At 39.1% G+C, this 101,306-nt stretch overlaps 2 protein-coding genes across 2 annotated transcripts; both read right to left on the bottom strand.

The window, feature by feature from the left end:
• Positions 1-3,818: 3,818 nt before the first annotated feature.
• IPO8 (importin 8) lies at positions 3,819-54,175 on the bottom strand. The gene is made up of 25 exons (XM_084288800.1): positions 53,989-54,175; positions 46,210-46,291; positions 43,901-44,057; positions 41,534-41,692; positions 40,926-41,082; positions 40,197-40,286; positions 39,283-39,377; positions 38,565-38,649; positions 35,882-36,016; positions 34,967-35,066; positions 33,220-33,296; positions 32,238-32,354; positions 28,975-29,064; positions 28,202-28,367; positions 27,438-27,598; positions 26,901-27,026; positions 24,983-25,049; positions 24,251-24,376; positions 23,662-23,759; positions 22,491-22,586; positions 21,009-21,229; positions 13,275-13,480; positions 11,563-11,796; positions 10,799-10,915; positions 3,819-10,103 (listed from the first exon to the last, which is right to left on the bottom strand). Exons 1-25 carry the CDS (start codon positions 54,070-54,072, stop codon positions 10,006-10,008), a joined length of 3,144 nt encoding a protein of 1,047 aa, XP_084144926.1. The 5' UTR covers positions 54,073-54,175; the 3' UTR covers positions 3,819-10,005.
• An 8,017-nt stretch (positions 54,176-62,192) lies between these two features.
• On the bottom strand, positions 62,193-98,666 carry CAPRIN2 (caprin family member 2; the record flags this gene model as incomplete). The annotated part of the gene is made up of 20 exons (XM_084292348.1): positions 62,193-62,761; positions 64,252-64,318; positions 69,197-69,297; positions 70,505-70,690; positions 72,923-73,106; positions 75,957-76,109; positions 76,778-76,888; positions 78,527-78,628; positions 79,264-79,319; positions 79,953-80,040; positions 80,218-80,349; positions 84,440-84,481; positions 85,335-86,171; positions 87,518-87,561; positions 88,039-88,200; positions 89,263-89,345; positions 90,718-90,956; positions 92,822-92,908; positions 96,517-96,579; positions 98,418-98,666. The coding sequence occupies 20 exons, from the start codon at positions 98,664-98,666 to the stop codon at positions 62,193-62,195; spliced, it is 3,555 nt and encodes a 1,184-aa protein (XP_084148474.1).
• Positions 98,667-101,306: the final 2,640 nt, after the last annotated feature.

The following is a 101,306-nucleotide window of genomic DNA, read 5'->3' on the forward strand; positions in this document are numbered from 1 at the left end:
TTGCACAATACTATTTTCTTACATTGTGAAAAAGGAACCATTCAGGAAAGGATGAAATGCTTTCCAGTGCTTTCACAGGGCTTTGGAAATTCATTAAATTACAAACTGTTAGTGTCCTGTTAGGCAATCTCCTGCAGCAGAATAAATCTTGGACTCAGGCCTCCATAATACAAGTGACCTTGGATGAAAGCCACAAAAATGGCAGCAAAATAAACTAGCGTATGTCCTTTGACATTATGTTTAAGTAGCTGGTGCTTTTTTTTTTTTTGTTCTGCAGCAGTACTGGCAAAAAGTAAAATATGGAGGTAAAAGTCAACTGCAACTCCCTTCCCGTATGCAAAATGAAATAATTATTTTTTTCTTTCTCCAAAATCAGGAGCAGAGCAAGAATATTGAGCTATAAACTACTTGGCGTTTATAAACAAAACAATTCTATTTTTCCTGCCATTGTTAAGCTAGGATCTGTTTGCCTCATGGTTTTTCTATCTTCCCCAACCTGCGATAGTTACAGAATTTCATTCAATCAGGCCCCAATTCAGTAATCAGGCACTGAAACACTTGCTCAAGATCTGCATAAAAACACTTGACACAATAGTGTATAGAAGCACATTAGTAAGAGAATTGAGTGATTAATAATCTATGCTCTGTGGCAATAACTATTGGCAACAAATCTGCCTTCATTTCCGCAGTTCTTCCTAATTCAGTACCTCCCAGTCACACACCACAGGCACCCCTAAGAGCAGCACATGTGAGAGGGGGAAGAGGCATGCATGTGAGAGGAGGTTGTGCATGTGAATGCATGTGAGAGGAGGGATCCAGAATCACAGCTGAGTGGGAATATTTCTTTGTTTACAAGAAGCAGAAGCTGAAGATCCAAGGCAAGATCCTCATGTCCCGGAAAACCACTGTATCCTACAGCTACACGACGGATAGAAAAGTGAGGGGGTAACAAAGTCTAGCCAGAGCAGACAGGAGATAAATATAAGCACTCTCCCCCATCCCTCTGTAAGGGGGAGCAAGGCATGATTTCCAACCACAAGCAGACGCTGCTTCAGTTGTGCAGTGGCAGTGGTTTTTCAGTATGCGTGTTTTATTTGAAGAATATCAATCATTCAGTAATAGAAAATCCCATTAAACAATCAGATATGCCCTTGCAACAGTCAGGACGAAGAAACCACAAAAACTGAGGCAGCCTGAGACTGCAGAACTCCTTCTGGAGAGAACAGCCTTTGGCAACCAGAAACGTCCTTTGGTTCCTCCAGCCAGGTGGCTCAAACACCCCTGGGTTCTGAAACCAGCCGTACTTAAAGAGGAGCACAGTGGCAATCTCCTTACCTTTGTCTTCCTGGACACTTACCTGTATGAAATCAGCAATCCTTTTGATCATTGAAGCAATGGATAAATATTCTGTAATTGAAAGTCACAAGTAGCGACTCTTCCTTGGGGCAATTTCCATGCTCGCTTTTCCAGTGAAATCAATGTCTGGGGGGCTTCTAGGGCATGGACTCTCTCTTGGCTAGCCTGTTTGTTTTTTCCCCTCACAATGATGAAGGCAGATCCCATCAGTCTTTCTTCAAAACAATCATACAGATTAACCTAATCATGCTGCTTACCCTAACTGCATTGATTCTTGTTTGGCAAAATTCAGCAATCACAGTCTGTGCTGTACTGAGGAACCAGACTCCATGTAGCTATTTAATCTCAGATTTGAGTGGTCTTCACATAGAAATGATGGCTGCTTCCGATCAGTGCACATTCAGACATATTATGGTGTGCTTTCGTTCAACCCCCTGCATCCTCCAGAAACACACTTACGGCAGGAGGAAAACATAAGACAGGGTTTGCCTTCTCCACACCCACAAAGCCCTTCCAGAACACAGCCACATCTGCTACTGAGGTGCAGATGTCAGCCCCACAGCTGTGGTCAGATGCCTACGTTTACACAGCCATTTAGCCCCACTCCTGCACTCTGCACAACCTCTTGAGGCAGAGTCAGGTGTGAGGCATGTGGTACTAAAAAGGGCTGTATGGATTATTTATAATTAACTGAGCAGGAAGACTTGGAAGCTGCAGGCATCCTTATAGTTGTTGCTGCTGCATGCTCTGTTCTACAAGGTGCTGAGAGATAAAAGGCCAGGAACTTCAATAATAAAGAAAACAACCATTATTCATATACTGATATGACCTTCCCAGACTGCATTTTTTATTCTGAATTTCATTTGTACGACTATTATAGAGGCTTTTTCTGATGTGCACACAAATCCACGTAGCTTGAACTCTTCCAGAAAAAGCATAAATTCAGTCGGAAACTGCATGGGAATGGTTAAAGTCCCATCAATTTAATCAAAAAAGTAATTAAATTGTTTAAATTATGCATTTAACATACCTGATACCAAGAGAAAGCAAACATTGATCAACTTTCATCCTTACTGGGATGAAACTAAAAGAAATTACCATTTTCAAGCATTTGGAATTAGTATTCAGCTTAAGAATTCAACTTCGTCTAAAAGATCGATGCAGTCAGAGGGCAGGAGGAGGCAGGAGAGCCATGTATTTACTTCAGTGAAAAATACACTCTTTCAGAGTCTGCTAGAAGTGGCAATCACAGCCTACACCTTCACAGCTAATGCCGTGTGTTTGTTAATACCTGCAGAGAGGCCACAAGCTTCCCAACAGCCTGAGAGGTGGTATAGATGATACCACAGGTCACCTGAAGTTCTACTCCCACGTGATTAGGTTCCCCTCAAAGCCTCAAGAGGAACTGGCAATCAGCATGTCATTTATCACCCAGCTGAGAACCGTCTTTCTGCAGGAGATCTCATGACACCAAGAAACCCACACAAGATACGATGAAACAATGCCACTGCTAGACAGGTTAAAACTGCAGCTCACTTGAGCTCACCGGTACTAAGCAATTTCATAAATGAAGTATGTTCTGGCAGAGCTTCTCCGGAAGGTATTAACCGTGGTACAAACACTAAGACCTAGCAAATGCCTTGGGTGAAATCCTGCCTCCATAAGAGCCAATGGTAAAACTCCCAGGCACTTTTACAGAACCAGAATGTTTCTCTCTCTTGCCAGCTGCAACACACTGCTATGACTTTGGGCAAACTACACTAACTCAGCCTCTCCATGACGATTATGCGCCACTAACCACTGCTCTCAGAGATACTGTGGAGGAATTGCAAAAGTGCCCTGTATAGAGAAGGGCAAGCATTACCAAACAGCACAATCTAATGAACAGGCTACTGTAGGAACTCACCATGATGGAAATATTCCGCTGATAAAAATATCAGGCTCACAGTTTCACGCAGGATTAATCTCTCGTTCTGTGAAGTTTTGGTACAAACTGTCTGCTTTGTGAATTCCACACACAGAAGACTGGTCCAAGCTCTGGTGCAGGAACACAAGATCACTATCTTCACTGTTCTGACATTTTTGGAAATTGTATTGGGACGATCCATAATGATCTCATCTACACCAAACATCAGTTATGTTCGTTTGCACGCAAACCATTCACATGAAGAGTGGACTTTGCAAGTCTGAGATTAACAAACACAAACTGCTACACAAATGCACATTAACTCTGGATAACAAGCACATTTGTTTAAAATTAATTCTGGGGTGTTCTTGTAAATAAGTTTTATGGCTGTATGAAGAGAGGCTATAAACTGAGATTGGGCTCCTTGGTAGGTGGCATGTTACATTTTTTTAAGAAATATTATTCCTCCCATATAAATGCACAACAGATGTAACATTTGACCTAAGCAATAAGATTTATTACTATTTTTAAAGCAAATTCAGCACAGCTTCCGAGAACACTGTACAGAATTCTTCAAGTTAGAAAGAGATTCTTCTCGTCATCAATGCGTGTTTTGCATTTGTCAATTCTTGCCCTCAAAGCCAACCCACAGCGTAGTATTTTAGGTTTCTTACAAAGGTGATGATCCTGCAATCCAACCTGAAAACGTTACACAGAGTGGTCTCCCTCTAGTCATTGCAGTCATGGGCTCATATCTTTGCATTTAATTATCAAAAGAAATCTGCATGGCCTCTTTGGTCTCCTTTTGATCCAAAAAAATATTTCAGGTGATTTATGTTAAGCATATTACCAGCAGCACATGCAATTCAAAGCTGTTTTCACACAAAGTTTGGCTATGACAAAAAACATTACAGCCATGATCAAAGAACAGAATCTCACTTATATTGTTTAATATTAATTTCTTTACCTCATGCACTTTTGTATAAATATTTATTGTTTCACATTTTCTCCAGAGGCCATAGTTCTTCCATTTTCTAAAAATAACCTGCTTATGTACAGTCTTGTCCTTTCAAAGCACTGTTCTTCTTCCTCTGAGGTCCATTGCCAAGATCTCTGTTCGCAGAAAATAGTGAGAGAGGGATACGTGCAGCTTTACTTACACAAACATGTTGAAAAAAATGAGGAAAACTTCTCGGAGAATCACCTTGAATAGTAAACAGTCCTGTGAAATACCGATAGGCCTCCACATCAAGCAGTAATTCTGCATTTTGAGCGAGGGCAAAAAAAATGAAACGTAACAGAACATATTAAAATCTCATTTCAAGAAAACACTAATTTTTGTTGCTCAGCAGCTTCAAGTGGTAAATCATTTGCCAGATTTTGCACTTCGTGTTATATAATATAATCCAGGATGGGCCAGTAGGCAACTTCTGACCAACCCTCTCCATTTGCCTCAGGTGAACCCCAGAGCTGATAAAGTTCTGTTCACATTGGAGAAATCAATCCATCTGAAATTACACCTCCCACCCCACCACGCACACAACCAAGCAGTTAAAGCTGCGAGCCTCTGTACAGCCTGTGAAGAGAATCCTAGCATTAACTTACCACTTTCACCTCATTTTTTTTCCTGATACGAACAACTACCCATTTGTAATCAAGATTGCTTTCAGATCCTGAGTTCACAGCACTGCACCAAACCTGGGGCTGCCCAAGAAGTCAAGCGCATTCTTATCTCTAGAGAAAGGCATAGAACAAAGTTGTTGAACGCTCCTCTAGAAGATCCAGATAAAATCAGGAACAGTGCAGGATCATATCAAACGCATCAACTCCATTTAAATGGATGCTTTCCTGATTCCTACATCATCACAATTGCATATGCCTGCAGATTCTCTTTGAAGTGCTGTTCCCCAAAATTCATTAGTCAAGGAATAGTTGGTCGGTTAGCTCCCTTGACATAGCGATTTGGTAGGAGGTATGTTGATAATTTTTAAGAAAAGTTGTAATCCCACTGAGTGTCTCCCACTGGTGATTGCACATCAGCCAAGACAAGATGTTCCCAGACTTTTCAAAGGGATGCATCTTTTCTCTGCTAAAGAAAATCCCACAAAATCTTTATGTCATATTAACAGTTGTCATATTCAGGTTACTGACGTCTGGACAGATGTTGCATATTTTAAAGTACCTCAGCGCATTCAAATTGAGTAATGTGATTAGATCTGCAGAGCAGAGAAGTTTCTACCTGTCTCGTGCACAAGCACTGCTTTAGTTCTCATTCATTTTACACTGTTGTTTTATTTTTTGTTTTATGGGATGGGGCTTTTTTTGTTTATTTGTTTACAGAAGTACCAGCAGTGGAAGAGATGTCAAAATAAAGCAGCTTGGCCTGTTCATACATCCCCTTTATGATATGGTTTTATGCTAAGACTTTCTGCTACCTGGCACAGTGTCTGGCTTCCTCTAGCAAACTCAGAATATCCATCTTTACTGTATCCCATCCGTTTGGGTTAAGATACAACAACTGAGAGAAGAAGAGTGCTATTTTCACTCACGCTGTCAAGACACTGGTAGCCATACCTGCTGTATGCTTTGCTGCGGTGAGGGAAACGTGATTCTCTGTCCAGCTGCAAAGATGCAAAGACTCAGACTTGAGTAACATCCTCACTCAGAGATGGAGATCCTTGAGGAGCTCACATATCAAAAGATTGTCTATGGCATGTTTAAGAACTAGGACTGAGCACCCCCGTTATACAGTGTATTTTTGCTTACCCTTTGAGCAAATTTAAGTACAAGGTGCAGGGATTTCAAGTACCATTTTTGGACCTACCCATTTGAAGTAATAAATCACAGAAAGGTTCTTCTCAAACTGCAGACACAAGCGAAGGGGTTTTGTAGTTCTGCACCACCTGCACATGTTAAATGAGACTTTCTTCTATAGAAGAAAATGCAATGGATAGGCTCCACTGCTTCAGGAACAATGGGATTTAACAAATTCTGTTTAAGCTTTATTTTTTCAGATATTCTGAATACCCCCGAAATACCTAGTAACAGTCACTGGCAAAGGTAACGAAAGGAGGGAAGAAAAAAGACTAAGAAATATTATAGAAGCAAAGGACAGTTAATCATTCATGTTGTCTACGATTCCTTTGGCTTACAAGTCTCAAGATAGACTCTTGCTTTACAGAAAAAAAAAAAAAAAAGGTCACCTACTGTCCTACCTTCTTTCCTCAGTGTATGAATCCAGAGTCACATGCTGCCTGCTGGACTTCATAGCCAAATGGCATATCCTAAAGCATTTCATTTCACGTCTCCTTGACACCCTGCAGACACCCTTTCCCCTTAAAAGGAAGAATCTCACAATATCATTTTGTGTAACATTCTTTACATATTTTGAATTCAATCCCAAAGCACATCTACTTCAAACTGTGTGCGTAAAGGGTTTTGTTTTTTTTGCTTGTTTTTTTTAAGATTTTTTTCTTAGCTTGATATTCTGTTCTCTTCCAAGAGCTGGCCATTTTGTTGAAATATTTTGCTTTGTTACAAAAGCAAAACAAATACTTCAATTTTGAAAGTAAGAGAGTAAAAAGAAGCAGCCAAAACATGTGCTCATCCTTATTTTCCTCTTATGAGTGACCAAACAGTATATGCGATTCAACACCCAGCATGGGTTAATTTAATCTAGAAAATAAACTTATCATTTAAGCTAACATTTGATACGATTTTAACCAACACCATGCTAGTTTCATATGTAAAGCCCTCATGGTGCCCATGAGTCACCTTCACACTTTAGGAACATGGGCATGGGGTACCACAGGTCACCGGTTATCAGTCTTTGTTTTATTTTACAATACTTTCACGATTCTCTGTACTTCCAGTGGCAAATACCAGCACTGGCTGTCCAAGCACAATGTATGTGATATCCCATGATTACCTCGGCCTCAAAGTCAGACAGTAATCCATGTTTGTGTTACTCTCCTTTTAATGCAGTACAAAGCTGGACACAACTCAGAAAGAAATCCCTAAAATCCATTACCTATTTATGATCATGTACAAACAGATATTTATCATGTTAAAAGAGAACCATATGTTAAAGTAGAGGCTAGAGCCCAATAAATCTTTTTGGATGGAATCCCTTTTCAAAAAAAAAGAAATGAAATAATTAACATTTGCTTTTGCCAGTAGAAACATTTGCTCATGAATCTCCTGGGAAGGGAAGGGCATTTAACCTTTTTACATGCCATCCCCTCAGATATCTCTGACTCCCACTGCAAAGCAGACAACAAAGATTCCCGACTCCATGCTGCTGATTAAACCCCTTGTAAGAAACATCTGGATGAAATTTTCTTGGCAGTTGACTTGAAAAGTATAGAAGCAGCAGAACCAGGGAGCAGCCACAGTTCAGCTGAGCAACACAGAAATGATGCTATGCAAAAGCAGATTTTTCCTTGAACACATTACCTCTTAAATATTAACTTGTGATTGTGCAAGCAACCTTATTAGCAGAAGAAAAATAAATCTCCCTTCTACTCTGTATGCCAGTGTACAGGAGGAAAATGAGTTTTGAGAGAAATCCCACTCAATCTTTTTTTTTTCCTTAATAAAATAATAGAAATCTTAAACAGTTTACCTGACTAATACTTAACCTCAATTATCAGAGAAGTCATTCATATCTTTAAACTTCAAAAAAAAATTTATTAAATTTTTTTATTTCAAAACTTCTACAGCTTCCCAGAAACTCACCAACTAACTGGATGTAATACCTTCCTGCCATTTCAGTGAACACATCCCCAGGCCTAAATGAGCAAAAGTGACCTATGATTTTCATGGCCTCTCTGCCCTCTGCTACTCGATCTGTGAGAAAATGTCCAATGCAGTATTTTTCATTCTTGAAAATACAATCTGTGGAATTCTCCCAGATTCCCGTATGGACAACCAGAGCTAAAAGTGGGAAATTTTCACCATTGCTACTATGTGAATCAGAGCAGTGAAAAACCTGCATGAATCAATTTGACTCTACATCTTCTGTGGGAAAAAAAAAAAAAGAAAAAAAAAAAAGCAGCAGCAGTGCTGGAGTGAGTCCCACACAAAGGTACTGGAACAAGAAAAATGGTGGGGAACCTTCTGCCCCATGACTGCAAGACTGAGAAAGGTCCAGGGTATGGGGCAAGGAATAGGCAGCAACACTATGGCCTCTTCCAGATGCCAAGGCACAGAGAGCTTCGGATTTATCAGACTGAATTATAATTTCTCTAACACTTTAAAAAAAAAAAAAAAAGCGTTTTAGGACACTGAAGGGGCCAGTAATTTGTAGTTATCTACAATCCTTGAAAATCTGATAGGGCATAGGAAGGGCTTTGATTTTCCAGCTGTGGCACTGCTCTGAAGAAATATATAATCTGTATGTGCTTAAAACTGCTTGGTAAATATTTTTACGTCTTAAAGAAATTAACACAGAGACAAAATCTGGACTAAATGTTTTATGTCCAATTCAAACTTCACATTCTAAAGCACCCCAACTTATTTTGGCTACATCACTGAGATCCCAAGAGATCTAGAGAAGGGGCACCTATTCAAATTAGTATTGCTATCAGTTTCTCATAATGGTAAGTCTCTCACTAAACGAGCATATGCACAAAAAAACTGTTATATATATGTTCCAATTTATGAGAAACAAGTCTTTGAAATTCAGGAAAAAAAAATCTGTTGGATAACAAAATTTCAGTATGGAACAAGAACAGCCAAATGGAATGCAGACCAGAAATTCAGTCACCAAAGTGTAACAGTAAGAAGAAACAAGTTCAGAGCTGTTTTTCTTCTATCAAGATAAATAAAATATTGTGAATATTTTGTACCACTTTATTCAGTACTACCACTGGAATGGTAATGAATGAATAAAAACAGAAAAGCGGGTTATAGGAACCCAAGTAAAATCCAATATTCATCAAAAATAGTGGAAATAAAAAGATGTCATGTAGAACATCTACATCTGAAAGGCCATGCCACTTGTGCAGGCAGGAGGTAACGTCAATATGGATCTAGGATATATTCACCTGCCACATGTGCCATCGTAACTCAAGTGAGTTGATTTCATGGCTAAGAGAAATAATTTAAGACTACTACATCAAGGGAAAATCTGCAATTTTGTTAAGACACTCTGACACAACCAGTGTATGCTTTGCAACTCCAGCAGACACTTCCCTGTACACATTTGGTCTGCACCAAATAGGGAAGATGAGATAATATTCTGGATCCAGCAATATGTATGCAGCCAACAAACAATTAAACCATGTAGTAAAAAGCAGATGACAGGAAAACATGGAACCAAGGCTTACAGTGTATCAAGAAATGTCCTTACACTTAAAAAAATTATAATGCACTCCAAAATCCATTTGTTCAGGCAATCCATGTACAACAGAAGGCACTGTTATCCATATGAATCTATCAATTCTGCACAGCAAAAACCTGAGAAGTGCAACTCAATTAGATGCAGCCTGGCCCCTCCCAGTCATTCAGGTTCCTTGAGGACAAACGTTTCCTTTTCAGTCCATCAAACTATAAAAACACCACAAGAATTTGTACATTACAGTAGCTGGTTAGAAAAAGCATTCTGGTGGGGGAAGCACACTGCTACATTTCAGAAAACCTTCAGCAGCATTGAATTACCCTCCCCTATCACTCAGAAGTCATGATGGTTTTAAGAAAAAGTAATGATGAAACCCTTCCCATTGACCTTTGTAGCTGATCCTTCAGTTTCCACCAGGAGTACTTCCAGCAAAGTTAAATGCTGTGATCAGTCCTTTGTTGTCAAATGTGTAGCCACTTTGTTGTTCTATTGTCTTAGTCTCTAGAATTCAAAGAAGGGAAAAGATATGAAAAATAGCTTGCAGAAAACACTTCTGCCAGAGATAATACCATAACACCATTCAGCTAAGAAAGCAAAGTTGTAGAAAAAACTTTCGTTCCCTATGTGCAGCAACAGTAATAAATCACACCAGTATTTTCTTTAAACGAATAAGCACAACACACCTCTACAACAGAATGGAGAAATTAATCCTCTACAGAACAATTGTATGCTACACTATTCCGCTCGCCTCTTGAATAAATGTGAATTTATTTTCCATGATGCCAGTGTCCTAAATGCCCAAAACCTCACACCATCTGTGAAGGCAATGTTAGCAGTCCAACACATAATGCTGTTAGACACATAATGATCTATAGTAATTTCCATCAGATGACTGGCTGACATCTAGATATTGCCTTAATTTGCTCTTCATTTCAAATGTCAGGTTGTGCAAAACCAGTTCAAAGCTTGCTCAAACAGCAGCATATGTCAATGAGAGGGCAATTAATTATAATAACAGTAATCTGAATAACACACTTCTAGGCAAGCAATAATACAGCACAATATCCTGCTCACGCTTTTCAGGCCTCTTGTAAGACTTATGTTAATTAGCACAGAGATTTATTCCCTGTTGTTACAGATTAGATGTGGTTCCAACATCCCTGAATAAATAAAGTGGCCCCGGAGAAGTGACTTACCTGCAGCATTTCGCCGGTGTTCTGCTAATGTATAAATTTCCTGCAGCTGTTTCTTCTGATCCTCACTCAGCGGAGCTGTCAGTGAATGGTACCAGGCAGCATCTCGGCTCTGCACCGCTATCAGAACAGGAATGCATGGAAAGTGATTATCAGCTTACAATCCAAGTTAATTTTAGATAAACAAAATTAAATCCCTGGTTTGGATAAAACAAACAAACAAACAGATTTTGCACTGCAAAACAGATTCAGAATTCCTGTCAGTTTCTTGGTGCAGAATCCCCCCCTGTAACCAATCCTTTGGGAGAACTTCCTTACATCCTCTGCTTTCTGAAACAGGAAGTTAACAGCGTGGCCAATTATTCATGGACAACAATGAAGTGAATCTTTTAACAGAATATTCAGATCAAAACTAAAAGCAACAGGATTAGTCAAACAGGAAAGGGAGAAAACATTTTTTCCACTATGATTTTAACATCTAGAAAGTGACAAACATTTTTATATATAGGAGTCCCTCTAGTGACCAACTCTCACTTATTTGGGCTGTGGTTGAAAAGCTCTGAAAGAAAACATGAAGACTACTAATCTCTGGCTGTATTTGGTGCCATCTGTTTTTTGTGGTATTTGTAAGCCAAAAAATCTTAGGACTAACATTACAAAACATTTCCAGTTTAAATAAATTATTACTCATAACAAAGAAAAAGGCTTTTCCTAATGATGACCATAACCATCTCCAAACTACTTCATCGCGTTCTGTCCACACATACCTAAAAGTGCTTGTGTAAAGAACTGGTATTCATCAACACCGTTTTCAAGGTCAAGAGGTGTGCTGAATCCTTCAAGAGCAGTCTCTTCCAATGCATCTTCATCCCAGTCATCATCGTCATCGTCATCCTCCTCTTCTTCTCCACCTCCACTGCCGCCGCCACCACCTCCACCGTGGTTCTCTTGCATTGCCTGGCTCACTTCATTTGTCTCCTCCTCATCACTTGGTATCTCTTCTGCAAAAGCATTATTGTGTTTTGTAAAACAAACATTTAAAAGTATTTGGAAAAAGTGGCTTTCAAATTAAGAATAATGAATCAATCTAATTTCTGGTTGAAAAGATGATCCTCTGTTAACATCCTTCCCTCAAGAACTCAGAAGAACTGGGAAAATGAAGCTATTAAAATGTTTTCTACACTCAAGATCAGTTAAGTTTTTGTTTCTAAGAACACCTGGGGAATGTGAAGCTTTTTTCTTCTTTCATATACGCTGTCATTGCATAATTATAGGATCCAAAAATTTTGAGCAAATTTGTCTTGCACAAAGTGTCCCATCACTATGCTTTTTAAATTATGAACAAAAAGACTGGCACAGGCTTCTCAAATTGACACAAAACAAACAGAAAAACAGGTGTACGCCTAACGTCTGTCTGCTGTTCTTCAGAGTGTTCCTTTATTTGAAGGAAGTTAAAATATCATATTTTGCTTAGTTTTACCTTCCACTCTGTTTATGAAACAACGATTATAACCTGAATTAAATGCAATTCCAACAGGCAATTCTGAACATTGCTATTTCTCACTTAAGGAAAAATATTTTTGACTCTTAACTGAGATTTTTTTTTTTTTTAATCCCCTCCAGTTCCAAACCTTCAAACCTTCAGCTCTTTCTGCGTTAGCAGGATAAAAAGAATGAAGTGACTGTATCTGTAACAAGCAGGACTGACTCACAGGACAGATATTTTAAAGTTATTGTGCTGATTCCATAGCATACTCCTATGCATTGAAGAAAATTCTCTAAATACATTACAGAACAACTGTGTGAAATTTTAATGGATTACATACTCTGCTTAGACCCATTCTAATTTTCAGGTCTCAAACCATCTATTTCCTCTTCCCAGTCAAGGAACAGCCACACGTATCTGCCTACAACACTGTACAAAATTCACTCCCTACAGTTCCCACTGCAACGTATTCTTCAGATTTTTCTCTCTTCTGCCAGCCACAGCAATAAGAAGTCTTTCTACTCCAGGATCCTTATCTGCCTCAAATTCCACTTTGAAAATCACTGCATGCCATTTTCTATTTGGACAAAGATGACTTGCAAGGATTTCCTTTAAATTTCACTAGAATAGGTCTTTAAAATAGCTGGGTACTAGGAACAGCTTCTTTCCAGGAATCAAGAATAAAGGCAGTGGAGTCATGGAAAACACCTGCTGCTTACGGAGAAGATGGAGTACATTCACAAGGGTGGACTTGCAAGTTTTATTGTTACTTCCTCACAAAAATTACCCTTTCACAAAGTATTACCTATTATACATTGAAACACTTTGATTACATTTTGGGAGTAAAAATCAATTCCTAAGGTGATCTTTCAAGCACCCAATAAGCCTAGCTATTTTCAGCGGACTAATGAGTCTTAGAAATGAACTGCAATTTCTTACCCCCTTTAAATTAAATCCAGACAAAATCCACAATGTGAAAAGGGGAGATTTTACCATTATCTTCTGCAACGTGTTTGTCATCTTTAGCATGGTCCTCATGTTCTGTGAGTTCTCGCGAGGCGCACACTTGTTTTAAGCCCAGGAAGAGGAGGAGGATTGAAGGGACGATCTGAGCAGCCACAGCATCCACTGCAGGCGGACGGTTCTGCAATTCCATTAAGATGCTCAGTCCTATTATACACATCTTTCTGTCATGGAGTCTAAAACAACACACAATTATTAGACAGAAAAACGTATTTTCACTGCAGTAATATGTAGAGAGCATCAAAGTCCTGGTGCTTGACATGGCAGAACACGATATTTAAAGTCTATGTTCTACGATCCTAAACACGCATTTCTTTTGTTCTGAATGTGAGTTTCCCATTGGAAAGTACTTGTCCAAAACCAACTAAGTATATTTCAAGCAATGACCAAATTCCTGGAACAACTGTTTCTGATTACCAAATGCAAAGTTTGTAATGCTAAAAAAAATAGTTTAATAATTATGTAGAATGTCTTGTCTTTAATAAACATTATTGTCATTTAATAGAGTGGAAAATTAATTTCCCTTGGCTCTAGATAGGAGTACTGTGGCAGGCACCGAAATTAGAGAAAATACTATTAGTAAAGAATAATGACAATCAGAAACACACTGAATTGCAGGGTGCTTTTATGGAGTGCCACAGGGCTAGCTGTATTTAAGCATGTTTTTTAAGAGTTCATGTTTTTTAAGAGTCCATCAGAATGGCTGTAACACACATTCCATTTCCAACACTAACTTGAGGCACATTGCTAACTCCAGTGAAAGCAGGGAAATAACTGTACATCAAGAACAGCAAGCAGTACACTTAAACAGGAAATGAGTAGACTTCCAGGAAAAACAACAAATTATACGTAATTAAGGGAAATAAAAACATGGAATTAACATCAGAAAGATTTTTGTGTGCTCCCAGCCTAGGAAACTAGGTAAGAACCTATGCTCTTAAAAGAAATAATTTATTTTCACTTCCAGAAATTGAAATTATTGGCAATTGATACAGGGAAAAATCTTGAACTGCTTCTACAGAAAGTCTTTTGTCCTTCTCTACTGGAAACACTAGTAGTATTCAGCTTTTCTCTAACGTTACGATATTTTTCAATCTAGGGCTGGAGAGGAGCTCATTTTGTATGAACTATTCAATTTGATGCTGGCATTTTCTGTCCAAACTTTCTTCAGGGCAAGTAGCTCCAGCAAGAAGTTTCAGCAAGACCTACAGAAACAAAGTAAATCTCTAGAGCTGGCTACTGTGCAGGCTCTTCTCTCCCTGCGGCTGTGCATCAGGTGATCCCACACAGTCTTTTATCTATGCGGTAGCGTGGCATTACTAGCACAGCTGCAGCAGGGATACACACCAAAGCTATTCTCTTTCAGCATTTTTTAATATTTCCAACTGGGAGAAAACGTCCATCCCCCAGATTCTCAGTAGATAATTCTCTCACAGAACTGGTTTTACTTTAGAATGAAGAGGATGCAAGTTGAGAGAGAAGAAACTAACAAGATGTGCACCAGTGATTACAATAAAACGTACAGGAGAACAGCCAGTTTAATCCATCACTTCAAAAATTAATATAGTAATATAATTTTAAAAATAATTACAATTTTGTTACCAAAGATCCTATATACTATGCTACTAAACCACAATATTCTTCAAGTAATACAAGCGATCACGTCTTACAGCTTCCTGAACTCTGTATGTTTAAATGAGGCCGTGGATCTGGAGGGATTTCATTATAGCTCCTACTTCGTTAGTTGTGTTAGGACTTAGCCAAGTGATTCCATTCTCAGAGTAGTTGACAAGAACAATAAATTCAAGACAGCCATGCCTAACATTATGATCACAGAAGACTGTCCAAGAAAAATGAAGTCAGCTAGCACAGCAAATGACGTGCTGGCACGTTGTGTTTGGCTGCTCCATTACACGTGTTGAAAAATGTACCAAAATGCAAGTGGGCAGAGTGTCCTTCCATCACTGCAAACTGCCACGCTTCCCTTTCAGAAGGAACTGGACACAAAAGAGGGCATACAAATTAACCAAGAGTCAGTGGAACAGAGTCTGCTTTTGCCTTCATTACATGAAAAAAAAAAAAAAACAAACAAAAAAAAACCTTAATCCTACCAGTTTATCTGTCCTGAAAACAAACTCATCACTATTTGCTCACATGCCAACACTGTGAAGCATAAATTCTACCTACAGATGATGCCACCTATGAATTGAGCACTGCTTTTGGAGGAAGAGTTGTTCCTGCATGAACAAAAGGAAACAACTTTACCCTGTCTATCTACCAGCACCTTCACGTAGGCTTGACCAAAGCTCTATAATCCATGCCCAATACTTCCAACCTGCATCTTGACATGGAGAAGCCATGAAATTTCTATAGGCCCATGATGTATAATGCAACAATTTCAGTGTATGTGCAATGGGGTCATTAATGACACTTGGTACTACCTTTTATTATAGAGTTGAAAAAGCTGCTGTTATATAAGGCCAACTGCAAAATGTAACACAAAAATAATGAAAAAGTACAGCAATTAGTGGCTTTGCTTCATATTGAATTATCTTTTATGGACAGCAAATGAAAATGGAAGACTCGGGCATTGTTATATAGAAGAAAATTGCTGTTAGGAAGTAGCCCAAATAGCCAAAAAGTACAGTATATTTGTCATGGTTCATTTTCAGGCATCTGTGAGAGAAGCTGTAAGAACGAGCACAAGCCCTTGGAATACACATGTTATCAGAAGGCCCAGCAGGACAGCAGAAATCCAGCATCAAGCTATCTTTAGCGAAGCTGGGCCAGAAGAAAGCTTGTTTCTTCCACCTGTCAGCACAAACAGCAGGACAAGCCTGAAGTTCAGCACTCAATGCCACAGCTCTACCAAACACCAATAGGACTGAACAAAGAAAACAAGAATTTTACCTCATTTACATATTTTTGTAATGGCAACAACTGGTTTCAGGACTATTCCCTTGTTATCAAAAGGCTCGTTATTCCAGCACTCTTCTGTCTGCACAAAGCTGCCTGGACACAATTCTTCTTCCTGCTTTGTCCTTCGAGATCTTTACTTATCTGCTCAGCAGCACACAATAGTCCTCCCCAGCAATCACGCACTCTGCTTGCTTCCTCAAAGGCATACAAAGTCAGTCTCACATGGCAGTGCAATGCACAACTTCTAGGCAAGGCTGTTTCTAACACGCTCTGTGTTCTTCACAATCCGCAGGACTTTTTGTAGCTAATACACTCCTTCCAACACGAGATAAAAAGTCTTAAGAATCTTTTGTATCTTAAACCAGGTTGAAAGCATTTCAAAGGAAAATGGCTAAGCCTTTCCTTTATTGGTGTGCTGTGCTCCTTTTGGGTTAGGATCAAGTTGCTTTCTATTACACTAATCCACTTCCTGGACAAACTGCAAATAATTAGCCATTTCCTTCTAGTTGCAAAGTTGAAACCAACCTAGTTTTCCCGTACAAGATTAGGATTTTATATACTAGGATTTCTAACTATTTACTCTCCTATCAAATAAATCTCCTTCAAGTCTAAAAAACTCTCCCCCCACATCCCGCCCCTTTTTTTTTTTTTTTAAGCAAGATAGGTTTTCCTTCCACCCCAATTGCCACAGAAGAAATTTTAGCGGCAGAGTAAGAATAAGTCACACAAAGTCTCACCCAAATTTCAGGCTGTCAGAGAGAAGGTATAACGCAGCAAGGAACAAATGTCTCTACAAATACTTTTTTTTTCAGTCCCTTACCCTTATTCAGTTTGAAGTAATTGCAGAAAACATGTTTAGAAATAAATAAATACAGCATACCGTGCTGTATGGGCACACACCCACAGATGTGCAATCCACCATGACATACTGGATTTACGCAGCCTTGCAGTGAGTTCTGAGCTCTCCTTGCCTTGATTATTTTTAACGTTCCAAATTTCTAAACAGTTTTAAATAGTTTCCATATTTTTAATAACAGGGAAGAACAGCTACTTACTGTACCCCAGCCACTTCCCCCCTCCTCCTCTCCCCTCGCAAGATGTATTATTCCCCTGGATTTCATTCCAGGAGTTCACAAGTACTGCTGAAGAAATACTGCATTCTTTTGGCAAACACCGTTGGCTCCAGCATAAGAACATACCAGCACACCACCCCCTGCCTCTCAGCCCTTCTGGCAGAGCAGGATCTCTGGGCACTAGGACTTCAGAGGAGCAGAAGGGCAGAGGGACATGAGATTTATGTGGTGGAAGTAGCTTGAACAGCCACTGTCACTAGCCCAGCACAGACCGTCTGCAGGGCTAACGAAGAAACGGCAGGAGATTCACACCTGGAGGTGGATCTCCTCCGTTCTTCTCCAGTTTCTCCGGGATCTGCGAGCACACCAACTGACTCCAATTTAGACCTAAAACTGCCTCTTGCTGGAAAGCCATCTAACTCTGAACTGAAGCAGCACTGAGCGACAGCAGGTGAGAAGAACGGCACAAATCGGGGCACCCACTGGTGTCTTTGCTGACGAAAAGAAATCTGCAGAAGTGGGCCCAAGGAAGGATAGCAAAGAAGCCAGATTTTGTTTCCAACTGTCTTTTCCTGTTCATTTAAGGCCTCTTCAGATGACGACCCTTACTAAAATGAAATGGTCTTCTTGAAGCAGTCCTGTCCTTCTGAGGAAGGAAGGAAAGGGAGGAAGTCATTTAAAACGTATCACAGTGCCTGACAAGCAGTACTACAGCAAAAGCCCTGTGCCTGGAAGCCACATACTGAGGAGACAACAGTGGAAAAAAGCAATTTTTAGATTTAAGCAACATTACAGTTATTTATTTCACTGCTCACAGCAGCACATCAAAGAGAGACGTTTTAATCTTCAGCTGCTGTTCAAGTGCATAGCCCGAGCAGAATCTAGCCTGATGATCTCTGTTTCATTTTCATAGGCTTTGTCAACTTTTGTCTCAGCTCTGAAAAAGAACTTAGTCGAGCAGTAGTTGCAGAAGCTGATGCTTTTTGAAAAGCAACACAAAAGAACTGAAAGTTAAGCTGTAGCTTACAGAAGTACTCGAGGTTGGATCCTATTCAGGTCGGCAGCATTTTTCTCCTTTGGATCTGACTAGTTTCTAACTGAATGCTCCAGGATGAACTGTTTAAGGCTATAAATCTCTTTCATTTTTTATTTCTTCTAAAAAGAATGACAAGTTTACCACCTATAGGGAATATGTTCTTTTATACTGCCTCTGCATGCTTTCAGCATTTGATATGCAATAGAAAAAATGACAGCACAAAGAGCTGAATATCAAGAACTTTTCTTCAGCCATAAAAAATTAGTGCATGGAAATCCTGATACTAAAACTCTCATTCTCTTCTAAAATCTGTAGAAACTAAAATAATTTAAAAATTAACAGTAGTAATACCACAAGATGTGGGAGAGGCAAACTTCAAGGTGCCATTTTTCAGCCACTGGGACTCCAAAAGAAATGAGGGACACTGAGTGCTTTATGCCTACTTTGTCACTAACTCAAGTAACCCCTCTAAATGGTAATGTGTCTATATTTATGTTAATATGTAATATAGGATGTGCTGTAGACATTTCCTATACATATCAGGTAGAAAAGGTCAGAATGCTTGTGATTATAAACTGGATTTTGTTATAATGAAGAAGAGACTTTTTCCCCACACACACAATTTTCTGTTTAATGTATTAGAACAGAACAGTTGGAAGTCCATTCAGTTGGAACATCCCTACAAAGGTCATCCAGTTTAACTCCCTGACCACTTCAGGGCTAACCAAAAGTTACAGCATATTAATGAGGGCATTGTCCAAATGCCTCTTGAAGGCTGCCAGGTATTTTTATTTTTAAATCTTTAAAGAGAGACTGCTATGGTAATAACATCAAATACAGGCAGGAATGGGAATCTGCACAGAGCCTACATATATGAAAGAAGGAAATTTCTCTTGCACCTCCACGTGGTTTTTATTTTAATAAAACATATAGAATTAACATGCAGACCAGAAATAAGGTAGTTTGTGCTGCAAGTCTGCAAACTTGAGGGTCTTTTCCAACCTGAATGATTCTATGATTTTAAACTGATGCCCTTTCATCCTAATCCTGCTAAACTGTGTAATTAGGACAGAAGAACAGTTTTTATCACGTACATTTGGTATGGGTTTTAAAAATACTACAGAGGACATGCAGAGAGCAAACCCTACATACACTAGGTGGTCACTGATTAACTAAGAGTAATTATTTTATTGCAGTTATTAAAAAATTTACGCAGTGCTACAATGCACCACACAATATAAATACAGGATGAACAATAAGGCAATAATGCAGCTATACCAAGATGGCATATAATTCTGCTCAATAAAGGTAAACTCAAACAAGAACTGCCATGAAGAAAAGCTACATGGATGATTGGGGAGTGCAGAAAGCATCTTATAAGACTAACTTTAATGACTAACTTCTTTAGAATTAGAAAAACAAGACTGTACCAAAAAACAGGTAGAAAAAGAATGACAACCTGAAGATAAGGTATGCATCTATGGGTCAGGAGCTGCCTGCCTCGGTCCTGTGCTCATTTTTTGCATGACTCCAAGCACACTGATACTTCACTTTGTCTGTTGGCACATATTATGCACAGAGAAGATAGAATTCTATCTGTACATCTGGAGTCAGAAGTCATGCCTTCAGTGACAAAATTAATAGCAGGAAGGTGAGCAGTAGCTGTTAACTACATCTGACTGTCTGCTTTGCCCTTAAGTGGATTTGAATCTCACAGCCAGACACCACATCTCAGCTGAGAGGCAAGCACTGGCTGTTTTGCACTGAACTCCACATCCCCACAGCATCAAGTGCATACTTTGTTATGTGATGACAGGCTCTGTCCACTTTCATTTACCTTCATTTATAAACGCTCAGCTTCTGCCTTAGTGCACACTAGTGTAGTGTACATGCATGTTACAGGCAGGTCTGAATGAAGTTTAAGTTAAGGAGTACATCAGTAGCATAATGGTAAATAAGCAACACTGATCATGAACAACTGGTGGAGATTAAAATCAAAGTATGGGATTCATTGGACTGAACAATATTTTTTTAACATTAAACAGAGCAGTTAAACACTTTATAAAATATAGAACAGAAAATATGTACACGTATCTGAGGAAAAAAGTTAACACCTCCCTGAAATCCCACTGGTCAGCTCCAAGTATTACCCTCAGTGCAAACTGTTCCATCTCTTGGATAAGAAAAGAGTTTGAAATGGAAAGGAATAATTGAATTGGAAGGGACTTTCAACGATCATCTTGTCCAACTAGCCAGTCACTTCAGGGCTAACCAAAAGTTAAAGCAATTTAGCAAGAGAATTATCTAAACATCCTGAACAGACATGCACAGAGCGTCAACCACCTTGTTAGGAAGCCTGTTACGGTGTTTGACCACCAACTGGGTAAAGATATTTTTCATAATATCTAGTCTGAATTTCTGCTAATAAATAAGATATGTATTGTACTCTTGTACTGTTGCAACACAGAAGACTCAGCATATAGCTCAGCAGACCGAGAAAAATTAAATATACATAGGACACCCTTATTAGTATCACTGCAATTAGACGTGGTGTGGATTATGGTCGTACGGAATAATTAAGGAATAAAATCACTTGCTTCAACATGACTAGGGATACAATTAGAAGTGAAAAAGCCAAAAGCAGGGACTTTTGAAAGACAAAAAGACAATACTTGCCCAAGAAAACAGTCTGTGTCATTCATCCACTGGTTTATGAACTGTGCAGTGATGGGCTCAGGATTGTGTGGAAACCTGATGTTCTCTAAGGTGTGCAGAAGTAGGTCAGGATTATAGTAGAGTGCAGCTATGGCAACCTGCAGACACATGGTGCGAAGTTCACTTGTTTTAACTCCTCTTGTTAACCTCTCCAGAACAGCCTCCACAAAGAGCGGAATACACTGGGCATAGAATGAAGAAAAAAAGCAAGTATTACACATATTGCCACATTATACACAGGTTTAAAACACATTTATCAGAACTGATCTCCGGAGCTAACTGAAGTCCAGGTATATCCTAAGAATACATTAGATTAATATAAAAGCATTTTAAGCCTCTGCCTACATGCTTACAAATCTTCCCCAAAACAACTATTCTATGAGCTAAAATTTGCCAATGTTATTCTCAGCACAGAGGAGAATATTTGGAGCTATCTGGGCAGAATTTGTTTTGGTGTGAATAAAAGGTTTTGAAAAGAACTCAGGGACTTTCTCATCTTTGAATAAAGATACCCAACAACTTAACTAACAGGGATTAAAAACTGAGAGGACCTAAATCTGCAAGAAAAAAAGGTTTTGCTAATAAATGTAAAGTGATAAATTTCTTTAAGAAGTTTGCAATGAGTGAGTTTATTCAGCTAAAAGTATGCACGTATTTCTACACAATGAAATAAACATCTACATATATTTCAATACCCGGGTTTATGCTTTATATTAATTTGGAAAGCATTACAAATGTTTCAGTTTATGAGTTTCAGTTCAGAGTACAACTATTTTAATTCCCAGAGTTGTGGTGCTCATTTCAGCCTTCCACCACACCCTTATTTCAATGTAAATGCATATAATTCACTTTAATCCCTTCCAGACTACTTGTCAAAATAAAATCTGGAAGGGAATACTTTTATCTTCAATTACTTCAGATTTACAATGGTAAAGTTATATTGTTTTTTGTGAAATTAACTGAAAATTAATCATTGAAGTCCACGAATTGCACTGCACAACACTTCAAACATGCTATGGCAAAGTAATGTAGAGGCTGGAGTATTATGTAAAATGTGAGACCAGAATTTAGCTTTTAATATGGGGGGGGAAAGAAAAAAGAGGAAAAAAAATCACAATCTGCAGATGTGTTGTATACAATTACAGAGAATTGCAATTATGGTTTTCCTGCCAATCACAATCTAGCTACACTTAAGTTTTTCATTCACAAGTACACTGTGTAGTTCAAAAAGGACCAAGTTCATAAAAAGGACAAGGCTTCAAGAAAAAAATATGTCAATAGCTGCGTTCATGTAATTACTCTCTCAAGCACAATTCTGTATTTCTCCCCATTCCTACATTTTGCATCTCCCCCCAAGTTCTCCAATTCCAATGGCTTTTCTCATGAATCACACACATAGCATTGGAAACCTGTACAAGAGAAAACCTGTTACGTGTGTATCACCTGGTCAATACCCCGCCCTTTGCACTGAAGAACAATTACTTCTAGGAGTTTGGCTGCGTGACACTCTGCATCTTCTCCTGCATCTCCTGTTAATACCTAACAATCAAAAAGGCAATTTAATTTATCAGTATTAATGGTTGTCAACAATGAAAGCAAGTGCTCTTGTACCTGCATACATCAAAACTCTACATGGCATATATATATATATATAAATAAAACATATACACATTTTCATATATATATGTACATACATACATGCTGTATTTTCTGATGAATTAAGAAAGATAAAAAAAAACTTATCTCTACAGGATATAAATCAGGATAGGTGACTAACAATGAATCTAAAAATTCAGGAGAAATTGCTACTGTTCTTTATTAATGTTAGTATCCTCTATACGTCCTTTATCACGTTCCCTTTTTCAAAGGTAATGTTACTTGCAAGAATCATTGATGTTTTCCACATCCTGTTTCCATTTTCTGACTTCAATTCTAATAAACACTGGCAGATTAACAGCCTGGCAAAGTGAGGTCCTATCTCTAGGCTAGTTTCAGATTAAAAACGAGATGTATGTAATCACTCTATGTACATGCACATATGCACGAAACTGACTGTTTCTTCTCAGTATGTTTCAACCCTACAGCTAGTGTCAATCAAATTTGACAAAGAAGTAGAATTCACAAACACATTAAATCCCCGTAAGTCTTTTAAAAATAAGCAAGTAGATAGATTCCTAATACTTAATAATGCCCCAAATCAGACAAATGCTTTATTATATGTGGGAGAACCTGTATAAAAGGGAAACAGGAAAATGTGGGAGGAACTTCAAATGAGTTTGCACCTTAGCTCAGAACTAAAGAACCCAATCACAAGATATACAACCCAAGGAAATAAGGCTTCATTAATTCCTCTGCTTACCAAAATAGCTGTTCATAGAAGAGAGTCAAGGCAAACAACAGCACAGCAACTTTTTCCCACACATTTGTGCACAGTTTTTTTAAAAAAAGTATGTCACTTCAAAGTGTGAAGGTGCTATGACTACTTGGAACTGAGATGATACCAAACTTCATTTCATTCTGAAATGATTGGCTACCACCTGGCATGTTCAGGTCCCTTTTAATCTGATTATTAGGTACCCATGATAAGCGTAACAGTAAGAATCAGAATACTTACCTTTTTACACATAGCATAAATGATTTCTAAATGCTTTGGATTAGACAGTAAAGTATCAGTGTCAATGGTCACATAATTATGCAAGAGAGGCATCATGTCTGCAGAAGAGAGAGAAAAAGAGAAAAAAATGCGAACTAATCCTTAGAAGTGCTAGCCAGTGAGGCTGTAGTCCTGTAATGGCATTCATTAGCACAGATTCTTGGACATGGTTAGAAATTGAAACTTTGCAAGGTCTACTTTAGCAGAATTCTTCATAAAGTGCACCATGCACAACGCATTCTCAGGAGAAGAAACAGAACAGAACAACGGTTTAATTTAGGAATTTGTAGTTTCCCATTAACTTTGTATATTTCAACTTTCTTGGAGTTCAGGACCTCCAACGGTAACTGATCATACTGACAGATTTGAACATGCCTCTCTAGCTAAATACGCTCCTGTTATACTCCCACACTAAACAGATGGTCAGGGCATGACTAAAGTACACAATCATTTTATACCAAAACACTAAATGGAAGTGACCTTTGTAAGGTGGGCTCTGGAGATGAATTCCCAAACAGTTGAAACATCAAGAGAACAGAAGTTGCAATACCTGCAAAGTATTCAAAGCAATCCTGCTGGAAAACCTCATACAGAACACCTAAAAGCTGCCACATTTGAGGTGAAATCATCTGGCATGTCAAGCTGTATGCCAGGGAAAGAATTTCTTCATAAAACTCTGGAAAGGAGAAACAAATTTGTAAAAAAAAATCTTTAAAAAAGATTGCTTGCAAATATATTGAAATCTGCATCTCAAGCCCTGAGGCATATAACACCTAGAAGACAGTAATTACTAATTATTTAAAGATGAATAAAAATAATACAAGACTCTTTTGAGCCTTAGTTTAAGCCTACAGTTGCAACAATATACATTGCTTTTTATTATATGCTTTTTATTATAAACACACACTAGAAAAATGCATTATCTGTGCATCGAAGGCATTGCTTCTAATGACTTACTACAAAATATTTTTACTTTCTCAGACTTTTTTTTTTGTTTCTTAAAAGGCCTTAGCACAAAGCTGTGTAGCTGTTTAATGCAGGAAACTGATAAAGAAATAATTTAATTGCACACCAAGTCCATAAAATAGTAATTGCAGATTTTGTCCTTTAACACAAAGCTGTAACTATAAGGAAAACTGAATCCTCTGAATTTTTAAAGAAGCAAAACAACAACAACAAAAGATGAAGTTCTGCCCAGGAAGACAGTATTGGTTGTAATAATTAAAGAATTTTTCATGCAAAAACCTGTAATGTTTTTCTGAAAATTAGCTCCAAGAGATACCTATAACATGTTTCTGCAAAACAAGGCCAATGATCTGTAAACAGATGCTCTCCAGCTGTTGAGTTATCTGAAATAAAAAAAAAACAAGTTTATTTTAAAATTCAGTAGGACAGTAATTTGATCAATGTACTTGATTAATTCAGTTTAAGTTCTTCAAAACAAAAAAGGTTTTTTATCACTTTTTAAATTCTGATTTAATGATCACAAAATTGTGAAATAAGGTCTCACTGATTTAAGTAACCAAATTTTCAATAAACAGTATTGCTTTTTAAAACATGCCACTTGCAGCATTTTTGTTTATTTTAAAAATTCTTATTCGAGACTTATTCTGCAGATCCTATAAAACACTGTTTTTGTCATCCTTTCTGGATATAAAGTAAATGCTAACAGGTGATGCTAACACTGTACTCCAAGTCTTTGAGGTATGGCCTTAGTCCAAAATCTCTGAAATAAAATGGGTTGAAAGAAAGGAAGAAAGAGGAGATGCTTTTGCTTAAGATCTACAAAGAGCTTCCCAAAACTGGCCCAGCAAGAGGACCACGTGTAGAATTTAGGAGGATACAACTGTGCTAAAGTCAGACAAAACCTGCTGTGTGGCTGGGTATTTATTGGGGTGAGCAAGTGAGAGGATAATTTATTCAGCCTTGCGATGTTGGACAGAGAGATTACATTTATTAAGGAAACCAAGCTACAAGGAGACTTATATGGCCACATTGCAAGTCTAAGTGAAACCAACAAATAAAGGCATTTCATGTTATTGCCACTGGTCATTAATTAAACTCAAAATCTTGCAGGATGTCAGGTTTCCTGGGTTTCTTCCAGCAAAGGGCTTAAGTATGTGATCACAGATTCATCCATGTACCTTCAGGCAGAACATTCAGACACATGGCTTAACAATGATCATCCCCTAAACTCTACATAGTTAATGGTGAAAAGGAAAGGAATTTCTAAGGAATTTTCAGCCTTGCATATCATTTGTATATCATTTATATCACTTCTAAAATCACATAAGATTCAGAGATGAAGAGCATTCTGCACAGTATTTTAGTTTGTGCTTCACATAACTGAAAAACAAGCTGCTAAATTTATATCCAAAATACGCCAAGCCCCAAGGGTAAAACCTGAAAATCTACTTCAGATTAGTTAAACTGAACATCAAGAGTGATAACAGATCTCATGTTAGTTTTCAAAAGATGTAAGGGGTTCTTGTAAAGGAATGAAAGATGTTTTCAAATTCAAACGAACACAATGGTCATATAGGAAAATACTATGAAGCTTATAATTTTAGAATACATTAATTAGAATATTAAGATTTCACTTTTGCAATGAAACCTTATCATTGTAAATCAGAAGGAAGCTATCTAGGACAAAGCATTTTTGTGCTTTATGTCAGCTGAGCTCAAAGTTACTGACAGACTTTGTACCTTTTGTCAGTCACTGAACTCCTTCCTACCTCAGCCAGCTCAGGTGCTATGAGCGGAAAGAATTATGTTGCAGGGGAAATATGTTGCATTACAACAGAAAGACCAGTTCCTAGGAATTCTATCCAAGAAACTGCTAGGTAAACAACAAAATGAGTCACCATTACAAAAAGTCACACTTATGTAATATATTACTCCTCAAAATCTATTTTAATAGCCTGTAGTAATTGTCCAATGAAGTGATCACCAGAGTAAGGGCGAAAGATTTTACCCTCATGATATAAATACCCTACAAATTTAAGAGCTAAATTAAGAAAACATAAAAGGAAACTGGGCTTTAAATTCAGATTTGTCAGAGGTCACTTGGTACTAATTCATCATCCTGCTATAGTAAATACACATTCACGTCCATCAAGTGATGCAACACACGCATAGAACTGCTTGTCATCATGAAGGGAAGGCGTGAGGGAAAGCAGATGTATGTAAGAAAATCTCACCTCCTTGTGATCTTCCACAACTGTCAGGATAGTGTCAATTGTGTGCAAGATGCCCATGGCCATAACTGTTTTGTCCTCCACTTCCTCATATTCCTCACTCTGAAGTACTTTACCAAATATTTCAGCCTATTACAAAAAAAAATAAAATTCATGCAAAACCAAGATAGCTAGTGCAAAACCAGCAATGCCCTATCTGTGAGAGCCATCTTTGATGAAAAATATGCTACTTAGTTTTGAAAGTTTGGAGGTCTTTCTAGGCTTTTTTTTTTTTTGTGAAGTCTGGTTATGTTAAGACATTTGAAATGTTAAATAGTCAGAGCTTGACTCATTAACATCATGGACAAAATTCAGTATCTCAGAAAAGCTTAAAGGTTTTAAAGATGCTTCAGATGGAAAAAAATACAGTATTATGAATACTATAGATGAATTCTGTAGGGACTATTTTAAACAGTGTGATCTTCAAATAAAGTTCCTAAAATATTTAACAAACCACATATGTGCTTGTGACTGGACTGTGATTTTAATACTGTCTCTTACCAGGTGTTGTGTCATGTCAACAGCAATGGTAGCTACTTCCTGGCTGTATTCACAGATCATCTTCTGGATTACATTAGTAAGATCATCATTTTCTGTCTCTCTAACAATGTGCAAGAGCTCTTGCATAACTGGCCTTACATATGGCTTCACATATTCCTTGGCTGAAAAAAAATAATATTGAAATTAGGTGGAATTAACTATCCTTGAACATAAAGACATAATAGCTGAAAACTACTAGTTAACTGGCTACTCTTACATGAAATATTTTTTAAAAGTTTAATTCACATATACATGCACAAAAAAACCTACCCACGACACTTTTACAGCCTGTAAGTAATAGACTAAGTAAATAAAATGTACTTTCACCACCATGTCATTCATCTCAGTAAAGAAAAGCCATTTACAAAAAATACATGTATCCACTGTTTTAGGGGAATACATGCCCTCATACATGGGTGGAATTAATCCTTAAGCATACGCACTATTTCTCTTCATTAAACAAAAACAAAGACGGATTATTTACTTTTTTAAATGAAAAATGTTGATACTGACTCTTGTGCAAGAAACGTTCCATAAAACTTGAAGTCAGAATCTGCAATGTATACAGTATCTAATGAGTGAGTGAAGCTGTCAAAAGGTGATAAAGTATTCTGAAATCTGTCATTAAATGGCAGAAATGTTCAGATAAATCTGTGCAAACCTCCTCATCTCTACCAATAAATAAATAAATCAGTATATACAACTGATGAATCACTGTAGCATACCTTGCTCCTGATTGCTTATTAACATCTGAAGAGCTATAGCAGCTTCTACTTTAACAGGCATTTCCTTATCATCAATCAGGCTCTTCTTTGCCAACTCTACTGCATTCCTCAAGTTCAGCTCATTGTGAAACTTCAAAGCACTGAATGAATGAAGTACCCAACAGGACTGCATGAAAAAAAAGAAAAAAAAAGCAACTTAGGGCTATTTTTTTTCTTGATTACAGTGTGTTCATGCAATAACATGTGACACAGTTTTTGCACTCAAGAGTTTTGTATTTTCCTTCCTCAAACTCCAATAAATCCAGTATGCACATAATCGGTATTCACAGTTTTGGTCCTCCTGAGGACAAAAAAAAATCAGAAAAGAATTTGAAGAAAAGTAACTGTTTGTTTATGACTCATAAGGACAATTGAATTTTGTTCACACTACATTCAAAGTCTCATTACCTACTCTGTGGAAATCCTACCTATTCTTCACAGCTGTCCAACACCTCTAGTTATTGAGATCTGCTAATGAAAAATGGTCACAACCACTGTTCAGATTCTCCTGTCTGACTGAGGTAGTAAACAATAATGTAACAGATCTTTCATCAATTCATTTAAGTGACAAACCATTTTTAAAATAAAAATGCTGAAAAATTACTGTACAAGATAGTTATTACGAATTCTACTATGTATTTGCTTTATTTCTTTCATTGACACTCAGAAGGAAGTTAAACTGCGAAGGAAAGAATCATGTCAAATACTGAAATTGATATAATTGGTGAACTTACTCTAGCTCTGAGGTACCCCAGGTTTGACATGAACAAAGGAAATACATGGTTCTGTAACATCAGCTCCATTTGATCCTTGAATACGCTCTTCTGTTGGTGAAAATAAAAATTAATTTTTGAGACCATTCATTTTATTTATTCCATTTTAGCTAGCAATCCATTTTAACTATCTTGAAGTCCATGGAAAAATGCAATTATTTTTCCAAGTAATACAGATATACTCTGTCTCATGAAGAGATCTGAATCTTGTGTCTGGAACTGAGCAAACCCAACGAGCGTTGCAAGCTCAAAGCCATTTTAGTAAAAAAAAAAAAAAAAAAAAAATCATACATATAATATTCAACTCTACACTATTGTTTACAATATACCTGATTTTTATTTATTTATTTATGTATTTATTTATTTATTTTACCTATACCTGGTATATACCTATATAGGTATATTTACTTATACCTGGAATTTTCTTTGTTTCTAAAACACTAGTTCCAGCTGACTTGTATTCCTAAAAATTAGTTAGGATGAAGAACCGTGTACCCCTCCACCCCCTCCTGAGTCTTCCTGCAAAGAAGTACACACATAGCCTAAGATAAATGAAAGCTTAGCATGAAATAGATTTGAGTATCAAATGACCTGTCATTACTATAAACATTAAAGCTGATTCTTTTACATGCTACAACTCACATCATTTTATATGTTTACTAATGTTGCTAATAATGTTGTTATCAATGGAAAAAAATAAGTATTTTGTGAAAGAAATCTCTTTGGCAGGAGAGGGATATTCAATTATTCTTCAATATTCCAAATTTGACGAATCAAAAGACATTTACAGAAAGCCAGAACCACCAGCACAGACACTGGGGTCTTTCCTACGACCTATAGTCTCAGCAGATGAGAAAAGATCTATGCTGGGGACTGTGTTACGACCTAAAGGAATGGTTGAGTGGCTAAGGTGAGAAGTGAGGAAAGGGAACATACAATACAAAATATATCTTAACTGATCAGACTCCTACTTCACTAATCCATTCATCATTTTTCCCCACATAGTTTCCCAAACCTTCAGAGAGGCAGATGAAGAACTAAGGAGAGTAAAAAAACACAGAGAAGGGAAAACACAGGTGTACACAGGTCAGAGGCTTGCATGCTCTGAACTGGAGTGCCTGTGGACAGATCCATGTGGGTAAGTCAGGGTCATCGTGTCTATGAGCTACTTACAATCTATATCTCAGTCAACTCATCAGCCAGAAGACACTTACAAATCAAGTGTTTTATGCAGAAACAGTTTGTGGAATTCTTCCATCTGCTAAATGCCAAACACAAGAAATTCAGAGTAGAGAGGAGACTGCAGTGTTTGGGGATTACTACTCTTTTATAAAATATGTTGTAACTTTAAGTTTCATGACTGAAAATTTCAAATACCAGCAGTATAGTGGAATAAATCCTTTATTTTCCTCAGAACAGAGATAAATGAAACCCCATTCAATATGAAAGGTTTTCCACAGCACAGAGAATATCCTCCTCTTTCACTGTGATATTCCAACATGAGGAAGAGTGTTTATAATCCACTGTATCTACAAAAATTTTGCAAAAGTTATTGATGTTTCAGGATTTTGGATCAGACAGGTGTATGTTGGCAAAATGTTCCTTGCAACATGAATCATAGAACTACAGATTCATTTAGGTTAGAAAATACTCTTAAAGATTGTCAGGTCCAACCGTCACCTAATGCTATCAAGTCCACCACCTAACCATGTACCCAAGCACCACAGTCACACATTTCTTTAATATCTGCAGGGATGGGGATTCTACCACTTCCCTGGGCAACCTGTTCCAATGCCTAACAACCCTTTCTCTGAAGAAATTCTTCGTGATATCCAACCTAAACCTCCCAAAGCACAACTTGAGGCCATTTCCTCATATCCTATCGCTTGACACCTGAGAAAAGAGATCGACTCCCACATCCCCACAGCCTCCTTTCAGGTACTTGTAGAGAGCAACAAGGTCTCCCTTCAGCCTCCTGTTCTCCAGACTGAACAGCCTCAATTCCCTCAGCCACTCCTTGAAGCTCTTATTTTCTAGGCCCTTCACCAGCTTTGTTGCTCTCTTCTCTGAAGATGTTCCAACAACTCAATAACCTTCTTGCAATGAGGGGCCCAAAACTGAAGACAGTATTTGAGGTGCGGTCTCACTAGTGGTGAGTACAGAGGGACAGTAACTTCCCTACCCCTGCTGGCCACATTATATCAGATGCAGGCCAGGATGCCGCTGGCATTCTCAAGCACTTATTTAGCCAGCTGCTGACCAGCACCTCCAGATCCTTTTTTTTGCTGGGTAACTTTGGAGCCACTCATCTGCAAGCATCTACTGTTGCATGTGGTTGTTATGACCCAAGTGCAGCACCCAGCATTCAGCCTCATTGAATGCAAGGCTATGAATGAAGAAACATCCTGCACAGAGAGACAACTCACATAAAATAAATTTTTGCATACTCGGAAAGGAAGCCTCCAGCACAAGACCCCCATTTTCATTCTAAAAGTTGTAACTTTTTGGCAGTTAGTCTTGACATGGAGAGAGGGCAAGGAGTACTTGGACTCCAAGGTCTACCAAAATGTAAGGGAAACCGTAACTACAATATTAGCAACATTGTGGGTTAAATGTGCATTCAAATTCGGGAGAAAAACCTCAAATTGTAAAGATACTGTGTATAAAACATGGAGGAAGGATAGAAACCCTGTACTCTTTGCACTTATTTGCAAAACTCCCAACGGGCTGATGAAATGAGACTTAGAGTAATGTATTTTAGGGTCTAAAGGCTATAAAGCTAGACGAAACATTCTTACATGTTAAGTAAACATTTTTCTGGAACCAGCAGAAGCCCACAATAGTGCAAGCTGTTGGGGATTTCGATGAAGAATCATAAGCAACGTTACTGGTGGAACGTATACTTTTTTTTTTTTAAAGCCCTTCCATTTTACTACTAAAGCATGAGAGGAACAAGGGATGGTGCAGCAGCAAACAAGCAGAGCTTTGGAGAAACTTGAGAACAAAAATCAGAATAAAAAGGGAATATAAAAAAAAAAGGAAAGAACGTCAATATTTTTAAAGAAACAAACCCTAAGATTATCGCACAGTGCAATCTCTCCACTGACTTCATTAATGTGGTTATGAACTAACCATACTTTAATAAGCTAACATATTCCATTGGAAAAGGGAGTTCATAATAAGAATTATAAATATAAACCTATTTGACTTCCTTACCCACTTACCTTCAGTAAAATATCTGCTAGGGATCCTATAACATGCAAAGCTCCATCTTTTTTCCTTGGATCAATGTTTGGCTCTGTCAGAATCTGGTAGCAATATGCCATCATTTTTGGTAATACCTACACAAGACAAAAAACAATCTCCTTTTGTCAGTGAGGTATATAAATCAAATTATTTCAATAGCATCGTTGAAATTTAAAGAAGTCATGACTTTTACAAGAAGAAATCTTATCCTGACCAAAGTAACTGGAAGGTACTGTAGTACTATATGTAGCATCTTTCCATATTTAAAATTTAGAAGCTTCATGTTCCAGCTTTTCACCCAAACTTGGCAAAATAGTTTATTTGAAATGTCATATTAGTAATTGCAAATAAGGTATTTTTGTTGTTTTGACGCAAATCAAAAAAGGCAAGGAGAAAAGAGACTCAAACATTATTTCATAGTTGTTTTAGCAAACATGCATGCTTTCCAGGGCTAGGTTGAATCTTTTTTTTTTTTTTTTTTTCTTTGCTTATATCAGTGTTAAGTATAGAAAGAAAAGCGTCCACAGAAAAGTTATGCCCTTATTTAAAGAGCAGCTGTATGAAATTAATTTCATTCTTCCTGATTTCATCGTTGTCAACAGGATTTTAAGTTGCATCAGTGAAAATTAACGAGGATCAGATTCACTTTTCCTCCTGCTACAATTTGAGAAGCTCTGAGCAGCCATGACAGAGGCTTGAGAATAATATCACTACGTCTATTCTCTGACTCAGTTTTTATCTAGCAGGCTAATTTTACATCTACAAGAGGAAATATTTTATTTTTTATTAATACATATTTTAATTCTCCCCAAATTCATAGCACTCAGCCAGGAAAGAGTTCGATTATGTATCAGCAAGTAGATTTTTCAAGATTAGCTTCTTGTACCACCTTCAATTTTAAGTGAAAATAACATTTTAAAGGAAACTTCAAATAAAAATTAAAAAACACTAGTGCCATACCTCTTTTCTCTTCTTTGCTGCTGTATAAAGAAGATTCTGTGCTGCTGTTGTAGTGGATGCATAATCTTCAAATACATCTAACGTTAAAAAGAAATAAACTCACTTTCTGAATACAACATAATTAAATTTTGATAAAGTGGCTTGAGTTTGCGGACACAAAACTACTCATGGCTGTCTTCACTTCATGGTTAAAGAGTCAGACCCAAGCTCATGTCACCTATAAAGGCCTTTACTTCTTGCCTTCCTAGTCTACTAAGCACTCATCACTCTCTTTATTAAGAATGCATTATTTATTCATTAATTCTTTTGAGACCATGTATTTAAGAGATGAAAAATTCTGTGCCTTTTTTTTTTTTAATTAAAACCACTATAGGAAGAACAACAATGCATTCCAGTGCCATCTGCATACCATATGTACACAATTTTGACTTGATTTTATTAAAACCTCATGGGAACTCTGAATGTAAAAAATACTTGGATCTGGGAGTAGTTTTAAATCTGCTGAAAGTTGAAGCTTTTTAACTTCTTCCATTACAAGTAAACCTCTTTTAATCATATTGAAAATATAATTTATGTATTGAAAAAAAATAATCTGTGCTGCCAAGCATGTTCTAATCCAAACATCCCTACACAGATTTAATTAAATAAAAGGCCTAGAAAAGTAATCTTAAAATGTGGTTGAATTACACATTAACTTTCCTGAGATTTTAAAGATAAATCATAATTAAGAAATACTACCAGACTACTGGAATTCTTGTTCCAAATCCAAATGCTTCTCACAAAATTTAAAGTAAATGTACTTTTATGCTTTTATTTTCCTACCTTCCACAATACAATTCAAATCTGTATTTAACTCTCAGTCACAGATTTAAAAAGGCTTCACGGCTTACAAAGAAAGAACTGAATTTAGATACCAAAAATCAGCTACATATCTGTACCCCAGTGATCAGCGCTATATCATGATCCATTTTCTATATAATAACTCTCCAAGTTGTTTTTTATTTTTTTGTGTATTTTATTTTTTAAAGTATTCTAGGATCTTTTATATTCTGTTCTTACATATGCTAACCAGAAGGCAACTAATTAAAAATTTCCAAATGCTAGATGTCTCTGTGGTGCCTGGCTTACTGGAATTTTCCAGCTAAAATTGCTATGTTTTTAAAGTACCATTCCCTTTTTCAATGAGGTAACTCTTTTAATATGAATTATTTAGTCCAAGATTTTTCACTAAGTATTTTGAAAGAACACTTGTATCTAATTGTTTTACAATTTAGTGATAACAATTGGCAAGAGATAGGGAAAACATGAACAATTTTCAGTAAAGAAAGAGCAAGTCAGGCCTCTTCTGGTCAAAGTGTGAGCTGCAAGAACTTGCAGACAGCTGTTAACATCTCCCATTCAGGATTCTGAAACTGGCATTAAAAGGTGAGCAAGCCAATCTGTTGGGCTGCACTGAGCAAAACTGAAGTAGAAAAAGATGTGTTATGAATGTCAAGTGAATGTGTCAAATGAGTGTCAAGAACGTCAAGTGAACTAGTTTAAGAGCACCAGCCAAATGGCCAGAACTCATTTGATCTGCCTTCCTCTTAGTTACAGATTCACGAGATTTAAGAAAAAAAAAATCTCTTCTTCCTACTGTTCAGGACACTGGTGAAGACAAAAATATTACAGTGGCCATGGTATATTTGGGACTATCGTGTACAATTGCGATGAAAGCAGAAAATAAATTCTAACTAAAAACAGTTACCAAATTTCATGCGGATATATTCATATGGATCCTCTTGCCAGAGCTCTTCATCCTCATCTTTGTAGCACATTAGGGAGAATATCACCTCTTCTGTTATACTCTAATATTAGAGGAGTAAAATACACATAAGTACATAGAAAATCAAATTGTAGTGTAGCTTCCCTCTATTGTGCACTAGCTTAATAGAACTATTTTTCTGAAGAGTAAAATTCTTTTACTCTTTTATTTTGGTTAACAGAACTAAACTTACATGTACTTCTCTTTTGCAACAGACATAAGACAGAAGTAATTATATAATCCAGCTTTATGATAATCCAGCACCACACAAAATGTATTTCAGGACATAGTCTGTGAATAGCAGAGCACTGCATTCTACAGAAGGCTCTCACCAGTGCAACATCTAATATGAGACTGGGTTTCAGCATCCTTCCCATAACATTCATAAGATTAACTGACTACAGCAGTGGAGCTTACAACATGAAAAAAAAAGTATGAAAATCACTTTTCACTTGTTTTTACATATGTTTACAAAACATGCTCTTAAAACAGAGTTCAGTTCCTCATAGTTGATGTTCTCTTTGGTGACTGTCTTTCCACTGCAATCAATTATTAATTTCCAAACTTATAGTCATTTCTGAACATTAATAACAAATAAAAGCCAGAACATTAGGACTTCCTGGCAAAATTCAGCAAAATAAAGAACTTATGGAACAACATCTTTAATTGAGTTCACAATATCTGCAATAAAAGTTAGTCATAATACTGTAAAAAACAACCACATTAGTGTAGGATGCTGTTTTTTCATCGAGGTTGATCACTGCATGAAAGATTTATGAAACATTTAAAACTGAAAAAAAACATATACTTATCACCCTGTCGACATGCAGTGTTTATGACTGTATTTTATGCACTGACCTGTATGTGTGGCTTCATTTGCTTCCATGTTACAGAGTGTATCACCCCTTGGTTCAGGTAGTTTAACGTCTGCTGAAGAACACGTGGTGCAACATAGTCTTTTTGTCTATATTGGTCTAAGATTCTTAAGAGAACCTAAAGAAATAACAAATTGATATTTTTAAACGAAGACAGAAAATTAGCCCTCACGCACGGATATGCAGAGCATCTTTTCAGTGAATTCCAGCACGGACAGAATAGTTTTATATCAGAAGTTCTAGTGTTAGTAATTGCTGTAAGGCCTTTTACTCAAAAGTCAGAAATCACTTAAACGTTAAGGACCTGAGCATGCAAGCATTTATGTACATTTTGCCACTAGACTAGATCACTATACATGTATGTCATCACCTGTGATTGTAAACCAAAGACATGCTTCAGTATTCACAGACTCACAGTTTACACAGGCCTCAGCAAAATTTGGAATAGATACAGTAAAGGAACAGTGAGATTTTCAAACTTTTTTGTTTGGCTTCGAATGGTGTCTGTGTTCATTTGTAACAGACAGGCCCCTGAAGAAAACATATGACTTTAGAAGAGTGATAAGAACAGAAATACTAAACCAAAAAAAAGAAAATTAGGCTAACACCTAAATCAGTTAATCGGAAGAGATGCAAAAACCTTAACTTCAATTGCCCGTTGTAACTCTCAGATAGTAATAGTATGCTACATGATACAAACTCTATTACACAATGCTTCTTTGTTATAAAGACTTGATCTACTAAGAAAAACTTACAGTACAAAGCCACTAATCTGCACTAATAGCATATGAACAACTGAATGTTAGTAAGCGTAAAGACTTGGCACATACATGAATAACAATAAAAATCAAGCAAAATGCACTACAAAATATTTGAATCATGTTTTCAGAAGGACAACTCTACTTCAGAATTCTTTACAACAACAACAACATTACAATAAATCTTATTTTGAACGCAATTCCTTCCCTTAAGGGTACTAGGTCTGACGTAGTCTTTTTTACAATAATCTCCTTGGGCAAAGATTGTCCATATTTCATATGAACTCTAGCAACAAGAACAACTAGAACAACTGATAAATAAGTAACAAAAGCTTAGTAATGTCATATTCACAATAGCATTCATACTAACTATGCAGTGAAATGTGGCAAATCAGCATTTATGGGAGAGAAATGAAAGAAATGTGCAGATCTTCTAGACCATTTATCTTTCAAGCTAAACGGCTCTCTGCTACATTTCCTAGTCTTTCATCAGACATAAGCTTTAACTATCGCAAATGACAGCTGCCCATGGAAGGCTATTTCTACACTCAGAAATTAATCATCGCAAAGAGCTCAGAATTTATATTAGATTGCTTCCCCCACCTTTTTATTTAATATTTGCAGTCTCACCAAAGCCATCCTTTAGTTCTTATCACTCACATATTTACACAGCGTTGATACACTGATGGATAAACTGTTTGTTTATTTCGCTGGTTTTGTTTGTTCTTTTGTCAAACTGGATTGAGAAAAGTCATTTTGTTTTACAGACAATCCTTGTATTTTGAAAGCTAGTTTAAATCTGACTTGATTATCAAGCATAGTCAACGTGGGTTCATAAGGGGAAAACCTTGCCTTGGTAATCTGATCTCCTTCTATGATGAAGTCAACCTTTTGGTGGATGAAAAGGTGGTGGTGGATGTAGTCTTTCTGGATTTTTGTAAGGTTTTTGATACCTCATCTTTTGGAGGTTTCTTCCAACCTTAAAGATTCTATGGTTCTATGAGCAGGAGAGTGTATTGAGTGTCCAAAAGCCTGGACACTCAAGAGATTTAGTTGAAAATTTGAAAGCCTGGGAAATACCACCCCCAGTCATACAGTATATAGCAGGGTGGATGAGAAACTGGAAGAGCTGTACCAGAAACTTCTGATCTTGTGAACCGCTATGCTCGGGCTTCCAAGCACCCAATTGCTATAGCCATTCCACCAAACCAGGGAGAAGTCTGGAAGCCCACGTTCCCAGATGCCCACTATTAAGCTGGCAAAAAATTGCAAAACCTCTGACAGGAACTGCCTCTCTTCTGTGCAACTTTACCAAAACTGAACTGTCTCCAGAAAGCCACATTAAATATAAATGCTAAGCATTCCCCAACAAAACAGTTTTCTTGTGAACTGTGAATTTATGCCCTGTTTTCATAAAATATGCTTACCGTGTATAAAGTAACTTCTATTGCTATTCTCCAGACACCTTCTAATCTGATTACATCTTCCTAACATAAAATAGGACAGGCTCTAGTGTTCCTAAGATGTCTGCTGCAAAATCACTTTCTAAAGACTGATCTGAAAATACATCCCTTTGTGATGTGAAACCCATGCATCATTTCTTTTCTCTCAGTTACACAGAGAATATTTATACATGATGATAACACTGTTTTATAAGCACTCACCTTTTATGAAAGTTTTCCTGCAGGGTTTTTTCTGAATTGCTGAAAATTTGTGTTATTATACCTCAGTAAAGTATGGGACTAAGACGAGTTCTAAAGAATTTCACAATCACTACAATGAAAAATTGGCCTGATTCTGCTCAGTTTTGTTTCCCAAACTTTGTTGTGAACACACTGCTTATTGAAAAGTAATACCTTCGCATTCAGCCAGAATGATCTAATTCAGAAACAAATGAATTGTGCTTACCTGTTGTATGCCCACAGCATACGTTTTTAAAAAAAACTCTGAGAATTCAAAGTATTCTTTCGTTACATTTCCCGGACTTCCATACCTTTAAAACAAAGAGAAGACAGATATTTACATCCTGAAGAGTATTCTGTGTCAAGGAAACACAGTACTTTCTACAACACCAAGGACTCTGAATAGCCTCCCATCCCCAACAAATCCTTTTCCACAGATACCCTACTAAGTCATTATTTCCTCACTTAATGTTTCCTCATATAATGCCTCACTTCCCTTTTCTTTTCTTAGATTCTCAGATGGTACAATATTATAGTCAAGTAAATATAGAAGCATTTTTGTCATAAGCTCTACAACTTCCATGTTTTTGGACTTCTTTTCAAATCTTTCTGTCTTCTTATTCAAGAATACACGCAGTTGTAGCTGAATGCAGTAAAAAACAGTATCTATCTATCTATCTATATTATACACACACACATATATATATATGTATGTATACACTTTTTCTGGCTAGTTTCCTGCTGGCTTAGAAAGCCAAATTATCTCACTAAAACCTCAAACCATTGGATGTGTCAGTGCAAGGTGAAGAACAGCAGCAGAAACATCTCTTTGGTGAACACGTTAAATCAATTGCTAAAATCAACTCCACTGTCTTGTCTAACAGTACTATAAGCAATGTTAACAAGATTTGTAAACCCAACTGAGTTTTTAATTAGTCTGTTACCGTTCAAAAAGACGAGCTACAATATGTAATGCCCACTTCTTGCATTTCCACCACACCAACTCTGGTCTATCATCTTCATCAATTTGCAAAGTCTCCTATAAATAAATACATGTATTAGCTCTGTGTAGTGTTGAGAGAAAAATAATGTTTTACACATTCCTTACCCAGTAAGCTAATACAAAGTCACAGCATTGACTAAAGCTTTTGTTCTGTTAACAGTTATATAACATTCAGAAACTTAAAAATACCTTATTTGGCCAATATAAACTGTGTATGTGCAATAACTGTATTATACCTGTACTTCAATTTTCAAAATCACACACGTTTAAAAAAATGAAACTCTCATATATACTTGGATAACACACAGTAGTGTGCACTTTTGCTTAAAAATTAAGCAAAATTAACACTGCTCCTCCAAATTTATATAACCTAACCATATTTTTAATAGCTTTTGCATTGCAATGTTACACTTGTGAAATAAATACCAAAAAATTTTAGAAATGCCAGTTGTTGCTGTACAGACACACATGCACACACACATATTTAGTTACTTTTTTCATCTTCATAAGATGTGGAAGACGGAAGAAAGAAAAAGAGAAACGGAAACAAATGATAGATTCATGATGAGCTCTTTCTTCTTGAGAGAAAATGGCTAAAATATTTGGAAGCTTCCAAAATATCCCAGACTGGAGTTCACATATTAATACTACCTCAGACAGCAAAACTCTGATAGCTTACACGACTCTCCTGCATTTCTGTCAGAACAACACCTATCTTAAGGATAAGAATCTCAAATAGATGAGATGACATATTAAAAAAAAAAAAAAAAAAGACCACTGAGAAAATCTTTATGCTGACTGTTCCTCAAATGCCAACACACAGATACCAGAGGTCTTTACACTACTAAACCTTACAGGAGGCACGTTTCTATCAATGATGGTACGGAAGACCTCCATCCACTGGGTCATAGTCTGGTTATTCACCAACTGGAGTGGCAATGCGTACTAAAATAAGGAAAAAGAAAAAAACAACAACAACATGGTCATTAGACACTGTTTGTTTGTCTTTTTTCTTGAAGAAGGCAGAAGACATTTCTACAGTTGTTATACTCCCAGGAAGATGAGGTTCTAAGTAAAATTTAAATTAGGTTAGGTATCATTACTACTAAAACCTTCTTGGTATCATTGACAGAGAAACTTCTGATTGGACACTATTTGAGGAAAGTTCCTTGGCTTGAGAACTTGCTAATTCTTTTTGTTTCCTCCTGTTCTTCAAAATAGTCCAACTGAGTTTTACAGACCACAACAGAAGCTAAACAGCACAGTTGAGATACTCAAATAGTTTATATCAGATTATGCACAACTTTACATAGAAATATTTCTCCAACAAGCTTACATACAGGATGCACAGAAGTACCTAGGTTCATAAAAATATGTAATCCTGGGGATCACATGACTAGTTTTTAAGTAGACAAATCTACCTAATGTGATTATAAAAATCACATTTTTATAAGAGCTATTTATTGAACATGACATTTCACATACTAATTGGTATTTTTACTCAATGACACCCATGAGTGCACCGAAGGGGATTGCTTTGCCCAGCAATGTAAAAATTGTAGTGTCCTGTACACAGATGCCAACCTGAACAAGAGCATAGAAGATTTTTAAGATTTGTTTCTGAAGAAGTACAGAGTAATGGGAGTTATCAGGCAGAAGCTGGATCATTTGCTGCTGAATCCGGGGCAAAAATATTTGCATTGCTGCTATGAGGGGATCTCGCTCCTCTGCTTTTTTGTATCTGCAAAGGAAACAAAAATGTGGGTCAAGGATCTACACACGACCTAATGCCTTCTCCTCACCAGCAATTTAAGTACTGTGACAGAGGGTACTGTACTATGACATCAAAGTATAAAATAATTTATATTCATATTTCCAGCATTTGGGGAATCTTCAAACAAAAGAAGCTATAAGCATCTAAGTTTTTCCACAGATGGGTTAAATCAGATCAAAAGTACAAAGCCTCACAAATACAAATTATTGCTGAAATCTCTGCTTTCGATTCACTGATGATATAAAGATGATGAATAGTTTTCAATTATTTACAGCAAAGGAAGCATACGACAATTATTAATTCTCATCCTCTAGCTGAATTCCTTGTAGAACTGCCAGTGCTCTTAAGAAGGTCATTCTCAGTAATCAACTGAGAACAAAAGTACTGAGACCTTGTTTACTTCTGGATTTCAACTTACTCGTAAGTCTTCACCAGCTGATAGAGGCACAGGAGGCTCCCGAGCCAACTCCCACTGTTCTGAGACTGCAAGTAGTAGCCTATCTTGTCCACTACAGCTGTCCAGTGGCCAGGAAAGTCATGTTTAATGATAGTGCGGAGGCACATTGTCAGCTGGGCTCTATAGCAGGAGAGAAAAAGAAACACCTTAGAAAGTAAATAAGGTCATGGCACAGTCCTTAATATTACAGGACAGATCCCAAATCTTGGTTTAATGGCTACAATATGCATATTGCATCATAACTTTCATATATATTTTGGTAACACTGAAATAGTTCTGGAAGATGATAGAAGAAAAGCAAGAAAAAAAAATTCTTGGTATTTAAGGAAAAAGCTAATTTCAGAATATTTTAACTACTTTTCTCTGCTCCTCCTCACTCTCCACAGCCATCAGACAATATTTGAAAGCAATTAACTGTTCGTGAAACCAGCTAGCTTTGTGTTTTGAAAACAAGTGGTTATACTTCTAAATACTTACAAGGTTGAAAGCAACCACAAAAGAAGAAATTTGTACATTTTTATTAAACAAAACTAGTTTGTGTTCTGATACAAGCCAGAGGGACCTCATCAAATAATAATTTTCCTGGTATCTTCCCAAACAGCACTTCACAACCTCTGAAGCATATTGCAAAGCAAATGAGGTAAAACGTTGTATCATTCCTCTCCCTCCACACAGCCTTTGAAGCCACTCACAATGGTGTGCCAAGACAGGATTGTTAGCTGACTGATGCGAGGTGTGACTAAAAAGGTTGAGCAGCACTAAACTAGAAACTGTAATTGCTCTTAGCTCTGCTAAGGAACGAAAGAAAAAGCCTGCAGTAAATATTGTTTCTTTTATATTTGGTGCTCCTTGCAGTCCAATACATAAGGAGCCACCATCACCAAGTAGTTCAATAAGGGGCTCTCAACCCTTTGATGTTTTGACCTTTGTACAAACTTACCTTCCCCCTCAAGCCCTTGGAGCTTGTCCTTGCTGCTGATTTGGTTCCTTCTCCTCCCTTACTCTCACAAGCAAACAGTGAAAAACACCAGTATCATAGCATCAGACTAGTTCCGGTTTTCTTTGACATTTTTAACCTTTGACAAATTTACAAGTTCTTAGTCAGTATTTAGAAACCCTCTGTGTTATTTGAGGTGTTTTTCTGAGGAGTTTCAACAGTCCTTTTAGATGTACGTGGCCATTGTAATGACAAGATATTCTGAATATCATGTTATGAAAAGATGCCTGAACTAGTTTCCAAAAAAAAAACAATAACAACAACAAAAACCTCCTCAAAGCTCCATTATTTTGTGCTCTTTTGTATATACCTAGCCTTGCTAATTACAACACGATGAGGTGGGAAACTACACTATCACAGAAACAGCATAAGCTTCCTTACGCTGTGGCACAACTCTAGAGAGGAGCTCTCTGAGGGGGGATTCTAATCACCTAACTCAGAGACTTAGAAAATCTGAACTGGAAACAGTGCTTTAGTTCATTCTCTTGTATTGGTGCAGGATACAAGATACTAGGATACCTGTCAAGTGTTTGTCTAATCTGTTCAAAATACCCACTGAGAGCAATGCTAGAGCAACCTAATGTATTCCAGTGTTTGTTTGTTTGTTTTAATCAAATGTTTTCCCTAACCATAATTTCAATCTATAGTCAATCACTCCTCTTCTTGGTAGGATGACTGGCCAAAAAGACATCTTCGGGCACCTAGCCAGTTGAAAGAAGGAGGAGAGGAAGAATTTCATCTGTTTTTCAAAGATGCACATCTCTATACGCTACAGCCTAACCTACTCTTACCAGATTAATTTTAATTAAAGCCATGAATAATCACAGACTGTAATAAATCTGTGAAACTTACTTATTCTTCCAGAAAAAATAGAACTTTTTTTTTTCATTCTTTTAACATCTTACAACCAAGAATAACAAATCACATTTAAATGCTGGAATGACGCACAAAAATTGAAAAAGTAACCGAGAAAAGAGGTATTAGGAAAAATGGATTTTGAGCAGTATTTCCCTCAAGAGATAATTCAGTATTACAGACAGCCCTCTGTAATATCTGCCCTGAATCAGCCATATAGACAGGCTGTCACTACAGCAAGTTTTAGAAGATGCTTTAAACTACACTGTAAGAGAATAAATTACATCAGAGTGCTCTTAGCCAGGTAAATACATTTCTGAGAAACAAGTGCACACACATATGGTAAAACTGATTATTATCACATTTTCAAAAGAAGTACTCACTTCATTTCCCAAGAAATTGAGATTCTCACACATCTGGACTGGTAGATCTGAAAACCTGAGTTATTGATATATCTCTACATAGCAGAAAAATACCTCACTAAGTCAGGAGAGCGAATTATTCCTTCCACAATGTTATCACGAATTTGCTGACGATCATTTTCATGAATGTTGAATGGAAATACTGCTTCTCCAGGAGGTGGTTCGCGGTCTGGCCAGTACTGTGTCACCATGTTCTTCAGGTAAATGGCAGCTACAAATAAGCCATGTGAAAAGAATAATTTAAATTTAATTCTGAAGTATCCCCACGTTACTCTGTGCTCAATATGTAGTACAGTTGAAAGTACAACAAAGAGCAGAAAGGACAACTGAAAACCCCCTGCATGGGTTTGTAACAATTTTAAGCACTAAGCACAGGTGAAACAGAAAACCATTTTTATATATACATATATTTTATCATAACAGACAAGACTAGGCTCAAGTGTCTGGTCCTAAGCTGAGCAGGATAGCATTTCAGGCAACTCCTGTTGGAGTACATTCTTTACTACAACAGTCTTGCGTATGGGCATAATACGTTATCACTCTAAACAAGCAAACATCATCTTATCTTCATTTTCACTCATCTCTAAAATAACAATTCAGGCTCAGTAAGGGAAGTTTTGGAAGGCTCGTGTAAACAAATCATTGTGTATGCAGAGAGGATCCTCTGCTTGGGGAAATGCCCAGTATGAAACTGGCATATGGCCTACCTTCTATTCAGACAGAAATGTGTGTTGTGAATTCCCTAAGCTTTATCTCACTACTAGGATTTCCAATAATCCCTTAGAATTGTTCCCTTCTGTCTCACATGGAAAAACATGAAAAATAAAAGTTAATCTTCCACTGGAAATAAGCAGCATTTATGCCTCAGTATTGAAATGCCTGTAGGCATTCTTCAGAAAACACAGGAAATGTGGTGTAAGACATTAAAGTAATGTTCTTAATAGACTCTTATCCCTTTATTATTTAGGTTGATTACTGACTAGGGTTTTAAAGTATAAATAAGATATTCTTGGGTACAATTTTTTTGTCATAACAAGTTACGAAGTAGGAAAGCATGCAGTTTGTAAAATATTTTATAGGAACAAGAGGAAAAACAATTATTTGACTGTGAAGCCCCAGGATGTTCAAATATAAAACAGGTCCAGAAAGACTAATGACAATTTACTTTGTCCATAGATCTTAAGAGTGTACAAATTCTTGGCTTTTTACAAGATTTCAGGGAAATCTGTTGATTTAAAAACTAAATTCAAATGTTTTCTATTCTATATCTCCATTCTGGAACAACAACAAAAAAAAAAACACAACTCTCCATACTTGTGTTTTTTGTTGTTTTGGTTTTTGTTTTTTTCCCCTGAATGATAATAAAATGAGAGATTAATTTATGAAAATGACCTTATGGTGCCTAGATTAAGCACCAAACTTCACCATAGAATGGTTTAACAATGCCATTCAAAGTTGGATTATCTTTGAAAATATACACGCCAGCATGACAAACAGCATATGTCAGCATGCCTCAACACACTCAGGGGATTAATAGGATCTGTACAAAAAAACAAAACACCACCGTGCTTCAATGGGAAATGCTGTTCCATAGGATAGAAACAGAGCAGTGAATGAAACAGTATTCATCAATTTATTGAAAAAGCTGAATAATTTACGAATTAAAAAAAAAAAAAAAAAAAGAAAACATCGTATAGGAGTAGTTAAAATAGATTATGAGAATTTAGAAACGGATCTTACACAAATGTATACCCTGTTAACTGCATCACCGCACCCAAAATTACATATACAGTTAAGCAATCCCTGTAGACAGGCTCAGACTACAGATTTGTAACTTACCAGTAACATAACCTTCCTTCACATTTATTTTTGTGAGTGGACACCATAGATACCAAATAAGCATATGTGGCTACCTTTGACCTACAAACTGTTTTCATTTTCAGAAACTTTGACTTTTCAAGGAAAAGGGATTCAAATAGAGAAACACTACTCTTTTTTGTTTGAATACCTTCATGTCTTGGCTTCAATCTCTCTTCACCACCAGAAGAAAGAATATCTAAGGCTCCCCGGGTACTCAGTTTTGAGCAAAAGTCATTGATACTGAAAGAGAATATTCCAGCATTCCAGTAGGGATCACTATAAACACAGGGAAGCCAAAGTAGGACTCAACTCTATACCCATGCTTTTATCTGATCTTCACATAGGAAAAAGGTGGCAAAGACTGAAAGGTTTCCCTACTGAACCTTTCCATCTCCATGTTGAGAACAAACATGAACTTTCTTACTTTCCAGCAGCTCAATACTCTGTTGAAATAACAGACTGACTTTCTATTGAAAGAAAACGAAACAAGGATTTTATCTCACCTGCTTGACGCACCGGAAATTCAACTTGATCTGATACTATGATTTGCAGCAGACTTGGAGCAAAATTGATGATCTTATAGGACTGAAATACATATAAAACACAGTTAGCAAGTCACTATGTTTAAAGAAGAATGTATTACCAAAAGCTGAATAAGAATCAAAGCCAAGGTTTTTGTAGAAATCTTTGACTCTCCTCATGAAGTACGAAAGGTTTTAGCACATGGATTTACCCAAATCAGCGGTGTTCTACAGAATTACTTTAAAAAGCTGAGCAAATAATGGCACATGGGAGGAATAAGTAATGTGACAAGGCTCTCTAACAGAGATTAGTGATAATGAATATTTAAATCATTCTGAGAATCACTATACATCTAGTGAATTATTTAACTTAGCCTCATAAGTCAAACAAGCCATGTATATTTTAACAGACTAGATGCATAGTGCATCATAACAGAAAAATACCAACTGGGGATAAACGGTGGAACAACCATTTTTAATTAAAATCAAGCGTAGACAGATAACATTCCAAAACCCACAGCTTTCCTGGGAACTTTTCAAACACTACATCAGCCACGCAGCTGAAAAAAAATTCACAGAGAAAACAATGCTCACTGAACTTCTGAGCAAAGCACGTCAGATTTAAAAGATGGGAAAATCTGATAGCATTATACTGCTGTCATTCAACAGGGGTCCTCCAACGTGAAGAATCGTTGACTCAGCATGCCGCAGTTACCGCTAAGCCTTGGCAACATCAGTAGTTACTCGTGGGTCAGATCTTTCGTCACTCAGATCCACGTTTGATGTTCAAAGAGAGATGTTTCTTGGGGGCTAGATGACAGACAATTTCTTATTTTACCTTTTATAGTATCTCTTTCCCACCAGATTATGTCTGGCAGTCCTGTGGTTATTTCCAGAGCAGTGCTTTCAGTGCAAGTATACTACGTCCTCCCAGAAACTTTGCCTCATTTGAAAGCTGTGAAGTAAGTGGTATGTTCTGCAGTGCAAGCACCCAGTTGCTTGATCTAACATTTCCATAATGAGGTAAAACTACAGTGCTTTCATGATGCTGAAGTGTGACAGCAGCAGCACAATCAACAGTTTTGCCAAATCACTTAACTTTGTGGCCCTCGTTTAACTCATTGTAATTGTAGCGTAATTCTAACCCACTCTGTGTTCATAGCCTCACTGGATGTTTACAGAGCAATCTGAGCTCTCAGATAAAAGCAGTTATGGCAAGTCAGAAGCATACTCTCCCGTAGTTGCCTTCTCTGAAGACTTTAATTACCCACAAGCAATGCTCAAAGTAAAGCAAAAGCTGTTAGCAGGCAGCACTGGAGCTGCATTTATCTACAGGCACGCTGAAACGCCAACTTTTGAAGCCAACTGGTTGAAGCACACCAGATTCCCAAAATCACCTTTCGTATCAAGTGCACCGGAGGCCAAAGGCTGGCCTCCAGCTGCCTGCAGACAGCCCCTCGCAGCTCCGGGGCGTGGGGCCAAAGGAGGCTGCAGGGATGTGAGGAGGGCACGAGGCCTCACACAGGCACCGAAAACCAAGAACGTGTGCGAGCCCTGAGAGGCTTTTTGCCTCTAAATAGTGCCAATATGTGGTCCTCAGAGGGAGCCTACGTGCAGCTTGTACCACTAAAAATACACTGGCTAGGAATGCAGCCTTCTGGGGGGTTGTTTTGTCGTCGTTGCTGCATTTTCTGGCAGTCGTCCCACCGGTATCACGTTTGGGATGGACGTGGCGATAGCAGCGCAAATTATTTCTCTTTCCGTGCGCAAACAGTTTGTGCTGAATTTACACTGAAGTCGCAGCGACTCCGGGAAGCTTTATTGGTACCACTTGTGCTGGCACACCAGCGCTAGCCTTGAAAGGCTGCCAGGATATCCACAAATAGGGGCATTTGGCCCGCGCGGCGAGCGGCCTGCAGCGCCGGGCGTGCCACGAGGCGCGTTGGGGTCTCTGAGGAGGCCCCGCTCCCGCCCGCACACCGCTGGGGGCTTCCTGCCACCCAAAATACTGACACCCCCCAGAGAGCACAGCATCCAGTCCCCACCAAATCCTCCTGCTCCATACCGTTACCTTTATATCACCACTATTAAAAGCGCTCTGGTTTCCTCACGGCACCCCACAATTCACATTTTTACACAGCTTCATTTTCACCATCAGAGACACGGAGATGTTAGAGACGAACAGAGACTATGTGTGTCCCTTTTAGGAACAAGGCACCTGCTTGTGTTACGTCTGTGAGGCTCAAATACCACGCTGCTCACTTGGGCAGCAGCAAAGCGGTCAGGGAAACAACGCTCTGCTTGCAGTTTGGGGAACAGAGGCCTTTTGAAAAAGCCGCACGCAGCAACATTTTTCCTATACCAGCACATTCCCATTGGTTTCGTTGTTGTGCTAATTGTGATCTTGGGATTGATCCTTTCACTCCCTCGCTCTGGAAAACCATCCAGCGGCCCCTGGAAGCAGCAGGTGAAGCTGCAGGAGCTCTGTGCAGAGCCGCTGCCAGCGGGTGCTGTGCAGATGGAAGGAGGTGATGAGGAGTCCACAGGGCTGGACGGGTTCAGCAAGGCACTTGTGAAAGCAGCACATGAACTTTTACAAACTGAGTAAAGTAAAAGGAAGGTTTTCAAAAGTAAACTTTCACCAAATACAAAGAACAACGATTATTTTAAAGCTGTGTAAAACATACTGACAGCCCTTGCATTAATCACAGGTCAGGGCATCTATACTAAGAAAAAACAAACCCACCCCCATTTAATTTCCATTGGGATTAATTTCCACTGGGACACAACTGTGCAAAGCTAGCAGCTTAACCAGAAGAGGCATACAGCTAAGCACTGCTTAGGACAGAGCTGGGTAAATTTCCAACAGTGACCAACTCCTCACTCCACCTGTGCCCACTGTCTGGGGACCTGCACCTACAGCTGCACATCTGCCTGCCCCGTTTGTCCCTTCTCCTTTAGCCTAATGTGCATTTCTTCCCCAGCTCAGCCTCAAACCATCACAGAAAGCATCCTTTCCTGCCTATTTCCTTGTCCCTTTGGGTAGGTGTAGAAGACAGCCAAGAGAGCCTCAGAGAAGCCACTGAAAAACAGCAAGATGAACACTGTTACATTCACAGAACCAGAATACAAGGAGAGATCAGCAGGAAAAATGCATTAAAATTTCCCTAGATGGACCCTACTGAAGCAAGTACTCTTCACACCTAGCTTTCACGTGGGATCCCAGGTTACCACGCATTACATGTAACTGAACTTACTACACTAAGCATCACCCGTATCTCGCTTGCTGTCACATTTAAAGCCCGCAGCAAGCAATTACTCCTTAGCCACATTTTTCAGCAATCTTCCTGCCGCAGTGAGAGCAGCCGGAGTGGCTGAGTGCAGAGTGGCATGGGAAGGTATTTCTTCCTCTGCAGAACAACACGGGGATGCTCTGAAACAACAGACATGGAAAAAACAAGCCTTCCCTCGGGTTCTGCACAGCAAGCCATCCTTCTCCACCAACGTCAAAACAGCACATCCTTCTCAGCACCTCTGAATGCAAGTACGGCACAAAATAATTGCTTTTCATCTCTTCAGCTGAGAAATCAAGGCACTACATCTTTGTTTGCAAAGATGAACACACAGAAAAAAATGTATCTTGAATACATACGCAATTAACTGCTTGCAAAGATTATTTTAAGGCCTCCACACATTTGATTTGAATGCTCAGTTATCTAAGCTTTATTTTTTGTCTGCTCTGTACTTAAAATGCGTTACTTAGAAACTCCATCAGTATTTGTCACACTTGGGCATATTTTTGCTGTTGCTAATAGTACTTTCTCCCTCTCTCTCTTTTTTTTTTTTTTTTTATGCTGGCAGTCACAGGTTGTTAAAACAAACTAGAACTTCAAAAGCCACTTTCTTCTTTCCTTGCCTACATGCAAAGCCCTCGTTTAGGGAGGGGAAAACACAGTGTTCTGCACACGAAGTGAAAATAAACGTGTACAAGAACACCTACCCGAGCTGCTTTCCTCCACTGGTCCCGCTGCCAAATTCATCCAGGGTCAACCTCACGCCACCTTCCACAGAAAGGCTCATGCCTTCATGCAAGTCAGCTTCCTCATCAAATTGCTCCTCAATAAAAATACCTGAGATTCCTCCCTCGATAACACGGTGCTCAATGCCAACTGCCTTAAGATCCCTGCATACTTTGACAGCCAACTCACCAAAGATAGGGAAGAAATGAAAGGAAGCCTGACATTACTCTTCTGCTTTTGGGCAATCTTCTCACACTTCTCTCTTTTCTCCCTGCACTGCTTCTCAGTTCCTGTCAAAGCCAAATACTGCAACTCTTTCTCAGTATTTAAACATGCACTTGTATGCCTGCAGTTTTATTCATGTTGTCCATTTTGTCACAGGCTAAAAAAATGCATTATAGCAAGTTGAGCCAATTAAGATTACCATATAAGAATTTTCCTGGTGATCCTATATGAACAGGAATCAGTCGGAGATGATACTGCATGCTCATATAATCAGACAATAACATCCCACAACATAGAATCAGAGTCACAGAAGGGTTTGGGTTGGAAGGGACCTTAAAGACCTTTTAGCTGCAACCCCCCTGCCATGGGCAGGGACACCTCCCAGAAGCCCAGGCTGCCCAAAGCCCCATCCAGCCTGGCCTTGAGCACCTCCAGGGATGGGGCACCCACAGCTTCTCTGAGCAGCCTGTGCCAGTGCCTCACCACCCTCAATAGGGAAGAATTTCTTCCTAATATCTAATCTAAACGTACCCTCTTTGAGTTTAAAGCCAATCCCCCTTGTCCTATCACTACACTCCCTGACCAAGAGTCCCTCCCCAGCTTTCCTGCAGGCCCCCTTTAGGTAATAGAAGGCCGCTGTACCAAGAACTGGCACATGAAAGCAGTCTTCAGTCATTTAAAAAACGTCACTGCAGTCCATTAGACAGACCTAAAAAGAACAAGAGCAAAAACAGATATAAAAAAAATCTCATTACAAACAAGAGGGTGTGTAGAAATTGAGTATCTTCCTTTGGTGTGAAAATTGACTGTTCTAATAAATACAGTGAGATTGAACAGCATCATCCTAAAGTGCAGGCCAATTATGCCATGACAGAGCTGAAGGAAAAAAAAATGGGGAAAAAAAAAAAAAAAAGAGGGAGCTGGAGAGATGTGTACACTATGAGAAATAACAGGTTAACAGGGAAGTGACAGTAGGTACGTGATAGACATGACTGACCTGGCAGGAAATTACTGCTCCAGTTTATCCAGAATCACATTTGAGACCAATCTCACACTTAGATTTGCGCTCAGGGCACCGAGACAAATGAAGTTTGTTGATGACTCAGAAGTAGCATACATCAATAGAGAAGAAAGATCAGAAAAATCCTACAAAGAACTGAATTATCTTTACAACTGCTGCAACAAAAATGCAATGGAGCAATAGGACAAAGTACACAGCCATGCACTAAGGCATAATAGGAATTTCTCCTAAAAGCTTGAGGCTTGTTAGTGAGGAATAACCATGGGATAAAAGGGCCTTGGTATATGACATGATAAGAGAGATGTTAAGTGTTGAACATTAAGATAATTGTAGCTTTAGGATGTATAAAATGAGGTATTAATGGCATCGAGCGTGAGACTTTCTGGCACGCTGCAAACACAGATGACCAGATTACACAAGAAAGATTACTTCAAAGAGAAGTACAGAGAGGAGCTGTGCTCTCTTGTTATTAGATTTCAAAAATCCAGTTTTATGATAAGACAATGGGAATATAGCTTGTTGAGGCAAAGGAAAACAAGCTGGTAGGGATCAGCCTCTGACAGATATGTCAGAGTAGGTACCAAGAAACCTGCTCTAGTTAAGAACCAACATTGGCACAAATTGATCTTAAATGGGCCATGAATTAGTTTAGGCTGGAAACCGACATTTGTTTCCAGCTGCTGGAGGAAGAAAGCTCACAAACAGCCTTCCAGTAAAAATAATAAAGGCAAAACGAAAAAAAGGAACTTTTAAATGTAGCCTTGATTTCATTTCTAAATGCAATTAGATGACAATCCAGAAGGCAGAGAGCAATCTCATTGATTTAGCTCTGTCTTTATACAGGTGCATGAACATACAGAAGAGAAAGCATTTTCAGGCATCCCAGGACTTTTGACAGGTACTCAAGTTTTCATTCATTTTAACCCCATTCTGCACGTAAGTGAATTACAGAGCCAGGACCATTAGGAGATGGCTGCTAAAGGACTCTCTCTCAGTACAAGCAATGAAACATCTCCACTGAGACACTATTTTGGTGGAACAGTAACAAAAGGGTTTCAACTCAGGGGAAACTCCAGTCACTACCTTGATTCAAGCTCAAAAGCAAACACACGCTGTAGACAGGGCAGCACAGAAGATGTTTTACTTCAATACCCTTTAGTGTTTATCAGGAGCATCACCTTACAGCACAGAATGAAGGTGCCCCCTGTTCTGTTTGGACAAGCATTGTGTTACTACTTCAAGTGCTTTTTGTTGGAGGGGGGGGCTTTTTGGTTGGCTGGTTGGGTAGTTTCTTTGCTAGAACAAGAGAAAAGCTCGGCCAGCATCTGGATTCCCATACACGCAGGAACACAGCTACGTGTCGGCACTGTCATTATGTACGTGGAAGCCTGACACGTCGCTTTGAACTCTTGCTTCAAAAGCACTGGAAGGTTTCAAGATGCCAAAGTCAGCAGCATTCTTCAGGTGCTCTTTTGTTCTACTCCTCCAAGAGTGGTATCAACCCCAGCACCGCATTGGTACGCTTTATCGGTCGCATACATCACGCTTCGCTTGGTGACAGGAAGCCTGTGCAGCAACAGGCACATCTTAATTTCAGGACTTATTGTAACAGAAGAGATGAAATGTGTCAGCTATTTTAAATAAAAAATCTGTACTTTGACCCATTCTTGATAAACCCTGAAAGTAAAACCTGGGTGTTGCATGAGAACTGTGTTATTTGTCACTTGTAATTGAAAGGTTTTATGGGTCAAAACCTCCAAACACTTTCTAACTTTTGATGAGCTTCATGGTGTGCAATATCGACAGCAAAGGGGCAGCATTGGGAGCAGGACCCCGGCAGGCAGAGAGCTGCTCCTTTGTCCTCCCTCTGCCAGCCACGCAGAGGTTTATTCCCCTGCTTTTGATCCCCACGCAACAGGCTGCTGCCAGACATTAACTCCCCTGTCAATCCTTCCCCGTAGGGATAAAAGTAAGCGCCGAGGGATTTTTACAGCAACTCCACCAGGCGAGTAGCAGAGAAGTTTTCACAATTTTACCTAGCTGCGGGCACGAGCGCTCCCAACACCCGCTGACCAGCTAACCGAGCTGCCCGAGGGCTGCGGGGAGGGCTTGGAGCTGCCCAAACCCCGGACCCAGCCGCCCCCCGTTGTCCTTCTGAGGCACCTCGCGGGGGGCATCCCTCACCCAAACCCACCCCCACCGCCTCCGGGGGGCTCCCCCTTTCCCCCCAAGCCAGGCCAGCCCCCGGGGGCCAGCGGCTGAGACGTGGGGAGCCGAAAAGAGCCCCCGGGGCTGGCCCCGGCCGCCGAGGAGGGGGCGCCCCTGACCCCCTCCCCCCCCCCCCATATCTCCTCAGCCCCCTCAGCCCCTGCCCCTGGCGGCGGGGCCGGGCGGCCCCGTGCGGAGCGGCGGCCGGGGGGCGGGCCGGGGCCGGGGCCGGGGCCGTGCCGCCCGGTACCGGGCCGAGCCGCCCGCCCCTCCCCTCCCCTCCCTCACCTGGTTGAGCTCGTTCTCGGCCGCGATGCGCAGCTTGGGGTCTATGGTGCCCTTGAGCGCCTGGATGATCCTGTTGGGGTCCATGTCGGCCCGCCGCAAGCTCGCTCGCTCGCGTCTCCCCCCCCCCGCGGCCCCTTTCTCCGCGGGCGGGAGGAGGGAGCGGGGCCGCCGCCGCCGCCGCCCCCCCCGCACCGCGACCGCGACCGCGACCGAGCTGGCGTCCCCCGCCCCCCGCCGCCGCTCACAGCCATTCACCGGTTTGCGACAGCTGGGCATCGGGAAGCGGGCGCTGCTTTACGGCCGCCGCGCCGCCTTCTGGCTTCGCGCGGGGAGGGCGCCGCCATGTTCTTGTACGGACAGGAGCCAGATGGGGCAGCCCGCAGCAGGGCACGCAGGGGGCCGCCATGTTGCGGTACGGTCCCCACAGGGGCTGCACAACAAAGCAGTGGTTGAAAAGAGCCAGATGCTAGGGCAACTACAAGATCCTGCCATAGCAGCACATAGGAGACAGCCTTAAGAGCACAATTTGACAGCATGGCATTTGTGCGCTGCAATTACAGCATGAAATGCCGTTTCTCATGACTGCTCCTTGATAAAGAAAGAAGTACATCCCTCAACTGGGGAAGCACTGCCTGACCCACACTAAAAAACATTCTAGACGGTGGTGAACACACAGGAGAACTGGTTTAAGTAGGGATACCAATATCTAACAATGTTTATTTTATGGTTGTCAAAGCACTTTTATTGCCCCTAAATAACTTAAGTTCTGAACTAGTTACAAGGAAAATGCTGAAACATCTGATACTATAAGGATTTCAAAGGAAAAAAAAAAAAAAAGTTTCTTAATATATCTGCCTAGAATCAAAGAAGAAGCTACCTGTAAGAATGAGTTACACCAAGGAAGCATTCATACAATCAGATGCTGCTCTTGTGATACTCTTCACGTGAAGTGGTGTAGAACACCTGATCGGTGTTGCTCAAGAACTTTCTGTTCTCCAGTAATGCATCTAACAAGAAATTGTAGGTACTTTCATCCTTCTCATTTCTTCTTCGAAGCAGGGGAAAGTGTGATCAGTAATTATAAAATATATCAAACAAAACCAATGTGATTGTGAAAATATGTATTATTAACTATGGGAATTATTCATCATTTTGGCATTTTGTTTAAGATAGTAAATAAGACTACTACAATGAAAACTGCCCCTTTTAAAGATTTTGAATTATTTATCACATTAAAAAACAAAATAAAACAAAACAAAAACCTAGAATGTTACAGCTCTACTTCCTTTTCCAAAATAGGCATATTATGAATAGTTTAAAAGTAGTTCTGATTTATCCTGTTTCTGTGTATTCATCCATGGTACAAGAACTTAAATGTGTAAAGGACTCCAGTCTCGTGGAGCTGGTAATGTAAAACATACCAATGAACAAAATATACTCAAACGTTATTATAACGTTCTCTGAAAATATTTTTCAGATTTTTTTTACGCTTACTGCTCATAAGCTATTTAAAACTGAACACTTTACCACACAACATTCACTAGGAAAAAAAAAAAAAAAAAAAAAAAGAAAGACTTTACACCTAAGATTTCACCTTTTAGACACAGGTTTTGTGCCCACAGCCTGATCAATGAGGCAATGCCCCAAGCCTCTAAATCAAGTGACATCCAGTTCAATACTGCTTGGTTCCTTTGTAATATGTCAGCAGTGATTTAGTTGCAGATACTATTGTTGCAAACACTGTCATCTACCTGTGCACTGAATTTGATGTATGCCTGATACTTCTTTCTGCAAAACATGAACCATAAAGCAAGTGGCAGTTGTTCTAAAAATGATGTTATTAGTTGAAATGTTCTTAGATAACATTAAGAACTTCAGAGAGCAAGTACCATCTTATATAAATCAAGAACTTAATTTCCTTTTACAATAATGTAGCCCATCAAGTTGATCAATGGAAGCCAGTAGATGTCTTTTTTATTATTATTTTAGTAGAGCTTTCAATACTGTCTCTCACAGCATCCTTCTGGACAAAATGTCCAGCATACAGCTAACAAGTAGATAATACAATGAGTGAACAATTGACTGATGGATCGGGATCAAAGGGTTCTAGTAAATTGGGTTACATCAGGCTGGTGTCCAGTTGCTAGTGGGATTCCCCCAGGCTCCATTTTAGGACCAGTTCTCTTTAATGCTTTTATAAATGATCTGGATGCAGGACTCATATGCATACTAAGTAAGTTTACAGATGACACTAAATTGAGAGGAACTGTTGACTCCTTTCCTTGAGTGTGGAGAGGCCTTGCAGAGAGATCTTGGCAGACTGGAGGGCCAGGCAGTCACCAAGTGCATGAAATTTAAACATGAGCAAGTGCCAGGTTCTGCGCTTGGGAAGGGGCAACGCTGGCTGTGTGTATGCGCTGGGGGCTGAGAGGCTGGAGAGCAGCCCTGCAGTAAGGAATCTGCCAGCAGTGTGCCTTGGCAGCCAGGAGGGCCAAACGTTCCCTGGGTGCATCAGGCTCAGCACTGGTTGAGGGAAGGGATTGTCCCGCTTTGCTCTGTGCTGGTGCAGCCTCACCTCGAGTACAGTCTGGGGCACCACAATATAAGGGCATTAAACTATTGGAGAGTGTCCAAAGGAGGGCAACAAAGACGGTGAAGGGTGTAGAGGACAAGACGTATGAGGAGCAGCTGAGGTCCCTTGGTTTGCTCAGCCCAGAGCAGAGCAGGCTGAGGGGAGGCCTCATGGCACCTGCAGCTCCCTCACGAGGGGAGCAGAGGGGCAGGTGCTGAGCTCTGCTCTCTGGGGACAGCGACAGGACCCGAGGGAACAGCATGGAGCTGGGACAGGGGAGGGTCAGGCTGGGGGTTAGGGAAAGGGTCTGCACCCAGAGGGTGGTCGGGCACTGGGACAGGCTGCCCAGTGCAATGGTCACGTCACCGAGCTTCCAGAGTTCAAGAAGCATTTGGACAACGCTCTCAGAAACAGTCTGGTTTTTGGGTGGTCCTGTAGCCAGGAATTGGACACAATTATTCTTGTGGTTCCCATCCAACACCAGATAGTCTGTGACTCTATGAACTTATGTGCCTTTTTACTATCGCAAAGAAACTGTTAATATTTTGTGTTTCATCTACTTCAAAATAATGGATCTGGAACTGGGTTACAATGATTAAAAAACATTCTAGTTTTGCTACTCTGAAAAATTTAGGAACCTGAGTTCAGATTCTGAGACTTTCTTGGCAACTACTTAACACTTGCTGAGGGAAGACCCAATGCAAAAGAGGTAAGGAATATGCAAAGAAATTAAAACCGAATAAATGAAATTCATGTTGCACCAGTATGCAAATACGGGGGGGGGATGTGAATAAAAGGCTGGTGAAGAGATAAGAGAAAGCAAATATCTTTAAAGCTCCAAAACTTTTTTAGGTGCACTGCAACAGCAGTTCCATGTAGAATTTTATATCAAGCAATCATATTTTGAAATTCAGTTGATGAAACCAAAGATTTTTAAAATAACACAAGTTTGATTACAGGGGAAATCAGAGTAAGTTCCAGAAAAAGATAACTGAAGTTCAAGAGTGTTGGGAGATGGAAAGGTAGAAAAGCCTTACATATTATCAGTTACCTAAAATTAACCCTTTGACATCTGGTTCTTACGAAATGCAGGTAGCATTTTAGGTGAATGGTATGTGTAATGGACTTTCCACTGGCATACAAGAACTGACACCTTATCAGGCTGAGCACATTCTTTAGGAAAACATCTGGTTGTAAATTGTAGTTAATAAGAGATACTCACGGAAAAGTATGAGAAAGGAGACAACAGTCCTTCATCTGATGTGCTGCAAGCGAAAAGCAACCCATTGTTCAATGCTCAATCCATTGTTCATTTACTTCATTGTAGTGAACTAACGACAAAGCAATTAGACCTGTACCTGGCATAAAGCTTTCATTCCAAATCAGCTACAGTCCTTATTCACATAAGACTAAAACAGTACAAAAAACTGTCTGAACTAGTACTCTCCAGCCAAATTAGTACTTCACAACCTATTTTTTTTTCCAAATACAACAACACATGGAGATATTCAGTCAGCAGATACAAATTTATGAACTTTTTCTTTAATAGAACTGTTTATAGTCAGGAGGCAATACATCCAAGTTGACCAGAGACCTGTGAACAAGCACGTAGTAGAGTTAATGGTCTGGTTATATACAGTACAAGACCATTTCTCCAGTTAGAATAGACTTCATACCTCACACATATAATATTTATTCTCTCAAAATACATGTATAGATTAGATAAAGGATGATCTGCAGCAGATAAATGTATGCCAGGCCTCCAGATATAAAGCTTCGATCAGAAGTCACGTCCTAAATCAGTCTCCCCCACTGCTCTGTCAGAGCACCTATAGGTAATTTACAGCAGTCAGGGATGAAAGGTAAGTAAACTGAACCAGCACAGCAAAAACAGTGAAATTATCTGTACCACCACTGTAGCATACAGTATAGAGGGTTCCTTAGTTGCAAGGAGTTAGTCATGAAAATTCTGGGAGATCATTCATATTTCTCTCACTTCCATAACCTGGAAAAAACACACCGTCACAAGTCTGTTAGTACTTTGAAAACATTAAACAATTCTCCTATTTTACAGTAGTTTCAGTATTTTACTGAAATACCCAAAAGGAAACAGGGAAATCCACTCAGTCCAAGTTAAAGCCTAATATTAATTCCTCATCTTGAATAGTACAGCTAATCTGCAGGAGACTACAGAAAATAACTAAACTGGATAGAATTTAGGTGGTATGAGATTTGCATAGGAAAAACGAGAATGGAAAATTGAAGAACCATGATCTCCCTTTTAACTATATAAAGATGATAATGAGGTCTAATTAAGGCACGTTACTTTCTGTAACAATTCAAGCAACTTAACAACTAAAGGAAAAATGTATTGGTATACATAGTTTTTACATGAAGTCTGTATCACACCCATATTGTGTTATCTCAAATATTTTCAAGTTACGAAGCTCACCTCTTAAACTCTTCATCCAGAAGTAGAATTTTGGATCTAGGTCTTTAGTCTGGACATACTCAGACTAAAACTGTGTCAGTTGGTAAATAATGCACTGAAACACTCTGAAGTATTTTGAGAAGTTTCAAAACAGGTACGTAACCTAGAAACATAAAGAACGATGACTGAGGTATCAGTCTACCAATGTTAATATAACATTAGGTGAAATCAGATGAAGTCACATTACTAGGTATTTTGAAGACTGGAATAGCAATTTTCTGTCAGTGACTTTCGGCTGAGACAGCTATTGGCCTGAAAAACAAGATTGCTTTGCTTGATCTTTTGCAGCTTTTTATACATGTATAGCCTTAGTACTTCACAGCTTGTCTAAACACCACTTTGTGACAGTACCATTCAATTGTAGCTCTTCTGGAACAGAAATTAGCTGGAGTTGCGTTCACTGCTGACTGGAAACAGTGAAAAGCAGTACCCACTTAGGGAGGTAGGTACTGCACGGGAGTCCTATAAGATGAAAGTAAGATGAACTTCAAGTTAATGTATGGCAAGATAATTTTGTCCAAGTAGTGTTTTTTGTGATTTTTTTTTTAGGACTGATAAAGACATTATAAAGTAACTGGCATTGTGGAGATTGTGATTCAAGCTGATACAGCTTACAAAGTTATGAAGTCTTGTAAAGCCACCCATTGTGACTTATGGTCCCATTTACAACCAGGAATGGTATAATGATTATACTCCATGTTTCATATCTTTACACTTTTTGCTGTGACTGTGTACTCCTTTAGTTAGGAATTGTAAAATGTCATATATACACAAGTGGATAACCTGCTTTGAAGTTGAGATGTTTACTTCAGATCTTAAACACGCAAGCTAGAGATAGACAAAAGCTTTGCTAGATCTATTGGTAAGAAATAAGGTTAGAGTTGAACAAAGGATCACAACATGGGCCAAAAAAGCAGTTGTCAAGACTGATTAAACCAGAGCATTAGAAAGCAGTACGTGCTCCATGTAGTCACAGTAACCATGTCTGAGGTTGGTAAAGGTTATTAGCAAAGCTTATAAGCACTGATAGCTTATTCTTAAAGGTAAGAAATCCATAGTATAAGCGCGTAAAGCCAACTATGATAAACTACATGTCAAATGAAGAGCTAGTGCTAAGTCACTAGTGCAGTTGTAGTGCAAGGGATATCCTGCTATAAGCACAATCGGGCTCTTTTTTTCCATTAGTCCCTGAAACAACATGGGAAGAGGACTGGGACAGTGCATAAGCTATCTAAAAATTCAGAGCTGCAACTCTGTTAAACAAGCGATGAAGTCTGACTGCAGATGCATAGCTATTGCAAGCTGAAATTTATCCTAGCACTTCAGCTTTATCTATCACGCATTCTCAGTAAGAAAGAAGGAGAATTGCCAAACTTGGAAGGGAATAAGCACTAAATATCTTCTGTACTCTTGCCACTGATTCTCCACTGAGAAAGTCCACTAAGAATGTTCTGTAAAATCAAAATACAAACTTATTATTCAACAGTTAAGTCTTTACATTTCTTACATCAGTTTTCAAAAAAGCTGGGTTCCTTACAGCTTTATCTCAAACCTCCCAGAACCTGCCATGGAGAAAGAAAACAAGACTGAGTAGAATCAGTAAAATCATCCCCTAAATAATCCTATATAAAAAAAAAAATAATCTTGGAATAAAATCAAGATCCTCCTGCCAGTAACTTCATGAAGTCATGTCAAACAACTTGTTTTGGCATTGTGGTAGTAGGGAAGAATGGTTTAAAGTTGGAAGTTTTGAAATCAGTCACTGAGAATCAGTGTTATACCAGGGTCTGGAGTATTTAGAAGTTGGAGTATGTAAAAGTAACTGACAGAATATAAAGCAGTTAGATGAACTGCTAAGTACTTCTAGTTCACCCTTACACATAGGAGTCCTTTCCACTAGCTCCCTTACTAGTGAACCTTGATAAAATACTTCCTACTGCTTTAACTGAAGCTATTGAAGCTTTCAGAAGTATAAAGAGGCAGTGATCTACAGTTTTCTTACAGGTTCCAAGTTCCACTTGAAGCATGAGAAATGCTTTACATTTGATATGCAGTTTAGATGAGAGTTAGATGAGAGCATTTGTCATAGTACTTCAGTTTTTAGACTATAAGACTCATCATATGCCCCCCTTCAGCTCCAAGAAGGGTTTCATAAATGATTCCTGGCATTTACATTCAGGTTTGATTTAAGATAAATTTAAGATGCAGAGAGCAGGCTTCAACTACAAATACCAACTTCCTCAGCAGTTGTCTGAAAGGAAAGAATCAGCTTGAAACATAAGTTAAATTCTCCTGTGAGAGAGAAGCTCCACAGTTGGGCTTCATAAGAATCAGTTTTAGCTCTAAGATATTACACCTGAATGAGCAAGCTCATCAGTGAGTGTTTTGATGTTTAAGAATTTCAGCCACCTATTTCAGTACTGAAAATTGGAGTGACAAATCAAGCTGTTTACAGAATATGCCTTTAAAGCAGTCCAATAAAGCATGCAGTGTTTCATTTCTGATTTCTTGATCTTTCAGTTAAGCAGGTATGTAATTAAATATGTAACCAAATCTGGAATTAATTTTCAACAGGGAAACACTTAAACTGCAAACAAGAACCAAACAGGTAATCCCATTTAAATTCTAGTTTACCTTGAATTATGAAAACTGAAAGACCTATGTAGTATAACTGAAGCCTGAAAACCTGTATAGTATACTTGAAGACTACATAGTATAAGAACATGCAAGTAATTAGGAATTAGTTTGATAGTTGGACATTTTTAAAATAAAGACCACTAGCAAGATTAATACTAAAATGCATATTAACTTGTTTTATTGAGGCACAACAAGGCATTGTGAATAGCCCATACTTGAGGCAATCAATAGTGTAGTAAGCTGGACATTAATACAGTTTAGGGTAAGTGCAAACAATATACATTCACAGCTTTACTAGCAAGGCTACATCACAACTGATAAAGTGCCAAATTAGTGCTGATTCAGTACCCCAAATCCACGATTTCACCTTGCACAACATGACCATCATTCCCCCAATAATGGAACCACATATCTTCTATAAAGTCAATAGTAAGTGCAAAGCTAGTCCCACCCCCCCCTCCACCAAGGTGTTTGGAGCAGCTTTTGTAAACATTGCACTGGATTTTAGTCCTGATAAAGGAGGTATCCCGAAAAGGTAGAGTATTTCCAGCTACTTCCATAGATGGCTCCCCGATGCAGACGTAACCAGATCTGATCCCCCTGGAACAGCTGCAGGACTGCATGATTACTAGCAGTCTCATGATCAGGAGCCCCATCATTTGCATATGCTGACACTAGGACCTCTTCATTCTTCATGAGATTCACGTATAGGGGAACATTTACAGCCAGCTTCAGCATGTGGAAGATGAAGACGTAAGTACCATTCACTGGACAATTAAATCTACCAAGCTGGATGTCAAAAGTTTCTCCAAGGTTGTTCAGCAGCAGGTCAAACACAATTGGCTGGTCTAGAGTTCCAGGGGCCAAGTTGGATGTTCTGGCTGCAGAGAAGGCAACTCTCATCTGCTGTGGGAGGGGGTAGACGTGCACTGGTAGTATGGTGGCAGCTTGGCTTGTCACTGGCATATCGACAGGGGTGATGCTGCGGGAGTCTCCCTGCCCAGAGTCTCCACTGTTAAAGGTTTCGTTGTCTCGTTCTGGACTGCTCACCTGAGAAGAATCACTCCACCCTGCTGTTAAAGATCATTAGCAAAAATAAGTATTATAACAGAGTACCCTAAAAACTGCAGGCCTATTTCTCAGCAGCAAGTGTAAGAGTTTTGCAACACTTGCCTTTTAGCAGATTGACAAAGAACACCAACAAGAACATAACTTGGAAGTTGTTTCACATTGATCACACTTGTGCTCAGCAGGATGGACCATAAGTCAACATGAACAATGACCGTTCATACGTTAAGTAGGAGAGAGCAGTAGTTTGCAATAATTACCTGTAGTATTTGCCACACATTACCTATATACTAGCTAGTATATACATATACTAGCTTCTGAGCTGATAAAAAGCAAGTTTTGGAAGAACCCAGCAGGATTAGCAAGAGCCCAACAGTCATTTAGTCACCTTCAAGACCTTAACTTACACCTCAAGTCACCTCAGTACTTTTTGAGTTGTATTCTTAATAGGTCATATCAACTTGTGATGCTAAGATATTACAAGTCTGAAAGACTACATTTGCTTTTAAGATTTCTGTATCCTGCTCCCCAGAGTAGAGACATTTGTTCAGATATCCAAGTTAGGACCTAGTTTCAGTCTAGAATGAAAAATATTGATCCGAGAAATTTAAAGCAGTTACCATCAAGCTAAGCCTTTGCTGCTTCTACAGGAAATGAACACCTTAAGATATCTGATAAGGCCAAGTAAAAGTTGTTAGTGATACCTTAACACTAACAGGTACATATGTCAACTGTTAACTCAACACACATAGTTCTCCCCTCATAGAAGAGCCACTTTATCCTAAACAGTTGTTACGATACGCAAGATTTCCCTTTGTTCTTCGAAGTAGGGAATCTACAGTCACTGTTCTCACTTTTCACTTACAGTACCAAGTCCAACTTCTCCCAGCACAAACAGTAAAATTAAATCTAGTTTACAGTTTTCTCAAAATGCATACTATGCACTACCTGTTTAAATGCAAGCGTGGATCTCTTTACACCATACTTCAGTGGTAGAATATAAATTCAAGCTGTATTCCACCCAAAAAAACTTCTCCATATTAAGTTAGTTAGTTTTTTTTTTTTGTTGTTGTTGTTGTTTTTTTTTTTTTTTTTACATTGTATCTGGGACCTGGTAACTTACTCAGAATCATGAAAGTTTCTTGATTTGAGAAAGACTCCTACAACCAAAGGAAGATGCCAAATAGAACAGTGGTACCATTTTGCCTGTATTTCCAAGTCAACTTTGGAAGAAAGTTCAGTAGGGTACAATTATATCAGAGAATTTTGACATTTGGCATAGAAAGCACCAAATTGAAAGTGGTGAAGTCAACTCTGCTGCTATGCAATGCTGACTATTCAAGAGCAGTACTTAAGCTTCCATCTAGCTCAGTGAATTTATACCAAGCTTGCTCTTCCATGACAGTGATAGTACACTTTCTCACTCTTCACGGTAACACTCCACTTTAGCAACACATACACTCACACCCCACTGGGAACCTGATGTTAGCCTTACCTCTTGAATTTGCTCGAGGACCACTAGTTATCCCACCTCGTTTATAGCACTGCTGGTAGTTAACATCCTAAAAAAATACAGAAGTATTAGTAAAATAGCTATGAGTAAGTCTGAAAACAGAGAGGGCTACCAATAAAAGTGCAAGTATTTTACTTGCATTTTATGTGAGCTCTAGACTAGACAATGACAGGGTTCAGAATTGAGGTGTAAGTTAACAGCCTTATTTACTTATTTATGGAAAATTTACTTTTATAATAGCTTATATGAAGTTAAAAAGCTACTTAGATGCGAGTTCTAGCAAATTAGCTTCTGTACTGTACACAGTTCACTTCATTGTGCATAACCTTAAATCTCAGGGCTGTTATAAGTACAAGTCTATACAGAAGAACATATTTCAAAGCTGAACAGGCACACCCTGCCCCATGATTGACCAGGGAAGTTTTAAAAACAATGCAGCCCTGACTCAAAAACTGACAGTTTAACAGCTTAAACATAAACTTCAGGTTCAGATTAAGTCACTTGTCCTAATCATATTTTGAACTACAAAAGACTAAATGTATATTGCAATACTACACAGGAAATTTACTGGAAGAGCACATTAAAATTGCACAGGCTTGAAGATGTCTATTAGAAGAATGAGTTCTCATACAGATAGTAAAGTACATCGTTGTATATAATTTATCTAATACTATTTCTCTAAGACAGTCTTTAGACTGTGCTTCAGATACCACCACCCCAAATAAGCAACTTATCCCCATCCAGACATTAGTGCAGATGGGTCATACTATGTTTCAAGTTTTCTTGAGATAGTATAGCTAGTTCCAAGCTGTTCTACTGCCCAGTACAAGTTGGGTTATTCTAGCCAATATATGCCTCTTAAAACTGAAGTCTTGTTATTAACATACATGTGGGAAGCAAGACAGATCTTGCAACTGTTTAAGAAATCTACTCATCTGGCTGCATGAGGTAAAAGACCAAGATGCCTGAAGTCAATGAAAGCTTGGATATCTTAGATACCAGGATGGCAAAAAGGCAGCAACATTCTAGTACTTGAGGTAGCGGAGCTTTTATTTCGCTAAGGTGATCTTGTTTGCACCAATGGACTTCTCTGAAATACTAGTTCACATTTGACACATACGGATGTAAGCTCTTCAGTGTAATAGTAGAACATTGTATTTTTCAGGTAAGAACTGTGATTTTACTATGTAAAGGGAAATAATAAAAATACAGTCCCTTCAGGCATTAAGGTCTAGTACATATTCCATTGCTTACAAGCTGTCTTTAAGCAAAGGATGATCCAGTTATTATACCAAAGATTAGTAGGACTGTAACAGCAGTATTCACTGCTTGTTACTAGTCCCTTATAAGAAACAGTGGAATACTAGTAAGCATTGGAAGAGTCATTACACTTATACACAGTTTCTACCCATACAAAAGGATCAGTTCGTGTTCAAAACAGTACAGTACAAAAACATCTAGTTTGCTCTGATGAAAAGTGGAAACCACCACACTGTTTACAAGGCTAAGGGCTTGGGAAGTCTATGGTTAAGCTTCAAAATACCCTACAGCCAACCAGGGCTTCTAGAAGTCCACTAGAAATCCACTGGTGTTACAACCCAAAGACTTTGGGGCCTAAAGTTAAGGCTGCATCATTATATTAGCAGTTGCTGTACCAGATGTTCCAGGTTGCCCAAAGAATCACCTCCACTGAAAGCTTGTGTAATGTATATATTACATCAAAAGGCTATCCTTAAGAAAAGCAGTTTAGATAACCAAGTTAAAGCTTGAAAGCAGTAGTCAGGAGAGCTGCACACATTTGTGATCAAGTCTAGTACACTAAAAATTACAGTCAACTGGAGCAGTCTAAGCTAATAGGCACTTCAAAAGGTTAAGATGTAGTTCACAGATATCCTCATCTACAAGAACATTACAAGTAGAACTTATCCAACAACTTCACAAAATTATCATTAGAAATAGTTCCATTATGCTACAAATCTCATCTTAGAATAAATTAAGTCACATGAAAGTGTGCTTGTATTTTAGAGGACTTTCATTGCTGATACCAATCCTTTTGTCAAGTAGCTTGTTCATTATTAGTTATGAAAGTACTGGTTTGATAGTCCTGGTATACCAGGACTACAAACTCTTAATTTTTCTTTTAATGTGAAGTCTCAGAAACCCACGCCAGTACATGCATGTTATCACAGTTTTATGTAAAAAAACACAACATTACTATTTGACATAAAGTGATGATTATGTTTGTCTGAAGCACTAATAGATATCACTTGCAACAGGAATCAATAACTTGCCACTCATGTATGGTGTGATAGCAACAGTAGGACTCTGTGGGAATCTGGAAGCCCAACTAGCATCTAAAACCACCAAGATGCAGAAAAAAAGATCAAGCAACTTGAAACATTTTAAAGAATGCTAATCTAAGACATGTTGGTATAACCAAAAAGACACAAGGGTGTATCTGTAGAACAGATGTCTTTGCAGGAATACACTGAGTATTTTTCCAAAATTAGATCTAACAGGGAAGGGGCTAATCGCTCATATTAGTAAGCAGTGGTTGGAATGCTAAGTTCTGCCACCTCAGAACAGCAAAATCCTATCATTTAGAGCACTAATACTTGCATGAACTTGTAGGTGCTTTAAGATCATAGAGAAAGTAGAGCCAGTTTCCTTGATGCAAAGCTATTTTTTCACTTAGCTCCCTTGGGGTACTATGGAGCCAGTTAAGTCAATCAGAACATTCCACAGGGCTAGTAAGCCATATTTATTTCTCAAGAATCAACATTACTATCTTGATTGTTTTACATCAACTCAAGTCACTAAGTAGCAGGACATTTGAAATACATGTATTTTAATATTTTAGATAGTATAGAAGGCACAGATTTCAGCTTTAATATAGCTGCTATACTTTCTCAGTACAAACTACTGAAGAAATTTCAGTCACATCTACTCCTTCTATTTCCCCCTACATCCAAGTGCTCCATACCACCCCCAAAGGAAGGCATCATACCTCCGTATTACTTGCAAAACAAACATTACGGATTTGGTGGTTTAGCCTAAACCTACGGATGGTTCATGCTAAGTTTTGATACAATCCCTTTTAATTCTCAGTATTGACATGTTACAATTTAACCCATACAAAACAGCTGTAATCTAAACTCCATAGTTTTGGCTACTTTCACAGAAAGGTAAAAATCAAAAAAATCTAGTAGGAAGCATAGCAAAACTCATTTGAATGAGACACCTGAGACTTACTGAAGACCTTATGCAGAGATATAAGTCAATGAATTTCACCTTCAAAACTAATCATGCCTCAAATGACAACCTAGTGACTCCTAGAGAATAATAGTTCACACACCACCCACATCAGTAATAGTTGTCTCAATTATTTAAATGAAGTTTGTCCTACCAATTATTTCCCTATTAACAAAGCAACTCATTTACCTATTTCAACCAGCCTTCCCTCAGTTAAAACAGCAAGAGAAGGCTTTCTTCTGCAGTAAGATGCTGAGTGTCAAATTAAGACCTTACTTATCTATCTCTTCCCATTTTTGAAAGGAAAAAAAAAACAGAAAAACAGCAAGCTGACAGGTTAGATATATTTGCCTCCTCCTGATTATCTCCCCCTTACTCTTTGATTTGGTAGCTGCAAGTTCTAAGGTAGTAAGCAGGAAACACCACAGTGAGAAACTGAAGATTCTGCAGAACTCCCAGCACTGACAATGTACCTTTTCTTCACATGAGGGAAATTCCTCCTCACCTCTCACAACCCCAAAGAAAGGACAAAAAATAATGGCTTTAAAAAGAGGGGAGATTTGGATAGTCAGCAGAAGTTCTTCCTTATCAGGGTGGTGAGGTACTGGAACAGGCTGCCCAGAGAAGCTGCAGCTGCCCCATCCCTGGAGGTGCTCAAGGCCAGGCTAGATAGGGTTTGGGCAGCCTGGGCTGGTGGGAGGTGTCCCTGCCCACTGCAAGGCAGTTGGAACAAGGCCATCTTTAAGGTCCCTTCCAACTCGAGCCATTCTGTGATCCTATAAAGCTTAGGGAACACTTGTCCCCCAAATGTGCTAGTTTGATACCTGAAATGTGCTTCACATGCCATGTTTCTAAGACCTCCCAAAGCTATCTTAGCAAGAGTTTAGCTCGTATTTGGACCATCCACTCATTTTCAAAGAGTCAGACACTGCAAGTTAACCTGTTTAACCATTAACTGGAAATGCTTAACTTGACCCTTCATGAAATGGTGTAAAAGGGTGAATTTTGAAAAGCTTCCATTTTGCATCAGCTGGTATTTGACAGAGCATATTCAAAGTAATTAATTTCACCCTTTCCAGCTATACTACCACTACAGATAGAGGCTGCAGAACATAGTACTAGTTATTCTTTGTTGTGACCTGCTCCAAGTCTTCAAGATAAGGCAACCTTTAAGAAACCTGCCCTCATTCAAATCAAGTTCTCTAAAGCAGGTTCCTATCAGGTTTTCTGATATGCCACAACTTCAAGAATAAGGATATCTGTACTTCTAGTTGCAATCCTAGTGTGGATGGCTAGAGCAATTCACTAAAAACAAGTGTGAAACTGGCATGAAATTTGCCTAACCCACCTTCTATCAGTCCATACAGGAGTTTATATACTTTACACTGAAGGCACTTAGTACCAACTTCAAAACCCATTATAAAATGGACTCAATTGTCATTTCATTTGATATCTGGCTGCATTGCAGAGACAATTCAGACAAAAATCAACTTGTCCCATGTGTTACCTGAGCTGTCTTCCTATTTTAACTGCTTTCTACCATTCCAAACAAGTTTGTCTAAGAAACAAAACTGACCTGTGAGTAGTTTACCTGTTAGGACAGTGAAAAGGTACAATATTAGAAGGCTTCTCTACAGTTCTCAGGAAGGCTACTGGAAACAAAGCCTATACTTACCCTCTGAGAATATTGCATTCCAGCATAATCTCTACCAGGGAACTGCAGCTGGCCATAGTTGCCATTAGTTATTGAGGGTGAACCTCTGTAAGCATCAAAACCTGTTCAAATAGAAGTTAATACTGAATATTCACTCATTTACACAAGTACAAAATACAACTAGAACCTTAGCAAGCCTTTTAGCAATTGACACATGTATTAAGTTGCATGGTTATGCTTCCATGCTTTGAATTCTGAAACAAAGCATGTATCACAACTCTTATATCAGCTACCCAGAATTATCTACTCTGCATAGATTCATGCGTATGAGTATTAACAGACCCTAGCAATTGCCTGTTTGTTACTAATGGGATTTCACAGAACAGCTGAAAAGTTCGCTCCATCCATAGACAGTTTTAACATAAAATTAAGACTTTGTTTTGCTATTACCAACATTCAGCTATTCTGTTTTACTACTATAATATTTAACCTCTTCAGCTATTAGACTAAATACCAGAAGACCTGCAAGCAATTTAGTACCAGGCACTACCAAATCCTTAACTGCTTATAAGTTAGAACTACATAACTCATTTTTGGTACATGCTCTTAAAATCTAGGAATCAGTCTGAGCCCAGTAACTGAAACAACTTCTGTTTCAGACTAAGCATGCTTTGACTTCAAAGCAAACAAGTTGTAGCTACCAGGAACTTTGATAAGAAGCTACTATCTGCTAAAAAGTCAGCTCAAACTTTCCAGGACACTCCAGCTAGCAGCAGAACAACTGATTTGCTGAGACCAAACAATCCTCTTAAAATCCTTCAGCTTATTATTAAGCCACAAGGGTTCTCCATTACTGCAAACTTCCCTGCAAACTTCCTTCCCTTATCCTGGTTTCTGCTGGTAATACTGAAAGCCTGTAGTGTTGAACAAATGCAGCATTTGCAGGAAACAAGACAGTAATTGATTAAGGGACATCTGAAGAGAATACTTGCCCAGCACATTAGCAAGTGGCAGAGGCCAAAGGAAAGAACAAAGGAGGTAAGTTCAGAAGGGTAAATGAACTAATGAAAATTACTAAGCTATCATTGAACATCTCCATTTTTATAATTGAGGCTATGAAATCACTCTGTCAGTTCACCTGACACCTAAAGCACAGGGACTATAAGTAGAAGTAGAACTTGCTCAAGTTCCATACAGACAGTATTCTCCACACCTTGCTCTTAAAAAAAGCTATCTTACAAATTTTCACATGTAGAACCTAAATTTATACTAAAAATGGTTTAAAACAGTTATACTAACTAGGTTCTTAAGGTAGCAGTAAAGACATACCTTTATACCCACCAGGTGAACGATATGAATTGGCCAGTGATCTTCCACCTCTAGCAGATCCTCTGACAGACCCTCGACTATTAAGGTAAGGCTGAGGGGGTCTTGGTATAACATTAGTCTGTGCTGGATAAAAGGCGAGACTACCATTGCTAACAGGAACAGCTCCATCAGGTTGATAATTCACTGCTTAAAACAAAAGGCACAGTTGAATTCAGAGCTTTTATAACTGCAATAAATTACAACACCTAGAAGCAAGGGCAGCATTAAGTTCAGTCAGATTTAGCTGCTCAGTATATGCTGCTCTTGTCCTTTCATTGCTTCAAATAAGAGGGATCCTTCTTTTTCGTTCTATGGAGTGTAACACTTGTTAAAGTACATCATAGACACAGTGCAGGCTGTCAGTGTAAGCCTCTTACATATTCAAGAAGATGCAGTTGAGTATGGCATAACAAGCTTGCCAGCACCAAGAAAGTAGCCAAGCTAGAAGAAAAAACTGTCAATGTTTGACTAAGAATTTTCACGTAGATTCCGTACAGTTCTACTAGCAGCAAGGCTTCAGTGGTCTATGATAAACTAGATCACACCTCAGTATTGACATCCTTCAGTGCAATGAAACAAGCTCCATCTTATCTAGATGGCAATAAGACCACTGTAGAAAGCTAATTCAACAGCTGGGTTCGGTCTCTTTGAGTTGACATTGAATCCTAAGCAACAGGTACAGATAGTATTCAAGAATGCTTTTCACTCACAGTATAGTTAAGTGGTCAGCCTTAAATATAGACCTTACAACCATGTTTCCAAATCCATGTGTTATATCAACCCCAAACATCTTGGATCCAAGTAGAGTGTCAGTCTAAACTGCCTTTCTGAAGTCTGTGTAGAGCCCTCAAAGTATAGACTTAATTGAACATCATGATGTTTCATTGAAGAGCTGTAAAGAAGGCTGTTGATCACCTCCTACAGTCTGATGAGAAGGAGTACTCAAGCTAAACAAGCTTTAACTGCTGCACTTACTGTTCCTTGGAGCTCTTAACCTTGGAACATCTCACTGACTACATATAGTAGTGAGGCTGATAGTGTAATTCCTACTAAGACTTCTCTGGCAGAAAAACACTAACACTAGGTGACCTTGAGTCAGTGATTGTGTCTTTATAAACCCAGATTCCTGAATTGTCATCCTTCTCAGCCTGGAACCTGTTTCAGGCAAATTTTGTGGGCTCATTTCATTTAGAGTTTAGTGTCAACTCCATATATTATCCTGGTGTCAGTAACTGAATGTAAAATAGGTCAGTTACATTGAATAAGGCAGATCAGAACCCTACTTATCAGAAATTGAGTATTCTTCAGGTCAGACACTGACTCACACCAATAAAGACAGCCTTGGTAAGGAGTTACATCTATATAAACATCAGTAAAAGGAAGATCTTTTGCTGCATTGTAGGCTGTCATCTTGCTTGAGGTTAAGAACACATGCACAAAAAGCTCAGCCAATTCTCAGTTCCTCACTGAACTACGGTAACTTGTGACTGAGGCCTCCTAGTTAGGAAACTCTCCTAGATAACTGACATGAACTTTGGGCAAAATTAGGAACATTGATGTCTGCTACAGAAAGCTAGAACTTCAACATGGAAGGATGAAGCTTGAATTATAACTATGTCCTTATGCAGTGTAGTGGCATATGACACATCATAAAATCTAGAACGCTTTATCACCGCTATAGTAAGGTGCGTGATATCCTCAAGAAAATTTTAAAAACCACTTATATAGATAAAAATCATTGTGTCTGGAGATAATTATACTTTAAGTTCAAATAAGAGATAATAGCAAGCCCATTCTTAAGACAAAACTAAATCCTAAGTTGTTCTCCAATGACACATTTTAGTCTTGTACCCATAGCACAAAATGGTTATCACTGAGTAATTCATCTAAGCACTGAAAGCTTATCCATGCCTTCTAATATTTACCATCTTCCAGCACTAGACATTATACTAGACATCTATTACAAGAGACCAAAATAAGGGTTCCAAGCATTTCATCACTGCTTCAATTCCAAGCATACATTTGTTTTACTGACAAGTATCACTGCATACTTGAATCTCTCACCTATTGGGAAGTCTCATGCATCAGGCACATAGGTGATGCTGTCCATATAATAGTACAGTAGCTAGTTTAATTTGAAGCTGGCTTTCATCCTGCTAGCAGTTTTAAGATTAAGTATACATACCATATTGCCAACTGGATTAGAGCTGATGTAACCCTAATTTTAACAAGTGCTACATAAGAGCTTCAGTGGTTAAGAATTTGTGAGTTAGAAGAACCTGAATATACTCACAGCACATTAATAAATTAATACTATCTGAAGAACTTTCATATAACTTTTCCAAGACTTCTTGAAATGCAGACACGTACAATTCTTACCTGAAGACAGAGATTCTTGTGAAAGAGAGGTTTGTTCTGCAACATGAGAAGACTGCAGCTGGCATTGAGGAGGAGTCTGTGTACTTGCTGTAGAGAAACTCTGGTTATATCCCGTTGAATATGAAGACTCCTCTTTAATTTCCTGGTCTTTACGTGGAGGCAGCGGTGCATTCACCTTAAACACCTACAATATAGTTGAAGACAAATGTTTTGCACTATCAGTTAAAGTCTCTGCCTAATGCCATCACCCTGCTACAAAACCATGGTTTAAATCCAAATGCCTCGGTCAGTTTCTAGAACAGAAATTCTCTTGGAATTGAGTACATGGTGTTTGAACCTATCCTTTTCCCTCACAGTAAGCTTAATAAACTTCTGTCCTTGGCTACTGGCCAAGAGAGGTAGCTTAACTGAACATAGCTACTATATTCAATAAACAGAACAGCTGTCCTGACTTCTAGTAAGCTAGTTTGCTTCCAGGTGAACCCTGCCATTAAACTCCTTGATTTAAGCTTTTGAGCTGAAGCTCTAACAGCCTAGATTGAGATAAGATACTCATGTTTGAACACACATCTTGGAAACTCATGCAATTCTACCATCTACTCAGATAAATACTGTACTAGCTTTCAGCCCTTTTGTAAACTGAACCTCCACTTTCCTACTCTCATTTCCTCTGTTAGCATATGTTAAACTTCACAGCTTGACAACTAATCATTCTCAGAAGCTTCCATAATTAGAACGGGGAATAAACACTTTTTCCCCGGTCAAGGAACTAAGTACTAGCTCTGGTAGCGAACCAGCACAGAAAACACATAATACGAAAATGCTGAGTATAGCTTTAGCCATTACAAAATATCACAAATTCTGGGTTTTTACATCAGATGAAGTAATCAAAGTGATTCCAAGCCTAATGGATACTTACAATTATTTTTGAACCTATTCAAGTAGAGTATCCAATATTCTGTCAAGAAACTGAATTTCAGCTAAGTTTCAGCTATGCATTACATTAAATATATTCAAAAGAAAAAAGGAATATCAATGAGATAAGCAGGTAGATGCCCTTTATCTTAAAGCCTTCTTAGATGCTTTGGGTAATTAGGCAGAGATTTCAAGCTTTGCAAGACCATTTAAAATGAAATACATAATCAGAAATTGTTCTAGGTTCTTCCAGATACTTCCTTGGGCCTTCAGCAGACACTTGATATTTAAGAAGGGAAATCCTGCACATTGGCAATCCTACCGAAAAAATATAGCTTAGCAGGATGAAGTTTTAGTGGTGATCAAGAGATCTATGCAAGAAGGTATTATATCTTACTGAAAGAAATGGATTGATGACAAGGAAGACTGTAATATGGCCTTACAATTAAATGTTACCATAATAGAATCTTCAGATGTGCATTGCACTCTGGTACACAAGCAGAAAAGCAGTGTAGACAACATTTGTGATCTATTTCCCTTTCCAGTTGAACTCCAAGTCATTTTTCTAACCATGCTAAAAGGCTAAACAATGAAGTACTATTAAATCCAATCAATAATTTCAATTGCCTTAGAGCATATCCACTTATTACCAGCACTTCTGCTGCTGCAGCAGTCTTTTTAAAAGAAAATTGAGGATGCTGTCAACACCCACATCCTAGTCTACTTTTTCCTAGGAGTCAGGTGGAATACTAATGAAGCTGGGCTATAGGTACTGTCTGCCTTTAGGCTTGCACAAGCAATGGCAGCAATAGGGTGAGGACACCTGAGGACATCTCTCACTACTGCAGTACCACTGTTTGGCAGGGAAGCATCTGACTCTTGGCTACCCAATGAAATGCAAATCCTGTTGTTTTCTGGGCTATGAATCTAAGCAACAGCAAGAAGAAAACCCTGTGTTGCCAAGTTCAAGATTACCACCACTATAAGACAAACAGAGGTCACAGCAACTGAGTGACAGGTATCTGCCAGTTTGACTCAAAATCAGAAGTTTTTGATATTTAATATATCTTTAATGTATCTAGAAGCACCACAGAATTCATTCAAGTGATCTTTCAGTGGTACCATTTTGATAATAAGCACTCTGAACGCAGATCCTAGGCTCAGATAAAATTAAAATAACAGACCATGACTCTTTATTAATGTCATGATAGATGTTTACCTTACAGACCAGGTCCCCAAACAGTCTCTGGTTCCTTGATCACAGCATGCTACTACTATTTTCACTTTCATGAAAGTCACCACCTAGCAACTTGGCATAATTTCAATAGAACCAGGTTATAACAATCCCCCACTTGCACTTGCCTTACTTAGGATTACATCAAAATTCTGTACCTCAGGAAAGTTCTACTGCAATCACTTCCACAAATTCATACAGCTAAGGAAGAAACATCACAGTAGTGATTTACTGAAGAGCATACCAAAGTGTCAGATGTTTAACTACACCTAGAGTTCCTGTGTTTTGAAATACTATTAGCTATTTTCTTCTCCCCACCAGCCCTACTATATCAGTCTAAGTTATAGAACCACACCAGTACTTTTTTTGAAATGGAGAACATGCCTTTGGAGAATCTCAGGTGACTTCTTCCACAGCTTACTTTTAAGTGAGAATGTTTAAGCCCAAATACAGAGAAGGGGACATTACCAGCTAAACGGAGACCCTTCCTCTAGACCCTTCTAGGAAGGGCTTGCACCCCAAATTGACAAATAGTAGCAGTGTTAGTAATATTTGTGAACATTAGTAATGATGTACAACCTGAAAAAAAACAGACACTATACTCTTTATCAGTGCAAGAATTATTTAAGCACAGTCTGTCACCTCTACCTTGGGGAATAGGTAGAAGTCAATTGTCTTAATGCCTAACTTCTCCCTGTTAGCTCCTTGAGGCTACCAAAATATCCCAGACATTGGAGAAGCAGAGCTCTAACCTACTTTATCAACACCAAAGCCTCAAAGTGACCTATCAAGTTCTGTATCATATCAGGGAGCCAGCTTCCCCAGTACTAGGACTAAGCTACAAGCATGCTGCTCAGTAATTATGTGGCCTCAAGTGGCACTTACAGTCTGCATAGCCTGAAAGGGAGCTGCTGTTATTGTGACAGAACTGCTACTTGCTGGAGGAGACTGAAAGCTTTGCGCTTGTGGCACTGGTGTCACGGAGGTGCTCGAAGTTGGCAACGGTGACTGTGGCTCACTTGGGAGGGGAACAGTTGCCTGAGGGAAGAATGAAAACATGAGAGGTCACTCGATAGTTATCAGGCAGTAACAGAAGCAGTTAAATTGTTCTAAAGCCCAGACTGACAGAAGTCAGCAGTTTCTACAGGATGACATTTGGACATAGTAGTGCTACAAAATAGCTTTTGCTTACAATTTCAAATCTTGCTGTGCATCCTCAGCAATCAGTACTTCTATTGCAGTCTCTGCTGATTAAGTGAAATGTGCCTATGAGCTACTATACATACCACTCATTGTATCAATTTCACAACAAACTGGCATTAAGTGTTTTGGTCCACCACTAAGGAAGCATGGGATGCTTCCTGTTCAGATTATTCAAAGATTTGAATTAATAATTTTCCAAACAAACTTGGTTGTTTTTTTTTTTTTTGGAGGAAGTACATAGCTTACTTTGAATCATAATTGATTAAGTTGGGGGTAGATTAGAAACAATGCTGAGTTGTCCAGACAAAGCATTAACCAGCATTGACTCATCTGTGCAGAGCGGCAAAATGAAGTGTTTTATTTAGGATACCAATACAGTACATGAATGAGAAGTCAAAAGGAACAGTGAGGATCATGTAACACACTATATTTTCCTGATCCCACAGTTACCTGATGTCTATCCCGTGTAATTATTAATACCTGAACTATTTGTGATAGCTTACCTGGGCAATTTCAATCTTTTTAGGTATCAGTGGCTCAGAAACGCGTGAACTTGTCTGATACAATGGCTGGGAAGCATATTTCTCAGTCTCTTGAGGAAGTGATGCTGATGCCTGGAAGAAGCCATACGTGTACCCAGTATTACAAGAAGCATAGCAAAACCTTGTGTTTTCTGCAAAAGCTATGCACTGGTTGAAACAGTTAATTTTTGAGAGACCAAGAAAAAATATTTTAAGTCCAAAGCAAGCATACTATAAATACCTAGTTGAAGCTTTTGCCTAAGGTAATTAGGTTTAGGGATTCAAACAATATTTTTTAAAAAGTTGTACATTTAGCCCTGCAAAGTCAGGTAATCCCAAGAACCTTTAGATTGCCTCAAGCAGTTATTTACAAAGTAACACGCACCTGTCTCATTGAATTAGGTGCAAACATCTCACAGTAAGCTTCCAGTAATTTTTGCCTAACAAGGCTTCAAGCTTTCATAGGCAGCCTTTGCAAAACCTGGATGCCTCTATGGTTAACTCAGACCTCTAATGCCAGGTTGAAGAGTTGCTTATCCTTTTGCTGTATATTTAAGTATAAACACTACCAAGTCTCATGTATGTCACAGGTGACAACAGAACTTCATTTCCATTTCAGAAGAATTCACTGCCACTGTGGAGCGTGTTCCCTGGTTGTGCTGAAGCCAAATGCATCTTGCCTACTGCTTTCTAGTACTCCTGCTTCTCATTTAGATGAAGGTCATCACACTTCAGAGCTAAGGGACAAAAGACATGCTGGGCGCTAGCAAACCTAATGGCAAACACCATGTCCGCAAAAACTCAGAACCTTCACTTAATTCTATGTTCAGCACAGCACAAATCTTCAGCATTCAAATTAAGCAGCAAAATTAATGTCTGTCAGCACAAGAAGTTTAATTGCATTGTAAAAGATAACATTAAGAACTAGGCTAAAACCACTGATTCAAGAGGTAGAAGACAACAATAAAACAGTCTTCATTAGGATGTTAAGCTATGCAGTATATCAAGGAATAGAATAAAGGCTATGTATTCAGTATCCTGACAGCACATACATTAGCATAAAGATGAACATTCCTCCATTATGATTTACATACACAGTATTAAGTACCCAATGGAAAGACCAACTGCATTTCCAAACACAGCAACACTTACAGATCTAAGACATAAGCCACCATAAATTGCAACTGTTTTTTAGCTCCTAATATTTAGTAAATGCTAGTTTAAGATTTAACTGCATATAACATACATGTAAGAAAGCAAAGCTTAAGCTCCTGGCTCAGCATCAGGAAGTCAGATGCCTAGCATTTTTCATTTACTGCATGAGAACACATCTCAGTTTTCAGCTTAGTCTGCTATTTCACCACAATATCCACTCTAATTTATGCATTGTCTATGTTACCAATAGAAGTTATTTTGCACTAACCAAAGCAAGCTTATGTTGCTCATGTTTCCACAAGAATATGCACCACACTTTTTAGCTTGTTTTCTACCCTGCATTTTTTATCCCCACACCCTTCCCGTTTCAAGGGAGAGACTGCTCACTTTGCATTTATGTAATATTAGGAAGACTTCCAACAAAGTATTCCAGGATGTAGTATTCACTGTTGCTGCCACCTGCACTCCATTCCCATACATTATTCAAGTATGGTTATTCAGGAGAGGTCCTACCACAGCTTTCTGCTAAGGCTGGTTCTCAGACCTCTGAATGCAAGTGAGCCCCAGGAATATTACCTGTGGTGTCACCAAGTCTTCGGTTTCAGAGCCAGAAAGGGTCTGATCAGCAGATGCTAGGGAAGTATTAGAACCATGCAGGGTCATGGATGAAGCAGTAGCCTTGCAAGAAGAGAAAACAAAGATAAGGTTTTGGAAAGTTGTCTTGAATATTTGGTTGTCACCAAAACTCACACTTAACAAGTAAATCTCAGAATTAGGCAGGACCTGAAGTACTTTGACCTGCAAGCTTAAGTTTACGTTCTTTTAAAATTATGAGTTCTTCTTAGTTGCAAGGAAACCTATTTAAAAGTCAAAGTAAAGGCATGAAAGCACAGTAAGTGAACTTAAGGTTCAAACCATGGCTATGAAATTAGAGACCTTGCACCTTCAAGATAAGTAAGGATCTTAAGAGATGAATACATGCTCTGTCTAGGAAAGAGGCATGTCCTCCTGTGTACCATTACCTATGAGTTAGACACAAATTACTTAAACACATCTTCAAGATACTATTTTACTTCCAAAAGTTTCTAGCTTCTAACATTTGTTTCTGGATTTGCTTTGTAATAAGCACAACAGCAGTCAACATTGCCAGATTATACTTTCAAGTTACTAAACTGAAGTTATATGATGTTGGTTACTGTTAACATTGTTAACAAAGCCACTGTTAATATTGAAATAAAGCCTGTTCTAGTGAATAGCTACTTTCTCGGGTACTCCTTTGCCTCTTCAAGGGGGTCCTAGCACCACCAACTTACCTGAAGGGGTTGTTGAAGAAAATCACTTTGACTTGGCAGTTTCTGCTCTTTTGAAACTGTAAAAGAACATGAGTTATGTAACAGTTTTTGAATTCAGAATATTTTCTATATGAAGATACATGGCATTTTTAGAGCATGCACCACAAATGTTTAGACTTGCATTGCTAAATTACACCCACATGAAAAATTTGCCTTTTTTTTTTTTTTTTTTTGAAAAAAAGGCAGTTATCCAGTGAGAATATTTCTACTAAGGTAGGGATGACCACTTTCCAGATAAAAACAGAGCAATTAAATACTTAAACTGGGTAATTATTTTATAGCTTAAGAGCCTCCCAAATGATTTACCATGGCCCATTACATAAAATATATCTAACTGCTCTTCATCCTGAGCTCATTCATGGCTTGTATCTATAGGCCACAAATTCAGAACAGACACAGCATGCCTGTTCTGCAGCTGGGTTTGGGTGCACCTGCCAGTCTGATTATACAAGCACTCCATTTCTAGGCAAGCACATCAGCCTAAGGCACCTCCAACAACACTTAAAAGTAACTGGCTCAAGCTGCTCTGACAGATACTTTTTAATTAGACAAGCTGTCTTCCCCACTACACCTCTTGATCCACAGCCAAGCAAGCCCTGCTGGTGTTTGCAAAATCTCACATACAGGTAGTGTTTACTGTTATCACCTACCTACAGGACTACTTGCTGGAGTAACTGAAGGTGGTTGAGATGAACCAATGGCACTTGGTGAAGCTTTATCAAAATCCAGAATGGACTCCTTTTAAAAAAAAGAAAAAGAACTTGAATTCTACATACCAGCAAAATATTTATTTGGACAAGCCGCTGTTAACTAAATAGAGCTAGGTCCATTCAGTGCAAATGTGCACCATCAGCACTGCATTTTTCCTAACCTAGTAGGAATTAGATCTGCTACAACAGCAGAGGAAAAACATACTTGCATGAAGTTATAAGTCCCTTGTATCTGAGTCATCAGATCTTGAAGTTTTTCCCTTCTCAGTACTGGATCTTTTGGAAGAGTTGAAGTAGAGCAAAATTCTGCAGCTGGCTGATGTACAGGTTTAGGCACCTACAAAGGAAAAGGTTAAATCTAACACTGGAAACAAGACAAGCTACCTTACTCAATATAATTCCAGAGCAAATTATAGGTATTGAACTCCATAGGCCAGTAAACTGTTATTCAGTTTTCCTGAATCAAGTTCTCACTTCAGTAAAAATCAGCTTACAGTTGCCACAATTAGTTAAACCATGGAATTGATTTGGTTTCTTACAGCCAAATACGTAAGATAAGAGTTTACCTGCATTTAGTTCAATGTTAAATACACCATCTACGGAAAACCATATATTTAAGTTCAAGGCCAGAACAAACTTAAAAACCAAAACTGCACTTACTACTCAAGCTTTAACACATACTTCCTCCTCCCAGTAAGTACAGATTTTTTACTGGGATGGCATTTTCAGACATTCTGAAGAAATAGCACCTAAAAGATGCACCGCAAGCAGGTTACTCAGAATTAGTGTTTGCACTTTAGAGCCAGATACTCTGAACGCACCAACTCCTGCAGGAAGTATTACATTATGCTTCACAGCTTGGCATGAAAGATACACTAGATACACTAGTGATCCCATGCAGTAGCCTAACTTTTTGTAGCTAAACAGTGACTTCTGTAGGGCCTTCTATTCCTTAATTGTTTCAGATAGTCCCCTCAACAATTTGTCCCAATTGGTTCTCACTTGCTTTAAAAAAAGATGGGAATGTTTAATCAGAAAACTAGGGAGTCCAACTTACCAGAAAAACCTGGAATGTTATTAAACTCCTTAAGCTGCATAAATCCTGTTATTGACAGTGACACATGACTGTCTAGATAGTCTGAACATTTTGAAAGCAGCTTGGGGAAAGTAGTAAGCTTGCTGTAAGTATTTTTAAAACCACAACTGTAAGTGATGCTTTGCAGCCTTTGCTTGCCTATGCAACTAAATTTGCCTGGACAAATCTAAATAGAATAAATGCATTATTTCAACTAAACCAAATGTTTAAACATGGGAAGATGTGTGAAAGCCTTTACTTTCCTATAGTGCCAACATTGATCTTTCTGGTAGGTTATTATTTCAGTGTACTGTATAGTGGCATAACTGAGTATTTGCATTAAGTCACTAGAAAAATATATAGCAGAAAATACATGTCAGAACATTTACTTGTTACACTGGGTTCAAAACATATTCATTAAGTGTCCTTGTCCAGTTTTAGGACAATCCCAGAAACATTCTTGTACTTCTTTCAACCATTACCTGCAACTAGTCACTGCATGTGCAGAAGTTCCAGTAACATGCACAGAAGCCTGCAGGGTTTAACAAGCTTCATGAAGCACAATCCATGTACATGCAGCAGTGCACTAAAGCCAGAAGAATGCATTTCTAGTATCTATGTGGACCACATAATGCTACTCGTTCACCTGTGGGAAGTTCTACTTTTAGCTAAGAGAGCTACTTTCACACTAACCCAAAGTAAGTTCTGAAGCATAAGCAAGAGCTTTCATTATTACCTGTATTCAAGTTATTGCTGTAGTTTCCAGTAGTAAAGAACTAAAAAGTATTAAGGATCTGAGCACTGGACAAAAGCTACAGATGAATAAAATTAAATGTTGGCAAGTTACCAGTTAAGTTACTAAGAAGTCTGAATCTCCTTGTCCATCACCAGTCATCCCTTTATAAGGGAGTTCATCTTAAAACATCTGCTGTCATGTCAAACTTCCCGATTAATGCTTCCCTACACTCTCTCCTCTTTAAAATTTAAGAAGACAACTGCACTACCAAACTTTTCCTATACATCTGCAAACAGGCATCAGGTTTTTCACTTTCAGCCACCTAAACAGGTGAAGTCTGACAGCATTTGTAGGTAACGATCAATAGTTAGACTTGCACAATAAGCAAGTAGAAAGCAACTCAAGAGCACGGAAGCGAAGAGACTGCAGTGCTTCAGTTGTGGTTGTCAAAGATGATTCAATCTTCTGCATGCTTTTGCAATTTGTTAGTCTTATCTCCTTCACCTGATACTGTGAGGCCACACTCTGGGCAGTATGCTGGCAGCATCATGTGCTTCAACTAGAAGAGCATCTATACAGGGCTAGACTATGATACCAGGGCTTTAACCCTGAAATGAAAACAGACATTTTGCTAGTGCCTGCAAATACTCAAATCCACCAGCCAGAAGTAACTGTAGGTCAAGTTATCTTATGTGAATTTGCTGTTCTGCTGGTACTTTAATGTAGATGTTCAAAACTAGAATGTTTTCTTTGCATGTGCATGCATGAAAACGCATCAGAAGTTGATTTCCAGTTCTGTGCCTTTATGAAAAATGCTTTGAAAAGCAGGTACTTGACATTCTTGATGTTTTATATTGATTTTATTATCCTACAATTGGGTGGTGTCTTTACAAGCTGACAGCAGCTTCTCAGTTCAGTAGCCTGTTAGTCCAGCTCATAAATTTATGCTTACCAAGATCAATTTAACACCAGCGCAGCAAGAAACATTCAGCTGGAATTTTAGACAGCACTGGTAACTTTAGGTTTCAGAAGCATTGTTATAAATTAGACCCAGGCTTTGACACTGCTCACATTCAAACTCAACACCTATGTCTCCAGAGGGCTGATTGGAAATAAAGGTGAAATGCCTAGAATTTGGTTTAGGACCCATGCAACTATTGCAAATTGAATGTAAAACACTGACTGCTTTGGAATTTTACTAACAGGAATGCCAATATATTGGGTATTCCTGCTTAAGTTTGATTTTTAGACACTGAAGATCTTTTTGTACTTATCAGTACTATAACATACTATCTCACACTAGTAAAACTCCATTATATGATAGATGTGTGACCTCAGTGCCTCATTACATTTGTTATCTGTGGAATACAGAAACAGCTAGAATGGTAATAGCTAAGCCATAATCACTAGTGATCACCAACTGTGCCATGTAAATAGAGTCAGTATTCACTTTCTACTCCAAACAGCAGTCTCAGTACCAATCAAGTTGTACTGGATGATACACAAGCCAAACCATTCTGCTTTCAAATAGGAGGCAACAAATTCAGCTTACAAAGCTTCCTTGTCCACACATTGCACAAGCATTTGTGTAGAAATCACAATTGACAGACCTCCACATCAACGCACTGTTTTAGGCTCGCTTCGTAAGTGTTACAACTTGCAGTACATTAAGTTAAATCCGCACATTTTAAAATCCTCAAACCTAGCAATTTATTAAAATTGTCTCATACATTTCAGAGAGTAAGAAAAAATTAGATGTCAGCTCCAGAGAACAGCATAAGTAACACAAACCTTTTATCTACCATGTGTTGGTCCCTGCACATTACCATTTTATAGGTTCTCTCAGGGAAAGAAGTGGATCCAGCACTGCATTACCACCTCTTGCTCATAAGAGGTTTTAATATTTTAAGCTTTTCAGTTAGTAATTATATTTTTCCATATGCAACTTAAGTCAAACTAAGAATTTTTTAAAAGATCATAAAAGCTAGCTAGGATGATGGTAAGCTATTGTTTGATCATTCAATACACTTAAAATAAAAACAACTTATTAATAGCAACTAAGCAAAAAAAGCCAACTGGTGTGATCTGCTATATAAACCAAAAGTTTTGGAGTACTTAAATGGGCTTCATTTACTAATTCAGCAAGCCAATGTAAGCAATCTTACAGTCAAACAACTGATTTAATTTGGCCAAGTTGCACATCTGCACATTACTATTAAGACTCCTGGGCAGTTTGCATTTTCCTAACTGACCAGAGCTCCTTTTTCTTTCTTCACTGCATCAGAGTTCTGGCTACCTTTTAAGCCATCCATCTTCCCATCCTACCTTAAGTCAGATGCCCAGATCTCATTACAAATCACCTTGCTTCTTGCAAACACCAGAAATTCCAAAGCATTTTAAAGTGCTTAAAACTACTCCAATAGTTCAAATTATCTCAATTACATTAAGTCTACACATAGTTGTGTGCACGCCTGTTTGTGCTCAGAGTTCGTGTGAAAGCACCAAGTTTTGCACCCATCCCACCACCACCGGACATCAGGCTACTCAGCTTGAGGGTAAAGATCCAGCTGAAACACCTCACACCCATTTGGTTCCCCAGTGCTGCATGTTACCTACTCTTTTAATTTCATGTTCAACCTTCTGCTTGCGCTCCCGCCTCTAGGAACAAGAATACCCATTTTTCAGTTTTGTCAGGTTTACTGACAGGTCTTAAATTTAATCATTTACTATGAGCAATAAGTATAATACATTTTTTTTTCTTGCAGAAAGAAGGTAAAAGTGCTAATAGCATTTTGTATGAGAATTACTAAATTCTTCATATTTTCTTCCTGAAGTCTAACTCAATGACATAACTGCACTCCTTGCTTTGGCTACCATCTTACCTGTCTTCAAGATAAGAGGATTGTTGCTACCTGAGCACAGGTGAGACAAGATAGTTTAACATGCAGCTGGTAGCCTGCTCAGCTGCAAGCCCTGCAGTAGTTTTCATTCCACATTTCTAAAACAGACTGCAGTTAGATTTTCCAGGATGGCAGTATAGCTTATGCATTCATCTGGAAATATGTATTTAAGCCCCTGTACAGTTAGTATTGCTTGATCTAGATGTTACGTATCTCCTGAATCAGCAGCTATTTTAATCAAAAGTTACTGAAGTGCTATTTGTATGCAGTCAGACAAAGTATTTGATCCCTGGATGAGTCATACCTGCTTTGTACTGATAAGAGTAGACAGCCAATAGCTGGGGATGAGCTAAGTTAATTCTTCTTACACATAAGGCAGTTATTCAAGGCTCAAACACAGCAACACTGTGTTGATATAAAAAGCCCAGCAGACCATTTGCTATTCAAATGCAAGCCTTAGCAGAATTGAGTTTACTTCCCCCAAGAAAGAATGAAATGGGAGTCTACACATAGACCTACAAAACACAGCTTGTAAAGCCTCTCTATGTGGCTTTAGTCCAACACACGAGTGTCAAAAGCTTAGACAGGTAATACTACATATGCCAACTCACTTCTTTGGGTTCCATATCAAACTTCTTTGGCCCCATCTGCTCCTTTGGACCAACACTTGCAGCTCCCCAGGACTTCGGAGGATTCTGTAACTGCTGTGATGACACTTGCTGCTGTCTCTCAGCTGTTTCCCAAGCCTCTCGAGTTTCCTGCTTCTTCTGCTCTGGTTCCTCCCTAACATGTGCAGCAGCCCAAGCCTTGACAGGCTCCTGCTTCTTTTGCTCGGGCTCTTCCCTAACATGCATTTCCCATGACTTCACAGGCTCTGTCTTCTTTTGTTCTGGTTCCTCCCTAGTTTGGGTCACCCAAGGTTTTGGAGGTTCCTGCTTTTGTTCTGTTTCTTCCTTAGCTTTGGTCACCCAAGCTTTTGGTGACTCTTGTTTTTTCTGTTCCTGGTCTTCCCTAACTTTTGCTACCCATGGCTTAGGTGACTCCTGTTTCTTCTGTTCCTGCTCTTCCCTAACCTTTGCTACCCAAGGTTTTGGGGACTCCTGTTCCTCTCGAACATGTGCTACCCAGGCTTTTGGAGCTTCTTGCTTCTTTTGTTCTTCAACACGGGTCTCCCAGGGCTTTGTAGGCTCACGCTTCTGTTCTTCTTCTTTAACACGAGCTTCCCAAGGCTTTGGTGAATCTGGTCTTTTTGTTTCCTGCTGCCTAACACGAGATTCCCAAGGCTTTAAGGTCTCTTGTTTCTGTTTCTGCTCTTCAATATCAACAAGCATTTCCCAGGACTTTGGCGGTTCTTGTTTTCTAGCACTCTCAGCTTCCCAAGACTTGGGCTCTTCTGGCTTCTTCTTGACAGAGTACTCTGCTTCAGGCAAATAACGCCTGTTGAGAAACTATATAGACCAAAGAAACTTAATGGCTCCAAGAAAACATTTTGCTACTACAGTTCAGGTCAGTTAAGTTAGGTCACCCAGCTACTGGAAGTTTGACTAAAAGCATAGCCTAGACAGTTTAAACACTAGCTATAGAAGTCACGTGGCCAGCCATGGATTTATCCTACAACACTGCAGACTAGTTTTTGTTGGCATGCCACAGAAGCACGAAAACAGTCCTGAAGAATTTAAGTGCCACAAAGTTGAGTGAATCTACGAACTTCATCCTCAATGCTAACTGATGTTCCTAGGCAGTGACAATATCAAGTTCAGTGTGACTTTTGTAAAGGTAGCTCTCAACCTTCTCTAATCTTTGGTATCTATCAGTCATTCTTTTGATAAGAGCAGGAGCACCATCAACCACAAAATGGGCAACGCTGGTAGTCCAGTAATGTGTAACTGATTCTTAACTGGAGTTTAAATACTAAGATCACCAGTTTTTTAAATTCAGTACAATTGGACTTCAACTTCATGCTGTGTTTTATCAAACAGTCTGAGAGTTCAACTAAGATATACCTAAAGTTTTCCAGAGTTAGGAACAGGAAGCCAATATCTGAAGGACTATAAGTTGTATTGGCTATAGTTTTTCTGACAGTTCTGGCAAATCACCAGAAAAAAAGGTTTAGAGATCAGTAATAACATTACCAGTATGTTACAAAAAATTGTTCTAGACTACTCCCTCTAGTGAGGCATCAGGGAAACAGGGTTTCAGTATTTTAAGAACCAGTATTTCCACAAGGACAATCCTCCTCTCCTTTTGAACTAAGACTAATAGCTTTTATGCTACTGCCAGCTGAAGCTTGAGTACCTAGAACTTCAGAGTCTGAAAGGATGTTGATGTAAGCCCACACATGCTCTTGTATGCAACAAGCCTGTCTTGGGATCCTTACTTTCCTAACACAGAGCAAGATCTATATCATTCTCAATCCATCAATGTAAGTCCTCTGCAATAAGCTCAGCTTTTAAAGACAGCTTTAGTAGATAAGTATTTTCTATATATTGTAGTACAAAAAAATAAAAAGTTTCACTCTAAAGGCTGATGCTTTCATTTATTCAGAAAAGTGCCAAAGCATTAAAGTGCTATATTGCTTCACAATCTCTCCCCATTTACCCCAAATACCTCAGAAAAGCCACAGATGTAAGGTTAGAAAGGGAAATGCAACAAGGTCTGTAATGCTTCTTATGTAAGACAACATCTAAGCTATTGTTCAGACTCCCTTTTGAAGTTTAAAGGGCTGCAGAAGTGCAGTTATATTTCTGATAAGTCACGATGCTAAAGGAAAGCAATTAGCAGTGGAGTATCTTACCTCCTGTGGCTGTATTTCAGACTTCATAAGCTCCATAAGGGATTCTAGAGAAAGGATGTTAATTTGTTTCAACTGATCAAATGCAGAGAGGCAAGCTAAACAATAGCAAGTCTTTAACTATTTAAATAGTAATACCAATCACTAAGCTTGCTACTCTGAAAGCTCAGCTTGTCATCCAGCATGAGTCATACAGACAATCTGTCACTTTTCAATTAAGTTATATATTTGCATAGGTTTACCAAATCCACAATTTGTTTTTTTGTCTGGTGTAAGGAATGTTACATTACATTTTCCACATGGAGGTTCGCTCAAAAGGTAAAAACATCCTATTATCAATTAGATTTTCTTCTACAACATTGGTTAGAATAGGGCTGCAAGCCCTTCCAGTTCAGTTTTAGTTACTGTATTGAAAGCAAGCTATAGCAGAGGATTAGGTTTAGCATCAAGCTATGCAAAGTCAGTGCTCAGTTCAAGCTTATCCCAACATCATGACACAGAAATTGAACCCTGAAATATTCCACCTGTTTCCTTGACAGACTCTCCTTTTGAGATTTGTCTTGTCCTCTCAGGTTTTCTATTTACTTCTTCCAATTCTTTTACCGGCACAGTGGTGCGAGGAGCAGGAATACTTTCAAAGTAACCAGAGTCTAGAAGCTTGGATAACAGGTCCTTCATATGTTTATCTGAAGATTAAAAAGTGAAATTCCATGAAAAAATATTGAAATTCAGAACTGAGTATTTAGATTATAGATGAGTCTACTTCCTCTTTATATAAAATTGCAGCTTCTCCAAGTTCTTGCACATCTCACCAAGTTAAACAAATATTTTGAAGCAAAGGTATTTGTTACTGATCTACATATTGTAGCTGAAAACATCTTTGCATTCTAGAGGTAAGAGTGAAGCTTATATTTAAATGCATATAAAATATTAGCAGCAGTTGGTTGCATTATCTCCCACATGCTTAGGAAAGGATTTAGTCTCTACAAACTGAAGTGATGATAGTAACAGCACATTGTGCAGACTTAAGCATAGATTAGACCTATACAAAGTCACTATGAAACTGCCCTGCAGGCCCTCCTCCCAGTGTTAATGTTTTGGGAGGAAAAACTGAACTGCAAACAGGAGCAGGGGAAAAGCAAGCAATTGCTTCAGAGCTTTTGAAACTATACGTTCTTCCATCTGTCCATTTAGAGTCCCCCAAACTCTGGTGTGTTTGGTAAGAGGACATTTTCAATAGGTCATAATGGAAACTGCGCTGTGGATTATCAGAGATCCCAGCAAGTTTCACTAATGGCTACCCTTCCTCAGTGTGGTATGCCACACTACATTCAGACAACATAGCAGTATATTCAACTAAGCATTGCATGGCTGAGAAACATTCCAGTCTTAACCCACTTACACATAACTACTCAAAGACCTCCTCATTACTGGTTCTATAGGGTATTCATGCATGAGCTTTTGAATTACTACCATAGTAATTCCCCAGAAGAATCTAGACATGTGCTGTATATTCTAGGACACCTACAGAAGACAAGAGTTTTATTTCTCCAGGGAAAGATTACTACTTCATTGTTACTGACATGTACTCACAAGCAAAATCTAAACAGTAATTCTTCCTTGAAAAGAAGAATTACACACAACACTTGAACATATATGGAAGGCTACTAAGTACTTTATTTTGTTTTAAGATGTTAAAATAGAACACAAACTTCAGATGCAAGTTATTCTCTAGATCACATACTCACATGTTGTTCCAACAACAGGCTTCTCACTGCCTTCTAGAAGGTCCCAGAAGTAAAGAGATGATTGTTCCATCTGATCTTCAACACTAGAAGAATCAACAATTTTACCAGGTGGAGTTGTACCCCAAAATCAAGTCCTACAGTATCCCCATTATCCTTAGTTTTAAGGATAGTGAAGCATGTTTAGCCTTCTGAAATACAGCATTAAACAGTGAATCCTAAAAACCCATTATCCACTATGGAAAACATTTGATCTATTTTTTTTTTAATCTGTGCATGATTTAGCCTAGCAAATTTAAGTTCTGCTGTTTGCAATTGCAACAAATTAGCCCAGCACTATTCCACAGTGCTAGGCTACTAGCCTAGCACTCATCACAGGACATCATCAACACAGGGATGTATGGCTGGACTTCCTTCCAAGGCAATCCCAAACTCCCAGACAGGGAAACAATTACTGTTTAATCAGCTGATCACCTTGTTTGTTTATTGGACACACACGCAGGGGCAGCCATCAACAGCTCTAGCATAGACCCACAAGCCACCCCCCCACACACACTATTGATTTTAAAGTACAACAATACAAAACTTAGCATCAAAGTGTTATGCCTTTTGTGGAAATGTAGCATACAACGAGAATTAAGCTAGAAGTTAGCTCTCCACCAACATGAGACATTCCTATTATGCATTCTAAGTAATTGTCCTTTAAAAGTTCACTTCTTATAGCAAGGATAAGGCTAGTTTAGCACATGATGAGTAGTTAAGAATTTCAAACTTACGTTTGAATAGGGAAATAATTACTCTTTTCCATAAAATATTTCAAACTTCCCACCTAATAAGAGCTTTTCCTATGTTTACATAGAATTCACTGCACTATCCTGACACAGTCAAGCTAATTATAAGCACTCATCGCACAAGCATGATGCCAAATTAGTACTCCACACCACAGCCAGTCACCTTGCAGTGAATGACATACAGTGCTAGGATGTGACAAGTTTTAAAAGCTTGACCAAAGCCTAAGATAATAGGAAGAGAGCCTCAGGACTACCTTAGATTCCTTTATTCAAAAGCAGCATCTCAGTCACCACATGAATGCAACAGGGAACACAGATGTCCCGTATTTACTACACTTCTTCATTACACAAACAGCAAGACCTGAGGGAAGCACCACACCACCAGCCTTCCTGCTTATGGTATTACTGGAATGCCTCCCCAGGGCCCCACAGCAAGACAAAACATAGCAGGGTTTGTACGTAGTTTGTACAACTGGGAAAGTATGCAGCAGCTTTCTTTTAAGGCTGAGTAAAATATTTTTGCCATATTCCTAGTCTCAGACTAGAGCAAATATACTGAATAGAACTCTAATTAGCATCCAAAAACATATTTCAAGACATGGCAGTGTCAAACAGGACATTTACTGCACTAAATGAAGCATGCTAATTAGACAAATCTTCAGCTTACCTCAAGTTCTCATTTCTTTCTGGACATGTCAGTTTTGCAAATCTTATGAGGTAGTCTAGTTCTTTAGAAGGCAAGTATATTGCACCATTCACACCACCTTTGAAATCTTTCTGAACATGCTCTTGAGTGAAGTTCTGCAGCACATACTGGACTTGAAGTATTGTACGCAGTTTTTTCTTCTCTGCTTCAAGCTTCAATAGACTCTCTCTTCTTTGAGCCTTTCTCTGTGCTTTCAGCAGCTATTTCAACACAGGAATTCAACAGTTAAACACAGTGGTTGAATAACAGAGTTCTATAATATAATGCACCAAGTTCTAGTATTGGTCATCCTACTTTGACAAAAAACTAACCTTGGATAGATGGCAAGCTCCTAATTCTTTCTTCAAATACCCAACCAAGACCTTCCAAGTCCCTCCTCTGGCAAAGCTCCCTATTTCTCCATTAATTCTCTATAGATTTTCATTACTAAAATCTATAGCTATTGCTATAGATTTTCTTACTAAAAATCAAATTTAGTAGAGTATCTGAAATTTCTTTGCAAGATGTGAAAGCATGCAGCTTTTTAGAACACACTAAGGGACATAAGGACACTGTTGCCAGAATACCCCCTAGCATTCCAGTAATGGGTGTTTGCTGTAGAATCCACATTGGCCAAGGAAAAAAAAATGTTAACCTTTGAATATAGGATAAGCTCAAGAATAAGTTTAAGCTAGCAGAAGCTAATGGTAGATTGATTACTAAAAACACCTGCAGGTCACACCATGTCACAAACCTTTGTTACTGATATTTTATGGACACCTACAAGCAATATGGGACAGTCCATATTTTGATGTTCAGCACAGTGGTTTGTGTTCAATGTACAGTAATTGAGTGAATCCAAAGCAGCACTGTCACAGAAAAGGCTTAAACCTCTCCTCACACAATGCAGTAAGCCTCTCAAGACACTACCTGGAATTTGGAATTACTACATATACAAGAAAAGAAGCCTCTAGGAGGACCTGCATGGGTCTCAGTCACAGAAGCCATTTTACCAGTCTTTCAGCATTATAGAAGAAGCAAACAAATAAAGCCAGAACAGTGACTAATTATATTTAGCAACCCTTAGATCATCTTCTTCATAAGGATAGCATTTGCCTGCGAGCCAAGAGACTAGTTTCTCTAGCAGTCAAAGAAAGCACTTGGTTACACAAAAAATACTGCCTTAACCCCTGAATAAAGTCCTAAATAAAACACTAGATCTGACTTGCCATAGTTAGAGATGACTACAGCAGAGTAAGCAGCAGAGTCCTCAGTCTTCAGTGAAGTTTTACAAAGAGCTGTACTCACTGAAGCCAAAGCAATTTAACCCCAGCACTTCCCCCCACACTGGGAACTCTCCATTTAGCCCAGCCTCCAGAACACAGAAGGATGACAATCTGAATCAGATCACTTAGATGCTTGGTGCAGTCAGGTCTTGAAAATATCTGATACCTATCAGCTTCTCTAGATCTATTCTAGTGCTCAATGACAAATTTGAGTTCTCAGAGTGACAGTTCCCTTCCATCTAGTTAGAATCTACTATTTTATCCTGTTTTCCTCTTACCACATACCTCAGTACAAATCCTAGCTCCATCCTTTCAATCATCTTTTTTGGGTTTTGATGGCTAATGTTACATCTCCTACCAAGTGTTCACTTCTCCATGCTTAATAAGCCCAGCTCTTTCAGGTTCTCATCACAGGGCTCATGCTTCAGTCCCCAGTAGTTCACCCCTATGCAAGGGATGAACACAGCTCAGGCACAAGCTATCAGCAAAATGGCTCATGGTTTCAAATCCAAATGAACTGGAGTCACCTCAAACACAGCCAAGCAACAACACCTCAATTTGCCTAAGTCTTTATAGTGGTACCCAGTGAAAAACTACATTGTTGAGGTCAATGGTGTCCAAAGTTGTCAACATTTACTGATCCGCTCAGCTACTCCAGACAGTACAAGCAGATTGCTCCCCTGAGGTCTGAAACAGACGCTTCCTATAGTCTGTGTAGGGGCATATAAATGTAGCCATTAGAAGAGCAGCACAAAGTGTGCAGTCACCTCCTGATATCATGACAAACATTTCATACTTACATCTTGGCTAAGACCTGAAAAAGTCTTCTGAAGCTCCTTGGCAAATTCTAAGTTGTGTACTACTTCATCATATTTCTCTACTGCCTCCTAAAAAGGAAGAGATAATACATTTTTAATGTTTAAGACCACTCATTGCACATCAAATACATTCCATTTAAAATCTCATTGAGAACTACTCACTTAGTGGGTACTTCTCTGAATTGTAGCTTTAAAGATACTGTCTGTAATTGGTGCTTAAATTCAGTTGTATCATTCATCCATAACAACCTGAGATTCAGTACAAGGCCAGCTCCCACCACACCATTTCATCTGTATGACGTTTCAGGCAAAATCCTGTTCAATGCTTGGTATACCAATGCCAAACAGAAAAGCTTTAACACCACTGTCACTTCATTTTTCATCTTTCTTGTTCCTTTAGGTCTCAATCAAAAACATCTGCTTAACATCAGATACTAACATGAAAGCTTGAAAGGAACACAGAGGACAGACAAGTTCAGTGCAGAACCTCTACTCTGATGCTTAGCTGAATGCCTCTGCAGATAACTCAAAAGCTTTAGTAAGCTAATGATACAGAAGGCAAGTCATACTTTCAGAAAGTCCTGCAAATTTGATTTCTACAAATCAAGCAGTGTTCTTGTCTTCATTAGTGGCTTTAATGCACCTTTTACTCTCTAGTCTTCAAAAAAGAAGAAAGATTCTTAATTGCATTCTGATATACCCTAGGTTTGAGTTTTCCTTTCCCCACTGTCAGTTAATTTTACAGGCCTTCTTAACAGCTTTAAAGACAACAAAATGCTGTAGCTCAGACATGCTGTACATAGCTCCATTTAGCATAAGGCATGCCTGGGAAGTAACACAGTAAATTTAAACTTCAGTTCACATGTGCTTTACACTCAGATTGGTTTATGCTCATAGCAAGACATCAGAAGTTGTACTAGCACTGGTTTGTCAGTCTACCAAAGTTCTTTCAGTGGGTATTAACATTGACACAAGTGTTTCATCATTGCAGTGAAAAATGTTTTGTCTGTCGAAGATTTGGGATATGCAAATCAGTGTGTCTAAGCAACTAGAAAGCAAATTACAGGTCGATTTGTTCCATCAGGTTGGTTGTTCAGTCACGTGTATTCACTTACTTGTAATATACAGAGTACTCTAAGTGATGCTTAACACAAGGAAGCTCATAAGTTACTGTTATGTACTCAACTAGTATTTTAAGTCTGTCATCAATTTATCAAGCACCTTCTGAGAACTAATTAGCAGGTTCACAAGTGCTCAGAAGAATTTGACCTTTAAGATCCCAGTGCCCACAGATTTGATGCATAAGGAAGACTCATAGACTACCAACTTACTAGGCAGATTGCAGTGACTGCTTTTAACCTTGTAAACTCTGAAGTAATACTCCTTACCCTGAAATAACAAGAACTGGTTGTCACTGCGAAGACAAACCATAACACTGTGGAAAAGAAAATGCTTTTTGTCACATCCCTGTTATTAACATTCATTACAAGAAACAATGTTGGAGCGACAGTAAGGGAGAAAATCTGCTGAGCATGCAAAATAGTACAACATTGCCAGTGAGAGCATTAAACTTGCTGGAAGCTCCTCATTTTTGAAATGTTTGTTTCCTAAAGTACAGATAGCACACAAACTCTGGCAGGCATGCACCACGAGCAATTAGTTTAATTCAAGTTGTCTGCAAAAACTAGCTCATCACTAGATGTACCCTGCTCCCTGTGTAGAAAAAACAATGAAAAATATAAACAAAATCAAGTTGCATTAGAGCTCCACTATACTATGGGCAGAAAAGCTTTATTTAGGCAAATGCCTGAACTATTAACCTGTGCTCTAGTTTCAAACTACCAGGTCTCAGTATTTGTATATGCATTGGAAATTTGCATATGAAAGGTATGCATAAAAGTAGCACTCCTGTATCTGAACCGCTGAAATGAGGGCCTTGACTAGATTAGTTAAATACTGAGTTGATACATCCTTTCACAACAGTTATCTGAACAGTTTGGATACCAAGTCACTTCACTAGCAAGGTTGACCCTCATTTTCCATTTCAGAAGCCTGAGACGTCCTAGAAACTGCAATGAAAATACTTGATACTTAAACGTTAAGCTCAGTTGGGAATAGTGAAAGCCAGTAACCACATTCACATTCTAAAGTCAATGCTGCTGAATGCATCTGCAGACAAAAACATTTACAGAATCCTTTGCCTCATTAGTCCCCTACATCTTAATTTCACTTTCATCTGTTGACTTATGATAGCCCAGAGTATAGACTAAACAAAGTCACATTTCAGAGTAGCTTTAAAACACATAGCTTGGATTAGCCTTGAACAAGAGAATACTATTCAGTAGTCTTATCAACAGAAGACAACTGACTAACATTTGGATCTGAACACAACAGCAGGCTCTTCTAAAACTAAACCTGGAGTCAGGTTGAACTTAGAACTAAGAGATAATCATCTCACTCCAAACGATCAGATTTAATTTAGCACTCTTGCACTTAAAGGGCAAGAGAACACATCAGATCCCATAATTTAACACTTAACTATCATGTACTCTAACAGGCCTATTCTACCTTTAAGCAGCACGTTATTTCTGCTCTTATCCCCACTATTGCAAGTTATTATTTACAAATGACTTCAAGTAAGGATATTTATGCTCTGAGACTGCTGTATTACAATAAAGTTAAGCCACTGAATTATTTTTCCAGCTGGCCAGTTTGCAGGATCTAGTACTGGAACTCCAGTGACAATGCCCTTTTTCACAGGACTCTTCTTAAACATGTCTGTGAAGTACTTCTGAAATGACCAGGGCAATAAATCTTGTGGATTGTGTAGCATCCTGGTACCAGACACACTTAAACAGCAATAACTTCCATGTTGCAGAAAGTTGCTTTCTGCTCTAGCATCCATTCAAGTCCAAGAGAAATAGCCAGAACCACTATTTTAACACCAGGCAAGTTTAAACTCACTTCGTGAATGCACCACATTTATTGATTAGTGATCTTGCATCTTGGCATTCCAAATTCTAGCAGTCTCGGGTACAAAACAGACATTATTCTAACAGCATTTGAGTGCAGCAGTAACTCCCAGCCATCTAATGGCAGCACCAGGACAAGGTAGTTTTCCCAATTAGGTCACAGAATCATCTAGGTTGGAAGATACCTCCAAGATCATCTAGTCCAACCTCTGACCTAACACTAACAAGTCCTCCACTAAACCAGTAATTCATATCTAGATGATGGCATTTAAGCCTTTCAGTCCCATGCAGATTACACTAAAGTCTTCCTTTTACCAACAAGGCCTTTATCAATTATACTTCAACTACTGATAGCCAACAGCTGTGTAACCACCATGCAATTTCAAGAAACACCTATTAATGAGGCCTTGAGGTCTGTTCTAACACAGCAATGCCATGTAGGTAAGCTGCATATGAACATCTCAAAGAGGTATAGGAGCATGAAGCTGAAAAATGAGGCTGAAAGCCTACACAGCAAAGATAACTCACCACTCAACTAAGTTATCAATAGCTGACCCCATTTAGTTTTGTGACAAATACCATTTAAAAAGTCCACATGCACTGCTTCTGTAAAACTGTACTACCACCTTTTTTGGCAAGCTAATTGTTCTAGGATGTTTGTTTGAAGGTTTTAAGTCCATCCACTCCCACATAAAGCAAGCTTACCAACTGGTCTTGATTGAGAGCTTCTCCCTTCTTCAGTCGATCTTTGTAGTCTTCTAGCTTAAGCTGTAAAAAAAAAAAAAATCAAAGTCCATTTTTATATTGATTTCTAATGTCAAGAATTGGTTATGAGTGAAGTTAAATATTTTATTTCAAGAAATCTGCATACTGCAGCAAAGTAGGAACTTTTCTACTGCTCATTTTCAGGAGGAAGTAACACAGATTTTGCAGTATCAGTCTCCAGAGCTACCTACTTTCCCCCCTTCAGTCTTGCATTTTTACTTTTGTTTCATTTAAGAAATAACACATTGACTCTAGACCTTTAAGAGGCTCCAAGTACATCCCGTGTCCTTATTTGAAAGTATTGGGCATTTAGTTTTTTGCTCCAATTTAGTTATCTTACACTGGATAGAACAGTTTTACTTCATTTCCTGCTGTGTGTCTTCCAAAATCTGAGATCGTTTATATCAAAAAAATTATTGCACTGTTTCCTAAGAAAATGGACAACTCAACTAGAAAACAAGTTTTATTTCTAATATACTGAAGCAGTCTGTAATAGCCAAAATAAAGTATGCAATACTAATCTTCATTAAACAGAAGAAAAATGGGGAGTTGATTACCACAAAGTTAAACATCGTTATTTAATTTGTGTATCTGCCTAGACAGGCTTTAGTGACACAGTATCTAGGGCTAGGAATACTTTCTATCATTCTAGCAAGTCACACTTATTTGCTGGTGAGGCCATATTGTCTACACTCACATGAGCCAATCAAAAATACTGGAGAATTTCACAGCAGTACGCTTCCTTGGATGAGTTAGAATACAGCAAAGTTGCTTAATCACAAAGGAAACATGCTTATCTGAGATTATTCAGAATTGCAGCATGATACATGACAAAAGACAGCAGTAATACTGCATGCCCTGCAGGAGGATCAAGTCCTATAACCGTATAGCCTGAAGTCTGATCTAGATCCCTCTTCATCTACCCAAAAACGTAACATATAATCCTTTTCAAACACTTACAGAATCTCAACATCCATACAATTCTATTACTTATAATCCTGACCCAATACTGAAAGCAACAGCACCATCATTCTTTCAATCTTATAGAAAAGTGCATCTTCCCAATTAAAAATCTGGCACATGCATAGCCTTCGGTCACCTATCAGTCAACTGAAAAGTCCTAGAATACAAAAGCCTGAACAGCTACAGCGACAATATTTTAGATGTATAATTACCTCAGTACTTATTAACACCATTCCCTTAAAGAAGGAACAGTTCAAAGTCAGGAGAGCAGGTTTGGGGGCTTTCTGTATAGAAGTCTTATAGTTAATAACATTTGTCTATAGATATAAGATAGAGAAGTCGAAGAAGTCGATCTATGCAAAGTATATGGCAATACATATTTAATAAAATTTGACATTGCCATTAGCCAGAGGAAACACTGCTGCTCATTTGCAATTTTACATATATCTCTACATCCTAATATTAGATGCATGTAATCAATAGAAATATTAAGACTTTTCTAAGACTGTAAGCTAACTCAGATTGGTTCTAAGTTATCTCTGAACTGAAGCCTGCCAGAGAAGCATCCCCAATGTCAACCAATATTCAATTACCTTTGAATTACCAGAGAGCAGGTTTATAGTTAACAGCTACTCTGCTGCTTCACTGAAACAATGCTCTGCTCACACAATGTCAAATAGCCCATTTCAGAACAAGGAGAATAAAGAACACCATTTTCTACTACACAGAGGTTCAAAGTGATAAAAAAAAAATCTATGTTCAGGTCATTTCATGGGTTATTTAAAAAATCCTTTATTCCTATGCATGCCTTGGTCCGGCTTCTGTACACATGAAATTTTAACTGCTTAAAAGCATGCCATAGCAAAGGAAAGAGTTACCTTCTTTTTCTCAATGTTCCTGATCTTGTGTTTGAGGCAGATAAGCCCATTATCAATGTAAGTCTCGTACGCCTGGGAAGGAGAGGCCGCCGAGTTGAGCGCAGTCTGCAGGGGGCTGGGGGAAGGCTGGCTCTCCCCCGACGCGTTCACCTGCTGCTTGGCCGCCTTCATGCCCTTCTCCTCCCCGTCCTCTGACCGGCCTGAAGGTGACAATGGGCGGCGGAAAGGGGCTTGGGAAAGCTGCACCATTGAAATGGATGGAGCTGCAAAGAAACTCCGTTGGCAGGGCGCTCCCTTCCCCAGTCCCATCCTTTCGCAGCAGGACCCCCACCTTTCCCTCCCCCCTTCCCCTATACCCACCTTTAGGCTCCCCTACCCTATATAGCGGGGATTTTGGCAGCCGCAGACCCCCAGCAGGGATTTTAAAGCAGGGCAAAGCGGGTGCCTCGCCCCAGCCTCCCCACCCAGCCCTCCCCCCGAGGGGATGCTTCCAGAAGCCCGGCCGCTCCCCGCACGGCTACCCCCATCCCCTACCCCCCCCGCCCCTTAAACAAGCTTCGTGACCTTCGCAGCCACCACCTAAAGCGGCGAGAATTCAGATAAAAAAAGGGAAAATGGTTAAAAAAAATGGGGAAAAAGCGGTGCTGAGGGATGGAGGCTGCCTCCCCCCCCCCCCCCCCCCCGCATCGCCCCGCTGCCCCCTCAGGGAGGGGCCGGCTTTCACCTTGAGCCGCGGGGCGATGACACCACACTTCCCTCGCCCGCCGCACCGGGGAGCGGAGAAAAAAATAAAATAAATTAAATTAAAAAAAAAATAAAATTAAATTAAACAAAATGAATAAAATACAACCCGCAGCCCGCGGGAGGAGCCGCTGCAAGGCCTGGCCCTGAGGGTGGGGGGGGGAGGAGGCACCGGCTCCCTCCTCACGCCTGGGTGCCGCTGAGGCGCCGGTGCCGGTCCCCCGGTACCCCCCCCCCACCATCCCGGTGCCGCTGCCCCCGTCCCGGCCCCGCCGCCGCTCACCTCGGTGCCGCACACGCTCAGGCCCGCCCTGCCGCCCGCCCCCCGCTTTATATAGCGGCCGCGCACCGCCGGCCACGGGGCAAGGCGGGACCGAGCCGCCGGGGCGGGCGGGGCCGGGCCGGGCCCTGCGCTGCGCTGCGCTCACGCCCCCCCACCAGGGTCGTGTGGTGGGGCCGGGGCCGGCAGGGGGCGCGGGGCGGGGAGGGGCCGGGAGGGGCCGGGAGGGGAAGGGGGTGTGCCAGGATGGACGGTTTTGTAGGATCATAAAGATGGAAAGCACCTCCAGGATCATCTGTCTGGTCCAACCGTCCCCCTACCACCAGTGTCACCCACTGACCATGTCCCCAAGCACCACGTCCAGCCTCTCCTTGAACGCCCCCAGGGACGGTGACTCCACCACCTCCCTGCCCTGGGCAACCCGTCCCAGTGCCTGGCTGCTCTTCCTGAGGAGAAATGTCTCCTCATTGCCATCCTGAACCTCCCCTGGCGCAACTTGAGGCCATTCCCTCCAGTCCTGTCACTAGTTATCTGCAAGAAGAGGCCAACCCCAGCTCCACACACCTTCCTTTCAGGCAGTTGTACAGAGCAGTAAGGTCACCCCTGAGCCTCCTCTTCCCCAGACCAAACACCCCCAGCTCCCTCAGCCACTCCTCACAGGACTTGTGCTCCAGGCCCTTCACCAGCTCCGTAGCCCTTCTCTGGACACGCTCCAGGGCCTCGATGTCCTTCTTGTATAGAGGGGCCCAAAGCTGAACACAGCACTCGAGGTGCAGCCTCACCAGAGCCGAACACAGGGGGACGATCACCTCCTGGTCCTGCTGGTCACACTATTCCCAATCCAAGCCAGGATGCCATTGCCCTTCTTGGCCACCTGGGCACACTGCCAGCTCATGTTCAGTTCCTTGGTGCCCTGAGGAGCAGTTTCTGGGCGAGTGCAGCCTGACACCGATTTCATGGAAAAGGGGAAAGAGGTGTGACGCTGTCATGCCTACCGTTGTTCATGAGGGAGAGGTGCCCACAGGCACCCTGTCCCTGAGCATGTGTCACAGCAGTTTCCCTGAACAGCAGCCCCAGGACAGGCTGACTTGTCTCTCCAGCAGAGGATTGTCACCTTAGTTCAGAGCCCGGGCTCCACCTGCTCACCACACAAAGCCCAGCTGCACCTTTTGATGGCAAATTTTGGGTGGCCACAGGAAAATACAAAATACTGATCTGTGCCTGTTTAAACTGGGAGGTGTCTTTCAGGCCACTGCAGGGCTCTTTGAGGAGACTTACAGGTCTGGTCGTTTTATGTAAATAAAGATATGTGTCCTCTGTAAATGAAAACCAATCACTGAAACACTTAATAGCTAGCAAAGCCCTTAAATCCAATGAATATAGACACTGAAGCAAAGCAAACTTTTGTTAATCTCTAACGATGACATCAGTGCCACACAAGGTATAAAAGGAGCAAACACACCTTTCAGAAAAACCCAGAGGATTAAGCCGGAATTGTTTTCTGTGTTTCTCTTTTTGTGTCCCTTAGCACAAAAGCAATAAATAATAAAGCAAATTCAGAGGGAAAGTGATGAAAATAGAGATATACATCAGTAAGGAAGGATTGTAAAGAGAGGCTTTACAGAAAGGTGCTCACATAGTACACTGGATAGATGACAGAAATGGAGAAGAAGGGATCATATAAAAGAAAGATTGCATTTAAAAGAAAAAAAAATGCAAATGATAAATGGTTCAGATGTTGAAGGAGACTTTACAGAATAACCCAGAATCTGATTCAGTAACACCCAGAATGGGTTGTAGCCTCCACAGTCTTGCCACTTCTGGTTTAATCGCCAGTGCAAAAAACAAAAACAAAAACAAAAAAACAA

The sequence above is a fragment of the Netta rufina genome, assembly GCF_964035555.1.
Source record: "Netta rufina genome assembly, chromosome: 1".
In the NCBI taxonomy this organism is placed as follows: domain Eukaryota; kingdom Metazoa; phylum Chordata; class Aves; order Anseriformes; family Anatidae; genus Netta; species Netta rufina.

What these genes read in the sequence shown, in the direction of transcription:
- IPO8 (XM_084288800.1), bottom strand. Translation starts at nt 54,072, where the DNA reads ATGGACCCCAACAGGATCATCCAGGCGCTCAAGGGCACCATAGACCCC. An exon ending in ATTTCCGGTGCGTCAAGCAG is followed by an intron (nt 44,058 to 46,209) that starts GTGAGATAAAAT and finishes GCTTATTTGTAG; the next exon opens with CTGCCATTTACCTGAAGAAC. An exon ending in TTTATGCTATGTGTAAAAAG is followed by an intron (nt 22,587 to 23,661) that starts GTAAGTATTCTG and finishes TTTGATTGTTAG; the next exon opens with GTATTAACAGGAGATGCAGG.